The sequence below is a fragment of the Balaenoptera acutorostrata genome, chromosome 2, assembly GCF_949987535.1.
Source record: "Balaenoptera acutorostrata chromosome 2, mBalAcu1.1, whole genome shotgun sequence".
In the NCBI taxonomy this organism is placed as follows: domain Eukaryota; kingdom Metazoa; phylum Chordata; class Mammalia; order Artiodactyla; family Balaenopteridae; genus Balaenoptera; species Balaenoptera acutorostrata.
Genome location: NC_080065.1, coordinates 69,994,434 through 70,138,612, shown reverse-complemented (window position 1 = coordinate 70,138,612; position 144,179 = coordinate 69,994,434). Strand labels below are relative to the sequence as shown.

Below are 144,179 nucleotides of genomic sequence, written 5' to 3'. Positions count from 1 at the left end.
ACATTAATGAAATATTTATCATACTGAGCCTGTCTCTTCACTTCACAGAGAGAGAAAAGGCTTGAATTGCTTAGTTTACACTGTCATGGTTGACCTGCAGGAAAAGACTGACTCACTTCCTGTATGTTCTCAGGAGATGGAAGGCCTGAGGCCACAGAGTACACACACGTCACCTGTACTCATGAACTTTTCAACCTACTGACTTTCATAGCCAAAGCAAAAGTTGTTTCATTTCTGCACCCAAACAAGAGAGGACTTTGGCAGTTGTGTACATTCATTTAGTGTTGTCTGTCACAGTACTTGCTAGTAGAAGGTGCTGTCATGCTTCATGAACATAAATCCTATCATGTGTGATATATGAAAATTCACTGGAAATACTAAAAGTGCTGGTAAGAAGAGAGATATTTTTTATTAAAAATAAAAGATCATAAAATAATTGAGAGTTATGAAAAATGGTGATGGTTGGGTAGGGGATGAAATCTTTGAAATCAGGAATAATTCTGAAAGCCAAAGAGGGTTCACGTGCAGAATGAGAAAAGTATGGTGTCCACACAATCTTCAAAAAGGAGTAAGAGACAAAAGTGATTATTGGAATTAAAAAATGTTTGAGCCTCAGTATCAGGTGTCTGTGAGCGCAGTGTTAACTCAGGAAAGGTCTAGGTGTTTGCATAGTTTTATATGGACCTTGCAATGAATAGACTTAAACGTGGCCTTTTGAAACATAATCTGTTCTTCAAACCCTTTTATATTCGATTTGCTATAAACATCTGCAACTCCCTCTCATGTCTTTGACCTGGTAGTTTGAATACAATTTTATTCTTGGAGAAGAAAAAGAAGAAAGATATTGTTTTTTCTTCGTTTTGCTTTGGTGGTCCAAGTGCATTCAGAGTCAAAGAACATACGACTAGTAGTAATCAGTTTATTAGCCTACTCACTGGATTTCCAGATTCTGTTAATAGTATGACTACTCTACTAGCCATGTAAGCTCAGAACTATCAAGTCATTCGTGTCTTAAAAAAAAAAAAGAACTACTAATGTGAGTACTTTTCAAAACTTTATTTACCCTGTTGTGTTGGCTTAACTGGTCTGGCCTCGATTTCTGTGTACAGATATTAAGGACAAAGTTTACATTCAGATTAGCATGTTCTCACACATACTTCATTTCTGGGTTCAGTATTCTGTGGTTTCTAATTTGGAAACGTTAGCTACAACAAAATTGAATATGTAAATTCAAATTGAATTGAATTTGTAAAATTCTTTCTTTGCAGCTAAATAAATCTCTTCCTTCCCTTTCACTTTAATAACTGTACTTAATCAGTTGCCAAATTATGTAGATTTTTACCTCTGAAACATCTTTACAATCTTCCCCAACTTATACTTCAACTATTTCTTCCGAGAATTATTTTGCTTGTGCCATAACTGGGCTTCCACACCTCTCATCACTGCCCAGTTCTTTCCTAAATTCAAGTGTCAGTTTATATTCACACACACAGCTCTGATCACACACTAAATTCCTACTAAAATATGTGAAGGCTTCCAATTGTCTAATGACGTTAAATATAAACTCTCCTGCTCATTTCATGGCTGCTAACAATATAACTGCCACTTCATCCTTCCTATCACTCCAGCGCCATCCCTCAGCTCTTTCTGCAGTTTTTCTGTTCACTAGATAAATGGAACATCTCAGTACGTTATTCTCCTGCTCAGAATTTCCTGGATGCCTATTTCCACCTATCAAAACATTACCCATATTTCCAAATCCATCACAAATACCTTGTCTACTGTGCCAATTTCTCTCAAGTGGAGGTGACTGCTCCCTGATTTTGAGATGACCAGTCCCTATAGAACATTCTTTGTACTCTTTTATGGCATTAACCTCATGCATACCAGCTTGTACTCTATAGTATGTGCCTCCTGACTAATGCCATCTACTAGACCATGAGCTCCTGAAGTGTAGCAATAAAAATGTATTCATGTTTGTGTCTTCTACTGTGCATGGTACTTAAGCACTTAGTGAATATTTGTACAATTAAAAATAAAAAGAATGAAAAGTAGGGTCAGCCCTCTTGCGAAAACACCAGAATCACAACTAGCTGCTGGACAATCATTGACAGGAAGACACTGGAACTCACCAAAAAACATACCCCACATCCAAAGACAAAGGAGAAGCCACAATGAGACGGTAGGAGGGGGGCAATCACAATAAAATCAAATGACACAACGGCTGTGTGGGTGGTCACAAACTGGAGAACACTTATACCACAGAAGTCCACCCACTGGAGTGAAGGTTCTGAGCCCCACATCAGGCTTCCCAACCTGGGGGTCTGGCAACGGGAGGAGGAATTCCTAGAGAATCCGACTTTGAAGCCTAGTGGGAATTGACTGCAGGACTTCGACAGGACTGGGGGAAACAGAGACTCCACTCTTGGAGGGCACACACAAAGTAGTGTGAGCATCAGGACCCAGGGGAAGGAGCAGTGACCCCGGGGGAGACTGAAGCAGACCTACCTGCTACTGTGGGAAGGTCTCCTGCAGAGGCGGGGGGTGGCTCTGTTTCACCATGGAGACAAGGACACTGGCAGCAGAAGTTCTGGGAAGTACTCCTTGGCGTGAGCCCTCCCAGAGTCTGCCATTAGCCCCACCAAAGAGCCCAGGTAGGCTCCAGTGTTGGGTTGCCTCAGGCCAAGCAACAAACAGGGAGGGAACCCAGCCCCACCCATCAACCGTCAAGCCGATTAAAGTTTTACTGAGCTCAGCCCACCAGAGCAACAGTCAGCTCTACCCACCACCAGTCCCTCCCATCAAGCCTCCTAGATAGCCTCATCCACCAGAGGGCAGACAGCAGAAGCAAGAAAAACTACAATCCTGCAGCCTGTGGAACAAAAACCACATTCACAGAAAGATAGACAGGATGAAAAGGCAGAGGGCTATATACCAGATGAAGGAACAAGATAAAACCCCAGAAAAACAACTAAATGAAGTGGAGACAGGCAACCTTCCAGAAAAAGAATTCAAAATAACGATAGTGAAGATGATCCAGGACCTCGGAATAAGAATGGAGGCAAAGATGGAGAAGATGCAAGAAATGTTTAACAAAGACCTAGAAGAATTAAAGAACAAACAGAGATGAACAATACAGTAACTGAAATGAAAACTACACTAGAAGGAATCAATAGCAGAATAACTGAGGCAGAAGAACGGATGTGACCTGAAAGACAGAATGGTGGAATTCACTGCTGTGGAACAGACGAAAGAGAAAAGAATGAAAAGAAATGAAGACAGCCTAGGAGATCTCTGGGACAACATTAAACGCAACAACATTCACATTATAGGGGTCCCAGAAGGAGAAGAGAGGGAGAAAGGACCAGAGAAAATATTTGAAGAGATTATAGTCAAAAACTTCCCTAACATGGGAAAGGAAATAGCCACCCAAGTCCAGGAAGCGCAGAGAGTCCCATACAGGATAAACCCAAAGAGAAACACACTGAGACACATAGTAATCAAATTGGCAAAAATTAAAGACAAAGAAAAATTATTGAAAGCAGCAAGGGAAAAATGACAAATAAAATACAAGGGAACTCCCATAAGGTTAACAGCTGATTTCTCAGCAGAAACTCTTCAAGCCAGAAGGGAGTGGCATGATACACTTAAAGTGATGAAAGGGAAAAACCTACAACCAAGATTACTCTACCCAGCAAGGATCTCATTCAGATTTCATGGAGAAATCAAAAGCTTTACAGACAAGCAAAAGCTAAGAGAATTCAGCACCACCAAACCAGCTCTACAACAAATACTAAAGGAACTTCTCTAAGTGGGAAACGCAAGAGAAGGAAAGGACCTACAAAAACAAACCCAAAACAATTAAGAAAATGATAATAGGAGTATACATATTGATAATTACCTTAAATGTAAATGGATTAAATGCTCCAACCAAAAGACATAGACTGCTGAATGGATACAAAAACAAGACCCATATATATGCTGCCTACGAGAGACCTACTTCAGACCTAGGGACACATACAGACTGAAAGTGAGGGGATGGAAAAAGATATTCCATGTAAATGGAAATCAAAAGAAAGCTGGAGTAGCTATACCCATATCAGATAAAATAGATTTTAAAATAAAGAATGTTACAAGAGGCAAGGAAGGACACTACATAATGATCAAGGGATCAATCCAAGAAGAAGATATAACAATTATAAATATGTATGCACCCAACATAGGAGCACCTCAATACATAAGGCAACTGCTAACAGCTATAAAATAGGAAATTGACAGTAACACAATAATAGTGGGGGAATTTAACAACTCACTTACACCAATGGACAGATGATCCAAAATGAAAATAAATAAGGAAACAGAAGCTTTAAATGACACAATAGACCAGATAGATTTAATTGATATTTATAGGACATTCCATCCAAAAACAGCAGATCGCACTTTCTTCTCAAGTGCACACGGAACATTCTCCAGGATAGGTAACATCTTGGGTCACAAATCAAGCCTCAGTAAATTTAAGAAAATTGAAATTGTATCAAGCATCTTTTCTGACCACAATGCTATGAGATTAGAAATGAATTACAGGGAAAAGAACATAAAAAACACAAACACATGGAGGTTAAACAATACGTTACTAAATAACCAAGACATCACTGAAGAAATCAAAGAGGAAATCAAAAAATACCTAGAGACAAATGACAATGAAAACACGATGATCCAAAACCTATGGGATGCAGCAAAAGCAGTTCTAAGAGGGAAGTTTATAGCTATACAAGCCTACCTCAAGAAACAAGAAAATTTCAAATAAACAATCTAACCTTACACCTAAAGGAATTAGAGAAAGAAAAACAAACGAAACCCAAAGTTAGCAGAAGGAAAAAAATCATCAAGATCAGAGCAGAAATAAATGAAATAGAAACAAAGAAAACAATAGCAAAGATCAATAAAACTAAAAGCTGGTTCTTTGAGAAGATAAACAAAATTGATAAACCTTTACCCAGACTCATCAAGAAAAAGAGGGAGAGGACTCAAATCAATAAAATTAGAAATGAAAAAGGAGAAGTTACAACAGACACCGCAGAAATACAAAGCATCCTAAGAGACTACTACAAGCAACTCTATGCCAATAAAATGGACAACCTGGAAGAAATGGACATATTCTTAGAAGAGTATAACCTTCCAAGGCTGAACCAGAAAGAAACAGAAAATATGAACAGACCAATCACAAGTAATGAAATTGAAACTGTGATTAAAAATCTTCCAACAAACAAAAGTCCAGGACCAGATGGCTTCACAGGTAAATTCTATCAAACATTTAGAGACGAGCTAACACCCATCCTTCTCAAACTCTTCCAAAAAACTGCAGAGGAAGGAACACTCCCAAACTCATTCTATGAGGCCACCATCACCCTGATACCAAAACCAAAGATACTGCAAAAAAAGAAAATTACACACCAATATCACTGATGAACATAGGTGCAAAAATCCTCAACAAAATACTAGCAAACAGAATTCAACAACACATTAAAAGGATCATACACCATGATCAAGCGGGATTTATCCCAGGGATGCAAGGATTCTTTAATATACGCATATCAATCAATGTGATACACCATATTGACAAATTGAAGAATAAAAACCATATGATCATCTCAATAGATGCAGAAAAAGCTTTTGACCAAATTCAACACCCATTTATGATAAAAACTCCCCAGAAAGTGGGCATAGAGGGAACCTACCTCAACATAATAAAGGCTACATACAACAAACCCACAGCAAACATCATTCTCAATGGTGAAAAACTGAAAGCATTTCCTCTAAGATCAGGAACAAGACAAGGATGTCCACTCTCACCACTATTATTCAACATAGTTTGGGAAGTCCTAACCACGGCAATCAGAGAAGAAAAAGAAATAAAAGGGATACAAATTGGAAAAGAAGAAGTAAAACTGTAACTGTTTTCAGATGACATAATACTATAAATAGAGAATCCTAAAAATGCCACCAGAAAACTACTAGAGCTAATCAATGAATTTGGTAAAGTTGCAGGATACAAAATTAATGCACAGAAATCTCCTTCATTCCTATACACTAATGATGAAAAATCTGAATGAGAAATTAAGGAAACACTCCCATTTACCATTGCAAGAAAAAGAATAAAATACCTAGGAATAAACCTAGTTAGGGAGACAAAAGACCTGTATGCAGAAAACTATAAGACACTGATGAAAGAAGTTAAAGATGATACCAACAGATAGAGAGATATACCATGTTCTTGGATTTGAAGAATCAATACTGTGAAAATGTCTACACTACCCAAAGCAATCTATAGATTCAATGCAATCCCTATCAAATTACCAATGGCAGTTTTTACAGAACTAGAACAAATTATCTTAAAATTTGTATGGAGACACAAAAGACCCTGAATAGCCAAAGCAGTCTTGAGGGAAAAAAAATGGAGCTGGAGGAATCAGACTCCTTGACTTCAGACTATACTACAAAGCTACAGTAATCAAGACAATATGGTACTGGCACAAAAACAGAAACATAGATCAATGGAACAGGATAGAAAGCCCAGAGATAAACCCATGCACCTATGGTCAACTAATCTATGACAAAGGAGGCAAGGATATACAATGGAGAAAAGACAGTCTCTTCAATAAGTGGTGCTGGGAAAACTGGACAGCTACATGTAAAAGAATGAAATTAGAACACTCCGTAACACCATACAAAAAAATAAACTCAAAATGGATTAGAGACCTAAATGTAAGACCAGACAGTATAAAACTCTTAGAGGAAAACATAGGAAGAACACTCTTTGACATAAATCACAGCAAGATCTTTTTTGATCCACCTCCTAGAGTAATGGAAATTAAAACAAAAATAAACAAATGGGACCTAATGAAACTTCAAAGCTTTTGCACAGCAAAGGAAACCATAAACAAGATGAAAAGACAACTCTCAGAATGGGAGAAAATATTTGCAAACGAATCAACGGAGAAAGGATTCATCTCCAAAATATATAAACAGCTCATGCAGCTCAATATTAAAGAAACAAACAACCCAATCCAAAAATGGGCATAAGACCGAAATAGACATTTCTCCAAAGAAGACATACAGATGGCCAAGAAGCACATGAAAAGCTGCTCAACATCACTAATTATTAGAGAAATGCAAATCAAAACTACAATGAGGTATGGCCTCACACCAGTTAGAATGGGCATCATCAGAAAATCTACAAACAACAAATGCTGGAGAGGGTGTGGAGAAAAGGGAACCCTCTTGCACTGTTGGTGGGAATGGAAATTGATACAGCCACTATGGAGAACAGTATGGAGGTTCCTTAAAAATCTAAAAATAGAATCACCATATGATCCAGCAATCCCACTACTGGGCATATACCCTGAGAAAACCATAATTCAAAAAGACACATGCACCCCAATGTTCATTGCAGCACTATTTACAATAGCCAGGTCATGGAAGCAACCTAAATGCCCATCAACAGACGAATGGATAAAGAAGGTGTGGTACATATATACAATGGAATATTACTCAGCCATAAAAAGGAACGAAATTGGGTCATTTGTAGAGACTTGGATGTATCTAGAGACTGTCATACAGAGTGAAGTAAGTCAGAAAGAGAAAAACAAATATCGTATATTAACGCATGTATGTGGAACCTAGAAAAACGGTACAGACGAACCAGTTTGCAGGGCAGAAGTTGAGACACAGATGTAGAGAACAAACGTATGGACACCAAGCGGGGAAAACCGTGGTGGGGTGGGTATGGTGGTGTGCTGAATTGGGCGACTGGGATTGACATGTATACACTGATGTGTATAAAACTGATGACTAATAAGAACCTGCAGGATAAAAAATCAAACAAAGAAACAAAAAAAAGAACAACTAATACTAAACTTCCTTTGGGTTATTTGAATGGAAATATGTTAATATAAATGTTTCAGACATTACATGAAACTTCTAAAAATCTTATATGTTCTGGTATAATGTTATAAGTCATAATTCTAGTTATTACTTTAAAATGTATATCTCAGAAATAACTAAATTTCCTTGTCAATTGCATAATTATGCACTTTCATCAAATCTTTAACCGTGGTCATTTTTAAGTCTTTTGCCATTTACAGACAGTTCTGGGTATACTCTGATGCTTTTGCAAAAATGTTCCTATAAAAGGGTTTCATCTTCAAGGAATTCATGGAAAAGACTCTGACAAGTACAGGTTTCTGGTAACTGACTATACTGCTGAACTGAATGAATAAGCATTTTCAGAACTCTAATGGAAAACTGATGAATTCATCAAAGTGCTAACAAAAGATCAAGATGAAAAAAAAATTAATTACATGGGACTGAGTGAACTGATGAGGATGATTATAATTTTTGTGACTTTCTGTTTGAATAAAAAAAAAATCCCACAAGGACTCAGAGGCAAAAAATACACAAATCAATTTTCACTGCAAAGTAAAGGATCTGTTACAGTGGAGGATTACTGGACTGAATGTCAATATTATGACATAGTATTAGTGTGTTTCGTGTTTGGTAATTGCAATCATTGTTGCTTTTGTTGTGGTCATCCATTTACAATGCTTGGTGTCAGTTTATTTATCTCTTGTAAAAATAAAATACAGTGTGTGTGTGTGTGAAAAAAAAAGAAAAGAAAAGTAGGGTCAGGAACTTGAGGAAACATGCAAGTACTCATTCATTCACTCAATAAATATATTTTGAGTATATATATCACTTGTCAGAAACTCTCCTATGATACATTTCATTCAGCACTAGGGCTTTTCCCAGATGGAAGAAATTAATATTACGTGTTTGCCAATAACAGACAAAAATAAGCCAACTTTACTTTTAGAATAATCTACAACATCGTTTTCACCAACAAATCTGGCAGATATAATGTCTCATAATGTTAAAATACGCAAACGAAATTAAATCTCCCTATGTGTCAATTTAAGTATTATTTCTGCATAAAAACCATGGTATGTGGATGCAAGTTTTCACTTTCTAGGATATACTTAATGCAAAATAAACATATAGCTCACAGCTGACAGCTGACAGTTTTGTATGATTAGTGTTGGAAAAACTCGGTAAAATTAGATGTTAGCTCTGTAACTCTAGGTCATGGTACATTTACACCAAAGTAACTGTAGGCATACAGACAGGAATAGATCTTCTTTGCAAAAATCATTTTACTGCACTCACTATTTTTTACTGGCATATGTGTAAATTACTTGAAATTAAGTTATCAAGCACCAAAAATTGGTATAGTTGTGCAAATGTGCCCAAACATACATCTGACTACATGCAAATGTTTTAAACCAAAGTTTGTTGAGGATTGACTGCTGCGTGAAATACAGACTGGTTGTGAGTTATAGGCCTAACTGTTCCTAGCTAGGCTTAATTTACTAGTAGTAAAACCTTAGTCAAATCAATTAACTTTCACAGATTTAATTTAATGAGGTGAAAAATCACAAAATCAAAATTAGTTTTGAGGGACTTCTGCCGTCTTGGAAGAGAGACTTTCAGAAGAGGGATTAGATTTACTCTCCTGACTAAAACAATCCCCAAAATCAGACAACATATTTGAAGCAATGAATTTAAGGACCCTAGACATCAGGCAAAGAAAAATAGTGATCCCTGTGGATGGGAAATAAATGAAGTGATCCTTATAATTGCCCAGCTTATTGCCTCAAGAGAGTTTCCAGATGGTATTACGGGGAGGGGGAATCCAGGTGGAGCTTGGTGGGCTCCCTGAGGTGAAGAGATAAGGCTGAGAGTCTAAAGAGACCAAGAAGATGTAGTTTCAAGACAGAGTACTGGAGAGAAGTGAGCTACACAGAAAAAGAACACTGGAGATCTGCAGAAGGTCGCTATTGAATATTCATTAGAGTTTAGATCAGTGGGCGCATGTGAAGAAACTGCCCACATACAGAGACAGAACCACCTGTAAGGATAAGAGAGAACAGTTCCTGAAACTCAGACATGACAGGGAATAGCGTCTGTTCCCACCAGCCAGACTAGATACCAATGAAACAATAACTGGTTCTTTTATTTTTTTTTAATTTAATTTATTCATTTATTTTTGGCTGCATTGGGTCTTCGTTGCTGCACATGGGCTTTCTGGAGTTGTGGCGAGCGGAGGCTACTCTTCGTTGTGGTGCACGGGCTTCTCACTGTGGTGGCTTCTCTTGCTGTGGAGCACGGGCTCTAGGCACACGGGCTCAGTAGTTGTGGCTTGCGGGCTCTAGAGCACTGGCTCAGTAGTTGTGGCACAGGGGTTTAGTTGCTCCGCGGCATGTGGGATCTTCCCGGACCAGGGCTCGAACCCGTGTTCCCTGCATTGGCAGGTGGATTCTTAACCACTGCGCCACCAGGGAAGTCCCAATAACTGGTTCTTTGAGAGGATCAATAAAAGCAATAAACCTCTAGTCAGACTGATCCCAAAAAAAAGAAGACAAAATTATCAATATCAGAAATTAGAGAGATAACGTCACCAAAGATTCTACATATATTTAAAAAATGACAGGATTATGAACAACTTCATGCAAATAAATATGACAACTTTGATGAAATGAACAAATTTCTTTTTTTTTTTTTTTACATCTTTATTGGAGTATAATTGCTTTACTGAACAAATTTCTTGAGAGATAAAAGCTACCTAGTTTTGGGGGCTTCCCTGGTGGCGCAGTGGTTGAGAATCTGCCTGCCAATGCAGGGGACATGGGTTCGAGCCCTGGTCTGGGAAGATCCCACATGCCACGGAGCAACTAGGCCCACGAGCCACAACTACTGAGCTTACGTGTCTGGAGCCTGTGCTCCGCAATAAGAGAGGCCACGATAGTGAGAGGCCCACGCACCACGATGAAGAGTGGCCCCTGCTTGCCGCAACTAGAGAAAGCCCTCGCACAGAAACAAAGACCCAACACAGCCAAAAGTAAATAAATAAATATTAAAAAAAAAAAAAAAAAGCTACCTAGTTTCACTCAAGAAGAAAAGAAACAGATAACAGGAATAACCCCATATCTAGTCAGGAAATTGAATTTGTAGGTAAAAACCTTCATACACAGAAAACTCCAAGCCCAGATGTCTCCCTGGTGAATTCTACCAAACATGTAGGGAAGAATTCATCCCAATTTTGCTTTAACTGAGAAAACTGAAGAGAATGGACTACTCCCTAAATCTTTCTATGAGGCTAGCATTACTCTTTAATCAAACCCAAAGGCATTACAAAAACTAAAACAAAAACAAACAAGCAAAATAGAGCTGACTATCCCTCATGAATAGAGATGCAAACATTTAAACAAAATCTTAGGAAATCAAATCCAGCAATACATTAAAAAATGAAAATACATCATGACAAAGTAGAGTTTATTCTATGAATATAAGGTTGATTAAACAGTCAAAAGTCAATCAAGGTAATTCACCCTAGTTGTTCATATACATATACACGTCAAAATCATGTGACATCCAAATTAATGCAGAAAAAGTATTTGATAAAATCAAACAGTCATTTCTGATAAAAACTCTTAGCAAAATAGGGATATAAGGGAATTCCCTCAACCTGAAAAAGGATATCTATGAAATAACTACAGCTAAATTATACTTAATGGTGAAAGACTAAATGTTTTTCTCTTAAGAACAGGACCAAGACAAGGATGTTCAGCCTCACCACTTCTGTTCAACATTATACTAGATATTCTAACCCTCCAGGTTCATCCATGTTGTTCCAAATGGCAAGATTTCCTTCTTTTTTAAGGTTGAATAATATTCCATTATGTATACATACCACATTTTCTTTATAGAAGGCAAGCCCCTTTGGACATTGGTCTTGGCAATGATTTTTTTTAAAACTGACACCAAAAGCAAAGGTAACAAAAGCAAAAATAAACAAGTGGGACTACATCAAACTAAAAAGCTTTTGCACATCAAAGGAAGCCATCATCAAAATGAAAAGGCAACGTAATAATGAATATGAGAAGATATTTGCAACCCACAATACTGATAAAGGGTCAACATGCAAAATATACAAGGAACTCATACAACTCAATAGCAAAAACCACAAATAACCGAATTGAGAAATAGGTAAAGGACCTGAATAGCCAGTTTTCCAAGAAGACTTACAAAAGGCCAACAGTACATGAAAAGGTACTCAACATCACTAATCATCACGGAAATGCAAATCAAAAGCACAGTGAGAGGCTGGCTGCCCCATACCTGCTAGGATTATTATCAAAAAGACAAGAGATAACAAATACTGGCAAGAATGTCCAGGAAAAGGAACCCTTTTGGTAGAAATATAAACTGATACAGCCACTATAGAAAACAGTATGCAGGTTGTTCAAGAAATTTAAAAAAAAAAAAGAAAAGAACTACCATGTGATCCAGCAATCCCAGCTCTGAGTATCTGCCCAAAGGAAACAAAATCATTATCTTGAAGAGGTATCTGCACTCCCATGTTCATTGCAGCATTATTCACAATTGCCAAGGTATGGACAATCGATTTTTAACAAAGTTGCAAAGGTGGAGAAAGGATAGTCTTTTCAACAAATAGTGGCAAAGACAATGAAAATCCATATGCAATAACATGAATTTTGACCCCTAACTCACACTATAATAAAAATTAACTCAAGACAAATCACAGAACTAAATGTTAAACCTAAAACTATAGAACTTTTAGAAGAGAATTTAAGAGAAAATCTAAATGACCTTGGGTTAGGAACCAATCCTTTAGACACTAGAAGTATATCCATAAAAGAAAAAATCGATAAAGTAGACTTTATTAAAAGTAAAAACTTCTGCTCTCTAAATGACGTTCCTAAGAGTATGAAAAGACAAGCCACAGATGGGGAAAATATTTGCAAGGCATATTTCTGATAAGAGACTTGTATTGAAAAGATAGAAAGAACTCGCAAACTGCAATTGTAAAAATCCAAATAACAAAATAAAAAATGGAAAAAATATTTTGAACACTTCTCCAAAGAAAATATATAGGTAACAAATAAGCATATGGAAAGATGCTAAACATTGTGAACTATTAGAGAAATGCAAATTAAAACCACAATGAGATGTATACCTCATGGAATGGCTATGCCTAAAAAGACTGGCCATACCAAGTGTTGACAAGGATGTAGAAAAACTGGCACTCACATACACTGCTAGTGGAATGCATAATGGTCAACCACTTTGGAAAACAGTTTGGCAGGTTCTTAGAAAGTCAAATATAAACTTATAATATGATCTAGCCGTTCCATTCCTAGGTATTTACCTAAGATAAATAAAAACATATGCCTATACAAAGACATGTACATGAATGTTCAAAGAAGCTTTATTTGCTATAGCCCCAAACTGGGAAAAACCCAAATGTTCATCTCAAAATAATTATAGTGAGTGAAAGAAGCCCAACAAGGAGTACATACTGTATGATTCCATTTATATAAAGCTCAGAAAAGGCAAACTAATTTATATTACAGAAAGCAGGTCAGTGGCATCTAGGGATGGAAGGGCCAGTGAGGAGGAATGGGGGGGAGGGTGCGATTACAAGGGACACAAGAAAACTTCTACTGGAATAGATTTATCTTGATTGTGTGATGGTTTTACTGGTATAAACATATATTACAACTTTTCAACTGTACTTTTTAAGTCTGTGCAATGTATCACATGTCCATTTTACTTCAATAAAGTTATTAAAAATTTTTCTTTAAAAACCCATTAACTTGCCCCTAAACTACAATAAACACACATATATTACACACAGACATTCTTATACAGAGCATACTGTGAGACCCACTAAAGTAGACTAAAAAAAGACAAAAAGAAAATATGCACACACTCAAACCATTCTGCTTCTAATCCCAGTGATGAAGAGAAGAGTAGGATGAAAAATTCTAAAAAAAAAATTCTAAGGCATCCTTCTTATATGCAGCGCCTACTGCATTCTGTTACACCATAAACCTGATCATTGGAACGCATATTACTAGATGTGTTTGTCATTGTGCAAGATAATGGAATATCAAATTTTGTTATGTTTCTCAGCATAAATTAAAAGTTTCTATGATGAGGTTCCACTATAATTTCTACCTATTCCATTCCTTTTTGGATGTTTGAATATGAAAATCAGTTTCTACCTTAAAGGTCTGCACAGTCTCATGGGAAACTCAGCATGTAAACATTTATAATACAATGTTGTTATGGCTATACAGAGGCAATTGATTTCACGCAGGGACAGAGGGTTGGGTAAAGCTTTACTGAGGATGTGAAATTAGAACTGTGACTTGAATTATATGCTGACATTTTCCTAGAAAGGAGGAAAGAGATTATTTCAGAAAGAAGGGCCTTCCTTTGATTAGAAGCACCTTCAAAAATAATGCAGTAGGGGCTCCAGAAATTCCTCCTTTCTAGCTCCTAAAACTTTTAAACTGCCATCTCCAAGCTGTTGATTGACTACCAGTTGCTGGGCTTTTATATAGTTATCCCACTCTGTCTTACATTAGCTTTGCAGAGTGGATATTATTATCCCCACCTTACAGATAAGGAAATGTATAAATCACTTTAGGCTATGGGGCTGTGTGGTCTTAGCGGTTTACAGCAATAAGAGTTTGTTTTCTGCTCACATCATAGGCCTACATTGTGGATCCACTGTGTCTGTGCTCCATGTCATCTGTTCTTCTGGACCAGAGCTGAAGGAACAGCCCCTATCTGGGACATACTCATCTTGTGACAGGAGAACAGACCAATAGTGGAACCTCAACATGGCTCCTAAGACTTCTGTTCACATTCTATTGGCTAAAGCAAGATACATGGACAAGGGTGACATAACAGCTGGAAGTCTAATCCTCTCTTAGGGAGATTGTACCATGAGCCACGTACCGTGGGAAGGGATGTATCATTCTCTCACTGCAAGAGGTAGCAACTATTTGGACCTTCAGAGAAGGAAGGTTCAGGAAAGTTAGTGTAACTTGCAGGCCATGTAGCTGAGTAGCAGAGCCAGGATTCAAAACTGGTTTTTTACTGTCTATTCCACACTGCCTCTACCATGGATCTCAAAAGGGCCAGACAGGTCAAGACTAACTTTAAGTGTGGGGAATGTCCTTGGGATGGAAAAGAGAATCTACATATTGTGTGTGGTGTGTCTGTGTGAAATAGGGTAAACAGAGACACAGAGATGTGAACTGGAGAGAAGTGAACACACAGGCTGATTGCTTTGTCTTCCCTCAGTTCTAGAACTAGAGGAAAAGAGAAATTCTCTATTTCTCTGTGAATTTAGCACACCCTTCCCCCGAATACAGAGAAAAATATTAAATAGCGGTTTGAAGCTATTTAATACAGCCTCAATGTATAGCAATACATCACTTGGCATTTATTAAGTACACCACGGATAAAGCACTAAACTAAGTCCTCTAGAGGAGACACCAATCAGATTGCAACCCATATGAACCAATATTAGAACTCAAATAACTCAAACAACAAATCCTTCAACCCTACAAGGCCTACTTCAGATGCATGGCTAGTTGGGAAGGTACCCCACACACAAGTTAATTTCACCTTATGTCAATTGCTAACAAGAGTCTGCAAACTCTGACACACTGTCCCTCTGTCAAGTCCTTCCACTTCCAATTCTGCCAGGGGCAACTCATCTTGCCCCTGGTTTTCCTTCCCTGGAGTCCTTTAGCACATGAGCATTTCCATATTAAAACTGAGGGAAATGCAACATAGAGGAGCTGGCCTGCTTGCCTGGAGCTTTAGCATAAATCAATGGAAGAGGGAGGACTTCAGTAATCATCTGAGCCCCAGTCATTCTCTTCTGTCCTTGGAACGGTTCTGACTGAATACCGTTTTTTCCGAAGTCATCGTTAAGTAAATAAATGGAAGAGGCTGTATATAACAAGCCAGAGACAACAATTATGTGGCATTCTACGCATGATAGAACCGATTAATTTTCGGTCCTTTTAAAAGAAATGCTGTCACTTTAAGTCTGCACATTAGGCAAGTTTTAAGGAGCCAGTTGCTAAGGGTATCTAGGGAAATCTGGCAAGAACTGTTTGTAAGTAAATCTACGTTACATCATATAGAATATGTCAAGTACCAGTTGGCAGAGTTCAGGAAAGAAAAAAGACATAAAAGATTAAATTTTATTTTAAGGTTGTCTGGTGTGATGCTCAGCTTGACCATGGCTGTGTCCACTGCTGAGAGTTCATATATGTCATGGGCCGCAGCTTGTGAACTACTGGGAAATCTATTTGCATGGAAGCCTCATGGGACTCCTAGGAAATAACTGAACCTGTATGCATTTGTGGGGTTCGGACATCTCAGGTCTGCCTGGAAAACTGGAGGAGCTGACAGAGTGAATGGGGGAGGACAGGAGAGGGTGAGGAATGTGCTGACAGCAAGTGCGTTCCACAGAGGACAGCAGCATTCGCGGTGAACTTGGCTCAGAGAAAACACACCAGAACGTACGTTTGCAGTGACGGCAGAAGGGAGTTTTACGTATAAAACGAAGGTGCAGTTTCTCAGTGGCAGGTGCTGTCCATGCCCACTCCGTTTACTGGCAGCCATGGTGGACATTCCCATACAGGCGGCCAGCTCTCTATTTCTCAGTCTTAGGGCTTTCTCCAAAACCACGGGAGTTTTCCCAGTGCTGCAGCATAGCTCAGAAATGCTGGAGATTTAACATCCTCAGGTGCACCCCTCAACAAATGAGAAATGGGAGTCGGCGGATAAATACCCAAGCTTCCTAGATACTCGGCGGACAAGTCTGTGGTGTATTCCACCCAGTATCTCAGACAGCCCCTAGTCAGATGGAGCCCCTGTTTCTCCACATAACCAGCTTATCATAACCTTGATCAGTGCTTCTTCCTTTTCTCTTTCTCTCTCCTCACTCCTTTACTCACGCTTACTGGAATATCTCACAAATTAACAACCTGCTCCCAAATCCTTGTCCTGGAGTTGGCTTTTGAGGAAGCCAAACAGTGATACTCACTGAACTCCATGTATCATTGGGTCCAAATAACTCAGCTTTTGAATTCCATTAAAAGGGTATAATACAAAGCCGGGGGAAAGACCCTCTGCCCACTCTGCCAGACTTTCTCAAAGCTCCCAGCGCCATGAAGATTCAAGGTGGTGACAAGCAGAGAAAGACTGATAGAACAGTGAGAGAACGGAGCCCTTGCAAAGCAGTTCCAAAGAGCGGTGGGGTTCAATACGGGGTTCAGAGCAAAGGCAGCATCAACCGCCCCATTGGGGTGACAAATACCACTTAAAGACACCAGCTGAGGGCTGTGAATCAGTGAAGAGATGTGGCAGGGTGGATGTCCCACAGGAAGAGAGTCATCAAGGGCATGTTAATATGCTTGTATGCTTACTGATGTGTTGCTTAGATAATGAACATTTTGGAATTATAAATTGCAATAGGGAAAAATAAAATCTGACACAGAAATAAAGATATTCTGTATCTCTCTATGGATCAAGGCAGTTTTAGTTATTTCTTCCCTGTTGACAGGTTTTAGGAAATGAACATCCAAGCAGAGCACAGACCGCATAACACAGACGGCTAAGAGAATGAAAATGAAGTGGACCAAGGAAGAGAAGAGTCACCAAGGTTATTCTCCAAACTGAGCCCTGGGTGAGGGGTTAACTCCAAAGTTACTGTAAGGAATAGATGCGGAAGGTTAAAGGAGGTCCATGTAATAATTAAAACACCTAAAAGAGCAGTAAGTTGAACTACCAGGATATAGTTTAGAAATTCCCATTTGGGAGAAAAATATTACCTGGAGGAGTTGTTAAATTTTGCTTAACAAAACAAAGACCCAGAAGCTATAAAGGAGATAATAAACACACTTCACTATATCAAATATAAACATTTATAGACAAAAAGTCTACACAAAGATAAACCAAAAAATGCACTGGAAATATGTGAATATGCTAGATATATTTGTATCTAAAATAACATTAACATTCAATATAATAGGTAAAATTATTTGAATAGAAATATTAAAATATTTGGACATAATAGATATAATTTGAATATAAATAGTTACTATAAATAATATATAAAGAGCTTCTATAAACCAGTAAGTGAAAGAAAAATAGATATAAGATTGGGATTAGCCAATTCGCAGAAGAAGAAATCTTGGTGCTCAATCAACATAAAAATGTGATCTTTCCCTCCATGGTCCTTTATCCCTTCTGATCTCCCATCAGAATCTTTCTGCTTCTTTGGCATGGGCTCTGGCCTAGGTTGTCAGTCATTTGGTTACTGATGATTACATCAGGGCCTGCTTGTAGGAGGAGGATGTGAAAGAAATTCTACTTTTCCTGGTCCAGCAACAGGGTGAAAGAGCTACAAGGCAAATAACCCCTAAGATTGACAGTATCTTACGGTGTGACTCCAGATACTTTATTAGAGACTTTCTTTTCTCAATCTTACTAAGAATGGTACTGTTGTCTGCATCTGAGCATAATTCCTACAGTATGCTCATGTTTTTTTTCTACCTTTTAAAATAATCTATTCTATCATCAGGAAAGTGTATAGGGGAAGGAAGCATCAAAATCCCTAGACCACTAAAAATTTTAATAAATGCATATTCAAATTTTATGAGATAGATTTGTACATCATTTTAAGGCAGTAAATATATTTTAATTCCCTTTTTTCTTTTATTCCTCTATTACTATTGATATCATCATCATTATTCATCTATTTGATGTGACAGAAACAGAAAGGGCTGGGTGTCAAAATCTGCCATACTGACTGTGGTTTTGTCCATTTCCTCTTGAATTTTTAATATCTTTGGTTGTACATATTTAACAATTCAACATTCATGGCTGTGGATATTTTCACTGTGGAAATTTAATATTCTGTCAATATTTTTTAAAATTTTCCTCCTGTATTATGACTTTTGCATAGTGTTTTCTGATATTAATATCGACAACCCCCTGTCCTTCTCTTGGCATTTGCCTGGCATACCTTTCACTCATTCCTTTGTTTGTTTAGCCTTCCAATTTCCAAGAAACTAGTCTTAATAGTGCCCACACAGTCTCTGCAAATATTTGTAAATCCAAATAATGAATCAAAACAGGTCTCCCTCTTTGAGAATGAGTTGACAAGAGAAAAATGCCTTTTTTATTGGACTGGGGATCTAGTTGGTCATAAAAGGGCTGGAGAGTGTTGGTGGGAAGGCAGGGACCTTTTGCTCTGCTGAGTGCACTGCCTGTAGTCCTTGAAACTGTAGGCAGTCTTTTCATAATTATGTGATTTGGGGCAGTTTCCGCAACCTCCCTGTCTCTCAGGTCTATAAAATGAAAATGATGATTATACATACTTTCCAGGATAGATGTGAGGATTAAGCAGGTTAATGCATGGAAAACTGACCAGCACCTGGCATGCTGTAAGTGTTCAAAAAACTGTGAGGTAACATCACGGTTCCTAATGTTACTCATGTCACAATATATGCTCCATCCAACTGTTTTCCACATTCCCTGCACCTCCAGAGCTCCCCTGTGGACATTTAGGGGTACCTGTGACAGGTGAGAGCTGCAGCTGTCAGTAGGAACTTGAGCCCGTGGAACTGGGTTTGCCATTTTGTTTTGAAGATTTAACTGAACAGAAAATGTTGTGTTGGCATCATTTTTTTTTACACAACAAAAAGATATATGGAAACAGACCACCCCAGTCCTCCTCAAGCCCCCCTTCCCAATGCAAATTTTGTAAATAGTTTCTTATGTAGTTTTTCTGAAGCCTTCCATAAACCCTTAAAAATAAGAAAAAAAAAAATCAAGGAAGAAAAAAAACCCATGAATGGTAGTGTTTCACCTTTACACACTGTTCTGCACTTAATAACACCTCTTGCCTATGGCATAGACTTTCCCTATCATAAATTTACCAACAGTCTATTGATGGACATTTAAGGTATTCTCTGGTTTATTATTTTATTTGCAAAAAGATAAGTCGCAATGAATATCCTTGTACATGTGGATCTATTTTCTGAAGAAGAATTTTTGGAAGTAGAATTCTAGGCCAAGAGTATAAGAATTTTTAATTATGGTAAATACTGTCAAATCATCCTCAGTGGAGATCATTCCAATTTACATTCCCACCAGTGGTGTGTGAAGGTAGAAAGCTGTCTTCCCCACACTTTTACCCTCGAAGCATATAAGCAAACCTTTTTAACTTTGCCAGTGTGATAGCTGGAAACAGTATTTCATTACAGTTGTAATTTACTTGTCTTTCATTAAGAATGAAAGTGGGTGTGTCTGCGTTTGCCACCATCATCTAGCGGTTGTGTTAGTGTAGTGAGAGGATGTATGAGAACGTGTTAGTCCCAGCTTCGCCGTGGGTTTTGAAACACTATGGTTGGCAGCCTGAACCTTAGTTTTGTTTTTTTTTTTTTTGCTCATCACAGAAATACTTTAAAAATCAAAATTGCAGGTCTCCTTAGCCTCATTTTTTGTTTCTTTTATTTCATACTTTTTTTTTTTTTTACCAATTCAGTAACATTTCTAAATCGCAGTGCCTCAGAAGTTCTCAGGGAGTCTTTTACACTTCTATTAATTTTCTTTTCTGTGAAAATATACTAAGAAAATATAAAGAAGGAAATCCTTTCCTGCATGCCTGCAGCAATTAAATGATGAATGGTTAGCTGGGAGAGCAAGGCTCTCAAAGCAGGGGAAATCAGATGATTAGGTTCTGTATTTTAAATTAGGAATATGTACACTGAATACACAAGCAATCAGATACCAATTTATGCAGAAGTAAGGAGAGCTCAACATTAATCCATTAATGACAAAGGAATCCAACATAAAAATGCAACTTTTCCTCAAAGAATACAACTTTCTTTAAAGAAAATTATAATGTTTAAGTCATTCTGTTCAGGACTAAGTATAAATGAACAGACACACGTTTAGATAAAGAAAGGACAAGGTATTTTCAGTGTGAAAACCTGAACCATGAAATAACAACGAATCTGAATATGGTGTTCATGAGAATCATTTCTCAGTGAGGTGAGTGCCCCTCCAACGAGTATTTATAAGTTGATATTTCTATTTATAATCTAAACGTCACATAGATTTTGCTAAAAGCTCTCTTGCCATACTTTGTTGCTCAGTTACAGGATGTGCAATGATAATTCCTGAATCAATGGGTTGTGCTGGACAATTTTATTGCTACATTAAACTGGTAAACAGTACATTTCCCCCCAGTGTCTTCTGTTTCCTATAGTCATGTCCCTTTCTCTATTGAACAGATTCTGGTTTAATCCAATTTTTCCATAATGATTCATCCCAACCTTTCACTGGAATTTCTACAGAAATTAAAAAGATTTAAACACTTCACAACATGCCTCTGAAGATGCTGTGTTGGATAAATTTTATTAGTAAAGACAATTAATAGTTCATCAAATTACTGCTTTGACTGCCAGATTTGTATATGGCAAAATGGAAATTGTTAAAAATAATGTTATGCAATATTAATTAAACCTAACAAAGGAACAGGTTAATGTAATGAATAGAGCAGCATTGAACCAGGCTACACGGCTCAGTTTCTTTACCAAATCTCTACATACATGCATACATACACGCATGCATACATGCATACATACACTACATCTCGTACTCTTAACGGTTTTGACCGAACGTGATCTTTTCAATAATCTCTTTCCCAAAGCAATAATAATAAATACCAGTGGAGAAAACACTTGAGGGAGCATCTGTCCAGTACCTTCACCTTCTTATGGAAACAGCCTTTCTCCTTCACGCACAGTGTAAGAGGAGCTGCTATGGTCAACGAAATCCTCCCTAAGCCCTGGCCATAGAGACGGGCACCTGACCCAAGCTGGTTTTGAACTTGGAACCAAAGAAATAATCAAGCAGTCTCACCAAGAGATTGAATTTGTGAAAATGTAAAGCTAGGGAGCTATCAGTGGTAAGATTAGAAGGAAGAAACAGAAAGAAAATCACTTGTGACACCAAAAGGTAAGACAGAGAAGGGCGCAGACAGTACACTTCACTTTCAGATGGATAGGTCAGGGAAGGCTCATGAAAGAAGTGGCATTTGAATCATCAAAAAGTCTACAAACAATAAGTGCTGGAGAGGGTGTGGAGAAAAGGGAACACTCTTGCACTGTTGGTGGGAATGTAAATTGATACAGCCACTATGGAGAACAGTATGGAGGTTCCTTAAAAAACTAAAAATAGAAGTACCATATGACCCAGCAATCCCACTACTGGGCATATATCCAGAGAAAACCATACTTTGAAAAGATACACGCACCCTTATGTTCACTGAAGCACTATTTACAATAGCCAAGACATGGAAGCAACCTAAATGTCCCTCGACAGAGGAATGGATAAAGATGCAGCACATACGTACAATGGAATATTACTCAGCCATAAAAAAGAATGAAATAATGCCATTTGCAGCAACATGGATGGACCTAGAGTTATGATACTCAGTGAAGTAAGTCAGACAAAGAAAGACAAGTATCATATGATACCACCTATATGTGGAATCTAAAGGAAAAAAAAAGATACACATGAACTTATTTACAAAACAGAAACAGACTCACAGACTTAGAAAACAAATTTATGGTTACCAAAGGGGAAAGGTGGGAGATATGGATAAATTAGGAGGTTGGGATTAACATACACACTACTATATATAAAACAGATAATCAACAAGGATCTACTGTATAGCACAGGGAACTCTACTCAATATTATGTAATAACCTATTGGGAAGAGAATCTGAAAAAGAATGGATATATGGATATGTATAATTGAATCACTTTGCTGTACACCTGAAACTAACACAACATTGTAAATCAACTATACTCCAATATAAAATAAAAAAATTAAATTAAAAAAATAAATGAATAAAATTATGTTAATCACAAAAAAAAAAAAAAAAAAAGAAGTGGCACTTCAGCTTGACCTAACACATGGGTAAGAATGAAAATTCATGCTTTATGTGTACCAGAGGGTGCTCTGGTGCGATTTTGGAACTTTCTCTGTTGTCTTCCCTTCTGGAGACACTCATTTCTAAGTTACAAAATAGTTATTTGGATATATGTATAAGCATGTGTGTGTGCATGTGTATGTGTATATTTATGAATAAAGTTACATGATTAAGGATATTCACTGCAGATTTATTCTCATTAGTAAAAACAAATGTGAAAATATATTTATGTGTGTACAATATGTATGTCTATATACACACAGAATCATGACTACATGTTATGACATAGAACAGGGAGGAGGTCCATGAAAATAGTATTCCAAATGCTTATGTATCCTTTGAAACATTTTTCCAGCATGTACCTTCCTTATTGTTATTCTTAATTTGGTTTTTCATTTTTGAAAAGTTATACATGAACACAGTTTAGAGTTAATAGCTTGTTCTAAAAAACAGCATGCCTCTGACCTCCCATGTACCACTACTTCCTGATTTTCAGAGGCAACCACTTTTAAATCATTTAAAACTTAAATAAAAAAACTTTTAAATTAATTTTTATTCTGACTAATTTACTTAAATTGCTTCTTCTTGATCTTTGAGTTTTAGACACTGTTGACTTCCCACTGTGCAGACAAGGCTCCCATCACATGCATTCATCCTGCCATCTCCCCTTCACTCAAGATAATCAAAACATAATTTTTATTAGATCAATGTTCATTTTTCAGCTGTAGTATACTATTTAGTATATACCATGATTACTTTGCCTTTTCTACACAACATTTTACTGTCTCTATTGTTAATAAGCGTCTTATTTTTGTACGCTTTGTTTCTTTAAAAGTTATTATTAATTGATTTCTATACTATTCCCCCACCCATTACTTAAATCTCCTCTAAATTAATTGAAACTTTTTAGGCACTCAAATTTATTTTCTAGAAAAAGTTTTTCCTAGAGCCTGATGATAAGCTTCAATAAAGGCCAATTATTCTTTTGAACTTTTTCCTAGAGATTCCTTTTTCTTCTGTCTTATGTTGGATGTCTTTCCTGGATCCTGTGTCTTCTGATTCTTGGTTTATTTCTTTATTTTAGGCATACACTTCACTAATATCCCTGGAGAAAAACATGGGTTCTAAAATTTTGGGGGTCTTGCATTTCTGAAAATGTCTGTATTCTTGTCCCAACCTTGAGTGATAGTTTGGCAGGACACAGATTTCTAGATTAGAAGCCATTTTCCCATCAGAATTTTAAAGTGGTTTTTAGTTTATTCTCTTTGTCTCTAATGTTGTGAAATTTCAAGATAATTTCAAAATAGTGTGTCTAGGTATGAGGCCTTTTTTTTTCATTCCTTCTATCAGATACAGTATACATTTTTAAATCTAGAAACTCATAACTTTCAATGCTCAGAATTTCACTGAATTATTTCTTCTATGATCTTCTCCCACTTCCCCCACCCCAAACTCCTCAGATGTTGAACTTTCTACATTGGTGCTCTAATTTTATCTTTTATTCTTTTTTTTTTTTTTTTTTTTTTTTTTTGCTATATTTTCTGGGGGAATTTTTCAACCATTCCAACTCTTCTACAAAGTATTTCATTTCTGTTCTTTCATATATTTTTAATTTCCAAGAGCTCTGTTATATTCTATGAAACTGTTTTGTTTTACTGGCGTTCTGTTTTTATTTTTTGGACACAACATATTTTCTTATCTCTGAGTCTTTTGAAGAGAACTCGGTTTGAGTCATTGTTGTTTTTCTCCTTGTTTCATGTATCTCTTTCCTCCAAGTTACTGGGTTTTTTTAATTGTTTTGTTTCCTTATTTTGGTTTATGTCTTTCACCTTGGAGGCTTTCTCAAATACTTAGTGATCCTTGACTGTCTGCTCAAATTTATGACTGAGCCATCAACTGTTCATTAGAAGGTTTACATGGAGCTGCCTCCATAGGTATTGATAGGTATTGAATGTGAATTCTTTTCAGTGCTGTCTGCCTAAATTAGTCCACTGGGTGACCAATCAGATCCCTCAGAGACAGCTTCTTCAATTCTTGCTTGAGGATATAAGCCTAACAGCCAAGCTTAGCGGGTCAACGTAGAGTACATAAATCTTCACTTCATTCCCTGTTTACATGGGGCATTCTGTTCTCCATGTGCCTTAGAATGGAAACAGGATAGAGACCTTCTGTAGAGAGCAAACCTGCCACATTGGGGAGGAGCAGCGATGAGCCTCACAGAGAGGAGGAAAGAACTGGAGGACTAACTTTCTTAAAAAACTTTCAACCCAAACCCTTGTTTTCAGCGCACTTGCATCTCCACTTCCAGCACTACCCAGCAACAGCAATTCTGGAGCCTTTTGGAGGTCCCATGGTATACATCAGTTTGCTCTTTGCTTTCTCCACTGTGTGATTGGGACTCAGCTTTCTGGGATCTGCTAAGTCAGTTATAACTCTTCCATCTGTTCTTCAGCTTCCAACATCGCGTTACTGACATCTTCTCGTCTCTTCTCATTGTCCTTGTTTATTTACAACCTTAAAAAAATACCTTTACTGTCATTTTATTGCAGTTTCAGGAAGGAACAGAAGCTAATGCTTGTGCAACTCACTGTGTTTAACTTTCCAATTTGCATTTTATAGTATACTTTTATAGACTTTAATATTGAGGCTAAGCTAGCCATGTCTGCTTATTTATTGTAATCCCAAAACACCAGATCTTCTAACAAGAAAGTTGTAGGCTTTCTTTTTTTTTTAACTAAATATGAATGGATAGCAGGCAATACAAATTCACTTTAGAGTAATTTTGATAAGGTATTTAACTCAGCCTCTGTCCTGGAACTTGGGTAAACTGAGTTTAAAATGTGCACTCTGATAAATATTGAATATTTGAACCCTAGCCTTTGGAATCAATGTATTGAAAGTTTTCTTCACGCTTTGGAGTAAACAAAAGAGTCCAAAAAATAAAACAAAAACCTGAACATCTGTGACAGCTGAACAATCTACCATTCATAAGTTCTCACTGTATGCACTAAGTCTGAGACACTGAAATTAATTGAATACCTGCAACCCTATCCCCATAAATTATTAAGAGATTTAAATTTCTTTAAATGAAGAAAGAAATGAAATGAAGAAATGAAGGTAATTCTCCTTACAACTAACTACCATCTATCTTAACACTGTCACTTCTTTTCCAACATATTAATTTAAGGAAATTTTAGAATGGGTTTTGAAATCTTGTTTGAAAAGAATTCCTACAGCTGTTTTTATCTCAACCTAAGGGGATATACTTAGTGGTCCATGAATATTTACCAGAGTATAAGACTTCACAGAATGTCTCAGACATCAGAGAAGCAGCTTCCCCACGTTACAGTTATCCATGCCATCCAAGCAGAGACCTCTTACCAACTGGGCCATCAAAACACACTGGGGGCCAGAGAGGAGAAACAGCCCTGCTCCACCTATGAAAGTGGGAAGGTCCATCTCAGGACAGGTTGGTGATCGAAATCCAGGGATTCTCTCAGCAACTCCCATCATTCGGTACCAGATTACATTGACTATTTGTACAACAGTAAACGTCAGGATTTTTAAACAGTGCAAGCCAATTGATAGAGGTAAAGAGGCAATTTCTACAAAACATTCTCACTTGCCAAGGTTAAGATAAGCAAACATCCTGTAAGACTGTCTTAACAAAAATAGATAAGATGTGCGAGAATCTGTGGGGCTACATCCACTCTTCAGAAACTAGTCCCCTTATCATTTGGGGCCACACAAAAACCTCTTGGGAAGAAAATGGTTTGCACAATTTGGAATCAGAGTCCAAGGCCATCTTGATGTCTTAAGTAGCTGACTGGTCCCAAGATTCCCCAAGCTACTCTCTCTAAGTGTCATTATGTGACAATAGTTCTAGAATCGTAGAGACTTGTATTCAAATCCTGGGCCTGCCACCTACTAGCTGTGTATATATGGCAAAGTTAGGTAACCTTTTTCATGTAACAAAATTGGAAGGGAATATTAGTTAGAATTCTTTTGATTGTAAATGCCAGTAACCCTACTAAAATTGGCTTCAGCATTAAACAAACAAACAAACAAAAGTACTGGTTAACATAGTTTTTTGGCTCTGCTTTCCTCTGGGTTGGTTTCATTTGTAGGAATATTCTTCCCAGGGAGTAGCAAAGATGGTCCCTTGCCATTCCAAGTATACATACTCTCAATATTAGAAACTTCGGACAAAATGGCAAGGTATCTCTCCTCCAAGAACCACATGAATCTCCAACGTGGATTCTGGATGGCTTTTCTTGAGTTCTTTCTCTTGGGACAGTAACATTGGCCACTGAGATTAGTACAGATTGGCAAATTTCATCTATGTCACACGGAAGTGAAGGCACAATTACCTTACTGCACCACTTGAATTACGTGGAGAGGTAGTTTCCGAAAGAAAAAGATTAAAGCAATTCAAAAAGCAGCCGACGTCCACACATGGTCTACTCATCCCTATTTTACAGAGTCACCATGACAAATACATGAGATAACTTCAGCAAATTACCTGACACAGTGACTCTCAGCAATTATATTTTAAGAAGCTTCCTTACATAGATAAGCCAATTCAGTCCAGGCATTTCACCTACTGACTTGAAAGTTAGCTTTTTGTCTTTTGCTCAGCAGTCTCTCAAGCGTCTAATCAGATGTTGTTTCTTTAATTTCTAAGCACATGCTAAACATGATCAGTTAAAGCTAGAACTTTCAAAGAAATAATCAAAAGTCCTTACTTCCAAAACAAAGTCTGAAAACCTTAGCAATCAAAATACAGATTGAAAAAAAAAATACAGATTGCAAGCAATACACTGAAGTGCTAAAAAGTCACACACTGCCAAAGAACAGAAAATTGGTCCACTTCAAAATAGGGAGCACCATTGAAGCAGTCAACTTTAACCTCCACTTGAACTGGCTGAGACAGAGGACATAAACAGCCATTGAAATGACTACAGACTTGGTGTGTTATAAAAATGCTCTATGGAGTCCTGAAAATGAAATCTAGATGTTAAAAACTCTATGTTCTTGCTCTTTCAGCAAGTATCTTAAGATCCAAAAATTAGAGACCGTGATATTTTTCCAAGATCACTGTTCAAACTGCAAGGGTGGTTTATACACCCACTATTTTAACTATTTAGAGAGCCTCCCTTTGCTAGATATAAGATGATGTTTACTCAGTAGCTGGAATTGAGTATGTGCTAGATGACTTTGATATAATTTAAGGGTGAACTTGAATCCATATTTGTCTGCTGTTAGAAAGGGTGTGGCTAGTTGTGTCTTAAATGACTTAAGACTGGGTTGCCTATGTACTGCAATCCCCTGGGACTTCTGAGGGAAAGACAGTAAGAGTAGAAATTCAGAGATGGGGAATTATACCAAGTGAGCACTTACTAGTTTAGCTTGCCTGGAAAAGAGAATGCAAAAGAGAGGCTATGGGAAATATGCATGGAATATTTTAATGAATACTTGATGAATGCAGTTTATGGAAAATTGGATTCTAATATTTCTGCTTAGAGATGAAGCAGTAAAAATTATTTTAAAGAGAGGACTCTATAGATCTTTACAACTCCAGCATGGCTATAACTCAATGCTGCTTTCAATATATAAAAAAGTCCAAATTACTTCACATTTGAGAATAAAGGGCTTTCTCGGTCAGCAACTGCATCATTTTCTGGTCATGCTCTCCTACACTTTTTTTGCAAAAGAATAGTGTAAGTAATGCAAATTATGTGAACTGCTTTTTTAGAACATCAATTCCATTTATTTAAAATTTTTGATTTCATGCTGAAATTTAAGCAATGTGCCTTTCTATATTAGGAAATTGCTGTCAGTATACTAGTTTTCTTACTTCCAGCTAGCAACCCTTGCTTTCAAAAACTGAAAGGGAATCTACTCTTAGCTTAATTATCAACACACACCTTTTTGTGGGGGGAGAAAAAGATCATGCCCCAGGACAGCGATAACTACAGTGTCTTTCTGGGAAAAGTCTTTTCCTTAGGTTTTTTTGGACCCTTGACTTGACTATGTGTTATTTTTAGCCTTGGGAATGTCTTCAAAGCTTTATGGATTTTAACAAAGAAATCTTATGGGGCAGTTCCTGTTCTCAGATAGTTTAAATCTGGCAGTTTTGCATGTGGTTATACAATGAGGAAATTTGTTTTGCTGATTTCCTTTTTTGGATGATGATATTATTTACCATGGATAAATAGAGCCTTAGAGCTCTAAAGACCCTGAGAGTCCCCCAAGAGTTGAATAAAATTAATAATAGAGTAAAACCTACATCAGTATTTAAGTGGGAAAGAAAAACTAAGTACATATGTCATCAAGAAAAATTCAGTTCCTATTATGTAGGTAGCTATTTTGAATAATAACTTTCAGAATCACTCATCATTCATGGAAAGAAAGGAGGTAAGTAGTTTTTATAATAGATGACATAATCCCTAGGTAACAATCAGTAAACTGATATGTTGAACCTTCCTATTAACAGTGGAAAATACAAATAAACTCCTTGCCCTCAAGTAGCTTATAATCTAAAACTAGAGATAAAACGTATTAAAATATACAAAGCAACAAAGCATCATAAAACTGATAATAACAAGAAATGTCATAAAAACTCATCACTGAACTCAAAAGGCAGCATATGTAATTTTATGTTCAGAGAAGCTCATGAAAGGGGGTGAAGTTTAAGTTGGACCTTAAAGAAAGGGTGCGATTTTGCTAGAGAAATGTACTGAATATGTCTGGGTAGGGAGAACAGAGTGAGCAAAGACACAGAGGAAAAACAATATTAAAGAAATAGCGATTAGTTAAGCTGGATTGGAATGGAAAGTTTGTGAGAGAAGTAGATTAGCTGCAAAGGTATATAAAAGGTAAATTGTGTGAACCCTCCAATGCAGTATAAAGGGATTTAATCCCAAAGGCAAAGGAGATTAATCTTAGAAAAGACAGATGTATGCAGGGTGAGCTGGACAAGGGAAAGACTGAAAACACAGCGAGCATAAACTAATCTTTGTGTGGTCCTTCCAGATTCGGTGCAATTGATCTCACAGCAAATGGAGCCAGCCGGGTATCAGTGGAAATAGAAAGGAAAGGATGGATGCTGGAGATATGGCAAAGGAATGTCTGATTAGAGGAAAGGATATCGGACTTTCTGCGTCTGGGGGACTGGAAAAGTGCTGATATAGTAGCAAAAATGTGACATCAAAGGAATGGTTTATAAAGGGGAAAGAGAAAGAGTTTGGTTTTAAAAACGAGTTTTAATACTGATGTCCAGCGAGGAGCCCAGAAGCCAGAACTGGAGAAATATATTTGGTGTCTGCCTTCATAGTAGGTGAAACCACAAGTATAAAAAGAGGCCCCAAAGGAAGTGGGTATATGGAAGAAGACTGAACCTCAGGACTATCTGAGCCTAAGGATAATATGGTAAAGGAAAAAGAGGCAGCAGGGAAGAAAGAAGCTTCATCCAAGATCTAGAGAGAGGGCAGAGAAGAACGGGATAGTGAGCTGGGACAGAAACTAAGGGTCGAGGGCATTTCCAAAAGGGCAGAGCTCGCCTCTGCAGCCACATGTCCTCAGGTCACACATGACAGGTACACTGCCCTGCAGGTTCATCTACGTCAGTGGCGAAAATTCATTCGAGGGAGTATTTTAGGCCCATTTGGCTGCCCAAATGAAGCTACAATTTCCCATTGTCCTTATCTATAGTAGCACCAACATTTTGATCCCAATAACTGAGAAAGAAGAAAGAAGGAAAGGAGGGAGAGAGGGAGAAATGATAAAATAATAAATAATGTAAGGTGCTATAGAAGAGTTAAACAGAATAAGGGTTGTCACAAAAAAAAAGAACAAAGTCTTCTGAGAGGGCCTCTGTGGAAGAGACTCTGTATTCTTTAAGTAAAGTTGTTTTAATAGTTAAAAAGTCTGCATTTTTACTATAATAATTCAGGAAGAGAAGAAATCTGATAATTTCCTACAGCCCATTATACTGAATTCAACTTTGCAGATTTCGCTAACTGTTATGGTGGCCTTTAATTTACATCACAAAATACGCATCCGTAGCCAAAAGTGTTACAGTTTTTATAGCATTGATTTTAAGTGAAAATTAAGGGAGTTTTAATCAGTGCTTTAAAAAAGTTTTCTCCTTATTAATTTGGAAGTGCTGTAACGACTTGAGTGGCCAAATTTGTGCCCAGTGAAAGCAAAAAAAAAAAAAAAATACCAAGAGCTTTCTAATTGAATAGCCACACTGTTGTATTTTTAAATATTCACTGAAAAATTCTCAGGCTTAGAATTGAGCTGTTCAGTGTCTCTCTCCCCATATATCCTGTAATAATTAAAACCTCAATTCCACTTTGAGGAACATTTAACACCATCTTTCTCACTTTCTTCAAATAATAAATGTGGCTGCTACCTCAGCCATAGACTCATAAAGCAAAAAAAAATCTCAGGATCATCAAGTCCTAGAATCAGAATAAAGGATATTACCTAAGCCAGTTTAATCAGAGACATACATTTTGATAGTTTTAAAAATAACTTTAGGCTTTCAAAATCTATTGGCTTTGCAATGGGTAAAGTTATTACCTTGTAGGCTCATTCCTACAATTTCCTTAATAACACAGATTCTATGCTTATAATAAAGAGATGGAGAGTTTTCCTAAGACACATTTTTATGTATTAAATAAATGCATTCATACATACATAAGCAAGCAGGTATACCTAGGCCAGTTAAAATTAGGTTGGGCTGTAACAAATGAGTCCCCAAAGAATAGTGCCCTACATAAGTATTTTATTTTTCTCATATTAAACTCTAGGGATGTCAGTGTAGATGATTAGGGCAGCTACGATCCCAACCTTCTTCCAACTTTGGTTTCACAGTATAGGGTCTACATTCCCAAGATCTCATGTTCCAAGATGACTGCCTCAAATTACATTTGCCCAGATAAATGTGGTTTCTAATATTCTATATTATTAAAAAACTCTGTAATGAATTCATTTACAGGTAAACCTTTGTTTATAGCTCCCATTTTTCCTCAGAATAAATTCCTAGTGCCAAAACGTCATTCAGGAAAGGCATAACAAATTACAACTTTCCCAGCAGCACCTAACTGTACCTGTTTTGCCAACACACACCCTTGAAAAAATTGAGTATATCATTCCCTCAATTATTTGATAGGTGAAAATATTTTTCGGTAATTTTAATTTTTACTTCTTTGATCTTAAGTAATCTTGAACAACTTTTGTGAATATTAACTACTCATATTTATTCTATTGCAAATTGTTCTGATACTCTGATAATTTGAAGCTGGAATGAGAAAATTACATGAAAACATTTTGCATGTTATTTATATGCTCTATAAATATGAGATGCTGATAGTGTCTTATTAATAACAAGAACGTCTTTCCTTTCTACTTTTAGGACTGTTGTTCAGATCAAAAGAAATACTCAATGTGACAATGCTTTGAAAACTTAATATATCTTACATGGAGAATGCATTCGGATATACTCGAAAGTTGCTTAACTTGTTGACTTATTAACACAGATGGAAGATCTGTTAAGGAAGGTAAGAAATCAGTTTTCCCACTGTTATATCTCCACATTGATATGGGTCCAGATGTACGGCAAAAGTAAGTTTTTCTAAGGTCCCCCCCCAAAATCACCATTAGCAGGAGGGAAAACAGATTTGGGGGTGAAAACTAAGGTTTGAAAAAGAAATGGGGCTACTTTCTAGACTTCTAAGTAATTATCACCATGGGTTTTTAAACTGACCTCACCTCTCATCTAAGAGAAAACAATATATGACACAGGAATTCTCTTAATAAGCCTCTTCTTTCTTTTAAGTTGTCTAACTCTATACACATCATTATTTGCCTTCCTCTGCTCTTAGGATAGATGTTCCTCTATACATTGCCTGTAGAAGCTCCTTTCTGGCCAAGGCTGCAACTAATCTGCAGGATTTTGTCTCTCAAATAGATACCTCCAGCTAAATCTCACTACAGACCAGCTAACCTGCATTCACTTCAAACAAAAACTAAATTCGTCAATATTTTCCTGCATTTCAGTGTCCCTTAAGCAAATACATAGTATGCTAACATTCTGCCAAAGGCAGAACATCTTTTTTGTGTGTGACAATAAAGAGTTCAAATGCATATAATTCATGTTAACAGGATATGCAGATTTGGGACACAAAGAAAAGAGGTGATGGCAATATCATCTTATTCTATCATTTTTATAAATCTTAATATATTCTGATTATGCTGCTTATTTCAAAGTAGTATTAACTATGTTTAAATTATATGTGATTTTATCAGAATTTGAATTAGTCTATTGGACTTATACTATTATTATTTTTATGCATGGTTTATTTCTTTGTATTACTTGTCATGGTGGCTGGTTATTTCGTGGGCTTGGTAAGATATTAACACGAAAGAAATTAGAGGATAAAAGACACTAAACAATTCCAATATTAAATATGCTTTACAGGAAATGAAATGAATAAGTGTTTCCAAAAATGAATATTCTTCAATAAATCATAATTATTTTTCTGGAGAAAAATCCAACATACTTTAGTCCTTGGCTACTGAAAGTTATATGTTCCTGTCTGGGAGCGATGAAATGTTTCCTAAATGGCTTTGGAACTCAAGAATGCAGAGCACAGTATCTGCATGAAGGGTGGTTCTTTATGCAGTTGGGAAAAATAAGCACAGTGATTCAAGTGCCATCTATAGGAAATGTTAAAGTATGGTAAGAAATTTTACAGCGTTGATTGATAAGTAAACTTTCTTATGCAAAATACGTTAAGACTTTAGGCCTTAATTCTGAAATGATTAAAAATTTCTCATGCAAGGAAAGCTCTGGACTTTAATTCTGACCTCTCCTACTGTTAATATTGGCTTAGTCTATAGATTTTCTCTACTCCGGGTCCATCACAGTGACTGAATGAGGCTGAACATCTGATGCATCAGTTGCAATCTTTTCATGCTGAGGACGTGTTATGAGTGCTGCCGTTAACAGCTGTGATTGTTGTTTGTAATTATCTCTATTTTCCTCATAGGTGGTCTCTTGCCGCTACAACTTCCAAGCAATCATCTGCAATGTTGACTTCTCTTAAAGCTGTGATGCTCAGAACTGAACTGCCTTCCACTTTATTTGTCTCCACTAGAAAAAAAAAAAAGCTTAATGACTGCAAATGTCAGATATGTTGCTGAAGCTGCCGCCATACAATATGTGAAATGGGGAATGTTGGTTGTTACTTCGATGTTTAAATAAGATAAATGTTTGATATTAAACTGAGGAAGGACTAAGGCTAGGATGACAAGTTATATCTTGACTGAAAATTCTGACTGGTAGTGGCTGCCTTTGCCACTGAAGATTTGAATCTACGTTTAATCCTAGAAGAAAAGCAGTTAATTATTCATTAGTAGTGTCTACCCTCAGTACATGGGTGGTGATTCAAATCTATTCGTTTGGGCTAAGAGAGTCTAGACAAATCTGATTGTCATTGAGAGCGTTATATTATCTGTGTAATAAATTACTTTTAAAATCCAGCTGTAAGCAGTGTCATGTATACAGGTATAGGTTAACTCTAATCCTTGAGGTGGGGCATTCAGTTACCATTTGAAATAGGTTAAAGAGGAATCCATACTCTGGAAGTGCACTTAAGCCCTTCTAATATTTTATCAAAATCTTTACGAGAAATTTTACTAATCACAAAGAAATCTTAGCAGTAAGTTTTCATTGCTGACAAGGAACTCTACTCAACACTCTGTAATGACCTATACGGGAATAGAATCTAAAAGAAGAGTGGATATATGTATATGTATAACTGATTCACTTTGCTGTACAGCAGAAACTAACACACCATTGTAAATCAACTACACACCATTAAAAATTAATTTAAAAAAAGAATGAACAGATGTGATTAATGTAGTAAATCATCTGCAAAAAGGCTGAGATACCTCTTAGGGGTGGGGGCTGTTTTCAGTTTTTATTTCTGGAAGTGTAGCAAACGTAATAACTGTTAAACTTGAAACTGAAGAAAGTAATTTGCTTCTGGTAGAAGGCCTATCCAAAATCCTTTCTGTAATTTCTAACCACATGATTGAAAAATATAGTAGTAAATGTGTATCATCTTAAAAAAAAAAGTTTTCATTGCTGAAAAGGTTTCTGAAATATATGACTGGCTAGAAAGGGTATGTGAGACTAAATAAAGAAGGCATAAAAATTCAACAAATCTCAATTGGGAATCGCTGGAGATTTAGGGTTCCAACAGCCTTGGGCCACTCCATTTCAAGGACAGCCCTGTCATTTGACCCCAGTAAGTGTTGGTTGCACTGGCCTCTGGCTGAATGTTTCAGTAAGATGCATGTCAGAGGGGCTGAGGACAGAGAGACAGATGTTCCAGAAGTAACAAGAACGGATTATATGACTGTATTTGTTCCTGTTTGCTAACAGATGTTTGTACATTAGGCAGAACTGGGTTCGAGGTTCAGACTTGCTTTTCTAATAAAACATCACCTGGTAACATGAAGGTGGGAATGCGTAGCCCCTACATATTCCTATTCATCTGAGGTGACATTGTTGGCCAGCTAAATTGACTTAGATTAGTTCACAAAAGGGGTTAGTCTTTTGTTGGAGATGGTTCATCCTATCTCCCTACTTTTCTTTGTTCCTTTTTCTCAGATACATTTTATGTGTAATGTTCTGTTGGAAATTATCTTCTCCTCCACTATCCTTCTCTGAACTTGTTCCTTGCTACTTTTTATCCATCGCATTTAATGAGGCATTTTAATAGCATGTACGTTTCAAATGGAGTAATGACAAATTCTCTTATGGGTTTAGACTGACAGAATTTACAGTTATTGAAGTCTGCATAAGTGTCTCAATATGCTAAAGACATATCCATTATTTTTTGCAGGCTAAAAGGCCAATAATCTGCCATTTGTCGGGTATCTGAGCCACTTGAAGAAGAACAAACTACAACTTTGGTTCTAGGGCACAGTTTTGAAAGACCAGCTGTGGGCCACTGCCAAGTGCAGGGCACTGCTGGTCACACTAATGAAAAGACAGCTTCTCTTTAGTCTTGCTAGTTAGTAGGCCAACAGTTTGCTGGCAGCAGAATAGACTTTCAGACATTTTTACTTCATTGGTATGACACGAGATATGTATCAATTCTGCATTTAATTTTCCAGCTTTGCCTATGAAAGAAGACATTATTTGCTGTTTGCTAACTATCTGCTGTAGCTTTATTTCCCCAGCCTTCACCTTATATTCAGTGACAGGTTAACAAATCAAGAGCCTCTGATGCAAGAGGTCCAGTTCAGGTAATGATAAAGTAGTTGGTATCAGACTAACTCTCCCACAGAAAACAATTAAAATTTTGGACAAATTATGAAAAACAACTATTGGAAAGCAATGGAGAGGGATCAAAAACAGGCAGAAACTGAAGAAGGTACTGCACTGAGAGATATCCATGTTTAGATGTCTTTCCTCTAAAGGAACTTCTCAGTAGCACATGACAGCTGGGTAGAACCAAGCAGAAAGCTTCAGTCTTAAGATGAAGTGTCCCAGGATAGAGTTCAATTAAAGTTAAACTGTTGTACATAAATATTAAGAGAATTGAAAGAATTTGTTTGTCACATTAATGGGAAATATTTACTATGCAGAAAGATGATCTTTTAATTTTGAACATGTCTTTTGGACAATTGAAATATTTAAGAAGAATATTGAATATATTTAATTTATAAATTCAGCTAAATATATTTAAAGGTGTTTATTAGTTAACTAAGTTTGAAATGGTACAAAAGTGATGGTTAAAAGTTGCTGGACCTAAAAATTATAATCGTAAGATTTGTAAGCTAAAAACAATAACTTACTCTCATTGAACTCACAAGTTTTTGAACGTGTGAGTTCAATAAATTGAATTCTAGTTATTAGAACCCAAAACTAACCTCTGAGTAGTTTATCTATGAAAAAAAAGAAAAGAAGAATCCTCAAAGATACTAAAGATCTCACACAGTCAGAGACAAGAGCATGACTAATACAGAGGGTGCCGGATGGGAGGTCAAAGTTCAAGCAAATGGGCAACACGGGATCTGAAGAAGCTGAGGAGCCAGAAGGAAGAATGCAGGAAGAGACCAAAGATAGCAAAAACAGGAAGGATCTTTGTCACCCTTTGTTTTAGCCAGGAAATATACACATATATTAGATACAGATATTTAAAAAAAAAAGAAAATAGGGCAGTAGCAAGCACGTTCTTCCTTTTCATGAAGCCAGAATATGTGGGATACTGCAATCACCCAGCTGCAAGGGTAAGCTAAGGGCCACAAGGAAAAACTGCACCTAAGTGAAATGATGAAACCCTACAGATCCATCATGATTCATTCTTAGAAATCAGCTATTTTTGTTCTACAGCAGAATGTTAAGCAGAGTTTGGACAATGAAATGTACTGCAAAGTGATAAAGCAAGTAATACCAACAAGGAGATCTATGCAAGCTATTAGATTATTCCTTTCTTGAAATACCAAGACTCCCAGAGCCAATTTAATTGCACTTCTGCAGACCATGTTATCCCTGGTGAGCAGAACTACTTTTCCTTTACCATGTGATTCCCTTTTTGTCCTTAACGCTCCCACATACAGCAATATACAGAAGAACTTATCAGTTATGTACATAAGTGTTTTAAAATCTACCTTAAATTATTTTGGAAAGGGCTAAATTTATATTTAAAATAAAATAATACAGATAATTGGACAATAGAGTCCTACCTTAAATTATTTCCATCCAATCTTGAAATATATTTTCTTTATATTAAATTTTTTTCTCCAAGGTATATTAGAATTTGCTCGCCAACTATGATGGACACTCACTGAAGACAGATTTTGAATTACTTTTTCTGATTAACTCATACCACCTGGTAATGCTGGATGTTCAAAATAATGTTTTTGCATATGCAGCTGCATGTGTCATCAAGCAGGAAGACATACAGTCATAGGTTGGAGTTGGGGCTTCAACCTATGAATTTTGGGGGGGGACACAATTCAGTCCATAACATATAATCCAGATGTTTACCATTTTTAACCAATGTCCCCACGCAATTCCTCCCTGCTACTTAGCCCACATTGCTTTAGCTGCATTACTCAGTAAAACAATTTAATGGCACTCTGAAAAATTAAATTCCTAATTCCAAATTTCCTCTAAAAATAGCATTTTCAGGCAGAACCAACTTACTATAATCATAGTTCTAATCCAATATTTGCTTATGTCCTACCAAAGTGCTTCTGAAGAGAGAGTGAGTTGGTCAGAGGCGGGGAGCACAGCCTGTAGACAGTTACATAATAATTAAATCAGAATTATCATGGGAAGCTTTCTCAAAATATACCTTTCTTTCTCACTAAGCTCTCCAACTCTGAAAAGTTGTATGTGGATATCTGTAGGTACTGTTAAAAGATCTTCCCAAATTTCTCCTCATGCCTTTACTTTCCTTTCAGAAAATTATACAACGAATATTTCCGTGACAGATGCACTTGCTGCCAGAGTTTTCTAACAATTGAACCAGATACCTCTTTACTCTCCAAGTCTATAAACAAATTATTTTGCAAAGGAGGAAATTTTTTTAAGACATATCAGATTGGTATCTGATATATTGGTGCCATTTAGTTTTATAAATACTTCTAAAAAATAACTTTTACTTCATATAGTAGTTGTAGTTCGTTTTCCGCTACTGTTATAAAGTCTCTTTGTTCCTTTTCAAAGCACATTAAGAATATGTAATTCTAGAAAACCACACTGAATGAAAAGTGCACTGGCCACGTTAACATATCAAAGTCATAATGATGCAAAAAGAGCAGCAAAAGGGAAAAAATACGTTGACACACAGATGTTGGCTGGGACTTGGAGAGGAAACTATGTACTGTTCAATATAATAAATAAGTTACAAAGTTCACTTTGAAAAATAGATATAAATATACTAGCATCTGTATAAAATCAGTGGAGCTGGCTGGTAGGCTTTTATTGGTTCATAATAACTGATATTAAAATTTTAGGAAATTTGTTAGCTGGTTGTTAAATCACTGGTGGCTTGAAATGGATGAATCTGGAAGTATTTATACCACAAAAATCAGTGAATTCTACAAATCAGGACTTTTTCCCCAAAGAGCTAGTGCTTCAACATTTACCAGCATACCACCAGAGTACTCAGTGCAATTTATGTACCCACATTTATCACTTCAGTTATAAACATCAGACATTTCTTCCCTTCCTCCTCATCTATCCACTCCCAGTTCATCCATAAAAAAAAACTCTCTATTTAATTTTTTTTTTTTAAAGGAGGAAAAACCTAATTGAGAAACATATTGGCTTGGTAGGAGTACTCTTATTTTTAAGTAGCAATAGATCTCCGCAGACCTCCCATGAAGAGATACGCGCATACCATGGAATTTCTACATCTTCGAGTTTACTTCTGTAGCTTCTCTGTGTAAACAGACTCCCACAAGGTTGCCTGTTAGGATTGCATACAGCACATAGTATTCCATAAGTCAATGATTCTTAAATGATAGACCCGGGAATTACTCAGGGTCACAAAAAAACAGCCAGATTCTCAAGTCTCACTCTCAGAGAGATTGATGCCATTAAGCCAGGGTAAGATCCAGGAATCAGACATTTTACAGTATCCCAGGACACTGCGCTCCCAGTGGTCTTCAGCCTACATCTATGAAGCATTGCCAGAAGGCTGTGCATAGGGTGATGGCAGAGTGTGCAGACTTTTGGTCACCTTGCCGAAAATTACTTTGCACCTGCCTACTCTAAGGAGCAGTATCTGTTCAATCTCTCTAGGTCATGCTTACATCTCAATACCCACCTCTTCCCTGAGCCCTGATCAAATTAACCCATCGTCCAATTTGCCTAGATAATTCTAGATAATGTCTAGATAATATGCCAGTACTTTTCCTCTCCAAAATGTATATTTTACTTGCCAAGTGATTGCTGCTGAACAACTACTGCTGGTTTTCTTGGCTAGGGATCAGATTTTTGTGTCCAACTTCTAAGTAAAGCAGGACGTTGCTAGATTGGGACTTCCCCGAAGATCACACAACTTCTGTTCAAAGTCATGCTTCCCAGTTTGCAACTTTTCCTTGGAATGCCTCAGAGATACTAAATAAGAAATTCAAAGGCTTTTGAATACACTTAGGGGCCCTCCTTATGTCTCCCCCAAGGAGTAGAAAAGGAATTTAAACTATTTATCATCATCCTTTATTATCTACAGGGTTAATATTTGCCAAACGACTTCAAAGATAGTCAGGAGCTGACCAAGCACATCTCTTTGCTTATTGGAGTTCTGAAATTGTACTGGGACACTGTTCAGTACCAGTACTAGACCTAGTTCTCAGAGACTGAGTTTACCTGAATGAAGGAGTCATAAAACAAGTGGCTATACGTACTGGCCACTACCCTAGGTAGTCCCTAAAAGTTCTTTTGTGAGTGATTTCCAGCATATACACATGCGGTAATAAATATATTTCTAAATTTTAACCTGCTTTTTCCTTCCATCCACACCTTCCCTGAACTTAGTGAATTCTTTCATCCCCCACCCAGGGGACCTCTTCCATTTCCCAGGCTTGCACAGGGACAGGTAGATATGATCACCTACTGCAAAAAGATAAACAAAGCCTGAGAACAATGCAAGAGAAAGCGATTTGGAGGCTTATGGCAGAGGAAGTTTTCCACTGGCAGAGTCTATAGAAGCAACCAGTTGGGAGGAAAGAATAAAAAGATAGGGAGGCACCATGTAGAAATGAGAAGATAGCGGAGAAAATTCGAGCCGCTGGGAGCTCACTTTTCTGGAAGCTAACTCAGTGTGCAGTTGTTCCCTTTTGAGATACACTCCCTGAGTGGGCAGCCAGTTGTCCACATTTCTTTTGGTTTGTATTGACTTCGATCTAGACCACAGAGAGACAGCCCGGGGTGCAAACAAGCCTCTCCATCTGCTTCTCAATTCGCTAGCTGCTGGCAACCCACAGGTAGAAAACTTAGGACACTTGGAAGCTTGCAGAAAAGAGGATGAGGGACTGTTAGATGCTTAGAAAACTCGTGAGTTAAAGATGGTATGAAGAGCAAGCCTTGCTCTCTGACCAGCAGTACAAGGCTAAAAGTATAACACCTTTGTAAAACTGCAAGAAAACAGGCCCTTCTGAGTGAACAAATCTAAAAAGGCACCTCTGTGGATGGGGGAATTACAGAAAGGTGCCCCCTCTACGCAGATGAATTACATACTGGCAAAAGAGTACAAGTGAGAGCAGCATGGGCTGAACTCCAATGCACAGCCTGAATGACCGCACTCAGCACACTGGCCAAGGCAGGACTAGATAAAACCAGGTGGAAACTGCTCCCATCCATTCAGCTGCGTGGACTGGCCTCTATGTGGCTAGCTTTTAAGTTTGAAGACTTGGTTCAGGCATTGCCTTCCTTACCTTACCAGACAGGGTCAATACTCCGTTTCCCAAAATACTTTGAATGCTTCTACCTGAATACGAATCTAAAACTATTATATTGAGATGGCCTGTTTGTGTGTCTATTTCTCCCTCTAAACTGTAAACTCAAAGACAGAAACCACAGAGTGTTGATCTTAAGACCTCTACCAAGTAGCATAGCGCCTGCTACATAGTAGGATCTCAATAAATGGTTGTTTAACTGTCTATCCCTTGCAAAGCCATGGCATATTTACAATAGTATTTGCTTCTCTGTTAAACACTTCTAAATAGAATAGGAAAGCCAATGATGTGGAGACGTTAGTAGCATACAGACACGCCACTCCACTCGACAGATTCAGTGAAGAGCCTTATTTAATTAGGCAAGTACGAAAGATAGCATTTTGAATTATTAATGCACACTGCCTCTCCTTTAACCTAAGCACATATTCAGGTAGATTCTTAAAAATAAACTCCTCCAAACTTCACCCATTTTGTGAAGTCATTGTTATTTGGAAATATTATGAAAAGTACTAACTAGCTAATAGTGATTCTTTTAGTCTCTATATTTACAATGCATATGTAGAGCCTCTGACAATGTTTCTCCTTAAGCACACAAAATGTCATCACTAAAATGGGTGGGATTATACTGCAATTGTGGGAACAATAATCTGCATATTAAAATTTTAGATTTAGGGACTTCCCTGATGGCACAGTGGTTAAGAATCCGTCTGCCGGGCTTCCCTGGTGGCGCAGTGGTTGAGAATCTGCCTGCTAATGCAGGAGACACGGGTTCGAGCCCTGGTCTGGGAGGATCCCACATGCCGCGGAGCGGCTGGGCCCGTGAGCCACGGCTGCTGAGCCTGCGCTTCTGGAGCCTGTGCCCCGCGACGGGAGGGGCCGCGATAGTGAAAGGCCCGCGCACCGCGATGAAGAGCGGTCCCCGCACCGCGATGAAGAGTGGCCCCCACTTGCCGCAACTGGAGAAAGCCCTCGCACGAACCAAAGACCCAGCACAGCCAAAAATAAAATAAATAAATAAATAAATAAAAATTAAAAAAAAAAATCAAACAAAAAAAAAACAGTATACCTTGCCTAGGATACACACGAGGGAAACTGTTGAGGAAAAAAAAAAAAAAAAAAAAAAAAAAAAATCAGAAAAAAAAAAAAGAAAAAAAAAAAAAAAGAATCCGTCTGCCAATGCAGGGGACATGGGTTTGAGCCCTGGTCGGGGAAGATCCCACATGTCGCAGAGCAACTAAACCCGTGCGCTACAACTACTGAGCCCGCGCTCTAGAGCACGCGAGCCACAACTACTGAGCCTGCGCACCTTGAGCCCGTGCTCCGCAACAAGAGAAGCCACTGCAATGAGAAGCCTGCGCACCACAAGGAAGTGTAGCCCCCGCTCACCGCAACGAGAGAAAGCGTGCACGCAGCAGTGAAGATCCAATGCAGCCAATAATTAATTAATTAATTAAAAACTAAATAAATAAAAATAGAATTTTAGATTTAGAATTTTGAATACAACAATGAAGGAAATATTTGGAAAAGTCATTACCCTGTATTTTTTCAAAAAGATGTGTGTTAGGAATTCTTAATGACAGCACACCTGAAACCTCACAATGCACTAGAGTCTATAAAGCCAGGGATGTGTAGAAACCAGGACTGTTCTGACATTTTCATTGTGTTTTCAGTTTTTGTAAGTAGTCATTTACGTCAAAAGGTAATAAAGCATAAAAGCAGTGCTGTGGGGGCAGTGATTTCATAAAACTGCCTCAACAATGAAATTAGTAACACACTGCACTGTTTGATAGCGTACCTTTTTCAGATGTTATCTAAATGCAACTTTCAAAACCCTGGGGAGAAAGACATTACATTTTAATTTTCGGGTGAATTACAGTAGGTTTAGTATACATTAATTGAAACTCCTGTGTGCTTGGTCAACATGATAGCCAATGACTACCCGGACTTATATTTTTAAACTTGCCTTTGTTTTATCTTGATAAACTTAGGAAAGAAAGAATGAAAAAAATTAAACATATGAGCAAAAATTTACCTATAAAAATGATCATCAGAATATTGCTTATATAAGAAAAATGGAAAACCATACATGTCTTATAATAGTACATAGGTTACATAAATTATGGTACAGCCATACAACAGAACATACTATGCATCCACAGAACAAATGCTGAAAAATATATTTATCATCTCAAAGGGATGTAGACATTTTGTTGCTTAGTTTTAAAAAGCCAGTTCAAGAATGTGAATACGCTTATAAAAATTAAACAGAAACCTCTATTAAAATAAAATCAGGAGGCTAGAAGGAGAAGCTCTCATACCCTATCATGATAGCAGAGGCCAACAGGAAGAAGAAAGACTTCCTCTTCTTGGCTGGCAAGAGCTCAGCCAATGAGAGACTGTCACTATGCAGCCAATGAAAAGCCACTACATCTCGAAATCTCAATTCTGCCAATGAACACTTTGTCTACTACAAATTTCCCAACTTCCTTTTACCCTCTTTAAAACAGTTCTCTTCTTGTTGCCTGGGGATTTGCATATGGCTCACCATGGTTGCAGACCCGAATTTCAATTCTTTTTTGATCTCAAACACACCCTTTTTGCTGGGGAATTAACTGGCAGTCTATTTATCTTTAGGTCAAGACTATAAACCTCAAAATGTAAAAAATAATAATAAGCCTGACAAAACAGGACAAAGTTGTTTTATAGGAAGTGGGAAAATGTGTGTGATTGATTTCCTAATCTTTTACAGCAGGTATGCAGTAGATGCTGTCTGAAGTTACCGTTTTCTGAATGGCATTGTTTAAACGATACCTCATTTTTATTTTAGAAGCTGTGGGCAAAATTATGCAGGAACAAACTGCATAAAAACTCCTTTTATTAACCCCTCTCTGAAATATTGTTTACTTTTATACTCACACCTTTTAAAATTTTGAGCTTTTTCTTTTGATATTTGTAATTCAATCCAAGGTAACATTGTAACGATACACTGGTATACACATCCTACTAAAGCTTTGGTCATGAAGCAATTAAACAAATCAAAAGATAAAATAATTGAGTAAGTTGATTGCAATCACATTCAGAAATGAGCTTCAAACGGGACATGAAAGAAAAGTTAAAGGGGGATGCAGGACTTGAGGGCCTAAATGGTATATAGTATGGGGACAGAGAAAAATTTGAAGGCTGTTTATATAAGGAGTAGGGGACCCAGAAACAGATCTGCTAGCAGAAGCCAAAAGCTTCTGCCTTTCACTCAAATAAGAAATACCTTGACTCATTGATTCTGCTCTGCTCTGCTCTGGTCTGGGCTGGAGGGGAAAAGAATAGTCTGCAGAGTACCAGTGAGAGAACAGAGATAAAGGGAAAGCCAGAGCCAGAAAATAAACAGATAAATACATGAAAACAAATCCCTACATCATCTACAATCCAAGGAGAAGTGAATGAAACAGTTTGGTTGAAGCTAAGCATCAATGCCAAAGTGTAGGGAGGACTATAAATGGAAAGGTAAATTGGGATTAGAATATGGAAGGCACTGAAGATAAGCAGTGAAGTAGATTTTAACAGGTATGGATAATCACTTCTGGTTTTTAAGCTAGACTTTGGAAAGAATTAAACAGTGTAAAATGAACTAGAAGTACAAAAGAGGAAGGGGGAAACAACCTCTCATAAACAGCCTATTATATTCCAGGCACAGTAGCCAGTAATTTCACATTTAATATCTATAACAACTTGATGAGGCATATATTATAATTTTCACTTTACAGATGAGGAAATTAGGGCTCAGATAGTGATGTTCTCTTTTTACCCTGATTTCACTAATTTGGGCCCTTTCTCTTTTTTTTTTTTTATTGGTCATTCTATAAATGAAAGTTTATAGATTCTGTAGATATTTTCAAAGAACCAACTTCTGGTTTTATTGATTCCCTTTAATGTTTTCTATTCTCTATTTAATTTATTTTCAATCACTGTTATTTCCTTCCTTCTGTTTAGTCTGAGTTTAGTCTAGTTCTTTTGTAGCTTCTTAAGGTTACAAGGTTAGGTTATTGATCTGAGATTTCTTTTTTTCTTCTTTAATCTATGTGTTTACAGCATTGATTTCCCTCAAAGCACTGTTTTATCTGCATCACATACATCTTAGCATGTTGTGTTTTTGTTTTCACTCATCTTTAATGAAATTTTGCTTGTGATTTCAACTTTTACCATTGGTTATTTATGACTATTTTAATTCCCACATATTTGTGAATTTTCTAAATTTCATTCTTTTATTGATTTATAATATAATTCTATTGTGGTTTATTCTATCATCGTACCAAAACCAGACAAAGACATGAAAAGGAAACTACAGACCAACGTTCTTTATGAATCACAAAAATCTTCAATGTAGTATTAGCAAACTGAATCCAACAACATATAAAAGGATTATACACTGCCGCAGACCGGCTGCAGAAAGCTAGAAGTTCCTGGCGGTGAGGGGTAAGGAACTGAAAAGCACCAGTATGGGGTCAGAAGGGCCAAGACAACTGATGGTTGCAAGGCAAGTTTATTCAAAGAGCATGAATGTATATATAGGTTTAGTACAGAACGAATATTAGACAATAAATCAGTAAACCCTGTATTTCCACATAATTCTGTCGCCACTATCTATGTGCCACTATCTATGCGTCAGCATGCCTTATGGGCCATTCTTTGGAGATACAGACTTCCCCCTCAGGGCGGCACGTCCTTCTTCTGGGGAACAACCAGGGTCTCTTAGATCCAGAGCAGGCACCTGGAACGAAACTGGCCGCAAGCCATTTTCCTTTTTCACGCTCAATACCGCAGCGTCAGGAGTGCATACCAAGAGAGAGACAAGCAGTTCTCCGGAAAGCAGAAAGCTGAATAAGCTTACAGCTTGGGGGCCACCACAATACACTATGACCAAGTGAGATATATCCCAGGAATGAAATAAATAGCCTTAACATCACAAAATCAATTACTGTAATACAACATATCAATAGAGTAAACAACAAAAACACATGATCACCTCAATCAATGCAGAAAAATCATTTCACTAAATCCAACATCATTTCATTAAAAAAAAAAAAACAACTCAATAAACTAGGAAGAGAAGGGAAATTCCTCAACTGAAAAAGGGCATCTACAAAAAACCCAAAGCTAACATCATACTTAACGGGGAAAGACTAAATAAAGTTTGTCCCCAGACTTCCCTGGTGGTGCAGTGGTTAAGAATCCGCCTGCCAATGCAGGGGACACGGGTTCGAGCCCTGGTCCAGGAAGATCCCACATACCACGGAGCAACTAAGCCCTTGCACCACAACTACTGAGTCTGTGCTCTAGAGCCCGCGAGCCACAACTACTGAGCCCACATGCCACAACTACTGAAGACCACGCACCTAGAGCCCATGCTCTGCAACAAGAGAAGCCACTGCAATGAGAAGCCCGCGCACCGCGACGAAGAGTAGCCCCCACTCACCACAGCTAGAGAAAGCCCGCGAGCAGCAACGAAGACCCAATGCAGCCAAAAATAAATAAATTTTTAAAAAAAAAAAGTTTGTCCCACTAAGTTCAGGAACAAGACAAGGATTCCACTCTTGCCACTTCTATTCAATATTGTACTAGAAGTTCTACTTAGGGAAATCAGGCAGAAAAAGAAATAAAATTCATTCAGATTAGAAAGCAGAAAGTGAAACAGATTTTACTCACAGATGGTGTGATCTTGTATTTAAAAATAGATCCAAGCTCATTCTTGTTGGCACAAGGCAGTTCCTTGCCTTTGTAGGACTGAGGTTCCTGTCTCCATGCTGACTTTCAGCCAGGGGCTAGTTTCACCTCCCAGAGGCCTTCCTCAGCCCTTGCCATGGGGCCTCCTCCATCCAAGCCAGTGATAGCACATCCAATCTTTCTCATGCTTTGAATCTATTGACTTCCTCCTGATGGAAAAAAAAACAAAAAACAACACTCTGCTTTTAAAGGGCTCATGTGATTAGGTCAAGCCCACTAAGACAATCTCCTTATTATAAAGTCAACTGATTTGGTACCCTAGTTACATCTACAAAATCCCTTCATAGCAATACCTAGATTAGTGTCTGTTTGAATAACTGGGAGAAGCTATACGTACACCAAGGGTCAGGAACTGGGGGAGACAGGGGCATCCTGGAATTCTGTCTGGCGCAATACCCTTTTAACAAACTGGCTGAACTATTACAGCATTCGTAACTGTGTGTTTAAGAAATATATCAGTATGAGAACAGAGAAAATGAATGCTGAGCTGCACGGTGGACACGCAAAGGTTGAGAATACATCATTGCTGTAGGGATTATTGACAGAGTATGGCATCAGGTGAGTGTGGCTAGAACACAGTGTGAAGTGGGAGGTGACAACTGAAGCCATACAGACAGGTAGAGACGGAGCTTTTATGCCCCACTGAAGAGATTAAGCTCTGTTCTTCGGGCTATGGGCACCAGGCACACAACATAGTTAAATGTCCTTGTGCATCAATTACTCTGATAACAGTGAGGAGGATGGACTCTGGAGCCTGACTGCCTGGGTTTACATCTTGCCTCCACCAGCTCCATGATCAAGTTATTTAACCTCTATGTGCCTCAGTGATCTTATCTGTAAAAAGCAGATAATAAGAGTACCTGCTTTGGGAGCTTATCTTGGGAATTTAATGAGTTAATATAAATAAAGCACTTAGAACAGAGATTGGCAAGTAGTAACTGCTATTTCAGGGTTTGTTATCATCATTATTTAAAAGGTAAGAATGGAGAGCATTTAGAAGGCTACTAAAATAATAAAGATACAGTGACTCACATCAGTAAAGAGGCATTTAGACGGAAATGAGAAATACTGGGAAGTAAATCTGACTGGACTTGGAGATGGGTGAAGATGCAAGAGTAGCTGAGAATGATTCCTAGGCTTTCTGCTGCAGGTGAATGGGTAGAGATGGTGAGTCCATAAGCCAAGACAAGGAATAAAGAGAAGGAGGGGGCTGGTTTAGGTGCAGATGTTCACTTGGGACAGACGGTCAGCCATACATCTGAAAATTAGAGTCTAAACTCTGGAGATTGAGATTTAGGAGTGATTGACATGGTGATAATAAATAAACGAGATTATCTAAGAACAGGTAAAAAGAAAAGAGCAACAGACCAAGAATTAAACCTTGGAAACACTAAAGGGATGGCAGAAGAGAAAAGACCTGCAAAACAAAGCAGTAGTTAGAGATTTGTGAGAACAAGGAGAGAATATCATCACCAAAGCGAAAGGAATAAATAATTTGAAAACCATGTAATGTGGGCAACAGTATAAAAGTAGCATATGAGGACTGAATAGTATCCACTGGTTTTAAAGCTGACACTATTGATGCTGTTAGGAGAGCAGCAAAGCGGATGAGGCAGCGGCCAAACTTACAGTTGGTTGGGCATTAAAAGTGAGGGAAAGAAGATACTTTCAGAAGCTCCTCGAGGAAAATTTTGAAACAGTGACAGAGTTTAGACCAAAAAAGAAAAAAAAAAAGTAGGTCTGTTGTAACGTGCAAGAGGGAAGTTCAAAAGGTTGAGTATTTAAATTAGTCTGCCCAGCATGACTTGTTTGTCAAGTTAATTATCCAGCGTGTAGTATCTTAAATTCTCCGTGATTACAGTTTATTAACATTTCTCTGTTAACTTAGTTATGAGTTAGCATTAATTTCATGTGAAACAAACCACCCGTGATTCAAATCTTCTAGGGAGTAAACTGGCTCAATGAAATGTCACTTTTGTTAGAGATCAAAGGTTTCCTTTTCCCCATATTTGTGACAGTGAGGCAGTTACTTCCTGATGCCATTTGGAGCCCTCAGCGGTTTTTGTTTTTGGATAATTTCCCATATTTGGCTAGAAAGATGTCAAAACTGGAATCTCCAAATACATCAGGAATTTCTGGGTCATCTTTAACTTGGAGATCATTCCAGCCTGGCCAGGCTTGGGGGTTCTTGTCTCCTGAGGAGCAACAGCTGATATTTACGAACACAGCTCCGGTTACGCTCTCTTCATGGTCATTTAACCCTCACATATCCGGGTAATCAGCAGCCATTATGATCTTCATTTTGTAGCGGATAAATTTCAGTTTACAAAGGTTAGATGACCTGCCCGAGGACTCTGCTGGGGAGGGGCAGGGCCCAGATTTGAATATAAATAACCTGTACCGGGTAGTGGCTTCATCCTTTGCTTTTCCTCTACTTGCACACCATTCATTTATTCAGTGGAGGAAAAGCTGGGTTAAGAAAACAAGTAGCAAATGACTCATATTCTTAATGATTCAGGAGCCTGACTATTTATTATGGGAATAAGTCATGAATTACTTCCTTCCTTCTTTCCTGAGCTTGCCTTCTACCCACCACAGAACACAGTATCATCTTTACCAGAGAGAAAGCAGAAAATAGAAAAGGTAAATGTCACACAAGAGAGTCAATAAACGGGAAAAACGCAGTTCCATCTCCCTGTGTAGGGGAAACCCAGTCCTTCCCCCTGTGTTTCTCTTTTACTCTCATGCTACTGACACAGCCACACAGAACACTTTACTTCCAGTCACCGAATGTGTGGAGGTTTCTCCCCACACCAACAAACAGCACCCAATGCAGTTGTGGTTTGTGGAGGGGGACGGTCTTCCCCCACATCACCAAGCAAAGCTCAGAACCTTAGCAGGGGATCCTGCAATTTAACTCAATTCTGACACCATCTGCCCAGAGAGCGCATCAGCTTCCACAGCTTAGGGGTTCAGGCCTATAAGACTGCCCTTCCCCTCCCACATCAGACAGGTGATCTGTGCTTCTGACACACCGGCTACAGATTGGAGGCTCCCGTGACTCCCTCCTTGTTCGTCATACTCCAAGCGGAAGTCCAGGTTGCTACCTGTATTTCTGACTGCTGTAAATCAGAGGTTCCCACAACCCCTGTCCTTGGGTTCAATTAATTTGCTAGAGCAGGTCACAGAACTCAGAGAAACATTTTGCTTACCAGATTACCAGTTTATTCTAAAAGGATATAACTCAGGAACAGCCAGAGTGAAGAGATAAATAGGGCAAGGTGTGGGGAAGGGCAGGGAGCTTCCACACCCTCTCAGAATGTGCCACTCTCCCCAAACTCTATGTGTTGGCCAACCTGGAAGCACTCCAAATTCTCTCCTTTGGGGATTTTACGGAGGCTTCATTACAAAGACATGATTGACTAAATCATTGGCCATTGGCAACTGATTCAACCTTCAGCCCCTTCTCCCTTCCCAGGAGGTCAGGGGATGGGACTGAAAGTCCCAACCCTCTAATCACGTGGTTGGCTCCACTGACAACCAGCCCCCATCCCTAGCTGTTGTCCAGAAGTCACCTCATTAACATAACAAAAGACACCTTTGTCTCTCTTATCACTTGGGGAATTCCAAGGGTTTTAGAAATGAGGACCAATATCAAAGATATATTGCTTATTATAAATCACGATATCACAGTCAGCCTTAAGTAAAACAAGTAAAATCTCCCACCTCTCCTTTGTTTCCTGGCTTAGGTAAGTGGGCAAATTGTGATTCCATAAGCCAGGGCATCTCTTCTGAAAAGGTCTCCTTGCCTTGATGGCCTTTGGGTTGCTAAGCAACGCCCCTTCCTTGCCCCTGTATGTGTCCTACCCATCACTGCTCTTCAAACTCTGGCCCTGTCATCCTACCCATTCCATAATCCAAATACATAAATAATACATTGAGTGTCCATATTCAACAGGTTCCTTCATGCTTCAGGAATATTTCTTTTTTCCTTTTTTTCCTTAAATTTTCCACAAATAATCTTGTAGCTAATATTGTTTAATCTCTGCTTACCCTCCATAAAGGAATAGCTTCTAATCCTTACCTGACGCTTAAGAGAACTTTTCAGAGATGTTTTTTTCTCTTTCTCAAATTTTTTTCAGGTAGAAAATCTCTGCCTATCCAACAAAATGATAGCCCATCATATATCATTTTGCTGATCAAAAGTTTATGTTACCTTTCACATAATAACCCCTAATTACAAGTCCTGCCCCGGAAAGGAGGTAGTATGTCATCTTGTTTTCATAATGACCAGAAGATATAAGTTTAAAATGGTCCTCCTAGAGACCCTTTAACAACAACAACAAAACAACTCCAATGACGGGGAATCCAAATACTCTGGCTACCAGGTGGGAGCTATTTTTGAACAGACCTACTTCTTGCTGTCCCTCAAATTATACCACTAACCACTAACATTATACCACTAACATTGCTTCCCACTCTGTTTATAAGTAAGATCATCCCAGCTCAAAGGAATTTAATACCATTTCTTATTAATAGATCTGGAAGAAGACTTATGAGGAGGAATATATAAATTAGGGTAGGGAAACATTTTTCTCTCAAATGTCAATGTCATTCAAAGCTTCAATTAAAGACACTCTGGACATGAAACCTCATTTTAGTTAAGGAGTTTTTGCTCTTTTCTATTTTTATTACTTTTAAAATAAACTTTATTTTTAAAATACTTGTCAAATATTTGTCAATAACTTAACCACATGGTAGGCACTGAAGATAAAGCAGTGAATAAAATGGACTTAGTTTCTGCCCTAGGGTAGCCTAAACTCTACCAAGGAAGACAGATATCAAACAAGTCATAAAAATATGATGTTAAGGGGTTCAGGATGCTAAGGGAGTATATGACAGAGAAGCTAAAGCTGTAATTCTTTAAGACAAAAAATTTAGATAACATTCACTTCCAAATCTATTACATTTTCCATCGTTTATCGTCCCTCATATGAAGAATACCTTAATAATGGGAGCAAAAGAAAACTTAAAGTTCTGGCCCTTTTCTGTTTCTTGTTCATATGTAACTGCACTCGTAACTCCTAAAAATGGCAGGCAGCAATCTTATCTATTATAATGATAACAGCTTAATCCGGTTTAAAATATCACTTTATAGAGACTGAAATTCTAAGACCCCATAAGCGGAAGTCTCTCAGTATTTTGGCAGATTAAATGGATGACTTTTCCCAAAATCTACTCCTCAAGTACCAATAAAAACCAGAAATGATTACAGCCCCTTTTATCAATGTGCTGGTAAACACTTTTTAGGAAGAGAGAATCATGTCTTTGAGAAAAACCAACAAAAATTTACCTAGCAAGACAATTAGGATTCCAAAATTACTGAGCAATTGGAATTTTTCCAAGCATCAAAGATTCATAATTATAAACCTTTCCCTGACAGAACATGTGTTCTGTTGGACAGGAGGACGCAAAGACTTTTATGGAGAATCATTTTACCAATATATAAAGTACAAGTTCAACTAAGCATGTGACCTCAAAACTATTCAGAGTTACTGTAATGCACACTTTTCCAGTTCCCGCCACAGAATAAAAGCATATATATACATGTATGCTTTTACTCTATTATTATTTCATTGTCTCATGATGACTGAACAAATGAAAATAGCCTGAACAATTGTTGATGAATATTTTGATACAAGAAGACAAACTAAACGATTTAAAGCATTAAGAACAGATTATCTTATTGGTCAATTAACCTTAACTAAAATAGTCATCCCATCAAAACAACAAACATGTATTGCATCAAATTACTTCATTCCTAAAGGTCAAGTAAAGAATGGAAATTACAGTCATGGGCCTGTTATTTTTCTTACTCTTTGATAATATCAGCACACAGAAAGAATACAGGCATTAAAATTAAGTATTTTATTATTTGAGTGCTTTTTTCCTCTAAGGAAAAAGATATCTTTTGACAGCCAGAACTTTGAAGAATCAGTGAGACAAAATATGCTTCAAGTTTAATTATTAAAAAAAAAAAAAAGGTGGTAGAAAGAAGTCATTTTCATAGTTAGTTTATAAAAGGGTAGTCACAAATGACATACATATTTTACATTGAAATGAAAATAATGCTGTGAACCTTAATTTCACTTTAAGTTATGTAGTTGATTAAAACAATTCATGATTTTTAATAGCAAAATTACAAAATAGAAAATAATACCATTAATAAAGATTGAAAGAAAGTTAGTTAGTGAATATCAGTAGTAGTAAAGCAGCCTGCATGACAGTCTACTAGGCAGAAATGAAGCTTTACTCTCATTTAAGAGCCAGGAATATACTCCTGATATACTGAATTATTTTACCTCAAAACTTTTATTTTTCCCCTTCTATATAGAACTAGACAATATTAGACATATTTTGAAATGAATAACATGTATTTAAAGCTCCCTAATTTGTGTTTTTTAAGTGGCTTCTAGGACTATAAATTTTCATTCAGTATGGGATCTCACAGAAGCTCACTGTTAGCTTCTTAAATTATCTAGAGGCATTAAAAATGGAAACTCAGTCAGCGGTTGCCAGGGGTTAGGTGGAAGGAGGGATGCATAAGTGGAACACGGAGGATTTTTAGGGCACTGAAAATATTCTATGATACTGAAATGGCAGGTACATGTCATTATATATTTGTCCAGATCCACAGAATATACAACACCTAGCGTGAACACTGATGTAAGCTATGGACTTTGGATGATAAGAATGTGTCCATATAGTTTCATCATTTGTAACAAATATACCACTCTGATGGGGGGTGTGGACAATGGGGGAGGCTCTGCGTGTGTCGGGGCAGTGGGTATTTGGGAAATCTCTATACCTTCCTCTCAATTTTGCTGTGAACATAAAACTGCTCTAAAAAATTGTCTTTTTAAAAGAAATAGAATCTCAAGAAGGCCATGCACACAGTTTGTGTGTTTGCCTGTTAGTTTTTTACAAATATTCCAGTTGAGGGAGGGGGCTTCTGAACTCTCTGCACACAATTCTAATAGTAGTACTCAAATAATAAGTAATACTCAAATAACACAAAGCCTTTTATCCACAAGAAAATCCACAAAGTGATCAAACCATAATACAAAATTATCAAGCATATTTTTTGCTCTACAAATATTTGTCTATTATTTTATGAGCCTAGATATACAGAAATGGAGCATAGTGACTGTCTATGAAATTGGAGTACAAAATTCCATTCAGCAGAGACCTATTTGTTTAAGAAACATTCATGCACAGTAATTTAGTAATGAAAAATATATATTTTAGGAGTTGTCAGAGTCTGATAAACCACTATTGGTATATTCACTCAACTTGATCCAAAGGTAGTTTCTATAGCCTCCGAACAAAGCAGTTAATTCAAAGAGTAAAGAATGCCACTCTCAGGCCAACTACAGTAAAGCAGTGTAGATTTTAATGTATAGGTCACAAAACTAAATACACATCTTAAGTTTTTAGAACTCAGCTATCCAGCAAGCCTTATCAAAAAGTTTTTGATGAAGGAAGTGCTATGTTCAGAGCTATGGCAGAGGAAAATAGTATTACAGGCATGTAGAAATGGACCCCTGCAAAGGAGAACTGAGTCGGGGAAGGCACCAGGATGCTACTACAAAGAGTAGGGATCAAATAAGAAAGGCATATTCAAAATGAAAAAGAGGTGACAGGTGTGAGAAACATTTCAGACTTCCCTCCAGAGTCAACAGATTACTGACATGGTAATTTCCAACTAGCAGGAAAGATCAAGCATTTGTGTGGCGAGGCATTAAGATGCTGAAGAGAGAAACTAAGAGGGAAAAAATAAAGGGCATAAAAATCCGTCAAGCTGGGTTTTAAATCAAAACACATGGCTATTTTTTATGAAAGAGAAACCTGAAAAGTTCGACTAGAAATCACTTTCCGATTTCTCCCTGCTAACATGCTTTCTCTATGGTTTTGACGTGATTCAATTCATCAAGCTTTTCTCTACCCCTACGTGGGCAAGGCACTGTGCTTGGGATGGGGTGGAGACAACACTGGAAGATTTAAGAATGAATTAGACATGAACAAGCAATGTGCTCACAGTATAATGAGAGATAGATATATACCCAACTGATGAGTTGAGCTGTGCAAAGTTCCATAACAGAGATATAAGGTAATAAATGGAGAGGAAGAAATAATTAATTCTTAGCTATGTTCTAAAAGAAGTACATTGGTCACAACTGCATCCTAAGTACTACTCCGATTCGCAGACATGGGTGGCTCTGACAATTCACAGACTTAATCAGGATATGTGCGTAACTTTGGGGACAATGCCTTAATCTGAGCAGACTCAGTTTACTTATCCAGAAAGTAAAGGATTGAATTAAATCGTTTCAGCTTACTGTTCATTCTAAACACTTTCTATTTCTATTTAAGTGTTACTGGAAGGGGGTCAACAGAGTTTAGAATAGAGAACATTAATTGGGAAAAAATTCCTAGAGATCACCAGATTCTAAAGTTACTGACATTTCTTTCCATGTACAAGATGAGATAATAGGTACCTCAACTTTGCAAATTTTTCATGTTCCCAAATTACCGGCCTTTAAGCTCAAAAGAGATCCAACACCAGGCATTTGCACCAGCAAGTGAATATTCTCTAGTTGACATTAGGGCAGGATTACTGAAGAATTGTGGTGCATTCAGCAACAAGGCCAGTAGCAATTAGACACAAAATGGAGAAATACTTCCTCTTTTTCCTTTCTTTGTTTATTCATAAGAGTCTTCCTTCCAATTTAACCTTTCGTGCCTTAATTTAGCCATATGTTGGAACAACTAGATTGTGGTTAAGGAAGAAGTGCAGATTTCCTATTTACAGTAGAATCAATTGACTGAGCTAGTCTGTGAAAGGAAGTTTAAGATAAATGCATGTAAGACTATTTCCGCATGTACTGTTCAAAGGCTCCCTCCAAAATCCTTTTACTTCCTCAGTGCTTAAAATAGACCACAAGCGAGCTTTCTAATGAACTTAATGCAAAAAAAAAAAAAAAAAAAAGGGAGGGGGATATATATATGATAGATACATGAATATAAAGATATTGATAGGTATATTAGCTATTTTAAATACTGCCTAATGCCTGCCTAAAACCTGGATGTAAAGAAAGAATTAATTCTGTATTTCTGGTGATATTAAGAAAAAAAATAGATTTTACCTATCAAGTTTAGCATAGACCGATATACACAATTTTAAAAACATCCAGATGTTTATTCAAAGTTTAGCATAGACCGATATAGACAATTTTAAAAACATCCAGATGTTTATTCCAAACCACTTAAGTCAAAATTTACTAAGAGGCGTGCTGTTCTAAGTATTTAGGTTAATATTCTCTTCTCGTCTCTAGTAGAACTATCTCTAAGCTTGGCACTTAACCAGTCTCTTCCTTTTGAAATTCTTCTCCATAGGTTTCTGATACAATATACTCCTGTCTTTCTCTCCATTTTCCTGACAACGCTGGACTATTTTCCTTCACTTCCCAATAATCAAAGCCCTACACTTTGGTCTCTCCTGAGTAGTCTTGCCCTATGCCAACCTTGATGCATTAGTTAATTCACCCATTTTACCCTAAGAAGAACTGTATATAAATCACTTTAGCTCAATTAGACTTGACATCCTTTTCTCTGAAGGTTATAGGGAGCAAGAAGAAAATACAATAAGGACTACATTTATTGATAGTTATAATTGGCCTAAATTTAAAATAACTATAAATACAAGCCAAAAAACATCAATATTCAAGTGGCTGATATTGTAATTCTAAGACAATAACCTTATTTTATGACTAACGTCAACCTAGTTTCTTAAGAGTAAAATATTTTACCTTTGTTGATTATCATTTATACAATCACTCATCAGCCAAGCATGGAAGAAAAATATGTATAATGTTTCCTTTAATTCTATGAGACCAATAACAATGATACAAATTATTAATCAACCTCTGATGATTTACTATTTATGCCACTGGCTATTAGATGCAAAATACCCTGAACTAGCTTGTTCAATAACTAGCTTTCCTCATTTGTTCTTATTGTCTCTCCTGAATATAAAAGATGACATTGTCATCTTCAACAACAGCAATAAATATTTTTTGATCAGCTTCTACCAGCAAGGCTGTGTGCTAGAAACTGAAGATACAAAGATATTATATCGCCCCTCAGAGAGTTTACAGTACACCTGATTTTAAAAAAACTAAATACATGAAAATATAAATAAAATGCAAGGTAGTATAAAATTGGCCAATGAGTGCTCTTAAGAGTAATATGGGATTGTGAGTGGGGGAATTCTTAACAATCAACACAGCACAACAAAGGAGATGGGACTAAATCTGGGCCCTACTGCAAAATGAGTATAACCTAGTTAAAAATCAAATAGACATCAATGTACTGAAAAATTAAAGAAAGAGTTTGGGCATTCTGGACAAAAGAAACACACTGAGGGAACAATAGATTACAAGAAAGATGCTGTGAAACCAAAACCAATCCAACAGACAAGCCAGAGAACATGCAGGCACTTAACTTCTCAGAAGTTGAGGATATTTATCACTTGGTATGATATTCATGTGGCCTCACTAGCTTCTGGAACATCTCTGCTTTTAACATTTGAACAATTTATTGCCTAATTACTTCTTTTGCCCTTTGAAGAGTTTCTCTGCAGGACACTTTTTGAGAGTGAGAGTACAAAAAGTGGGCCCTTGGAAAGTCATCCCACCCATTGCATTAAAAGCAAAATAACCTTTTATCAAATGCTTTGTGACCATTTAAAATATTGAATTTGTATCTTAATCATGGAGTTCAACAGGAATATAGCCCGTGGGAATGACTTAATTACAAATGATGTCTTTCTCATGGTTATGCCCATAAGCCCAAGGGATGCTTTAATGAAGTTCTGAGCCCTCAGACAGGAAAGGTCAAATGGCTTTCCTCCCCACCCCCATCCCAGTATCTCAGAGTGCACATAGCTGCACCTATTTCCTAGCAGATGTTCCACCAGGTATGATATTAGTCTGAGGCAAAAATTCCAGGAAACACAAATTCACTGGGAGGGAGTTCTCTGAAATTCAGTAGATAATAGAGCAGCCACTTTCAGAGTTTGAAAAGGAGATGAATTTAGATAATCTCCATTTGAATATAAATGTATATTTCATTAGAAGTGTAATATGCCAGGAGGAATACCACTCTGCTTGCAAATTTATCACACATTAAAGATTCATGATATTTTATACCGATATTTTTTAAATGTTGAAAATGTTCCTGCTATGTTTATACTATGCACATATTTAAGTCTGTGCTAGGTTAAGCCAGATGAATTGCCTTTTTTGGTAGGTCAAAAATGGTTGAATATTCCATTTTATCTGCTTCAACCCAATTACTCAAATTGCCTTACAATTAGCAAAAGAAGGCGAAGTTACATTTTATAACACCATTCTGACCTATTTTTCATTCTTAAAAAATACTTTTGCATTATGCTAAACAAGGTCTTTTCAATATCCATTAGCTCTAAATTGGTATTGGCTTTTCCAGAACCTTGATTTGCCATTTAATTTCTAGGCTCTGTATCTCTAGCACTTAGCCAGGTAATTTAAGGTAAAACGTGAATTTTAAGCACATTAGTCATTTTGAAAATTAATTTTGAAGAAAATATTTGGTTTTTCTTTTCCTTGTAATTTAAGAAAGCTGCTCTCCCTGCCTTCTCCAAAACAAAAACAAAATACTTCATTAGGCCATGAAAGACATGTTTCTGAAATTCAGCAGGACCCTTTGGGGCCCTCCCAGGTACAAATCCTTTCCGTGTCCCCAGTTTCTTGTTTGTAGGAAATAGGTTTCATTCAGCCTCCTAGATCTTACCTGAGTTCCAAAGGGCAGATTCAAACAATAGCTAATCAAGGATGTGAGGGAATGCAGAAACAGGGGAGGAACAGTCAAGAAGCAATAGTGCAGCAATGGGTCAGGGTCCCAGTCTCCCCCCCCACCCCCTGCTGAAGGGATATAAATAACAATATCTTTGAGTTCTTCTGCAGGAACTAAGATACCTACCCTGGTGGAGGATGGGAACTTCAGGCTGAGGACCAGGTTCCGGGAAGCAACACCCTGTCACCTCACCACCAACCAATCAGAAAAAAGTCATACACTTCGCAGCCCCTACTCCACATTTTGCCTATAAAACCTTCTCCGCGAAAACCACGGGGGAGTTTGGGGTTGTGAGCATGAGCCACCTGTTCTCCTGGCTTGGCCCTGCAATAAGCCTTTCTCTGCTCCAAACTCCAATGTTTGTTTGGCCTCACCATGCATGGGGCACACAAACTTGCATTCGGGAACATTTCCACATGAATTATTAATGTTAATAATTAGAAGGAATCTTCATACCCAGAATACTCTTTTGATATGCTTTTCCTAAAAAGATATTTGTGTCTTCTAATATTTTTCTACAACTTATACCTTTGAAAAATTATTTAGTCATGAAAATAGATTTGTACTAGTTGACTTACTTGATTTGATTTTTTTAACCAAAGCTTATTATAATGACTTTGCCCTGATGCATAATTATAATGACTGATCAAAGTAACGCATACCTCTATAAATAGGTACAAAACTGAACATTAACTAAACACAAAAATCTTTTTTAAAAGACTTAAAGCTAATTCCAGTGTAAATTTTAAATAATTAGTACACCATGTGAACCCCCAAGTGAATCGAAATGTATATAATATCAATACATGTATCCATATCAGTAAAATTAAATATACACTACTGACAGGTTTAAGTACTTGTGATTAAAAACACTGCACTGGGGATCTTTTAACAAAGGCTAGTGTTGGGCTGCACCCCACAGGCCTACAAGCTTTGTACATGCTGAGCCTCAACCTAAGCGAGAGCCTGGAGGCAGTGCCAGAGACGTCAGGGGTTTAATGCAACGGTCCCCAACCTTTCTGGCGCCAGGGACCAGTTTCGTGGAAGTCAGTTTTTCCACAGAGCGGGGCGGAGCGATGGGGAACAGCAGATGAAGCTTTGCTCGCTCGCCTGCCGCTCACCTCCGGCTGTACGGCCCAGCTCCCACCGGTCCGCGGCCCAGGGTTTGGGGGCCCCTGGTTTAATGGAGAGGGGAGGATCTTACATGTCGGAAGCAAGGTCCTGGAGCAGCACCCCATCGAGTGCAGCAGGCATCGGGCAGAACACGGCAGCAGTCTTGGTTCCCGGGGGAAGGGGAGGTTACCAATTATAGGGGGAATTGAAGTCAGGTTGGTTCATTAGTTACCAGGGAAACCAGCAGAGGGGCATGCCCCTCCCCACCCCTTTAATAAGCTATCCCGGTGGAGATGTTCTGATCTAAAGATTAGAACAATCACTAGCTGGGGCTAGAGGCAAGTTTGTAGGAGGATCTCTCAGGTGAGTAGGATTTAAGTAAAGCAGGAACTGGTCCACCAGGGGATGTACAGAGAGCAAGAGAATAGCCATCTCAGGTGGCCTGACTACACAGCTAGCAACTGGCCTATCTGGGAAGATAGGAAATAGGGGTGGGGAAGGATTGACGAGAAGACTCTGGAAGCCTATCTCAATTGGTAGGGTTTTACCTGAAAAAAAAAAAAAATTCTGGTACAACTCACTGTGATCTAAAATGCAAAACAGATGGTTTTATGTGGCTAATAAACAATTTCTGAAGAGAACACATTACATTCTCTTAATGCTCTGCTGGAGTAAGTATATGCATGGAGAAGGCCGCAGAATAAGAAACACGTGCCATGATGGATGGACCAGCTCATCTGATTTACTGCCCAGGCAACTCCCAGAGATTAGGTGTTTAAGCTGAGGGAACAAGATCAGTATCCTCACTATATTTATATCATTTCCTAGCCAGGTACCACCAGCTTCACCACCTTTGTGGAGCTTTAATGTAAAAAAATGTAGGATATTTGTTCTTAAGTCCAATTCCTTTATGTTCCTTAAAATACATACCATCCTGAACATTTACAAGAAATAGCATAAAAACTCTTTTCATTGAAAGCCAGAGATGTATCTTATTTTTATTGGCAGTTAATGTGAGGCCTACAGTATAACAGCTGTCTCAATAGCTACGAAATTAACGACATAAAATTGCAAAGCCTAGAGCGGCCTGTTCCCTGTGAGGACAAACAGAAAAAATGAAAAAGAGGCGCCTTGCCCAGGTTTTGAAATTACAAGAAAAGTGTAGAATTGCCTGCTGGAGGATTCGTTTTTAATTATTACATTTCGAATATAACTGTCTTCATTCAGCCAGACTTTGTGGGTGTTCGGTTTGTCTTTGGAATAAAATCTTTTCAAGAGGCACTTGTAAATTTACCAAAGACTCGAATGGCAAGGGTGAGCCTTGGGGCAGGAACCGGTGAAATACATCAGGGAAAAGCGGGAAAGAAGACTTTTTTTTTTTTTTTGAAGAACTCTTTCCCGCCTCTCTTCTAAGAGGGAGCTGCCAACACTGCTTAGGTTTTATCTCCAAGACAATAGCGCCGCTCGCCGCCTCCAGCGCAGCTCAGACCGCGCGCACTGCCCTACTCGTGCCCCTGCCTCACCTGTCCCCCTGCCGCACTAGCTCACCAGCCCCACGAGTGACCTGCTCCACCGGCGTCCCTGCCTCACTGGTCCCCGTGCCTCCCACCCCACTAGATCATCTCCCCACGAGTCTCCCTGCCCCGCCAATCTTCTGCTCCATCAGTCCTCTGGCTCTCCAGAACCTCTGCCCCACCGGTTCCCCTGCCCTTCCAGTGCACCAGTTGAGCGGCGGCCGACGTGACGAGCCCGCAGCCCGGCCTGCGCCTCCCAAGCCGGCGGGCGAGAGCCGGGAGCGCAGCCCCGATTCCCTGGACGCCCCTGAGCGCCCTGCGCCCACGGTGCCTGCACCCATAGGCTCCCAGGCGGACCGGCCTGCGTCTCGCCTCCTCCCTGGCCAGGGGCCTCTCGGGCTTGTTTGCTTGTCCTCATCCCCGGGCCAGCCCTGCTCCCTCCTCCCGGCGGCTGCAACAGCCGTTTGCTTCCTGCGGTGTGTTTCTTTTTTTCCCCTCCTAGGCTCCATCAAAGGTGGCTCTGTTATTGAAATATGAAGCCATTTCCTCTCCAAAACGCTTGGTTACTCAAAGCGGGAATCAATGGACCTATATACTCTCCCAGAAGTTATAAATAAATGTCTATTTGTTCAGGAGGCGTTTTCCCGCGCGTCCCAGCATCTTCCCCAGTGGTTATTTTAGGGGCGCGCGCGCGCGCGCGTGTGTGTGTGTGTGTGCGCGCGCGCGCGCGCGCCCTGTACCCATCTGGTTCTAATCCTGGGTATGGATCCATAAGCCAACCCCACCCATCCTGTCTGCCCCTCGCATTCTTCACTCTATAAATAAATCTAGGTTCTCTGAGCTCTGTCATCCAGGGATACGACAGCAGTTGTTTGTTTGTTAACGGAGATTCAAACTCAATATCAATACTGAGTCCAGTAAACAAGAAAGCATACTTCTGGCAATTTGGGCGAAAGGGTACCTCAAGTTTAGGAAGCTTTATCCGCTGTTGTCATAATTACCTTTCTACTTGGTTACCCTGGATCTACTTTGGGGAGAGGGAGGCGGGAAAGCAAGGACCTCTCCTACCTTTGGATTTTCCTTTTAAGCAGAGGCTAAAAAACAAAATGAAAATTCACTGTCCTCGCTTGTCTGCCTCACCCCGCTGCCCCACGATCATTCCACAAGCCCCTTGCCCCATCCCCTCTGGACAGATCCAGGAGGTGTGCTGTGAGTGGGGGGCTTGTGGTTTTCGCTACCGCTTTGCCTGAACCCCAGAGGAGCGAGTTACTCGGGGATAGGAGCAGAGGGCAAAGTCATCTAACAGGCTGCTGTTTCACAAGGTCTGGGCACTGAGCTGCCCCTCCTTTCCTCCCTGAAGTTTGCATGAAGTGCACGTTAGGCTGTAATTAGGGGATCTGGGAGGAGAACTTTCCTGGTGACGCTGCTTTGCTTTTCTTCTGCTCTTGGTGAGAAAGTGCCTCCTTCTTCCCAGGACCAGGACCTCTGCCATCCAGCGCCACAAAGAGACATTCTGCGCGGCGCAGGCACACACACACACACTCACACAAGCACACACACTTACCCAGAGACAAACTTAAGGTGAGAGGAAAGAGCCCTAGCTTCACTTGATCTCCAGGCTCCAACTTCAGCAGGACTTGAGAGCATCTGAACTTCTGGATTTTAGGACAAGGTAAAACTTCCATAATTTTTTTACTCTTTCTGTCAAACCTTGATACCTTTAAGATTTCAGAGAGCAATTCATATCATGATATATGTATACATTAAAATAACTTCTATTTTCTTTAATTTTCTTTTGAGTTTAACATGACATCTCAACTTTTTTTAAGATGCATATTGTCAGATAAAATACTGTACTGCAGTAAACAAGCTCATTCTCGACTGGGGCAAGAATTAAGTCCAGTATCCCAGCTTTTGCTAGTGCTACCGTAAATCTGGTAGATGCATGGTTTCCAAGTGGCAGCTTTTCCATCTGTATTTCAACGAACATTTTTATAACACCTGAAAAAAAGGATAGTATAGACTGAAGAAAATGCTGAGGAATGGGAATGTCCATTCCACATGTATGAGTTTTCTTTTAGAGAATATGTAAGTGTATGTGAAAAAGAAAGTTACTGTAATCATAGGTAATACCTGTTAGATTGATAATCTTTGAGATGTTACCAGTTTTGGTCCACTCTTCTCAACTTAATTGTGAAATTAAGATCATAGAATTATGATGCTTTTCATATATAGAATGATGTTGGTAGATAATATTAATGCACTGAAAAAAAGATGTTTTAAGTCATGGTTGGTAAGATTACTTTTTAAAGTTGCTTAAAGGAATTATTTGTGTTGAGGCTGTTTATTTACCATCCTAAGCAAATCTGAACTCTTTTGGATTGAAATGAAGTTGTTCTCTTCCGTTGACTATGACTGTTGTGTTCCAAATAAGATGATTTATTATTTTGAAAATAAGTTATTTTATTTTCATTTATCCCTGGAAAAATACACAAAGTAGCCAATACATTTGGGAGTTTTTAGGGTGGAAAGTGTTCCTGTACACGTTCCAGCGTGATGTCATAAAATCAAACATACCTCTTGGAAGTTAATGGTTCTTAAGAAATAAAGCCTGTGAATTAATTTCTGAATGCAATGTAATATTTATTCATTACAAATGTAGTTTCTGGTAACCATTTCAATTTGATTATTTCAGTGTACTAAATTTGCAGTCATCTTATACACCCTTTAGTGACTTATTTTAATGGAATCATAAAATGGGAATATTGTTCCACCGAAAATACATCATAGCAGTTCTCTTTGGATAACTTTTAGTGTGATATTTCTTAATCCTTATATCAGTTTTTAACTTCAGTTCCATATATTTTTATGAATAAAGAAGTTTTTCTTTCATTCAGTAAAATAGAATGTATGCCAAATGCTGGTTGAGCATTTAAGCTTTAGCCTTTAGACACTTTGGGACTATATGTTCTTAATAATTTAATTTTTAAGCTAAGAGAATGACTACATGTTTTGGTCATCTCTTCAGAAAATTGAAAACAGCTTAAAAATGGGAAAACTAGATAAGAATTAATTTTGTTTAAATGTAACTTAATGATCAAGAGAAACCCAACAACCTGCAGACCACTGGTCTCCAAAGAGAATGAACCTAGAGGCCAGTATTCCAAAGAGGAGTGTTCAGTGGGCCTGGGCTTTCTGTGAGAAACAAGCAAGAGGAGAACATCATGTTCTTATAAAGTGAGCCATTTATTGTCAGCTAGGCCCTGTCTCTCAGAGGAATGACTGACACTGTAATTTAGAAGAACTGAAGATACTTTCACAGAGAAGAATTGATTCATTATATCCCTAGTGGTTTCACTTCCTTTTCCTTCCTTTGGGAGCTGGTAACACATCCAGGATAAATACATTCGGCGAACTCAGAAAGATGCTTTATGAATAGATGGTCTACTAAACAGTCCTGCCTTTTAGCATCTTGGATGTGGAATGTCGGTATTTTCTGAGTAGTTGAAGAAGTCTTTGAATCTTAAGGTAGCACAGCACTTCATCTTTGTAAAGATGAACAAGAGGCATATTCAGAAAATAACTCCCTTTTTCAGAAATGGTTTTCTTTTCATTTCCTTTTGCCCCATGCATGTTTTATTTTCCAGGTTACATTTTTTAAATAATGGTATTCCACCAGTTAAAATTCCAGCAAAATGCAGAGCAAATTTGAAAATAACCTTTACATTATAGTCTTCTGTTACCTTTAGTTAATTTTCTGACCTCCTGTATTCCTTATTAGTAACCCTAGTTCTTAGCCTATGGTATTTAAATGTATTTAGTCTGTTATTTAAAGGTAACGATATATTGTTGGGGAAAAACTGGAATGGAAACCTGAATATTAGGATTTTAATCAATAGTGTTTAAGGAGGATTAGAGGAGACAGCTGGTTAAACAAATATTAGGTGTAGAGTGGACGCGATGGTATAAATTAATAATGCAGCTCTTTATTTACACTATGAATGGGAGAGTCTGTGAAGGTTCCATGTGTGAAGCACGGTCCCTATGTGCCACCTAGTGGACGAGTCAAAGAAAGCTTTCTCACCAGCCTCTTAGTAAAAAATTCTGAGATTTCTATTTTGTTGTCATTGAACACTAACTGCAGGCCAGATGTTGGGGTAGGTGCTCAGAGTAGAAAATACAGCAGCTGACTTTTGTATAATTTAAAAATCAAGGCACCACTTAACGGTTGATTAAATTCCCAGTAGTTGCATTTAAAATCAGTTTACTCTTTACTGGGTAATTTACCATCAACTTTCTGCCTTCATGAGGATACAGTTTAATAACAGTAACTGGCTTCTAATACAGGATTGGTTTTTGGCAGAGATGTCATGACCTAGCTTAAAAAAGGGTGGGGAGAGTTTGAATCTTGAATCACTTTCTCAAATGGAAATACATTTCTGTAAAGTTTACTGTTACTGATTTTAAGTGGGTAACTAATGATTAGCTTAAAAGGTTAGCACACTGATACTAGCACATATTATTACATATTCTTTAGATTTTTTTTCACTAAATGCAAAAGGATAAGAGTAAAAATTGCTTTTGGGTAGTGAGGTATGTTTTACAGAATACTGCTCTCAGACACTAATGATCAGCATGTAGAACAACTTCATCTATACCTGTTGTTCATATGTAGTTTTGAAGCAGGAACATTGCTTCTAAGTCGACATGATAGAAAAAAATCTTAAGCAAGAAGAATTACAAGGAAAGCCACTGTTGGAAAAAAGCATCAGGGGTTTCCCTGGTGGTGCAGTGGTTAAGAATCCGCCTGCCAGTGCAGGGGACACGGGCTTGAGCCCTGGTCCTGGAAGATACCACATGCCGCGGAACAACTAAGCCCGTGCGCCACAACTACTGAGCCCACGAACCACAACTACTGAGCCCATGTGTCACAACTACTGAAGCCTGTGCGCCTAGAGCCCATGCTCCGCAACAAGAGAAGCCACAACAATGAGAAGCCCGCGCACCGCAACGAAGAGTAGCCCCCGCTCGTGGCAATTAGAGAAAGCCCCCGCACAGCAACGAAGACCCAACACAGCCAAAAATAAATAAATAAATAAATAAAAAGCATCAGGATATCACAGGAGATTAATCCATCAGAATACTGCACAGAGACTTTTGAAAAATTTTTCTCTGGGAGATATATGAATTATCACTCCAATTGGCTCTTTGCAAGATATATGACTTAATGGCAACAGTGTTCAGCACATCAGCCTTAATCAAGACAAGGTCTGAAATTCAGATTGGAAGGAAAAATGCCTCAGTCGGGGGGAAAAAAAAATGATTAATTTGTTGCTTGCTGAGCTCTGAAGGTGTAATCCACAAATTGAGTTAGGCCTGCTTGTGTGGAATGCAACCTTCCTGTTTAGGGGACTTTGGTTTTGTGTACAACAGCGAGACCTACGCTGTGAAAGGAGAGCTGCACATTAAGTCTTTCTTCATTAATGCCACAAAATTATAGCCTGACTTGATCGGAGGTAATGGCTGGAATCAACATCAACAATCATGTAAAATAAAGCATATTATCTTAATTCTTATTTCCAATGAGTTATTATCCACCAGAAACACAGCGTTCTGTTAATGATTTCATCTGATCATCCTTGTGATTTAGCGTGAATCATAGATTCATTTTAGTGAGAGATTGCCTAAAAGTCAGAGGTCCTCAAAGTAGAAATTTAGTCAAGAATTGGAAAACCGTTACAAGAAGTTTTAACGACGGTTTCAGGTGACTTGATACTAGAGGAGAACTCTACAAGAGAGAACCAGCCAAGCTTTCTGAAATGGTCTGACGCTACTGGGTTCTTGGCTGTATTGTAGGAGCTCCGCATAATGGCTTTCTCCAGTGGTGGAGACCTGGAGGGGGCTTTGCTGGGGCTGAAAAGTTCTTTGCTATGTTAAGACAAAACCAGGTTTGTTTAAAATAGCAAATGTTGCTGGACTATTTTGAGCTTCTATTAATTGTTTTATAGCTCAATAGGGGATAGGGGAGTGATATCTGAGATGGGGGTATTGCAAGAAAGCCAGGGGACTATTTGCAAAACAAAACAAACAAACTCACAGAGTTTTCTAAATAACCTAGAAAAATTACGGAAGTTCAGGGATAGGTCCTCAGTCTTATAAGGGCAACAGAAATTTCCCCTTTTGGCCAACCTTGCTTAACCCAAAGAGAACACAATTTACTTGATTGGTTCCAAAATTCTGATTACTATATTCCAATTCCATTTACTTATTAAATAAAATCCAATTAAGTTAATAACATTCAATTATTTTTATGATAAATCTGGATTTTCTTCCACTTTTCACAAAGTTTTATGGATAGTGTTTCAGCTTAGTCTCCACCTATATGATGTGAATTTTCCTCACTTTGACTCTCTTATTTGGAATTTGGGGATCACCTCAATCAATCATTCATGCGTTCATCTGTTCATTCAACAAAAATTTATTGAACATTTGCTATTTGCCAGGCACTGTGCTAGCTCTGCGTGCTGGGCCCTTCACTTTATACCATGAAAATTGATACTAAAAAAATCAAAAAGCCCACATTGATGATAATGAATGGAAAATGTTGCAAGATCCTGAGGTACATTTTAAGCGACAGAAACAACCAAAATGTTCTCGCCTCATAGTTTTTGTATTAGGAGAATTTTGAGCATGCATCTTTAAAATCATCTTCCCTTGTTTGCCATCTCCTAGCTGAGTGAGTAAGAGCTTTGTTTCTTGGTTGTGTGGGCACAGATGGGCCTGAGAGCGCAGCTCTGACACTCCAAAACCCCAGGAGGGCAAGGGTTCCAATAATCTGTCTATGCGGATGGGCAGGAAAAGCAAAAATTCATTTGCACACAGCTGCTGTCCGCCAGTTGGGAACTAAAATTCAGCCTGAGCACAGAATGATTTCTTGCTTACCATTTGCACCAGGCTCCATGCTAGGTGTTACAGAGTCACTGGCTCAAGGAGTTCACAAGCCAGTGGAGAAGACAGATGGACGCACCTCATAAATCACTAGTAAAATGTGCCAAGTAGGTGAAGCTGGCCTTCCTAGTATCCTGGGTCTCTTTCCGTGGCACTTAGCCAAACTCTCCACCAACCCCCGCCCCACCTCTTAAACTGCGACTCCTGCTCTCCGCTCCCTACCCCAAGAATCTGATACTTCTCTGTTTATTGATTTCTTGACTGACTGATTACACCCAAGTGTGAATGAGTTTCACTCATGCATTTACATTTCAAGCCTTTTATCTCTGTAAAGTAAATGTTTTGTTTTCTGTGAAAAGAATTTCAAGCATCTGGGGGCCTTCCCATCCTTACACCACAGTGTATAAAGCCGATTTAGTCCTCCATGGTCTTCAATCTCTGTTATCCCCATTCCCTATGTGAGGCCACAGAGATTCCCTCAAGGCCTGTTTCTAGAAATGTGCAGGACCTTGGGTCCTGCTAACCCATGGCCTGAACAACCTGTCCTTCCACCCTCCCCACCAGGGCTTGGCCCAGACACAATCTCCCTCCCCCACCCCAAGGGGCATCCCAGCCCATCCCTTTGAACCTCCTGTTCTCTTTGCTTGGGGGTCCTCTCAGCCCTTTATTACCATGCTTGGGTGGCCGCCCCTGGACAGGTAGAACACCTATAGCTTATGTTCTGTTGTTTGAGCCCTTACGTCACCCCAAATAGATGGACGGAGCAGTGAGAATCCACATATTCAGTCCAGAACTCCTCTAAGTGAAGGTTTTGAAGGAGGAAAAGACAGGGATATGCATAGGACAAGCACAGGAATTGGCCATCATGTTGAAAATATGGGTCAAAGCCAGCATCTTTTTTAAATGTGTGCTCAGGTACTTTCCAATTGGTTTCAGAGAAATTTCAACATCAATGCTGACTACAGATTCTGGAAAACTAACTGGAGGAAAAAAAAAAAAACAGTGAAAATCTGCCTTGGCTTTTTAAACAAATGATCAGAGTCATCTGTTTAAATATTTTCCTATTTTATATTTGACATAGGGCATACAGATAATCACGTTATTAGTTGTTTCAGATTTATTTATGTTTTCTTTGATTACACTCCTTTGATTATGCCACCACTGATGCTCCTGTAAGATGCTCCTGTAATATAACGATGTGTTCATCACTCTAAATTGCTAGGACTAATGACCCAGATTGAGAGACTTGGTTTCCTTCCCCTACGGAATTCCCTGCAGCTTAGAGGATAGTGATCTTTGACCTGCATCAGTCACCTAGCTGGGGGATATGAGTGCCTGACATTCAGTAAGTGCCCTATAAATGCTTCCTGTTGTTTCCATCAGTGCCTAGTACCGTGCCGAACTTGAGGCTTGACGGGTCTCCCCGCCTTCTCTTCCAAGTGCCTATATTTCAGATGTCTGAACACCTCCCAACCCCAGGCCATTCCCTGACTCTGCCTTTGTTTCCTTATCAGTCTTCTTCTTATCTTTCAATGTCATTAAATTCATAAACTCTTCTCAGATTAAAAAATAATTATTGGTATAAAATTAATAATGTAAATAAAATTAATGGATAATTTTAATAAATCTCTAAATTTAAGGAAATTGAGACTGGAGGAAGGAAATGAGTTTAGAAAGGACATGGAACAGTATAGGCACGATCTAATAAGGATACACTGGATGGGGGAGAGAATTTGAGGATCGTGTGAATATTTCAAGGGCAGATGATAACATCAAGAGGGGTGCAATTGACTAAGACTGGGAATAAAGGAAGAATAAAAGTTTCTGGAGAAAACAGTGAGTCTAATATAGGAAGTGCCCATGGGACAGCCGAGAACTCATATTAGTTAAATGTACATACTTAGGTACAGGGGAGAAGTCATGGCTGGAATAGATATTTGGAAGTCTTTAGTATTAAAATGGTAGTTGCAAATCATACGGAAGAGAAAGGAGCTCATTCCAAGGAAGAACAAAGGGAGAAACAGTTGACCAAGGACTAAAACCCAGGAAAAAATTGGTAAGAATGAGTTTGCCATTATTTATAAATGATTTTAACTTTCATTTTATCAACAATAAGTGTCCACCGAGATGAATAACATCAATGTTTTACTAATTCTTATATCTCACGGTCTTAGTCAGTCCTCTGCACATAGAAGGTGCCAGACATGTTTGTTGAATTAAATGAAATTAAAATCGCATTTCCGAGCCTTCAGGCTCTAATGACAGATTTTCATAATGATAACCCTGAGCATGGGTAAGCCCCCAAAATGTCTGAATTGCAGTTACTTATTCAATTTTGTCCAGAACTGAGCTAGCTTTAAATATATGTTGTTGCATTTTGTTGTTTGAAAATCAGTAATCAATGTGTGGTGTAGATGGTAATTCACCACAGTACTTGATTAATCTTAGCCCATGTTGTTTAGCTTAACATATAAATGAGTTTGCCACAGAATGTAGCCTAGTTCAAGTCCATTTATAATTCTTTTTCTGGTTCCTTGGTCCTGAAGACCTCTAAATCTTAGGTCAGATTTGCAGCCTAGAATCCCGGATTTCTCTGCAACTTGCTTTTTTTCCCCCCCTAGTTCTTCTCCCTCCTGTTGCCCCCTACTTGGATTACCATGTAAACTATATTGAAGAATTGAGTAATTTTTAGTATAAGTATGTCCCAAATATTGCATGGTACATTCTTATACTAAAGAGATTATTTGCTGTTTATCTGAAGTTCAAATTTAACCGGTATCCTGTATTTTCCATTGGCTAAATCAGATAACCCTACCCACCTCCCACATTTGTGTTACTAAAGCCAAAATATGGCATACAAGAATTTCTTCATGAGACTTCTGAACACTCTCCTTGTAAAGGCCAACAAATGAAGTTACTGAGTGAATGTTCACGAGTGAGATAAATGCATTAAAAAGATACTGTAAATAAAATTATCTAACTACAATATACCAATCAAGATGCAAATTTATAAAACATTTATAACTACTGTATGATATACCCTGGATACTAATAGCTATCTTAAGAATGCCATGAGTGTCTATCAGTGATGCGTTTTAGTCTATTTAAAATATTTAAAAATAATGTACGTTTCAAAATTAAACTTTTAAATTTTCACATCTTCAAGTTGGCAATAATGATAAAACAAATTAATTGCTTTTAAATGAAAGAGAATACATTTAGAAAAATTTATATAATGTACAATGGCTATAAACTCTTAAATATTCTAACTGCAGAATATCTGAAAAGGATCTTTTCGCTTAATTATATGTCCTATTGTAGTTGTGCTGCCACCTTGTGATGTTTTGAGGTATGACCCAATTTAACTCAGTCCATTAATGTGTTGTACCAGATTGACAATTCAGTCAATGTTACAGTGATTCCTCACATGATTAATATTTTCCATTTCACTCAGAAACGCCACATATTTTAATACCAAGAAAGGGCCCTCAAGTATTTAATGCAAATATTTTCTAGGAGTTTAATGTATTATCTGCAAATTAGTAAATCCCTCGAGATAATCACTAAATTATAAGTCATTTAGTACTGTATTAATTTATGTTTTATGGGTGAGTATAGGTTGTATCTGCCTGTATGTTTGGTCTACTTAACCTTTCAACCTGAATTTCCTATAAACTCCTTGAACCCAACATGTCCAAAATTAAACTCATTATCTCCCTTCTACCAAACCTGGTCCATGTCATCTCTATATAGATACCAAGACATTTCATTTATTATCCAAACCAGGACACTTTCGAAAGTGAAATGAAATGGGGTGCCTTACTTAATTACTCCAGCAAAACAGGTATAAACCAAGACTGTCTCAAGCAAACCGGTCTTCTTATATATAAGTTAAAAATCATCATAATCCCAATCACCCAAACTAGAAAATGTGGAGTCAAAGACTACTGTCATCCAACAGACCTGGAACCTCCATCTCAGACTTCCTTCTACCTACTTGCTCCCTTTCATCTCCACTGTCCATCACACTGGTCAACATTCTCATTAGCCTTGTCCTGTTGTCTGCAGAGGGGCCCAGCAGGCCCAGATCCTTTTTCAGGGTACATCAAACAGTCCCTTTCCTCCACAGCTGCTCCAAACTGCTGGCAACTGCTGGGAGAACTCATCACCCTGCAGAACGGGACCAGTGCACAACTTCATGGTATCTGATTTCAGCTGGATCTTTAATGCTATGTGGCCATTCTACCATATTGCTTGAAAGTTTTTGCTTCTCCAACTTCCTGCAGCAGATATCCAAGCCTCCTTAATCAATCATCTGTAAAGAATCCTCTCTTTGTCCTGCCACCAAAACTAGTTAGTCCCTGACTAACACATCCTTCCTTTCCCTTCTGTTAGGAAAAACAACAACAGAAAAGGATCTCTCTCCTTTGCCTCTAAGCATCTCAGGCAGACATTGCCCCCTGAGTTCTAGATCCCGAATCCTCCAGTCTTTTCAAAGATATTCGCTATTAATTAGGCTTTTTCTCTCTTGTATTCTTCACCCTGTCCCACTCTGGTAATTTCCTCCTATTGGCATTTGATCACGGTCAAATCTTTTTGTCCTAAAATTATAAAACATTCCCTAACCTCACATACATCCTATCTACTCATCTTTCTCCTCCCCCCTCAGAGCCAGACTTCACTCTGAGGGCAAGGAGCACGCCGCACTCACTCTCCACCCCTTCACCCATCCAGTCCTCAGCCCGCTGGCACTGCGCTTTCTCCTTGCACTCCAGTGGAACGCTCCTCACCAGGGCCACCGATGAGTTGTTTACAGTATGTTTGCTGAGTGGTATTTCACGCTGGTGACCACGTTCCCTTCACAACCATCTCTACCCTGGGCTTCTGTGACAGCCACTCCCCTAGTCGACACAGACTTCTTTGCTGACTCCATCTCGGTCTGTTTCAGGCTTCCAAGAGCCCGCCTGCCCCTTGGCAGCTCTGTACTCTAACAGCTTCCACCCAGGACACCTCACCCTACCTGTGCTCTCACATCTACTCCTCTGCATTACACCACTCTCACCTGTGTGCAGATGACGCCCAGCGCTTTATATCTGGCCCAGAATTTTCTCCCGAGTGTCCGGGACCACAAACATCTCACAACTAGGGAGTCACCCTAACATCTCAAACTCCACAGGTCAACTCCAGATCAACTCCTTTTCTTTCTCCTGAATTTGAACTTCCCCCAATTTTATCTAGTTTAGTAAATGGCACAATTTTCTCTTCACTCAGCTTCCAAAAACCAGAAACATGGGAATCATCATATAGACTCTAGCCCATAAATATCTCTTAGATATATACACCCTTTTTTATCTCCATTAGCATAAACCTTACCCCTAATTGCCACCCTCTCTTCTCAAATTCCTGTAAACCTTACCCACTGGTCTCTGTGTCTTAACTGCTTAGATTAGAAAGTCTTACTGCTTTCTAATGCATTCTCCCACATTCTCTCACACTTTCTGAAGTGTAAACGGAAAAGACTTGCCTGCTTAAATCTCTTCAATGCCTTTCTATTGCTGTGAAAATTAAGTCCAAGTTCTTTAATATGATTGGCAGGGTTCTCAGTGACCAGCTGTAGCTTACCTTTCCAGCCTCATCTCTCATCTAAAGTGAGCCGGCATCCCAGCTGACAGGATCAAATGACCAGAAAAATTAAAACAGTAGAAACAGATCAATAGCTCTAAATATTAGAGTTACCAGATGCAGATTTTATGTTTATTTTAAGAAACTGGGGGCTTCCCTGGTGGCGCAGTGGTTAAGAATCTGCCTGCCAATGCAGGGGACACGGGTTCGAGCCCTGGTCCCGGAAGATCCCACATGCCGTGGAGCAACTGGGCCCGTGAGCCACAATTACTGAGCCTGCGCGCCTGGAGCCTGTGCTCCGCAACAGGAGAGGCCGCGACAGTGAGAGGCCCGCGCACCGCGATGAAGAGTGGCCCCCACTCGCCGCAACTGGAGAAAGCCCTCGTACAGAAACGAAGACCCAACACAGCCATAAATAAATAAATAAATAAATTTAAAAAAAAAAGAAACTGGGTCCTAAGAAATTTAGCAAAGAACTGGAAGCTACAAAAATATGATTCAAATGGAAACTCTAGAACTGAGAAAATGTAATAACCAAAATTAAGAATTCAATACATGAGCTTATGAAAAGTTTAGATACATTGAGGAGATGATTAGTAAACTGGAAAATAGTTCTGAAAAAATAACCAGACTGAAACCTGATAGAAAAAGGATGAAAGATACTGGAGGGGAAAAAAAGTAAAAGGTATGTGGGGTATAGACACTGGTGTCCCAGCAGGAGAATCAGCAAGTGGGGCAGAAACAATCTCTTAGAAATAATAGCTTGTGACTGTCCATGTCAGGGATTCAAGGAACGCTACAAAGCCCAACAGGATAAAAACCAGAAAATAAAAAAATGAAAAACTCACAGCCAGGCATGATACAGAAAAACTGCTGACAAAAACAAAGAGAGAATGTTAAAAACTTCCAGAAACAAAAGACTTCAGATAGACTAACAAGTAGCAAAATTAGCTGGCTGGAAATTTTGCTTTTCTTTTCACTTTAGGAAAATGCCAAAAATCAGTGGGTTGGCTTGGTCGTCTTCTGGGTGGATCTTATCAAGTCAGCCTACTTTCTCTGAGAGCAAAGTCTTCAAGCCTAGAGGGGCAGCAGTGTGGCTGGTTCCCCAAAGGAGCTGCACTGAGATAAATCTTAGTGGTGACTCAGTTCCTGCAATCTGTTCTCAGATGCTGTACAGTCCTATTGCTATCTAGGAAAATTCTGGAAGCAATTTGGGAGTCTCCTATCTATCTTTATCACTAAGAGTATTTTAGATTACAAAGAAGAAATAAATATGATTGAGAAGTTGATGATTTATACTGGTGATATATATATATACACATATATATATACATATATATATACACCTATATCTATCTATCTATATATGTATATATATATATATACAGTAAGTCCCCTACATACAAACAAGTTCCACTCTGAGAGCACATTCATAAGTCCAATTTGTTCTTAAGTCCAAAGAAGTTAGCCTAGGTACCTAACTAACACAATCGTCTATATAGTACTGTACTGTAATAGGTTTATAATACTTTTCACACAAATAATACTTAACAAACACAAAAAATAAAGAAAACATTTTTAATCTTACAGTACATTACCTTGAAAAGTACAGTAGTACTAGCTACATCACCGCTGCTTTTACGCTTGCTTCCGGACATCCTGGGCTTAAAATAAAGACACTGTACTACTGTACTCTATACAGTACTGTACAGTAAAGTACACAAAAGCACAACCACTTGTAGAGGATACACATATGTGACAATGTACGCCAGACACGTGAACTAACTTACATGATTGGACGTGCAAACGTACGTTCTCATATTTGAAAGTTCACAACTTGAAGGTTCGTATGTAGGGGACTTACTGTATATTACAGCAAAGTGATTCAGTTATACATATATATATTCTTTTTCATATTCTTTTCCATTATGGTTTATCCCAGGATATTGAATATAGCTCCCTGTGCTACACTGTAGGACCTTGTTGTTTATCCATCCTATATATAATAGTTTGCATCTGCTAATCTCAAACTCCCAGTCCTTCCCTCCCCCACCCCCCTCCCTCCCCCTTGGCAACAACAAGTCTGTTCTCTATGTCTGGGAGTCTGGTTTGCAGATAAGTTCATTTGTGTCATATTTTAGATTCCACATATAAGTGATATCATATGGTATTTGTCTTTCTCTTTCTGACTCACTTAGTATGATCATCTCTAGGTCCATCCATGTTGCTGCAAATGGCATTATTTCATTCTTTTTTATGTATGCCAGATATTTTCCAATGTTATAACTATTTGTTTAAGGCATTGAAAGACAGGTCTTGGCAGCCAAAGTAAATACAAATTTATCACAAAGATTCCGATAATTAAAAGCTCCAGAATATTTCTCTTCTCTTACCAGACATTCATGGAGTTCCACTCTTCTAATTCTTTGCTCATGCCCTCCTTTCAGGCAGGCATCCCTTACCACGTTAACCCTCCTACCTGAAATACGACTCCTGCTAGGATCCTTCATATAACACTTCCTCCAAGAAATTTTACATTGTACTGCTAGCTGGAATTCATCACTTTTCTCTCAATCCTTTCTTAATATTTTATTTGTATCACAATTACTTAGCACACTTTTCTATGTGTTATAATGTATTTATTTGTTGAAATGTCTTTCTTGTTAGTAGATTGTTTATCCATCTGATGTCCTAAAGAGTTCCGACCTGAAAGGTTAGATTGGAAATTGGAGTTCAAAGAACCAAATCTGTTCCAATGTTCCACCCACTCTAGGAATCCCTTGTGTAGTATAATTGACAGATGTTTGTTGATCTGCTTCAACACCTGCAGCGGCAGAAAGCACGAGTATTTCACAAGGCAATTCATTTCACTTTTAGAGGACTTACCAAAAAGTTCTTCCCGACATTGTGCAAAACTGGCTTCCTTAACTTCCATCCACGTGTTCTCGTTTTGCCCTGTGAAATTACATTGAGTAAGTTTAATACCTTCCCCAGTTTATATCTGAGCAACTTAATTCTAAATGCACAACACTGTTATGTTCTGTAAAATTTTGTCATTTGGGGCACATCATTCCAAACTCTGCAGATCATTTTATTTCTTGTAGCTTCTAAGCCACATTTCAACTACTCTTAGTATTAGCTTTATGGCTCTTGCGGGCTTTGAGTCTTGAAACTCTGAAAGGAAAAACTTCATTTATATTAACGTGACTTGAAAGTAAACCTCTTGATTGATAGTGCTCACAGAATTATTCAAATGAGTAAGATAATGTCCTTGTCACTGGAAAGGTCTCCTTTTTATTAAACAAATAGCCAGTGCACCAGAGAAATGGAAAATACATGTCAATGCAGACTTGAAAACCTTTCTTTTGAAAACAGAAGGCATTGATCATCTGCACTCTTTTATTAACTTCACTTCATTACGTATTGTTACTATTTCAAATTAATCTTCAGATAGCAGAATGAAAACAGCATTGTACCGTCGTTGAATATCTATATCCTTAAACTGTTAGGATATCAAAAACTGAAACCAAGCTTGTCTAATAGTGATGATTAGTGGTAATGCACTAATTTCCCAAAGATAAAATAATATATTTTGAAGAATATGAGATCTAAACATTAAAAGAAAATACCAATTTACTGTAATTGGTATAAAGCAAAATGTGACATTAATTTGTATTACTGTACATTCTTTGAAAAAATGCTTCCCTCCACCCCAATCCTCCTTGCCTGTACCAGTATTGCAGTATCCATGCTAAGGATGAGAAGTGAACAATCTGTGACTCCTGAATAATAATAATAATAATTGTAAATTCTGAAAGGTAATGGATTTGCCATAGGCCAGCAGCTGTCACCTCAGACTGACGGAAGGCAAGAGGGTCATTCAGAGATGAGACATCTGCAATACCTTGAATGCCAGGCCTCCCACTTTTAAAAACCTCTTGGTTTCTACACAGTACAGCAGTAGATTTTAAATAAAGCATTTGTTTCAACCTACCAACAGGAGAATTCCAGTGTTCTGCTCTTGACGTTAAAGTAGAAGTGTAGCCTGAATTATGCTCCTATTATTACCAACATTTTAATCTATTTTTAATTAAACCTATTATCCTAAACTATGGAACAGGATTGATTTAATATTAAATATATTGGGAATCAGTTCTTTCTTTGCTTACACTTTTCATTTATGTAACAGAATGTTCCCATGGATCACAAATCTGAATTTTTGGTGCATGCGTGAACAGTATAGGAAACTTAATTTTGAATGAATTCAAAAACATTTCCCTTCATCTGTGCCCTGACATATAATTGAAAATTACCTAAGCATACACAAAAAATGCCTTACAGTGTACTGACTTCCTGTGAAGTTGAGATTTTGATGTAATTGCACTCGTGCTCTGTGTAATGCCTGGGAGCCTTTGATTAAGGAAGATTGCTCAGGAGCAGAGCGACTCTCTACACAGCCCATAGGATTTCTCCTTGAAGTACAACAAAGGCATCCTAGGCCTTGATAATTTACAATTTCGGACTTCCGTGGTTGCTCAGTGGTTAAGAATCCACCTGCCAATGCAGGGAACACAGGATCAATCCCTGGTCTGGGAAGATCCCACATGCTGCGGAGCAACTAAGCCCACGAGCCACAACTACTGAAGCCCACGCGCCTAGAGCCCGTGCTCCACAACAAGAGAAGCCACCGCAATGAGAAGCCCGCGCACCGCAACAAAAGAGTAGCCCCCCTCTGGCCACAACTAGAGAAAAGCCCGCGTGCAGCAATGAAGACCCAATGCAGCCAATCAATCAATCAATAAATAAATTTTACAATTTGAACTGTATATATGCTCCTTAAGGACAACCAGAAAAGTGCTTGTCATTCAGCATGAACAGGCTCTATGTAAGATGCCCTAATAATAGTCGTCACCATATAAAGTCACCAAAACAGTTTTTGGACACACACACTTGATAAAAAATAATCTCCGTCAAGATTATCTGCCCTTGGTGGTTTACTAACTGGTTAAACAGCCAAGTGAAAAGTGGTGAAGGGAGAGCCAGATCTTTACATTTGGGTTCTGTAAAACCTTTGCCTGTGGGCTGAGATACAAAGCGTAACAGGGATTAGAAACTTACTTCAAGGGGGAGTATGGAAGGAGATGGAAGACAGAAGGAATCAATTCTATGAAAAAAAAAAAATCACCTTCAAGGGACTTCCCTGGTGATCCAGTAGGTAAGACTCCGAGCTCCCAAAGCAGGGGGCCCGGGTTCGATCCCTGGTCGGGGAACCAGATCCCGCATGCATAATCCAACTAAGAAGTCCCCATGCCACAGCTAAGAAGTCGCATGCTGCAACTTAAAAAAAAAAAAAAAATCCCACATGCGAAACGAAGATCCCATGTGCCGCAACTAAGACCCGGCACAGCCAAAACAAGTGAATAAATAAATACTTAAAAAAAAATTACCTTCAATAGTTTATTGATGGTAAGATACATTGTATTAAATATTTTACATTTGTTTGGCTACTTTATGGTTTTTAAAACCTCTACTTTATTTTATATACTGATAGTTTACTTTTTACTGACTTAGCACTCTCTTTTTAAAATAATTGATAATTTACACACAACAGTGAATTTGATTTTTCATAGCTAATATATTACATGGGGATTCAAAATTTATTAAACATGTTTAAAATTTTTTGAAATAGCATATTCTACACTAAAAATGTTATATTTCCCTTAAACAAGAGAGGCTAATCCTTAAATAGAATTGAGCATCATGTATAAGGTTGCCGCATTAGAAAAGTATTGGGGCAACTTTTTATATCTATGCTGATGAAGTTCAAATTTAAGTTATTTCCATTATTTTGGAGCTTGCACTATGGAGTTAGGTAGACCTGAGCTTAAATCCCAATTCAGATTTTACTGTGACCACCTATGTACATTGTGCAAATTGCTCCTTGAGTTTCATTATCCATTTTAAAATAGAATGATTGATAGTATTTGCCTCATAGTGTTTATAGTTCTGAGAATCTACCATGATAATAAACGTAAAGCCCCAGATAAAGCTATTTGTATTATTTTCATAAACTACTACTAAGGGGAAATATAGGTAAATATTTATCTAATAATGGCAGAAGAAATCATTGAGGAAAATACTAATACATTTAGTTTCAGAAATGTTCACAATTGCTATACACAGAAAACACTATTAATCAAAATAGAGGGAAAATGTCTTCAACATACACCAAAGGAGCAGTATCCGTAATATACAAAGAGTTCTTAAAAATTAGTACCATCTTTTCAACAAGAGTGCCGAAACAATTCAATGGAGAAGGTATACTTGTTTTAAAAATTGATGCTGGGACAACTAGGTAGCCACATACAGAAGAATTAAGTTGGACCTCTAGTTCATATCACACACAAAAATTAATTCAATATAGAGCAAAGGCCTAAACATAAAAGCTAAAATTATAGAACTCTTAGAAGAAAACATAGAAATTAATATTCATGAACTTAGAATATGCAATGTTTTCTTAGACATGACACAAAAGGCACAAGCAACCAATAAAAAAATAGATAACTTGGACTTCATCAAAATTAAAACTTTTCTTCAAAGGACAATATCAAGAAAATGTAAAGACAACACACAGATTGGGAGAAATTTTGCAAATCATGTATCTAGTAAGGATCTGGTATCTAGAGTATATAAATAACTCTTACAACACTTAAAAAAATTAAAAATGGGCGAAGGATTTGAAGAGACATTTTTTCCAAGAATATATGTAAATGACCAATAAGCACATGAAAGGATGCTCAACATCATTAGTCATTAGGGAAAGGCAAATAAAAAACAAAATGAGATACAACTTCACTCCCACTTAGGGAGGATATAATTAAAAAGACAATAACAGGTGCTAGTGAGGACATGGAGAAGTTGGAACCCTCATGCATCACTGGTAGAAATATAAACTGGTGAACTGCAATTCCATGCTAGGTGTATAATATGTTCACGTAAAAACTTGTACATGGACGTTTATAGCAGCATTATTCACTAGAGCCAGAAAGTGAAAAAATAACCCAAATATCCATCAACTGCTGAATGGATAAACAACATGTGGTGTATCTATACAATGGATTATTATTCAGCCATAAAAAGAATGAAGTACTTATACATGCTACAGAATGGGTGAACCTTGAAATTATGCTCAGTGAAAGTAGCCAGTCATTAAAGGACCACATACTGTATGATTCCATTTACATGAAATGTCTGGAATAGATAAATCCACATAGATAGAAAGTAGATTAATACTTGCCAGAGAATGGGGGGTGGGTGATGGGGAGTGACTACTCATGAGTACAGGGTTTCTTTTAGGGGTGATGAAATGTTCCAGAATTAGATAGCGGTAACGGCTGCACAACTTTGTGGATATACATCTTAATTTAGTAACCTCACGTTGTAGAATCTAGCTGAAGAAAATATTTACCTAAAGCTATGTAATAATGTTTTTTATTAGTAAAACAATACAAATATACTTAAATATCCAAAAATGGGTAATTATTTAAAATATTTTTGACATACACATACAATAGTGTAACATGCAGGTATTAAAAACTATGTAAAAGAGGATTTAATGAAATGAAAAGATGCCCGTTATATATTCAATTTTAAAAATCGCTTTTAAAAAGGCCATATAATTTTGTTCCATCTCAGCAAAAATAAAAAGCATTTCTATTTGGCTAAAATGTTTGGATAAGTATGCAATAAAATGCAAACAAAATTAATCGCCATTGGAATTACAGATGATTGTATTAACTTATAACATTTATTAAGGTACAATCAACATGCAATAAACAGGACATGTTCAAAGTGCACAAATGATAAGTTTTGCATGTATATATGCCTGTAAAACCAATACTACAATTAAGATAATAAAAGCGTTCATCAGCCAGAAAGTTTTCAACTATCCAACTGTTTATTTATTTAATAAACAGTCAATTTCCAAAGTGATCACGTCATTTTACATTCTCTCCAGCAGTGTGACAGAGTGTTCCAGTTGCTCCACATCCTTTCCAACACTTGGTATGGTTAGTCCTATTAACTGTTTATCTTTCATCAGATTAGCCTGGATAGAGGTTTATCAATTTTATTGATCTTTTCACAGAACCATCTTTTGTTTTCATTGATTTTCTCATTGTTTCTGTTTTCTACTTCATTGATTTCTGTGCTGATCTTTATTATTCTTTCTTCTGCTTATATCAGGTTTCATATGCTCTTATTTTTCTAGTTTCTTAAGGTGGAATCTGAAGTCATTGACTTGGGACTTTTCCTCTTTTCTACTGTAGGTGTGTAAAGCTATAAATATTTTTCATAAAGCCTTTTAGTTCCCATTTACAGATGTTTCTCTCATGACCAAACAGCTAATGAGAATTCCATGGCCTAAATGATCCACTTTGAATAACATCTTAATACTTTCCCCAAACTCAGAAACTCATCACACCACTAAAACCTGTTTCTACATCTGCGATTTTGGCTTCTATGATCTCCTTGTGTGGCTCATTTTTTCCCTGGCATTACTAAACCTCAATTATAAAACAATCTCTCTGAAAAAGGTATCAGAAATTCCTAACTATTTTCTTGCTTTGGGTGTTTTAGGGGCAAAAAGAAAATACCAAGTTCCTTTCAAAATTTAAGATTGTCCTTTGCATTATATCCAGCCCAAACAGATATGACAGAGTCCTGGTGCCAAGAATGTGTCCCGTGCAGCCTTTCTTTTTAAGTAAGCTGAAGACTGCTTCCTCAATTAGTTGAAACTTCTGGGTGGTCTTTTTAAAAATAGTTCTTTGAAGAAAGTAGTGAACTAATAATACTATAAAAAAAAAACTTTAGTCCTTTAACTTTGAATCTAAGAAAGAATGAAGAGAAATTCAATGTTTTTTGTTTATTCATATAGAATTTTCTATCTCTGACTTTTAAGAGCGAAAAATTCTAAAAAAATCCAATGGAAGAAATTTTTTTAAAAAGATGTGTATATATTTGGGCTTAGAATTAGCCAAGTTTAATTAATTAAGAGAGAGAGAGAGAGAGTGTGTGTGTGTGTGTGTGTGTGTGTAAACTACTTGGTTTGCTTATTTTTATATGTAAATAGATACATACACACATTCTGCAGTCTATATTAAAGTCAGTGTATAATAAATTTAAAATATCTGGGACATGTAGTAAATAAAGAACTCTGTGCAATTCTGAGAAAATTGGCTATTACTTAGCCTGCACATTTCATTTCCACTTTTGGGTCTGAAATCACCCCTGTGTGTTCTTTCAATATTATCCCCCCATTACAGCTTGCCCTAGGCAAAATACTAAAGTAGTTGAAGTTGCTTTTATGGGCACTCCATTCTCTTCCAGAGACTCCTTTTTCCTTGTTACTCTTCTTGGCCGGTCAGTGAAAAAAAAAATTGTATTTCAGTTGTGAGGCCTTTTATTTCCCTGAAAATTATCCATTTAGGTAGCTATTCCCTCCAGAGAAACACAGGACAGGCTGACAATATTAGTCATCTTCACTACTCAAATGCCTGTAACTCTGATTTCCAGTACTACATTGGATGCGTCAGTCTAACAGTTTGACAGTGAAAATAGTCACCACTTAGCACTCAGAGCACTCAATATTGGTCCTGGCTAAATCCAGCAACCCCAAACCCTCTCCACCCACCCACCCCAAATAGGAAGGAGGGTCAAATGAATTCTGTCATGAAAAAAGAAAATCTTCCACAAACAGGGACCTAACAATTGGGGTGGTTGGCTAGTGGACTGAGCAAATTTAAATAAGGTAGACTATTTGCCTATTGTAGACTTTGCAACTCCTTCAGGCAAATTCATTCTAAATGGCATTTTTGGTTGTGTAAATACAATGTCTGTACTAAGAATTGTTCTGAATACAGAACACTGAATTTAAGTTCTCCATGGTGCTGCTGACCTTTATCAGTGATTGGCCAAAGGAGCTTTGGTTGGCAAATGAATATTGTCATGGCCTTCGGCTTAGCTTTCTTGCCTCATTGTTTTATTAGTGGAATTATTAGCAGCTATTTCTCACTGTCCATAAGCAGAAGGTTTCCTGCTTCTGTCCACCACTGCCCAGAATGCATCGTTTTCTAGGGCTGTTGTCTCCCCAGTCTATATTAATGTCTCCCATTTAAATAAGCTTTCCTAAAGTACCCATTATCACACATACACAGAAAGACTCAAATCTGCATTTGGCAAATACCATCCCAGGAAATTATCCAAAATCATGGATGCCAACAAAAGAGGTCAACAACCATTTGCTTTTCATGTGTGTTTAATTATTGGAGGGAATTTGATTTGCCAATTATGCTAGTATTCTGAAGCAGCTTCATTTTGCTGTTGAGAATGCGAACTTCTTAAAGTGGGACTGTGCCAGTGAGCTTATGCCGGATCCATTGTGGGCACCAAAAAGTTTAATTTGTGATGAGAACCAAATAAAGAATGGCAGGAGCTATGCTACTACTGCATAGAGATAAATGGAGCCTGTGCCCCAGAACAGGCAGCCAAGGTGGATGGTGTGATTCAGTGGTCAATGGGATGACTTCTTGGACAGAATATTTCTCCCATTGCCTAATATGCTCACTGTGAAAGATAAACCTTCGAATCAAAAGCATTAGTAGAGAAGCAAGAGTTATCAGAAGACTCAAGACAAAGGAAGTGTTGGTTTCAAGGGAGGAGAGGGTCAGGACAGCAGGTCTGAGGTGGGAGCCTGGAAGTATAGATCCATGAGTAGCTAAAATGCCCCAGACACAAGCGTGTTCTAAAAAGAGAAAGAAGAAGATGGAAACAAAGGAAGACATGGAGGGAAGCAGGAGCAAATTTACCTTGTCCCACTTGGCCTGTTTTGTGACTTAGAAATTCTTGTCTAGCTAATATTTGTACTTTAAGAGAACCAAGGGGATAGAAATATTCTTTTGATGTTTCAGTTGAAGAGCACTAACTAGGAATGTTCTATATAAATGCACTTCCAGAATTTAGATATTCTAACACCAAAGAGCACAGAATAAAAGTTTATCAATCCTCCTGATGTTTTCTCTTTTTTCTCTTTCCATTATGTAAATTAAAGAATAGGGTGTTCCAAAATATTAGAATTGACAGATATAAATTGCAAGATAGTCATGAGGGTATTCTTCCAGCCTGAAGATTCAAGGACAGATACTACAATGTAGGCATTACTCTGATCAAGGCAGCTGCATCCTAGTTGGAGAAGTTGAGTGTCTAATCACATCAGTATGACACCAAATGCAATCCAGTGGGATTTAAAGAGGTCCTTCCTGGTTTGGTCTCCATAATGGCAATATAGACTGCATTTTATATACTTGCCTCTAAAATATTATTGAATAAATGTTTTTCACATGATGCCAGTAAGTAGTTATTTATTCTGCCTTTGCATATGATTAAATAGAAATTTATGCTTTTGCTGAAAGGGTTATTTTGCAAAGACCTTCCTAAACTATCACTAAAAATGCAAATCATAGTCAAGAGGTTCCTAACAGCAGGCCATGCTCTGCTTCTCAACTGGAGAAACTGCAGATGTATCCTTTGGCCATTCACTACATACTGAGAGAATATTTGCCAACTGTGCAGTTCTTAAAAATTGATTTTGCCTAAACCAGATCATAGAAGTTAATGATTCAATGAGATCCTTGTCTCTTCCTCTTTTCCTGTGGGGTTTTTTGTTTGTTTGTTTGCTTTTCAATGACAAGTTGCCCTTTTTCATACCAGTTTTATTGTATACATTTTATTAAGTACTTTAAGCACATTTTCCCTCTTGGAAGAGGAAATCTTAATCTTAAATCTTATTCCAAAATACCTATCACCTTAACTACCTTAGCTGTCGAACAGCCAACTTAACCTATTAACCTGGTTGTTGTTTTTTTTTTAAGCAATGGCATTTTGACAGAATGAAATTCTTCCCTTGAAATTCAGGAATGAATGAAAAAATGACACACCCTTCCAGATGTGAAGAAAATAAACATTATCCTGCCCTTGAACTTCCTGAAATTTAAATGACCTTCGGTTTTGTGGTACTTTGCACCCCACCCATTTACTCTCTTCCACCACCCCTTTGGCCCAGCATCATAGATTCACTGAGCGTTTCTAAGCTCACTTGCAGACTGTTTCTAACATGGCGGGGTGGAGTGGGGACTGCGGCATATGCCCGTGTTGGCACTGGATCTGACGCATTTCGGCGTTAGCAGAATGAAGAGGTGACGTGGTTGCCCCTGAACTCATTCATTGCTCGAAATGACCATCTAAAGTCCAACGACATTGAACCTTCTTACTTCATGGCTACTCTTACTATTCACTCTCTTTGTCTCTCCTCTAAGCCCAGGGAGGCTTCCATTAGCCTGGCAGAAAAGGACAGCAGAGTTCAGAGAGCCTCACTAAGGTGATTACATTTGACAGACTGGTCTCGCTCCCTTTTCCACTTTTTCACCACTAGCAATGGCTGCTTCTTTATTTTACATGTCATACCTTTCTCTTTTCATGACAGAGGTCGGATAATTGTGTAAGGAGTGCATCAAAAGTCATGATCCTTAAGCAAATTTTAAATTAGGAGGAAATGACACAGATAATTTGGCCTCAGGTCTTGTTCTTTCCCTTTTTTGCCCCTATTTGACTACATTTTACATCTATAGTTTTTGCTTTGAGTCTGCTGTTGGTGGTAGTACAATTTCAAACAATCTCCATAGTACTGGGTGAAGAAACCAAATAGGAAATGCTGATGAAAAATCAATTCTACTCATACGAAGCCTTCAATGGCTTGTACTGTGTTTATTTTCTACCAGTGTGAGAATATTCTATCAATAAGATGGGCTGGGGATTAGCAATGGGGGTAGAGAAGGTAGACAGCAGTGAGAGTCCATGTAAATGCCTTTAAAGATTTTATGCCTTATGTTGTTCTACAAATGAACTTCAAGAACCTGGGTGGAAACACTTGCAGGAAGGTACAGGTAGTCATATGCTCTTGGCCAGAAGCGGTCCTTTTAAGTCAGATTATGCAGATTATCTTTTCAAATGAGGAGCAAACTTGAAAGATGACAGGTTGAGGTTGAGGCAGGCCAGAAAGGGTCACAGAAATCAACAAAAAAAATGGAGTAACTAGTAGTGACTCTAGTAATTACTTAGTTAACTCTGGTACACCCTCTATCAGCTGCATTTAGAACCACAGAAATGCCAATCTTTTTAATTCATTCACTGAACACTCACTGAACACTCACTACATGCCAGGAGTACAAAGACTAATAAAATACATTTTTTGTCCTCAGGGGGTTTAAACTTTTGTAACTTTAGCATGGAATCGAACACTTTTAGGTGCTTCATTTATCATTTGAAAATTAAATGACTGTTTTCTAAGTTTGTATGAAATGTGATGATTTGTCCAATAGGTAAGTTGTGTGTGTGTGTGTGTGTGTGTGTGTGTGTGTGTGTGTGTGTGGCATATCTAATATCTAGAGAGCTATAGCATATGGTTGTGCAGATTCTGTACTATACAGCACTGGAGGCTGCCATTCATCCTACAGTGCACAAAGCAAAACCAGCGTCCCTGATCTCCTACTGTGTGCAGAGGATATTGTGGTGAACAGTTTCTACCTTCTTGGAGCTTGCATTCCAGCTGTTATGCATCCATGCAATGGGCTGGATTCTGCTCTCAAATCCTATAAAATATATTCCTAGAAGCACTTTAAAGTACATGGCTTGACAGTCTTTTGCTATAACCCAATATGAAAATGTATTAAAATTCTAATGTGTTCCATAATTACACTGATCATTGAATTTATAGCAATATTATGTTAATCTGGCGTTCCTGAAGCGTGAGAATCCAATACTAAAAGTTAACCCGTTACTTTCAAAAATTTTTACATTTTACTTTCATAAAAAATTGGGGGCTTCCCTGGTGGCGCAGTGGTTGAGAATCTGCCTGCTAATGCAGGGGACACGGGTTCGAGCCCTGGTCTGGGAAGATCCCACATGCCACGGAGCAGCTGGGCCCGTGAGCCACAATTGCTGAGCCTGCGCGTCTGGAGCCTGTGCCCCGCGACGGGAGGGGCCGCGATAGAGAAAGGCCCGCGCACCGCGATGAAGAGTGGTCCCCGCACCGCGATGAAGAGTGGCCCCCGCTTGCCGCAACTGGAGAAAGCCCTCGCACGAACCGAAGACCCAACACAGCCAAAAATAAATAAATAAATAAATAAGAAAATCCTTAAAAAAAAAAAAAAAAAAAAATTGGAAATCTTTTTAAAGCATGTTATGTTTGCATCTTCCTTAGTAAACAGAGAATATATGACATGGTTAAGAAAATCCCTCTTGGGGTGTGGAGAAAAGGGAATCCTCCTACACCGTTAGTGGGAATGTAAACTGGTGCAGCCACTGTGGAGAACAGTATGGAGGTTCCTTAAAAAACTAAAAATAGGACTACCATATGATTCAGCAATCCACTCCTGGGCATATATCCAGAAAAGAGGAAAACTCTAATTCGAAAAGATACATGCACCCCAATGTTCATTGTAGCAATATTTACAATAGCCAAGACATGGAAGCAACCTAAATGCCCATCAACAGATGAATGGATAAAGAAGATGTGGTATATACATATACAATGGAATACTACTTAGCCATAAAAAGAATGAAATAATGCCATTTGCAGCAACATGGATGGACCTAGAGATTACCATACTAAGTGAAGTGAGTCAGACACAGAAAAACAAATACTATCTATATATGATATCACTTACACGGGGAATCTAAAAAAAAAATGATACAAATGAACTTACTTACAAAACAGAAATAAACTCACAGACCTAGAAAACAAACTTATGGTTACCAAAGGGGAAAGGGGAGGGGGGAATAAATTAGGAATTTGGGATTAACAGACATACACTACTATACATAAAATAAACTACAAGGACCTACTGTATAACACAGGGAACTATATTCATTATCTTGTAATAACCTATAATGGAAAAAAAATGAAGAATATATATACACATGTATAAATGAATCACTTTGCTGTACACCTGAAACATTGTAAATCAACTATACTTAAAGAAAAAGAAAAGAAAATCTCTCTTAGTAATATGCTCTAACAGGGTTGTATTTTGAGAATATTTTTGTGAGACGCGTAAAGATAAATAACTCTCGGTGGTTGTGGCACTTTGTTTAGAAGAGCTGAGAGCATCAGGAAAAATGCAAACAAGCATGACATGCAAGGCCTTCTTGCCCCTGCCCCTGCCCGCCTGTCCAGCCTCGTCTCCAGCCAGCCCATTCTGATTATCCCACTCTCCCGTCACAGGGAGCTACGTGTTGTCACACAAGCAGCCCAAGCCTCTCACAGCTCATTTCCTTTGCATGTGCTATTCTAATAGACAGCGATATCCCTTTCCCTCTTCTCTATCTCCTTCTTATCTTTCAGATCCAGCTGAGCAGTCACCTCCTTTGTGAAATCCTTCCTAGCCGCTCCCAGGCACCAGGATTAGGTGCCTGCCAAGTCTGCTGCATTTCACAGCTCCAGGGGTTGCCATTCCCTCTGCATACCACAGAGCTCCTCCTCCTTCTCCAACAGTATCCTACGGAGATGCCTCTACATGCCTAGCACCCTGCTCTGTCTACCGCTTGGCAGCCTCCCAAAGGGTAACTGCTTTGCCATCTGAAGCTGAACCTTACTTCTACTTGCCTGGCATGAAGTGGCGCTCAATGGATAATTACTTGAATTATGGCTTCATGTGGCACAGTACATATTAGGAGCCCTCAAGATATGTCAGGCTGGTTTTTCCCTCCCTGGATCTGTTCAGATTGTTCACTTAGCCTAACTGGCCATTTTTTCTCTATTGGGTTATCTGTCCTTCAAGTCATTCCTCCCATTGCCAGTGGCTGTGCTGCTGGTTGCCTTTTTCAGGAGTCCATGAGTTCTAAGGACACTGCTCCTTCTCCACAGCCCAGCTGCTGCTGTTTTCTTCTCCCTCCTCCTCCTCCTCTTTTTCTTCTTTTCCATCTCTTTCTCCTCCCCCCAATTCCTCCTTTCCTTCCCGCTCCTCCTCCTCTTCTTGTTCTTTTCTGCTTGCTTCTCAGTGGTAGGAGCTTTTGCCGTTTAAACGCTTGTCTGCAAATGCACACTCTGAATCAGCCATTGACATTTTATTTCCCATGGCATTTATACGTTTCATGGTTCTCTCAGTATCTGCAGTATTGTGTGCACTAAAAATGATTTTCAGGTTGCAGTTATTACCAACACCTGAGGGTGATGACTGACAGCTGAGTTTGTGAGGTTTTTCTACAACTTTTTAATAGCAGTTCATTTTTTGAGGAGTTGCACAGTGTCACCATTTCCCTTGCTTTCTAGGTACTTTATTCTCAGGATTACATTTTATCGCCTAGATACAGATAGATCTGCATACTGCTGAAGTTAGCAGGATGAAAGAGATTATTCAAAGGTCATTAGTACACAAATAATCCTCAACTGTCATTTACCCGGCATTGATGAGAATTCTGATCTTTATGTAATTGTTCATGAACAGCCATTTCTTTCTATGAAACTTAGTTTTTATGGTTGCTCCTTTCCTCTTAACTCTAACAGCACCCACCCAGGAACTCTGTCACCTTTACACTGCTCTCGCTAGCATGGACTTGAGACTCTCCATAATATCTTACAAAACCATGGTCAAGTTTGAAATGGAAAAGACCTTGGGCAACTTTGTATTGGTAATTCTAATGGTGGGAATATGGAGGGAGTTTGAAAGTCTGTGGGAGGGTTCGGGGTGGTAATTTTATGGTATTTAGGACACTGAAAAACCTTCGAGATCTATGTGTACCTACTTTCCATACTTCTGATAATACTGCCCATATTTTTATGCATTATACTCACAGATGATTATTTACTTCTAAGTCAATGGCAAGACTAATACCTATATTACATAAAAGTTTTAAATGGCATTCTTCTTTATGAAAGTTATAAATTATGTAGATATTTTTAGAGCCTAGAGCTCTGACTGTCTAAGCTTCAGTGGCTATAAAGGTTGATTAAATGATGTTGTTTTCAAAGCAATTATACTCCAATAAAGATGTTTAAAAAAATAAAAATTAATAAAAAATGATGTTGTTTTCAGAATGAAAAAATTCCTCAGCTAAAGAAAATGTAAATGAGGATTATTTAGTTTTAAAAGCTTAAAAAACACTGAAAGATCACTGTAACTTAAAAATCTATTAAGACATATTCTTGGGTTGTATCTTGTATCACAAAACCAATTTGGAAACTTGATTTAATGAGCTTAGCAGTCAATATTTGCGGAGAATACTGGATTCTCCCTTTTTGTGCTGTGTAGACACAGCCTTTCAGACTGGAACAGGCTTTGTTATTCATAAGCCAATGAACTGAATTCTGATGAGATCATGCTTTGACGTAGGATGTGGACCAATAGTAAACCTGCTTCAGGGTCTTGGAAGATATCTTAAAAGTGACAGCCAAAAGAGGTGGGGGGCTGCATCAAGCAAAGAGGAGAGAAGTTTATGCTCTAAAGATCACTAATGGATTTATTTTTGTTTTTATCATGACTTAGTATGATCAGATACCTCAGGAAAACATTGATCATAAAACTCTTCATTGTATTCAGTAAAAAATCAGAATTGACATATATTTAAAATCTTTCTACACCTTCTCAGAGTCTGATCATCGTTTAAAATATGTGAGTTGCCTGATTCTTGTTGTTTGTCAGCTAGTTTAGAATTCCATGTAGGATTCAGTGGGGAGCTTAGAGGTGGATTTTGCATTATGTTGAAAACTTGTTACTGTCACATCTGTGATGCACCAAAGCTGTCTTGTAGATAATTTGCAGTTGTATTTTTAGATCTAGTGTTAATATAATGTTTAACTGACAGCTGTTGAAATTTTGATCTTTATAAGAAATGCTAACACTTTAAACGAAATGGAGCCTTAAAATACTGTTTTGCTAGCTTAATTAGAAACACTTTCAAAAGCAATTTAGTTGAAATTCATGTTATGATCAGTTTTCTATAGGTATAAACTGTACTTCTAAATAGCTTAAAAAAATTGTTTCAAATTATAAAGTCTATAGCTAAGAGGTTTGGATTTATTTAGTTGTGTGAATATGAGCTAGAGTAACTTGCTTTTATGTAACCTACATTTAAAAGCAGTCCTAACACTTACCATCTTATTCATATTTGCACATTAAAATACAAAGAGGAGAGTTGTTTTCCATGGTGTTAAAATGATGTAAAAGATTAATAAAAATGGAAGTTGTTTTATTTTATTCACTTTTGTGTTTTTAGATTTGTTATGTTAGGAAACAATGAGATAGCAATCTAAGCTCTTAATATTCATATAGGTGAATATATATATATTCATTCTTTTACAGTGCTTCAGGAAAAACTGTTTACTATACATCATTGGTTAAAAGGGGCCTTCCAATCTCTTTAAAATGCCTGTGTTTAAGTTCTATTTGCATTGCAATTCACTAGGGAGTATGTTTACCTTTGTAGAGTTTTTAATTTAGTGCCAAATTCCTTGTCAGCATTCAAAAATCATTTAGTATTACTGAGAATGGCAGTAAGTCATTTGATTTTATACATTAAGAAAAATATTTTTAACGTTTAATTTTATATTATTCAGTATAATGCTTTGTTATTGATGCTACTGAGAATTTTGATCATGGACTCAAGGAAGAATGAATCTATAAAATGATGTGTTTCCTATACAAGTATACCTAGCAAGTATATGCTTTAGAGTAAAAAAACTTTCTTCAGAACAATGCTAATATATGTACAAGTTTTTCTTGTTTGGTTTTTGAGGAGATTATTCTAGTCCAGAAACAAAATTTTAGTGAAATTTTAATTTTAGTCAAAATTACCTCTAGCATGTGGACTTATTATTCCCATAATTTGATCATGATTATAATGCCAAGACACCATTTAGCATGGCAGCATTTAGCAATCAAACTATAAAAGAAATTGTGTGAGCTTGGGAAGTGACAGCACTGCTAATTTATATACCAACAGGTTTAATCATCTTTTAAGAATTGCTCATGAGGCGATTTGATTTTTGAAAATTTTCTTTATGTGTAATGATAGAAAATGAATGTTTTCTGCATTCTATGAAGGATGCATTTTAAATTGCATAGCAACGTAATATTCATATCAGTTATAGTCTAATCTTTAATGTTCTATGGTAAAATTATGATTTTTTTTTAAGGCAACAAATGTAGGATAAGTTCCCCACAGGTAAACAGAAGGGAAGGTAAAAGATTCATTTTCTTTTAATCTCACCATTATCATCAAAATGTATTTCTTCACATTTATTTATTGACCTCCTTTACTAATAACTCTCTGGTTAAGAAACAAACTATTAATTATGGAAGACATGCCCCAACCCTAAAAACCTATAAATCTCATGTAACTGAAAGGCTTTTGAGTAGATGTGAGAACCCTGCAGGTGGCGCACACACAGCGCACGGGAACATGCCCAAGCTGCTGTAGCAACGTCCACTAAACTCCAGGGCTTTGAGACCTTAAGTCCTGCCCATATCTTATACTAGTTTTTTCTCCAACCGATTGTGAATTATCCACTAGCATTAGAACTAGAATATTGGGGGCTTCCCTTAGTGGCGCAGTGGTTGAGAATCTGCCTGCCAATGCAGGGGACACGGGTTCGAGCCCTGGTCCCGGAAGATCCCACATGCCGCGGAGCAACTAGGCCCGTGAGCCACAACTACTGAGCCTGCGCGTCTGGAGCCTGTGCTCCGCAACAAGAGAGGCCGCGACAGTGAAAGGCCTGCGCACCGCGATGAAGAGTGGCCCCCGCTTGCCGCAACTGGAGAAAGCCCTCGCACAGAAACAAAGACCCAACACAGCCAAAAATAAATAAATAAATAAATTTAAAAATCCTTCCCTCTAAAAAAGAAAAAAAGAACTAGAATATTGGAATATAATGAGAGCAAGTCTGGAATTTCCTTGGCATGACCTGGGAAGACAGTCTTACTGACTGCCCATGTAAATGCGCAGGCATTACTATAGTTACAACTTATACTTTTTCCGTCTTGTTATATGAGTGGACTTTGATATCTACCTGTCCACTGGTATTATCCCACAAGATTGGAGAGTCATAGTTTATGCTGCCTACTCTCCAATACAATTCCAACCAAAGGTATTGCATGTAAATAAACGCTGAATGAAATGTTCCCAGCTCTTAAGCATCACTATAAGGTTAGGGTTTCACATAGTCTATAACCTGGGAGTGTATATGCCTCATTCATTTATTCGTTCAGCACTGCCAGACTATTAGTTACTCAGAAACAAGAAAAGTCCAAATAAGTCACTGTGCTTATTAGTATCTATATGCACTGCTTTCCCCCATACTCCCTAGGGATTCAATAAAAACTTGCAGGACTGAACACTATAAACACCAAATATAATATGTGCTTTTATTTGTATACGCTTTTTATGTTTTAGAAAAGCAATCAAGAAACAAAACCACTGTGGAACCCTTTCGTAAAGCTGGTTTTGGAGAAGTCTAACCCCTATCTCAGGAATTATCTAAATCAGGTTCAGATGGGTCAATGAGCTGCTGGAGCAAATGTGCTTTGATTAAGTGAAGAGTTGCTGAGTTTGTCCCAAACTCTATCAATATTCCTCCAAGAGACAGCTGGCAAAGAATAACCAGCCAAAAAGCAAGAAGTGAATCAAAATGCTACTTAAACAAGCATTACTGATGTCATCCCTTTAAAAATCCATTAATTTGTTTTTGGAGGTGAACAGTCCTAAAATGCAATGTAAGTAGAATGGAGGGCCTGATATCTCCGTTAAGAAAAAGTTGAATAATAATAACAACAAAGAATGTGTGGAAGACTTTGACATTTGTCATCAACTATTCTAATTGATGGATAAAAAAAAATCTGACCCTGAAGCAGTTGAATTACTTAAGAGTCACACAACTGGAGTGACAGAGCAAAGAATGAAACTAAATTCTGCCTTTCCTCCATCACACTCATAACATATTGCCCATCTCCCTAGGATAGCCCCAATTTACATGGTACTGGTTTCCCACACAGTTATAAATAGTTCTTCTGTTCACTCTCTGCCCTGGTTTGGATGATAAATCATATGATCACATCCAATATCAAATAATGTAATAAATATAATAAATACAGGGAAAAGAGAAGAGAAAAAAAGGAAGTTACAGTGGATGGGTAAGATTTGTAGGTAACAAATGGAGAAACAGAATCAGAAAAGCAAAACAAAAGATAAAAAACATCTTTGAAATGAAAAATTTAGGGGCAAAATGGAAATTAAATAGGCTGATTTCAAAGTATGGAGGAGGAAGGAAAAAAGTCATAAAATTTAAAATGCAGCTTATTTTGAGAGTCGTGAGGACCCTAGGTTCAATTAATCTAAGGCTTTAACATTACCGGACACCCTGGTGACCTCGTAGTCTAGAAACGGGCAGTCTGTTGCTTCCTTGTCCTTGGCGTGATCCTTTCGTAACTCAGCTTTGACTCCCTGAAGCTCAAGCACGAGATGAAGAACGCCTGGTATTCTTAAAGGCTTAGACACGTGGTTCTCCAATCTGAGCCTGCGTCAGACTCACCTGGAGGAGGGGGCAGGGCTTGTGAAACACTGCCAGCTGGGCCCTACCCTGTTTCTGATTCAGGAGATCTGTCGTAGGGCCCAGGGAATTCGCTTTTTTAATGAGTTGCCTGGTGCTGTTACTACTGCTGCTTCAGGCGCTCCTCTGTGTTTTGATTCCTGCACTCATTCCAAATACTGAACTTTTTTTTTTAATTGTAGTTGATTTACAATGTTGTGTTAGTTTCAGGTGTACAGCAAAGTGACTCAGATATATATATATATACATATATATTCTTTTTCAGATTCTTTTCCCCGATAGGTTATTACAAAATACTGAGTAGAGTTCTCTGTGCTATACAGTAGGCCCTTGATGGTTATCTATTTTATATATAGTAGTGTGTTATGTTAATATGTTAATCCCAAACTCCTAATTTATCCCTCCCCCGCACCTTTCCCCTTTGGTAACCATAAGTTTGTTTTCTGTCTGTGGGTCTGTTCTGTATATAAGTTCATTTGTATCATTTTTAGATTCCACATACAAGCGATAGTGAACTTTTTAGAACTCACCTGCCTCTGAGAAGGAGATATCTTTAGTTTGCTATTTTCTTACATTTATCCATGAAAACTGATCAGGTTTGAGGTGAGCCATGCCAGCTTGATAACAATACCTTAATCTGCATAGTTTTTATACTTTTCAAAAACACTTTTCACCTTGGGGAAAAAAATTATTACTATTTTGTAGGTGAAAAAATTGAGACCTGATGTGTTGATGATGAGACCTGGTATAGAACTCATGTTTTCTTCCTCCTGACCTAGGACTTTTTCCAGCTTCTTAGGTTGCCAAAGGATCATGCCAAGGAAGCAGTGGACTGACCATGGCCTGAGAAGGAGGTTACCCCAATGTCTGTGGCTAGACATCTAATTCAGGGCATCATAAATGCTCTTCTACTTCTTCAGTATTTTGCACTTTCATAGAACAATGCAAGATGACAGGGCAGATGTTTTGTTCACTTGGAGTTTATACAGACTCACTCCCTGAGGGTAGTTACTGGAGTATAATTGAACACAGATTTTTTTCATTCATGGCTTCTCTTTTGATCATTGGGTATATTCCAAGCAGCTCTGCATTCTGCCCCATTGTGTGCAGTAAATCCTGGGGCTTAGGTAAACACCCAGGGGTCCCTCCGCACACTGAACAATTCAAATGCATCAGTAGTCTTAGTTCTTTAGCTATCATTTGGGTCAGTGGTCTGACTTCTGGATTTTACACACCTGCAGAGTCAAAACAGAAAACAAAGCCAACCAACAAAAACAAAACAAGTGATGAGTCAGCATAAGATTGTCATTAAAAATATATTGCTAAGTAAGTATAAAATAATCCACAATTTTAAAAAGTCTAAAAGTTATAATTCCATGAAATAAAGGCCATTCTAACAGAAAAATGGTCAGAAAAGTTACTTCAGAAAAAAATAACAATTTTTAAAAGTTGAATTAATTTAACCTAATGAAAAAGTATACTTTTGCAGTCCCTTGTTTTTTTTTCATTTCACTGCACCACTGATCATGGACCGTCTTCTGCCTGTAACTAGATCAGACTTGAAAGATATCAAGGAGGAGAAGATTCAGTCTATTGTAAAATAATTCTGTCCAGATTCTATGGCTTGCTCATTCAGTTTCTAGCAACCTCTGTATTGATTCTCATAACCTGTAAACTAAATTTCAAGTGCTGAATTGAAACCTGGTGTATTTAATTATGCCCTCAATGGAGGGAAAAAAACAACTCTTCACCTGTCCTCTATATAACTACACACATGATCTTCAAACAGTGTAAAAACTCGCCTCAGTCTTGGCTCCTTTAGTCCTGGTAACTGTTTCTCCCAGGTCCAGTTTTCCATTCGCCCTTCCTCTTGGCACACAGGATGTGCGTGCAGTGAGGAAAGCATTCCAACTTTGGATGTACACACGCCTTGTGCCAACAGTGCTGTGATCAGTGCTATGCCTACAAACCAGTGAGAGAAGGATGAGGAGCACTCCAGCTTGTGTGAAGTCTTGAAAGAGCTGTGAGAGCTGATGGCATTCCTCAGGGTACACCGGACACCAGTGATGGCGGTGGATTGTGCAGGCTCTGGGGTCACGTCAGACTGCCCAGATCCCCAGCTTTTCACTTTACATGATGCGGACTTCACCACCCTGACGTGTTTCCAGAGCTGTAAAATGTGTATACTAACATACTTCAATTGAGCTGTTCTGAGAAATAACAATTAAATAGGTGAAGCTTCAAGGACAGTACCAGGCATGTACAGTTGTCCCCAGAGTCCTTGTGGGAATTGGTTCCAGGATGCCCTGTGGATACCAAAACCCACAGATGCTCAAGTCCCTTATATAAAATGCTCAAGGGCTTCCCTGGTGGCGCAGCGGTTAAGAATCCACCTGCCAATGCAGGGGACACGGGTTCGAGCCCTGGTCCGGGAAGATCCTACATCCTGTGGAGCAACTAAGCCCATGCACCACAACTACTGAAGCCCATGCACCTAGAGCCCGTGCTCCACAGCAAGCGAGGCCACCGCAATGAGAAGCCCGCACACCTCAACGAAGAGTAGCCCCCGCTCGCTGCAACTAGAGAAAGCCTGCGCACAGCAACGAAGACCCAATGCAGCCAAAAAATAAATGAATTTATTAAAAACAAATAAAATAAAATGCTCAAGTCCCTAATATATTTGCATATAACCTAGGCACATCCTCTTGTATACTTTAAATCATCTCTAGATTACTTATAATAACTAATACGATGTAAATGCTATGAAAATATTTGAAATTAAAGTTTTGCTTTTTTGGTACTTTCTGCAATTTTTTTCCCAAATATTTTTGTTCTGAGATCGGTTGACTCCGAGGATGCAGAACCCATGGATACAGAGGGCTCTACTGTAATAGTAGTTCAGGAAATATGTGGCATTAGCTCTCAAGACACAGAAAATAGCATACATGCCTTCCACTTTGTTTTATTTCCCCATTGCCTAATACAATAATTTTAACACAGTAGGTGTTTAAGAAATAGCAGTCGGCCACTTTGGTATTAGACCGTTGGTATTGTATATCTTTGTGTCTATCGAACTATTAGACTTTTAAGTTGGGCAGATATCTTGCTTCCAAATAGTGGTTCAACTGTCACCAAAGCAGAACTGTAAAATCACAGTACTATCATGCCTGTGACTGTGAACACAGACATCTTAATCTGAACTCATCTTGAAGCTGGCTTCAGCATCACGGTGGCAAGGTTTGGTAGGCTGTAGAAAGAGACCATCAGTGTGTGAGCTGCAGGTGAACTAAGACTGTTAATTCAAGGCTGGCAATAACTGGTTCTATAAAAGCCCCCAAATTTCCTAAATTCTGCTCTTATCAATAACTGAAAAATTTGAACCAAAAATACCTGGGAATTCAGAGAATACATCATTACAAATGCAAATAAACAGGGCTCAGTGTCCTTCTCCTTTGAGGACCAGCACACAGACAGCTGGCACAGCCCTCATCCTCAGGAACCTCAACCTAGCGTGCAGTACCTCGTGTGTGCTTGCAGTTTGCTTAAACACCTGAAAATTGTGTCCCTGAGGTTTGCTTTCCTAGTTTCATGTCTTTTGGTGACACAGTTATTATACCGCCAGGGTAACAAAGACCATTTCCACTTTCTCCTACCTGGACTGCACTGATGCCCGTGTAGGGGTATTTGCACTGAGGATGTGCAATGTCCTCAGCTATTTTAATTAAAGATGGTGCGCGTGTGAATGCACGTGTGTGTGCCCACACGTGAGCCACCGTGGTGGTGCTCATGGCACCAGAGCGGTGCTGTAAACAAGGCAGGGCACGACCTTGCCACGAAAAGTGCCATCTGACTCTCATATGGAAGCCTTGGGAAAAAAAGTGTACACTCACATATAACATAAGTCAAAGTTTTCATATCACCTACGTTCAAGTAAAAGAGCCTAAATAAGAAAGGCAACAAAACAAATAACTTTCTCTTTCACAAAAATAAGTGCAACTCAAAGTAGGTGTTGCTTTTGCCTAAGACAAATACAAACATTGTCGCTTTCTTAGATGTGTGACCTCCAACAAGGTAACTGTGTCAGAAAAAATGGAAAGATTTGTCTCACAGGGTTATTGTAAGGACTGCATGAGCCATTACACGCACGGTGCTTAGCAGAGCACTTGGCAGATAGTAGACGTTCAATTAAAAGGAACTGCTGTTATTATTATTATTTATCTCCAGCACTGCCCCCACCCCAGGATGTTTGCATTTTAAAATTGGGTCGTTGGATACTTAATACTGTGACACAATGGAATGAATCCTTAGTGACATAATTTTTAATACTATGATATGGAATTAAAGTAGATAAATTTGTGTGTGATATATTTTAGGTACAAATGAGTAAAAATCAGGGTGACTTCTGTGGTAGGATGCATAACTGTGTGTGTGTGTTTTTAGAGGGGAGTACACAACTCCCTATAAATCATACTGTAGATGTCCACCCTAATGTGAAAGATAATCTAGCAAATTCTCTGCCTCTGCTCATCTTGACCCTTCTAAGAATGTCTCCTTTAACAGTCAAAATTGTATGTTTTTCTCACACCCTCTCTTCCACATTTCCCCCTCTCCTCTGATTCCCGTGGTGCGCAAAGAGCACAGGACACCTCGTATACCCGTTGGCCCACTGTCTTATGTGTCTGTCTATAACTGTGTCAATCATATTCCAAATTCCAAAAGGTCACCTCTATTATATCTGTTCACCCAGAGCGTAGTTCGGGGCTGGAAACAGGTAATATTTGTTAACAGTATTCCTATGGACAAAAGTTGTTTCAAAAAAATAATCATTTCCCAAGAAACCTCAGAGGAGCAAGCAAGTGAACTCCTGAAAACAAGATCAGTAAATCGGAGAGAATTTTTCAGGTGGCAGTTTTAGTTTCCTGGGAAAGTAAGTTTCTCAATTTGCTCATCCACCATCTTCTTTCTGTGGCATAATGAAGAAAACGAAAAGGCTTAAAGCAAACATAAGAGACTGAATCCATAAGCATCACAACGATGCCGATTTTTAGAGGGGAGAAGGCAGAGAGGTACTGCTGTCCCAAGAGACTTGGGGGACGTCTGTGAGTAGTGCATTAGGCTCTGGAGAAGAGGCTGGCCTGCAAGGACCTCCAGGAACAGACTCAGAGCTCTTTAATAAGTATTCCAGGGAGTCAGGCTTTCCTGGAAAAAACAAACTAGTGTGAGAAGTCATTACTGTGCAATTTCAGTCTTAAAAATAGCCAAGTATTGTTAAGGCTGCTGTGTGCATGAGAGAAAAAGAAAGCTCTTGTTAATGTCTGCCTCAGCTTCCACATTAAAAGAGGAGCTACACTGAAAATCTTGCCTGGCAAATACTGCAAAGGTCGTCCGGTTTGTATTATTTGGAATCACTTTTTGGTCCTTAGAATGACAAAGTTTTGGGGGGATTGTGTCCCTTTTTGTCAAATCGGTCTTGCAATAAAGGACAGCCAGGCGATGGCTCAGCCTCTTTCACTCAGGACTAGAGCTGCGCCTGGCGGTCTATTTCAGCTCTTTATTTGCCTAATTGCCCTGCGAGGCTGGCAGGGACGGTCCCTGCAGCCGTGGCTCTGCTGACTGCAGAGACCCTACCTGGCACTCCAAGTTGATGCGTCAGCATTTTAGGTAGAAATGAATGAAAAATCAATCAGGATGACTGCAGTGGTAGCATGCACAACTCTAACCTAGTTTGTCTATAATTTTCAACTATTCACCATAGACCCAAGCAGTGTTTAAGATGGTGAGTCTGTAACAAATGTGCTGCTTCTGTTTAATCAGGCATGTTTTTGTTTGTCCTCTTTTCTATTTAGAACAAGCAAATCTAACCTGCTTAGGAAGCCATATGTAAAATGAATGGATTCAGTTCTGAATTAAACCTGATGATAAATATTCATATGTAGCTATATCAAACTGTTTTATTAACTTATACTTCAAATTCAGAGGTTTAAATATTTTTGAGAAGTCTGTTTATATCCTTGCCACATCTTTTTGTAACTTGCTGTAACTCTATATCGAAACTATACTGTTCTAAATAAATTTCAAGATTTACAATTCTGCAAAGATAGAGTTAAACACTGTTTGGACTCTGGCTACATAAGAGAAATTGGAATTGTTCAAAGCTGCAGTCTTCAGCTCCCAAAGACAGCTACAGTAACTTTCTGAGCACATCGGGTTAAATATTTTTACAGACCCATTCTATGATGATAAGGCAGTAATAAGTTGTGCAGTGCAACACTCCAAAGGGTTCCAAATCTCACAAGCCTCTTTGTATGTGATGCTCTCACAGTGAAGAAGATTCTTTGGGCTACAAAGATGAAGAGTCTACTTCTTCTGGTGCTGATTTCAATCTGCTGGGCCGATCATCATTCAGACAACTATACTGTAGATCATGACAGAGTTATTCACATCCAAGGTAAGAAAACACAGCTTCTCTTATGAAAGTCAAATTCATTTCAAGTTACTTAGAGTTGAGATGCTTGGTTAGTGTTTCTTAATTTTAGTTCTGCTGCATTGACTTTTCCTTTCAGCGAACTGGTGAACATGCTCCCTGGCTTCTGAATGCTATTGCATTACAGTAGAGTTAAGAATCAGGGACAATTAAAGTGGATTGGCTTAAGAATGTCCAACTGCAGGGAGCTGATGCAATTGTTCAAGGCTTTTCAGTTGCTATCTTCTAAGTAGAATGGAGGGTAGAAAGTTTATTTAGAGGCAAGGCAAAAGGGGGGGAGAAATAGGAAGTAAAACTTGAGATGTAAGGTAATTTTGTTAGAATCATCATTAAGAAAAACAACGTGAAAATGAAAGTCAGACAAGCTAAGGTTCAGGAAAAAGTAACTTACCCTATTAAAATTTCCTTCGGTAAAGCTTTAGTTCCCATAGACCAATGTATTGCCCTGCATATTTCTTTTCAGCTCAGCTGAATCCTAAACCTGGGAGCTGTAGCAGGATTTGAGGCTGCAGTACAATGCAGCTATTTCCTCAGCCCCAGCTTCAGATGAGGGACATCCTGCATTAAGAAAGCTAAGAGACTTAGCTTTCCATAAGACTTAGCTTTCAATGTTGCATTTCAATGCAATAAGAAAAATATAATTCTAAAGGAGCTGGAGCTTCTCTCTTTGCCCTTGTATGCTGAATAATTAAAATAAGAATGACAGGATTTAACAGTTTAAACATATGATGGTATGAATTTTAGATGAACTCTGTTTGGGGACCAGAGCATTATAAGTTTGCTAAGAGACATAAAACATCAAGTTATAGCTTCAAGGTCAAAAGTGTAGTCTCAGAAAACTGCATCCACTGTTGAAAAGTATGACTTGTGAAGGTCAAATGATAGTGTAGGTCTGGCTGGAAGTTATTTTCCTGCATGTATTACAACTACCCAGATAGAATTCTGAATGTGACAATGTCTAGCTATTTTAGGCATTTCTCTTTCAGTTCTCTTTGTTTCTAACAGCTTTACGATTTTCACTGTTGGACCATAAAAAGGAATTACATAATCATAAGTTTTACTCTGCAAGCTGCTGACTCAGCTGTTTCCTTTACTGTATATAGTAGAATCAAAGCTGTTTCCCAGAGACTTAAGATATTTACACATAGAGATTTCTGATGAGGGAGAACATCCTTTTAACATCAAGTCACGGAAGTCAATTCAGCCAGACAGTAATACCTAGTAATTGTTAACAACAGCAGTTTTAAATCCGATGGAGGATAAACTTTAGCAATGGTTTCAAGCCATTACTAGACTAGATACCTGTTATCGATGTATAAATCATTTAGTCTAAATTTCATGCAGAGTATAAAAATATTATTTTAAAACTATATTAACATTTTAAAAGTTACTCCTGAAGGAAGCCTGTAAGTCAGACTCAAGTTTTCTCAGCAAGGAAAACTTCTGTTGCTCCAGTCTTTCCATTCGCATATACTCTGTTGAAATTTAGTGCAAAGGAATTGCTGACACAAGATATCAGAATTATCCAGATTATTTGCCTACACTATCCAATTTTTTAAAAAATGACTTGCTAGTCCACTTCATTTTAATTGTAAATTCATGTTCTTAGAAAGTTGCTCTGAGCTTTCAAGTAATAAAACTACAAAAAAAAACAAAAACAAAAAAACAAAAACTACAAGGCCTACATTTTGCTTGTGGAAATTAACACTGAAATGTGATTTGGGTCAATATTATGATGCTATGTCCATAGTTGAAATTTTTTTAAAAATTGCTCTAAATACCTGTTCTCAGTTTTTATCCAACAAAAAGTTTTCTTTTTACTCTATTATAGCATTCAGATTGAACTTTCATGTTCTCAGCCCTTCAGAGAAAACACTTCCAAATGGCCTGCCATAATTTCAGTCGCCTTTTATAACACAAAAATAAACCCACAGCACAGCAGAAAATCATTAAAGCAGATAGCCTGCATTACTTACTTGAAATACTGGATTATTTTCTCATATTTAAAACTTTTATTTATCAAACACAGCCCTCCAAAAACAAAACAAAAACATGGCCCAGAAGAAATTTAAGGGAGCTGAAACCTTCATAAAATTTTATAAGAATTTTGCAATCAAATGATTAAATTAGTAATCTGAATCTCAAATTCCCAAATTGTACTGATAAGCAGTATGAGCTTCTCTCAGTGACAGAAAATTATTCAAAATTCGTGTTACTACAAAAACACCTTTTCTATCTCTCATTTTTAATTAATTTTTTATTTTTGTACCTCAAGTTTCCCAGGCTTAAATAATACCAGGGGAATAATGTACATAATCCTCAAATTCTCCTTGGCTGCCTTGATAAAGATGCTGAACACTTTGTTAATATGTTCTTAACTCTTATGCATAAGAAGTACCTAATTATTTTTTCTGAAGGCTTCCTCCTTATCTAGTTGTGGGAGATTCTATAGAGATACAGGCAAAAAAAATTTTTTAATCTGGTTTAAAAAAAAAAATGTCAGAATACCAGGGGAAAAAATGGCAAGTATAGATTCCTGCGCAAAGTGTTTCTATTGAAAAGCTTTAGATAAAATTGCACTTGTACTAATTCACTTCCTTTAATTTTTTTATTGAATCAACTTGGTTATACAAGAAAGTAAACTACACTTGTCCATGGAGTCTGCTAAAAATTTGCAATCAAGATTTCAGCTTCTGTATCATATACTGTTCACAGTGTGGGGGATAGTGATTTCCTCAAATACTTCTACAGGAAGAGATAACTGCTGTTGACATTGTCTCTATAACAATCTCAACTAATGGATTATACTCCTCATTTCATGATGTGCCTAGTCAAACAACTTCTCAATCCTTTGAAACTTGAGTTCATTAGGAAGAATTTTATATGGAGTACTAAATCACACAAAAGCACAAGTTTTAAAATATTTGGATCTGGTCTAAAAAAACTCTTTGCAGACTTTCAATTACCAGTAGAAGTTCAGAGACGATGAATATACTTTTTAAAATACAACTTTTACGAAGACATTTATATGGACAGCAGAGAAATTTTATGACCATTTGCCTATTAACCAAAATAGCTGCAAAACAATTATAGTTATACTGAATACGTAACCGCCCGATCTTATCCATGTCAGCGATCCCATGTTTCCTGCCTCTGGCATTCCAAGTGCAGGTCTTCTGATGACAAGTTCAGGAGTTTTTCCCCTAATGCCAGTTACTGGCTTTAGACCTTGGGCAGTTTACTTAATCTCTTCAAGTCTCAGTTATCTCATCTATAGAATTGGGTATAATCACTGTTATTCTATAAAGCTTTGTGAGAATTAAATTAGATAATATATGGAAAAGTGCTTAGTACCCAGAACACAATAAGCTCCAGTAGATGATAGTTGTTATCGCCATGTTGATTATTTCTTCACTGTCATGGAAAACTGATTTTTAAATAGAAAAAGGAGCACAAATACTGGTGGGAAAAGGTCATGCTTTTCAAATTCATTTGCTAGCAGAACCATATCATTACCTTAGTTCTAATGAAGTAAACATTTTATAAGTTGCCTTCTTTGCCCTCCTTAATTCCAGTTTTAAATTTCTCCAATAGTATTAAACACTATCTGATCACTTTTACTTTCTGTGTAGAAAATGAAGCTTTCCAAACTTAAGTAATATTCCCCTTAATATACTTAGTAGGTGAACACAAATAAGCTACATTAAACTTTTTAAAAGAATAATAAGAGGAAATCTTAGAGATGAAAACAGTTCCCTTCTTTATAATAAGTAAAACTTATGGTCACTTTTCTCAAAAGATAAAGCAATTAGATTTTTTTAAAGAAAGAGTTGTCAGAAGTTCATCTCTGTGGGTGGCAAAAATAATGTAGATCTAGAATCCCTCACAGAAGTAGACACTCTCCACTCAATGTGGTTGGTTCCCCCTTCTTGTGCCCCAAACCACCCTTCCATCCTAGCTTAGCATCAGACTGTCAGCTTTGTAACACTCCAGCTATACAGTAGTGCCTGGCACATAGTAGGTGCTTAATATATGTGCTGAATACATGAATGAGTGCAATGAGACGCTTCTAAATTACCACTATCATAATGAGCACTTCTCAAATCCTGTGGCATCCATGGCATTTAGCAAGACATGACACATTGTGTGGGCCTAATGTACATTAATAGATGACTGCTTTCATTCTGTAATGTTGGCATAAAGTAAATCATAGTTTACAGAATTTAAGAACTTAAAAGGACTTTAATATAGATCATTGAGATCAATACGCCATTGTATAAATGAGGAGATCAAGACCCAGCACTTAAATGTTGCTTGGCCCAGGTTGCATGGCTGATGAGGAGCAGTTTCTCTTGGCTAACCCCCTTCTTCAAATCTGGGATCATTTTTCACCTTCTTAATGAATGCACCCTGACTACTGTGCTCTTCCCCTCCTGTGGCATCCCGATCTATCTCTGATCTTCTTTTCCTTTTCTCTGTAGTCCTGGATATCTACTTTACTTATTTTTATGCAATTGTTTGTGTCCATCTCTGCCACAAGAACATATAGCAGCTCCACGAGGGCAGGGATCTTTGTCTGATGTATCCCAGTCACCTAAACTAATACTGGGCACATAGTATAGGTAATCAATACATTTGTTAAATAAATTCAGGACCAAAATCTAGGAACTTTTCCTAATCAAGTCCTAGTCGGTCTTTCCAAATCTCAGGAAACTTTATGGTTTGTACGATGAGAGGCAGCAGATAAGGAAGAGGATTCTGAGTTTCGAGAGCAATTTTTGTTTGGTCATTTTTTATTGCTCCCACACTGCACGTAGCGTCTTACAATCCAGGAGAATCCACCAGAGGCAGGATGCAGGAATCCTCCTAATGTGTGCACGAAGCTTTGAAGAGTATTTGGTTTACATTTGGTCACTGCAATGCTATCGTGTTCCTTATGTAATATCTGCAGACTTGGGATCTGGTGGTGCAGAGAGGATCAAAAGGAGTGAAGTGAATTTAATAATGGATGATCATAAACCATCTACAGAGCCAAAGTTTAATGGGAGAGCTAGATAAGCGTTCTCTCTTCCACTTAAAACTTGTTTGGACTCAGACTCCATGAGTCTGTTATTAAAAGTTAAATTATAATTTATTTTTTTCTTTTTGAGGCAGAGTACACTATCTGCAGCTACAAATGCAAAATCCATGAATATCAACTATATTTTCCAAATTGCATTTGGCTAAATGCATACACTGTTAATAATACTATCTAGAAATTATGAGCTATAAAATATTAGAGAATTTCATCATGAAATTATAAAAATTAGCAACATCCTAATGCTAAAATCTCTTCTTAATTTACTATAGGATGTGAAACCAAATATGCTAATAAGAACCTACTGCTTTAAACACAGCCTTATCATTTGATCAGAATAAGAATATCACCATATAAATACAATAAATAAAACCAAAAGAGAAGAAGGAAAATGTATATAGGCATATACATACATATGTAAAAATACTGCACGCATACATATATACACTTATTCGGCCTGCTATAACAGAATACCATAGACTGGGTGGCTTATCAACAATAGAAATTGATTTCTCAGTTCTGGAGGCTGGGAAGTCCCAGATCATGGTGCTGGCACATTTGGTGTCTGGTGAGAGCTGGCTTCCTAGTTCAGAGATGGCCATCTTTTCTCTGTGTCCTCACATGGCAGAAGGGGACAAGGGACCACTCCTGGGTTCCTTATATAAGGGCACTAATTCCATTCATGAGGGCTCCACCCTCATAACCTAATCACCTCCAAAGGCCACACCTCCAAATATCATCACACTGGGAATCAGGTTGCAACATATGAATTTTGGGGGGGGGGCACAAATGTGTCATCTACAGTAAGCACCTTAATAGGCATTGGGAATAGAATGATGACCAAAACTCACGGTCTTTGTCTTCATCAAGCTTATGGTCTAGTGAAAGGCAGACATTACTATGAATATAGAACTACTAAATGTGATAACTGCCATTCAATAAAGCAGTTTCTCTAAATTATAGGTGTAAGTCAAGCATGGCAATAATTTTCCTCAACTATATAGTTGGTACACTAGATACACACACACACACATATAGTTTATACATTTATACACACATACACAACGGTTATAAATAGAAAAAGCAAGGAATGAAATGCAACTTTGCATTTGCTAGCCCATTGCCCAGTCTTCTTTGCATTTGTGTGTCCTTTTGAAATAATCTACTCATTCGGGCATTTGCTAAACATTGGCCTTCTTTGTGCAAAATACTGAGTTATTCTCTATGGAAGAACAAACCATCTCCTCAATGAGCTTAATGACAATATTATCAGGGCGACAAAGATGACAAGAAACAATAAAATAAGTGTTATATAGAGGTGGAAATATGAAGAAAAGAATAGTTACCAAACAAAAATATCCTACTGTTTAGAATTTTGTATTCATACTCACTTTTTAAACCCATAAAATACACCTTAAGAATATTTCTAAACTTGTTGTTGAGTAGCCTAAAATGCTGAATTCTATGTTATTCTATAATACATCTATTAAAACAATGAATTTTAGAATATTTCCAGGTATAAAAACCTATATTTAATAATATTTTCAGGTAGCAACAAATTCACACTAACAGCCATTGCTTTCTCTGTTCCATCCTGAGTGCTGAAATTGGCAAATTATGCAGGAAGCCAATGACTGGAAACTTTCCCAAAGCTTTTTTTTTCCCCCCAGAAAAATCCATTAAATAGAGAAGCCTTTTTCTTTGGTTGCAGCTTTGCTGGAACCAGTGTTGACTCAGCTAAAGCACTGACCTATAGCTGAATGGCTTAATGTTAAAGTAATTTCAACATGCTATATTTCTCTGACTTTCCCAGCTACCAAGAAAGAATAGTTAGATTTCTTTATTGCTTTGGCTCTTTATTTTAAATGGAAAATGGAAACTACTCTTTTAGGAATGTATTTTGGAGTACAAAAATCTACCAAAGTGCTAAGTTAAAATATTTAATTGAGGTATCAAAGTGAAAATATCCAGGGGGTGGGAGAGGATCTCTGTTACAGAAGTATTTTTATTTCAAAATGAAGACACTGAAAGCATAAGAAATCTAAAAGTTCTATACAAATCACTTCAAAAACATTTTGTGTATTTTGTATTGCTACAATGTAGTAGCAGCACTAAATACATGTGTTCTCAAAAATGATCATCAAGTAGTCCGTACAAATTGGAGCCATTTTAATCTTGTTTTAATTAAACACGTTGGTTGCTTGACTTGAGTGCTTACTTGGTAACTAATTACCACATGTATAAGCTCTGAGTAGTATGTTTTTACATACTCAAGGATTATGCTGTAAAAGGTACTAAAGAATATTAAGTTAAACAAGAATTCTACCTACCTTTTCCACACACTGTCCACTCAAACAAGACAAGGACATTAAGGATAAAAACACAGAAAGACCATAGTCCATCAAGTACAAAATTAACAAAGCAAGTTAGAACAGGGAGCATTTACTACAGTCAAGGGTTCAGATTAGGTGAAGGGGGTGGAAAGAAGGGAGAGTCGTTTCTTGTTTCTAAAGAGAGATCGTAAATTTAAAATAGAAACACCACTGAAAACATATCCTTGAAGTGAGGAGATTTCCACTTCTAGAGGATTCTATTTGAAGTGGTGTTTGTTTGCTTCCTTGCTTTGCCTTGTTCCTGGAAAGCATTGGAAATGATGTTTGTCCATTTGGCTCAGAGTTACTGAATGGTAGGGAAGGCGCAGATGAAACAGGTGAAAGGCATGTAAGTTAAAGACAGGTTTCCTTATAAACTATGGTATGTATTACAAATACTTTTTATTTTCTTAGTTATATGGCTACATTTTTTCACAATGGATTTATGATTATCTGTGACCAATAATATTGCTAGTAAAAAATAATGAACACTCACACAAGGGTTTTTTCCTTTTCTGTTTTTTGCTTTTTTCAAGAATAGAGAGGAAAATTCTAAAGTTTTCTTCCCTAGAATAATGTGGGTTATGAGCAATTCTTATTTTCTCTTGAAAAGTGTCATAAATTATACTGAAAGGTTTTAAATCTCCAGAATCTACATATGATTATTTTATGTCCTCATTTTGCCTTGTTTTTTATCACACAATCATTAACGAAGGGTCTTAATTAGCTTAAAATACTGAAAAGCTGACTGGATGGTTAATACTTCATAGAGATGTTTCCATGTAAATGGAATATCTTATTTTAAAAAATGTATAACAGTTATTTATAGGCTACCCATAACATATTAAAATCAAAGTGTGCTCCAAAACCAAGCTTTGGCCTCTTTCCTTATAACTATTTATTTGGCTTGCATATGTAATTGAATAAATAAAAACAAATGAACATATAAACAATAAATATAAAAGTGTTTTTAAGGGGGAAAATCTTGTGAGAGCGCCCCTAGGGGGCTGTAGGATGAACCCCATAGAGGGGCATTAGGAAGGGCTCTGTAGACTGAGCTCTGAATAGTGGGCAGAAGCCAGTCACATCAAAAGCCAGGGACAGAGCATTCCAGGTAGAAAGAATGGGAAGTGCAAATTCTCTGAGATGGGAATAAACATGGTATTTTCAAACCAGAAAGAAGCTAAAGGGACTACAGCCTGGCAGTGAAGAGGGTGTGGTTTAAGATGAGACTGGAAGAGGAGGCATGAGTGAGACCATTGTACTTTTTATTTGGTTCAGAGTATAGAGTTCAGATTTTATTCTAAAAGTGCTTGAAAATGGCTAAAAGGTTTTGAGCAAGGGGATGATGTAATATGATTTACAGGTACAAAAGACCAGGTGACTACTGGATTATGGTGGGTCAAGAGTAAAAGTGAGGAGACCTTTAGGAGGGTCTGGAGGTAGTTTAAGGTGAGAAATCATGGTGGTGTGGACCACGATGGTAGCAGTGGAGATGGATGGAGATGAACCAATCTGGAAAAACAAAAAACAGTGAGGTAGAGATGGCAGCACTTGCTGATAGACTAGACGTAGGGATTAAGGGAAAGGGGCATATCAAACACACCTGCTAGATTTTGGCTTGAACAAATGGATGGATGACGGAGGCATAAAAGGAATTGAGGAAGATTGGGAGAAGAACAAGTCTGGGCAGGAGAGGAGGACTCAAGTTATCTGTTTGGCATCCAGTATATGACCAGCAGGTCACTGGATTTAGTAGCTCGGAGCTCAGGAAAAAGTACACTGCTAGAAAGTTTTGGAATCACCAGCACATAAATATTTATAGCCATGGGACTAGATGAGATCACCTGGAGAAGGAGGAAATGCAAGCAGAGACAAGGAGATCGCCCTGGTCTGAAATTTGGAAACCCTCAGCATCAACAGGTGGGATAAAGGAGGATACAAAGGTCACATGTTCACTTCCCAGAGTCTAAATCCTGATCACTGATACGTGGTAATTTTTTCCCCCAGGTAACTTTTTTAAAAAATCTAAATTAATTGCAAGTGTTTAAAAATAGGAGATAGTCACATTAAAATGTGCATTTCTAGGGAATTCCCTGGTGGTCCAGTGGTTAGGACTCTGCGCTTTCACTGCCAAGAGCGTGAGGGCGGGGGTTTGATCCCTGGTCGGGGAAGTGGGATCCCACAGGCCACGAGGCGCAGCCAAAAAAAAAAAAAAGTGTATTTCTAGCATCTGTTGAAAAATCCAAAGACCTGCTGCTTTTCAGCCTTCATTCCCATTGGACAACATCAGTGGGAACGAGTACCTGCTCCCCGTTAGCAGGGAGTGCGTGCCCCCAGCAATGGTGAGGTGCCTTTCACTCCTTGTGTTCTCAGGACCATGGTGCTCCCTTCATTCTCCCTCAGCCTTGCCCACCTGGGCTTTTGTGTTCCACTTACCTTTCGTTTTGTTTCAGCACTAAACTTTTAATACTTGACACATTATAGGCTATCAATTCATGATTGTTGATTAAGAATCAAAAGTTCCCTTTTGCCTCCAGAACTGACTCTGGATAGTACTATCTTGATATCTTTCACACTAAGTGAAGACCCTAACCATACCAATGTATAAAACCAACAGTGTCCTTTCTGCAAATTATGGGTAACTTGACCTTACGTTTTACCACAAAGTGGAAATAGTCTGAGCAGAGACAAATAGATTTGAGCCCTTTACCACATAAAAACACATTTCCTATAATTAGGGTGTGTGTGGTTAGTTACAGCCTAATGAAGAAGAATGACTCATGCTAATGTTTCAGTGTCTCCACACCCTTTGAAAGAAGTCTGCACTACAGTCCTGGAAAGTATGATTCTTCAAAGATTGTCATTTACTATATTAGTGAAACATTCAAATTTTATTTTCTTATAATGTATTCCTTAACTTCTCTGTATCTGTGATAACTCTATTTTTTTCTAAGACTAAAATAATAGAAACCAAGTGCTATTTCTTTACCCATAAATCTTCGATAACATGCATACATTTAAATTCTGAAAATTATTAGCAAGAGCAGACAACTCCGAGTTGACAAAGCTAGTATGACCGTCTCAAGTTTTGGGACCAGTTATATTGGACTTACCAATGGCAATAATACTGATAAATTAATATTAACATTTAAAACCACTTACTATGTGTGATGCACAATAGAAACTTTATTACCTAGGTCATCTCTTTTAGCCCTCAGCACCACACTGTGTAAAGGTGGTTACCCTCACTGAAGCTGAGAGAGGGTCTGTAGCTTGCCCCAGGTCGTATGGCTGTTAAGTGGTAAAGCTGAGATTCAAACTCAGGCAGGCTGATTGCTCTGCTCCTGACCCACCAGAAACCATACAGCCTCCATCTAAGCCTTCTCTGAAAAACTTCTGAGTGAAGCAGTGGGTACAAACGGCTCCCATTTCATTCCATTCAATTGATAAAATTATGTTCCAGAAGAAATCAAATCACTATGAAAAAAAGATTTGGTCTCAAGCCTTGGAGAAACGTTTCCTCAGGCCACCGTAGTGATTCTGAAGAGCAGTTCAAGGAGCAAGGTGGGGGGACAGCTACCAGGACACACTTTCCACCTCTACCCCCAAACGAAGACTTTCTGGAAGCCCCAAGGAAACTGAGGAGGAAGCAGGAAGAAGCTGGATTAGATACAGGGTTTTTTTTGAAAAGGCTTTAAGGTGGTGGTCCTGAAATGAGCTCCTGTTCTATTAAGAACCACTAGATTAGGAGAATCATCATTAGTTGATGAGATGTGAGTTTTCAGGAATCAGTACTCTCTAGGAACTGTCTTCTGAAAGAGCACAGGAAAGAAGAAAATGTCGAAGACAGAAGCTGGTTTGCATACCTGGCACACTTTGGACACTCAGGAAATGTTTGTCAGTAACAGCCAACATTTACTGGGCACTCAGGGTACCAGGCACTAGGCTAAGCTCTCAGCGTATCACCTCCTTTAACCCTCACAAGAACCCTGCAAGGAAGGTGGCTTAACTCCATTTTACTGATGAGAAAACTGGGCACATAAAGGTTAGGTGACACCACGTAAGAGGCACAGTCCCTATGCTTAACCAATAAACTACAGCTGCTGAGAAAATAGATGAAACAATAATGAATGTGGAAAGACAAAAGCCACAAAGAATTTAGTAGAACAGAGCTAAACACCCTCCTCACACTTCACTTCTTCCTGGTTGAAAAAGATGAAGAAAAAGGAATTAAAAAGAGACAATATTTTTCAAGATAGTAACCCAGTTTCAGGTTTACATCTCAGAACACAGATTTTTGAACTATGTTCAATAGTAGTTCCCCTAGAACTACTTGGAGGCTCTTGATGCCCATTTCCAGCAAAGAAGCTCACCTTTTATATGGCAAAGATCTGTCTAAAGTATCCTTTGGGGAGAAAAATTTCTACTGTCCCTGAAAAAACCTTCAGGCTCTAAAATAGTGATAGCACTTATCCTTATTTTTTACTATGAAACTTGGATATAATAACATGGTACACATTCATGATCAACATCACCCGAAACAACACTATATGTTGGTGTTGGGCTGTCTCCCATCACAGGATCGATTTAGCTCTAAGGCAAGTGTTGGGTTGCACCCCACAGGCCTACAAGCCCTGTACTTGCCCAGCTTCAAGACTGAAGAAAAAGCCCAGAGTCAGCAACAGAGACATCAACAGTTTAATGGATTGGGGAGCTTACACGTCTGAAGCAAGGTCCTGGAGCGACACCCCACTGTGTGTGGCAGAGGGCAGGCAGGACCTGGCTGCAGTCTTAGCTCCCCAGGGGGAGGGGAGGCTACCATTTATAGGGGGAATTGATGTCAGGTTGGTTCATCAGTTACCAGGGAAACCAGAAGAGGAGCCCACCCCTCACCTCCCCTTTGAGAAGCTATCCTGGTGGAGACGTTCTGATCTAAAGCTAGAATAATCATTAGCTGGGGCCTGGGGCAACTGTGTAGGAAGGTCAGTCATGAGAGTAGGGAGTAGGTGAAGCAGGCACTGGTCGAGCAGGGGATGTACAGAAAGCAAGAGGACAGCCATCCTGAGTGGTCTGACCACACAGGAAGGAAGACGGATGTGGTCAATACCTAAGGGAATGCTCCGCAGCACAGCACATCAGATCATGCAGGTCACATGCCCTTTAAGGAAACTGAAAACACAGTTCTAGGTAATGTGGTTCAGCTGTAGATTGATAGGAACTGGCAGGGCACAATGACTATACAGTGCTTAGACAGCAGGTAGGCCCCGGCAGAGGCTGGAGGGGTGTTGGGAGGAGTATGTTCCTGTGGCCTGTGAGGCCAAAAGACAGGGTCACAGAGGGTGAGAAACAGCAGTCATCACTCTACAGCAAAGAGCAATCTTCACTCACCTTATTTCCAGCTTTGGACTTTTCCTTTACAGTCAAAACTAGAAGACAGTCAGTACCTTTGTCAGTGGTGTCTTAAAGGAATTGAAAAAACGAAGTAAAATTTCCATGTTTTGAAGACCTGTTTAAATATAACATTATTATTAACAGAGCCATAGGTCTCCTACAAAAACATAATCTTGCAATTATAACAATATACTGCAATTCTGGCTACCAGCTTCTTGTGTGTATTTCTAGAGACACTTTAGGGAAAGTTTTTTGTTTATCTTTGTCAATTAAGTTTTTTGTTAATTTTTGTCAACCATTTTTTATATTTTTATTCCATTTCTGCTTAGTGCATGCACAGGTGATACGTGCACACGGTTCGAAAATTTTTAAATATGAGAGTGTACACAGTGAAAATATCCAAGGGCTCTCGACCCAGACATCTACCTCTTCTTTCCACAGGCTACCATGGTTATTAGTTTCATGGGTTTCTAGGGATTCCTTCAGATATAGTTTATGTAAGTATACATATTTCTTTCCAAGTTACACAAATGGTAAGGAGCACACATATTCTTATATGTCTTCAGGTCAGCGTTTGAACTCCAGGTGAAAGCAAAGATGGGCCAGGGATAAATACAGCAGGATTTCAAACCCAAGTCAAGTAGTAGAGGGCAGAGGGCAGACATGAATCCTCCTTAAAGCTTCTTTCCTGCCCTCTTCAGGTCACCCTTCCTGAAGTGCTGAGTCATAGAGGAGAGACTCAGAGTCCTTTACATTGAGGAACAGCTGGGCAAGAAACTAAAGCTCTGTCTCTGATAAATGAAAAGCCCTCTGAAAGAACAGTAAAGACTAGATGCAGAGAGGGAGGGGCAATGGGGAGGGCCCTTGTAAACGTCTCTGATGCAAAGCTGACAAGACACAGCAGAATCAAGACCACTCACTGATGGGAGCTTCTGGCTCCCAGTGAGCAACATAGGGAACAATGGGATTCACTCCAGTTGGAAGGAAACAAAATACAGTCGTCCCTCAATGTCCACTGGGGGTTCGTTCCAAGACCCAACTCCAATACCAGAATCCTCAGATGCTCAAGTCCCCTGTGTAAAATGTTGCAGTATTTGCACCTAACCTACAGGATCATCCCTTATAATACCTAAAACAATGTAAATGTTGCTATGTAAATAGCTGTAAATACAATGTAAATGCTATGTAAATACTTAGGCAAGCAGCAAATTGAAGTTTTGCTTTTCAGAGCTTTCTGGAATTTCGTTTTCAAATATTTTCCATCTCTGATTGGTTGAATCCCAAATGAGGCACACACAGATATGGAGGGCTGACTGTAATTATAAACAGTTAAAGATTAATGAGTAAGATAATTTTTTCCTAAATTATGTATCCTACTCAAATGTCATGTGTAAGATGAGAGACAAATGTCTAAATTATGTATTCTTTTTAAATATTGTGTCTTTAATATGTATCTTTATCTGTTTTTATAAAGTGTTTGCATTTTAGAGCAATATGGTATAAAGCAAGGGCGGGGGTCTATGTCTACTGCCATAGCTGAGCACAGCCTCCAGAAGGCATTAGTCTATTTCAGTCACAGACACTTATCACAGGCCAGGCACTATTTTGATGCTGGAGGAACAATATAACAAGACATGGACTAGGGAGGCAGAGTGACTGTTTTCAGTAGACTGTGGTAAGCACAACGATAAGGATACAAAACCATCCTGGTTGCTCATCATCGGGCAGGTTGGCTACCCTAAAGGAAGTAACAGCTTCCAAAGTGCTAGTCTTACACATCTCAACCCACCAAAGTGATAACAAATGCCGCAAAAATAAGGAACCATCAGATGATGTTGGTAGAATTTTTTCTTGGGAGGGGAGTATTTTTTTGTCTTTGTTTAGCCATCTTAAATATATTCCTCAGTTTTCTTTGTTTGGGTTCTTTTTACATTTTATTGGTCTAGGAAATCCAAAAGTCTGGAGGCTCCTTCATTATACACCAGTGAGAAAGTAACCAACACCAAGACTGGTTATTTTGTACAATCCAAAAAGTTATTTATTTTTAAAAGACAAACTTTGACCCATAACACCTTTTTTTTTTCTTTCTGTTACCTCTATTTATTTGGCAATGAACTGTCCCCCCCAAATGTTTAAACTTTTAATAGAACTAAGAACAATAGGTAATAGTCCAATACCATATTTCTAAATTGTTTTTCTGCAACTAATTGTTTTTGTCCTATTGTTTAAAAGATTTCATCTAAATTACAGAGTGATACAAAGATCAGTTTTTCGGTCATGCCATTGCTTTCATAATTTGGTGAAACTGAATGATGTCCTCTGGATTTCACAGCAGACTGTAATAATGAAGCCCTGCTGTTTCCCCTGGAGACAACTGTGGTCTTTGAAGTGCATCAAATCCTTCATCACTGTCACTGACACTCACTAATAAAAATATGAAATTCCTGTAACTTACAGATTGAACTTTTAAAAAATTCAGTCCCCCTAAAATGAGCACATGTGTGCTGCTTGGTTTTCTCTAGTTAATATTTAAAAAAAAAAAAAAAAGGATAAGCAATACTCATTCTGATGATCAAGGTTTATTTTTATCTTTTGCATTTGATTTGCTTTACAACTGCCCTGTTGATTGAACAGTTTTGACTTAAACATTAATTTCAAGCCAATCCACATTTTTAACCCAATGATCAGATTACTCTAGACAAGACTGTGCAAAGTTTGCCATCAGCATTATAGGCTCCCTTTGTTCCTGCCCTCTACCCTCTCCCTCTTAGTGTGTTTCCTGGCTGATCCCCATCATGACGACCTGCCATAGGGAGCCAGATACGAATCTTAAGCTCAATGTTCTCATGATGTAGACCTGTCACTCAAACAGCTAAGCCCTGCTAGAGCCTGCAACAGAACCCAGGGCTCCTTACTCACTGGCCAGTGGTCTTTCCTACATCTTACCTGCTCTGCAACAGGCCATGCCCACCAGCAACGCTCAGTGCTGTATAATCTGCAGTGCTGAGCTTCTAAAAGCAAGCAAACTAATAAAACACATTGTTCTAAAGGCCATGTTGGGGATTTAGGTTAATGAACGTTAATGGCCCTCAGTCAGTCAAAGTGTTACACATTACACAACTTTCTTAGGGTTCTTTGAATTTCAGCTAGGGCCTCGTGGCATCTACTACCTCAACACCCCAGTTGCCCCAAAAATAAGAATGGTGGAAATTTATACATTCTAGCAGGCTTGTTAGAAAAATTATTTTGTCGGAAGCCAATGGATTTTTGGTGTCTGCTTAGTTCTCAACATTATACCACATAAGTCACCATCTACGCAGAATGCTAGAGTATAAGTAAATAGTACCTAAAAAAAAATCAGAAGCTTATACTTCTAAAATACTACAAGATGATTTACAGTTAACCTCAGAAAAAAATTAGAAGTTTCAGTCTCTTGTACAAGACTTTTGATCTGTGCTTTAACTCTTTAATTTATAAAACACTCAGGCCTTGTATTCATTCTGGAATACCTTATGATTATGCTAAACCACACAATAATGTCCAAGTTTCCTATACAACACAGGTGGCATTGTATGTATTATTTTACTCCACATGGTTAAAAACTTTATAAGTGGAACCACGGAAGGTTAATATATGTCAAAATTATGCTCAATATTAGGCAGTATCATATAAGAGAAATACAGGGGAAAAACTATGCAGTAGGAACAGTTTGGGCCAGCCATTATTTTAAGTGCTTTATGTGCCTATCAGGTCAACTATACACAGTAGATATTACTCTCCCTAATTCACACGTAAGGAAATTGGGGCTTAGGGCTTGCACACCTTGCTCAAGGATTCAGAGCCAGCAAATTGAAGAGGTGAGGTTAGAACAAGGTCTCTAACACATCAAAGCCCATGTTCCTAACTACCGTAACGCACCTTTAGCCCACTGCATTTGGGCATTAGTTTTGACTTTAAAGTATAAAGCTTGAGAGAATCATGAAACTGCAACTTTTTGAAGGCCTCATGTCTTGTCTAAACTCAAGTCCCAGCATGGGAAGGCCCAGCTTCAGGCGTCCTCCCAAGGTAGTGGGTAGATCCATGTTCCCTAGGGCCTCAGGCATTGCTGAGCAGACTTATTAAACAGCACCTTTTCCTCCTCCCAGAGAGAAGATACTAGAAATATTTAGGAAGAACATGGATGCAGTCCCTGGGGATATTGCAGGGGGACTATTATACATAGGGTAGAGTTGGATACATTTACCTTTTATGTCTTATGAGTCTATGGGCCTAAATAAGAAGATAAAGAAGAGAATCTAAAGGAAATGCTTAATGAGCTGGATTTGTGATTCATTTTAATTAAGCCATTATCCTCTCATTTTATGATCTATTCAAAGTAGGGGCACTGATGGCTTTAAAAGTGGTTAAGCTGTTCAGTTTCTGAGGACTGGGGCTGACATAAATATGTTCATTTTTTAATATGAATTTTGATTGCTCTGTGATAAAAATATAACCACTGTCTATTCTTGGACGCTTTATTTTAAAATCTGAATCCTACGTATACCATTAAATAACTAAGTTTTGAGGTTTGTCTGGAGATGACTGGCTACTCCCCTGATGACCTGTGTACTATCGCTAATGATTCGTGACCAAGGTTTATTCAGAACCTCCAGCCTAAAGCAGGAAGGGCTGCTTGAAAGACAGCTTTGGCAGCCTTTGAAAGCTGTGTGTGGATGAGGTATGTGTGTCCAGGAATTCTTATATCGCTTTCTCATTTTCAAAGCTTGCACATCCTCAAGAGACCTTGTCAAGGTCAAAAGCGCAATGAGTGAACCAGGGGAAACCCCAGAGAAAGCCAAGATCTGAAAATAACAGCGGGCTCTCCAGAGGCCGACGGCTGTGCTAACTTGGCAGGCTAGGAATATCATGGGGCTCCCAGGAAGGCAATAAAGTCCTTGGAGGAGGGAGGAGGGAAGCGAAAGGGCAAGGCATGGCAAGGCAGAAGCAAAGCAAGAGGATTCTGTTAACCAAGATACAGCAGAAAGAGGGGCAGCGGTGGGTTGGGGGGTGTAGAAGGAGATTTAAGGGAATAAAGAAACATAATTATCTGGTTAATTAGAAAATAAATATAACTTTGGATACATTTTTAACATCCAAGGTTTGAGGAATATATTTCAAAATCTGCACTCATTAAAAATGCCTTTCTGATGTCTGGCCTTTGTGTGAAAATAATACATACATGTTGCTTGAAATGCTCCAGAACGGCATATCGCAGGTGTATATTTGAATTGAAGCCAGAGATGGAAGGACAATCTAATTCTTTGGCCAGAACAGTACAATGAAAGTTAATCATGTTGCCATATACTTTTCCTAGAAATATAATACAGACTTATCGTATTAGAAAGCTCAGCTGGGGAGAGATCAATTTACCTAGCTTGAACGTTTTGGGTTTATATTGATGAAATAGTTATGGTTCCCTGTCACTTCTCTTGGTCTTGTTTCTACATTTTTGATATTTAACTGTAGAAGAAAAATAAATAGAATTTACGATGACATCTTCAAACTTCAGATGACTATAGAGTATTATAGCCAATATTTCTCATTGATTATAATGCACATCCTTCCTTTTTTCAGTGGCTTAAAAGACATGACTACCTTGTAGATGCCCTCTAGTTACTAAAGGTACCTTTCTATGTGGTTCAAAGGAGATCTCTGCTCAACAATGCAGAGAAGCTTATCGCCAATGCTACTCTTTGTCAGATACCCCATGTAGGTAGTATATTTCATATTATAAAAAAGTCTAAAAGCATATTAATGGTTCTTTCCTTTTTTTCTCTCTTTTCAATTATAGCAGAAAATGGCCCCCGTCTACTTGTGGAAGCAGAACAAGCCAAGGTGTTCTCACACAGAGGTGGCAATGTTACACTGCCATGTAAATTTTACCGAGACCCTACAGCACTTGGCTCAGGAACCCACAAAATCCGAATTAAGTGGACCAAGCTAACTTCAGATTACCTCAAGGAAGTGGATGTTTTTGTTTCCATGGGATACCACAAGAAAACCTATGGAGGCTACCAGGGTAGAGTGTTTCTGAAAGGAGGCAGTGATAATGATGCTTCTCTGGTGATCACAGACCTTACCCTGGAGGATTATGGGAGATATAAGTGCGAGGTGATTGAAGGATTAGAAGATGATACCGCTGTGGTAGCATTAGATTTACAAGGTAAGTATCTATAAATCATGTTAAACTTAGGAATGATAATTAATCATTGCTTTTTTTTTTTCATGACAAGTAATGTCTAATGGTTACCACAGTGCTGATGTGAGAAATCAAAAGTCCATGTAAAGAATGTTTTTCTGTTCTTTTGTAATCTACAATCTATGATTCCAGCTTTCATATTTGAAATGTACACACAATGGTTATATGCAAATTTTTTTTTTAAAGGATTTTTTTTTTCTTTTATTTATTTATTTATTTATTTATTTATCTATTTTTGGCTGTGTTGGGTCTTCGGTTCGTGCGAGGGCTTTCTCCAGTTGCGGCAAGTGGGGGCCACCCCTCATCGCGGTGCGCGGGCCCCTCTCCACCGCGGCCCCTCCCGTCGCGGGGCACAGGCTCCAGACGCGCAGGCTCAGCAACTGTGGCTCACGGGCCCAGCCGCTCCGCGGCACGTGGGATCCTCCCAGACCAGGGCTCGAACCCGTGTCCCCTGCATCAGCAGGCAGATTCTCAACCACTGCGCCACCAGGGAAGCCCCTATATGCAAATTTGAAGCTATTTGCAAGTAGGAGAAACATGCAGTGGAACTGAATTAACAACATTCAGAAACTGCCTTATGCCATTCAAAATTTAAATCTCATTACATAGTTATTAAGAAATTCAGAGTGGAGGCTTTTTTATTATGCTTCTAAAATTAATTCAGTTTCAAAATAATGGCAAGTTTTGTGAAGGACATCTGCTAACTAAAATACATTTAATTGTATTCTGTAAAATAACTGTGAAAGCTTAATTTAACAAAAAAGTAAACTCTGGATTTATTTAAATATTCTTGTAAAGAAGTAATTTGTTTTAATGGTCCAGAGTCTCTTAGACACTGAATACCAAATGGTCAAGGCATTTTTTTTTTCTTTTTTTTTTTTTTAATTAATTTATTTCTTTATTTTTTTGGCTGTGTTGGGTCTTAGTTTCTGTGCGAGGGCTTTCTCCAGCTGCGGCAAGCGGGGGCCACTCTTCATCGCGGTGCGCGGGCCTCTCACTATCGCGGCCTCTCTCGTTGCGGAGCACAGGCTCCAGACGTGCAGGCTCAGCAGTTGTGGCTCACGGGCCCAGTCGCTCCGCGGCACGCGGGATCCTCCCAGACCAGGGCTCAAACCCGTGTCCCCTGCATTGGCAGGCACACTCCCAACCACTGCGCCACCTGGGAAGCCCGGTCAAGGCATTTTGTGGGGGGAGTTTTATTTCTTAAATATGTAATACATTCAGTAGGTTCAAAGATCAAAATGTATACAAAGCTAAACAATAAAATATATCCATGCCATCCTGTCTCCCCTCTGCCCAAAGCCCTTTAGGCCTCTCCTTAGTTTCTCATGTATCTCAAGACACCCTTTATTCATGAATTTCAGTGTTTCTTTACAAGGAAGGATGAACTCTGGCTGCATTAAAAGAAGACTTTCCTTCCTTATATAAACTATAGGTGTGTGTTTGCTAGAAGCTCCTTTCACATTCTAGGCCAGATTTGTGGCTTTTGGAAAAATATGTTTGGCGCACTAGCACTTCATTGAAGATGTGACCTTCTGAATCCCACAGAGTGCCATCACATGCATGCAGATTTATTAGCTTTATGTATCTGATACATTGCTTGATGTTGTAAAGATCATTTTTGTGACCTTCTCTTGTCTCTCTTAGTTGTAGTCTTGGCTCCTGATTGCATGCAACCTTATACTTTGAGTTTTTATTGATGCACTTTCATATCCATGAACACTGGCATTATTCAGGATGAAAGAAGTAATTGGCTTAGAGAAGACAGTCCATCATCAAATATTAATTGAGGGTCACTTTCTTTTATCAAAGAGGCATCAGGCACTGGACGCTAGTAGTATCAAGATGCTTATGTTAGTCCCAGCTTTGTCAGTATATGTTTTGTAACCAGAGCAAGTTACTTATCCTTATTGTACCTTGGCTTCCAATCTGTGAATAATAGGTTGAACTGTATTATCTGTTAAGTTACTTTTTCTTAAACTTAAGTAATTCACATGCCATATTTATTATCTCCCTACACTTACTTAAAAATACATTTTAAATAAATAGAAACCAGTATAACTTGCCAGAAATAGAAGGAAACCATAAAAATAAGTACAGTGAACATAAGATATTTCTAATTATAAATGGATACATGCTTGCTGATGGCTTTGAGCATGAAGCCAGCTCTCCCTTTTCTTGAAAAGCAGATTTAACACGTGTTAGAAGATAATACACTCTATGGTCAAACTGAGACTTCTTTTAAGACACAATTAGAGGTGTTGAAGGGAAATTGTAAGAAGAGTAATTTTTCCTGTATAGGCCCTGCACTCTCCCAAATCTCCGTGTTTTCCATGCTTTCATAACACTTCTCTACCATATAGCACATACGTATATGAGCTAAGTAAATGTGTCCAAGAAACCAATTTAATTGATAAATACTTTTACAAGTGCTGTTTTGGTACCATGAGAAACAAAAAAATTCCAAAATCATGGCCCCTTTCATTCAACAATCTTACAGTCCATTAAAGATTCTAAGATACTTTCAAAAGTAAGTACTTTAAAATAAGGTAGAATTTGGTAAAGTAAGTAGGTAAAACAAATTGCTCTAATCATATGCATATTTATTTTGCTCACTTTCAGTAATGTCCCTTGACAGCTGAAACTTAGGGAAAGCTCCTTTTCGAAGGTAACATGGTTAGGAGTAAGAGCTAGGGCTAGAATTTGATACCAAGGGCACTGAATGAAGTCTATGCTTTTATCTACTATGATCTGGGAGTTTGCAGGAAGGAGAAAGTTTCTGTTGGGGGGAGTAAAATGGAGGTTTCAGAGAGGCAGTGGTGTTTGACAGCCTCAGTTCTTCTGAAGTTTTCTCAAGATTCTCAAAGGCCCCAAAGTTATTTGGGAGATGACCTAGGGACTGTCCTTTGGTCATACTTCATTTCTTGGTGTGCCCGTTCTCACTGCAGAGAATGTTTTTCCATCTTTCTTGTGTACTATAAAAAGGGCAGAAGCAGTCATTACCCAGAGGCTCTGCCTTGAAATAACTGACATTTCCATATTTAACATTATATACATGAATTCATTTCTGAACTGGAGAAAATATAATCCTTTGAGAATAAGATCAAAGGGACTTCCCTGGTGGCACAGTGGTTAAGAATCCGCCTGCCAATGCAGGGGACACTGGTTCGAGCCCTGGTCCAGGAAGATCCCACATGCCGCGGAGCAACTAAGCCCGTGCGCCACAACTACTGAGCCTGCGCTCTAGAGCCCACAAGCCACAACTACTGAGCCCATACACTGCAACTACTGAAGCCTGTGCGCTCAGAGCCTGTACTCCACAAAAAGAGAAGCCACCGCAACGAGAAGCCCTCGCACCGCAACGAAGAGTAGCCCCGGCTCGCCACAACTAGAGAAAGCCCGCGCGCGCAACAACAAAGACCCAATTCAGCCGAAAATAAATAAATAAATAAATTTATTTTTAAGAAAAGATCAAAGATCAACTCTACCCCCTGAGCCCTCCCCTTCCACCCCCAGCTATGATGTTCTCAGAGCACTGTATACAGATTTCCATTGTAATTCTAATCACATTTTGTTTTGTAAATATTTGCAAATTGTCTGTCTTCACCTGCTAAATAGGATCTACTTGAGGCAGTCAAGTGCCAAAACAAAGTCAGTGCTCAGTAAATAGTTTATAGGTGAGTGAATGTTTGATACGATGGGTTTATACTTTCAAATACAAAAAAGCCTGCATGCAATGGAAGGCGGTGGAAAGGAAGAGACATTTGATTTGGACCATGAAAGGTGAACCTGGTTCTTTCAAGGGGTAGAGAGCACGACAAAGCGGGAAAGAGGGCATCACAGGTGTGAGGGAGAAACTCTTCAAAGGCCAACATGTGACTAACAGATGCCACAGACAGTCAGCATCCACCTTGACTGGTTTAAGGCTCGCCATGGCAACAGGGTGGGATAAACATTTTTAACTTTTTATTATAGCCAATTTCAAACATTTGGAAAAGTAGAAAGACTAGTATAATGAATCTCTATATATCACCAGCTTCAAAAAATGTCATGATATAGCCAATCTTATTTTATCTTGCTTTATTTACTCCCACCCCCAATGAATAACTTTCAAGAAAATCTCAAGACATTATTTTATCTATATATACTTCAACATGAGATAAGAACTCATTTTAAAATAAAATTACAACATTTTAATTATAGAATAAGATCTGAGGAACCTTGATTGCTACCTGAGGATGGACACTGGGAGGGACTTGACAATTTCCACCTAGTCTGGGGTAGATGCTCAAGGTGCAGCAATTACATACATACGAGTTTGAAGGCTATGATAAACCACATGTAGCACAAGAGATACCTTGTGGTTATCACTTCCTAGCTCTTATTCCAGGTCCTGACCTTTTTCCATTACCAATTACATCCTTATAGAGGACCATCTACCAATCAGCAAGTTTCACTCAAGCGCCTTGTCAATCTTCTAACGTGCATAAATAAGACCAGGGAAGCGTATCATTTTGAATATCATAATTAAGCTGCCTTTCCAACTGTAATTGTACAATGCCTTTAATCATATTGGCCCTTTAATACCAGATTAAATGCTATGTGCTTCAAAGAATTTTCCCAATTAGAAAAATATCGTTCGTCTTCAAGATGCCCAAATTGTATGGTTTGTATTTATAAGATTTTATTCTGTCTTGGATTCAAATTTATATATCCATAGTATATATATCAAATCATGGACTCTTTGCAGAAAGAGGCCACACTCCAAACTCAAGGTACCCTAGAGTACTGAGTGCAATGCCTTGCTCTTAGCTGTGTTTTAAGATCTGTTTTTCAAATCATACTGATTAAAAAAAAAGTAAACCCTTTGGAAAAACTGACCTACATATGAGTTGGAATTAGCTGTGGAAACACAATTTTTTTTCATATAGAATCTTGGATAGGGTAAAGCCCTCTGATTACTACCAAATTACCCACACTGCTAGAAACAACACCCAGCAAGAGACAAGCCTTATATGAATATAACAAGGAGAGTGTCACTAGACGTTCATGAGTAGCCCAATACAGAATTCATTTGTGCAATCAAAAAACATATAGATAATGATATGAAAAACATATTTGTGCTTCCAATCTTCCACTGTATTGGTCTTCCATTGATGAAAATGGGGCCAAATACACAAAAATATAGTCTGAGAACTTTTAGAAATAGAAAGCTAATTTCAGATATGTACATAGCACTGAAAGGTACTCTGAGAGGCACTGAAGAAGGTAAAATTGTTCTGCATGGTCTCTACCTTTTTATTACTAAAAATATTTACTTTGTGGAGTTACTGAAATTTCCTTAAGCTTTTATATGTACCATGGCATGAAAACCTTTCATATATCCAACAAATTGATATTTGCCAACCACTAGGATGAACTGGTCTGTGCAATTATAAGTCTTAAAGAACGTGTTTTTAAAACATTTCAGTTGACTAAACTACCCACATCATTTGATATTATTCTTTTCCATGTGAGGTATCTTCCTTATTAATCCCCTTTTTAGTAATGCATACCAGCCCTTCATGGAAAAGAGCTTTTGCTTATATTTTGACATATAAGTATAAAATAATCATACTTGGAAAATAATCATATACCTTTCTTTCTCACCCATGAAAGTTTAACTTTTCTTATTTTTGTAATGCCGGATGAAAGCAATCACCATGTGCTCCATAATTCAGCTGTAGGAATTGCACTATTTTCCACAGAGCCAAGAAGGTTTCTGTAATTATAGTCTTAGATGTTGACACCTTAACTAGCTGAAAGTAAAATGAGCAAATAAATAAAATACTAACAAACATGCAGTTCCAGAAATGCCCACACTTGCACGAAACATTTGATTGTTGAAATGTATGCACCAAATGTGTACAATACAGTGAAACTTTTAAAACGTTGGCGGGGACACAGAAATTGACCTTGATTTACTTGGAATGTGTTCTTTCCAGCATCACCAACCATTAATTAAAATCTGCTAAGTAAATCTTTTGAGTTACTATAAGTTGATCATTTATTCTTACAATTGAAAAATAGTAAAATTTTAATATAGGGTTTCACTTTGACTTTGAGTAATGATTGCATGAAATTATGTTAAATTTGAAAGGAACTCAGAAATATATTACAATGGATTTGGAACTGAATCAAACATAACTCAGTGGTTAATCAAGGACAAATTACTACAGAAAAAATTTTCACAATGCCTATGGGAGTCCACCAAACACAGTCTGGTGAATTTAAACTGAGAGGCTGTCTAGGTCTTTAAAATTATTATAAATTAAAATAGCCTGCATTCTCCACTGTTACCATCTTGAGCTATTTGAGAAATGGAATTCAACCTAAATGGTTGAATTTAGGTTTAGATACTTTGAGATTTTCTCTCACTTAAGGTCTAGCTGCCAAGGAAACCTCTACTGGATAAATTAAATATTTTCCTTTTCATTGGCATTCCTGGGGTTGCTGAGAAAGAGGATGGAAGGCACGAGGGGGCAGGGAGCACTACAGCAGCTCCTTCCCAGTGCTGACTGAGTCTTAGCTGGATGCTGGGCACAGCCCTTCTTAGAAGGAGTCATCTTCAGGCCTTCCCCACCTCCATTCCGCCCACTGCGGCAGGGGGCAAAGGCAATGAAGGGAGTCTTTTCCTCCTTACTTTTGGCTCCGATTCAGCTTACAGATCCTTCAGCCAAGAACCTGAGAAGGCAGGATGAGATCAGGAGGCCTTCCTGGATCTCTGCCTCTAGTGGATAGTGCCAGCTGGACTGCCCTACAGGGACAAACGTGTCCAGCAGAGAGACCTTCAGTGGATGTGACTTGATTTAGGCTACTGAAATTTCTTCTCGTAGAGTCTTCCAGGACAATTTCTAAAAGAATACATTTCCTGTGTACTGGTTACACCATTAGTGGGTTGTGCATCCATCTTGTATAGGGCCTGCAGTCTCATAAAATAGCACATTTGGTATAATCCACCAAATTACTGCGTCAGCAGACAGTTTTTTACATTCCACACACTAAAATATGAATTATTTTTAATTATATTTAAAAATTCAAGGCAAAGCCTTGAATAATCACTCGAAATTAATTGTCTTTTAGCAACCATGGGGGAGACATTTTCATACAGTGGTCCTTCATAAAGTCCAACAAATGATGCAATTTTGCTTTCTTATGATGCAATCCTTATCCTTTAAAGAAACTGTGCAGAAAGTTGTGAAACAGCTCAGTCACCTCCCATGATTATCTGACGGAAAGAAATGCTTTTGGAAAGCTGTTGCATCTTCCCAAAGTCAAGTGCCAAGTCACAGTGTTTACATATACTAAGGGTTTTTGTCCTCTAAAATATTTAATCCTTTGGCAATAACTTTGACAGATGTCTATTTTGTAGGACAAGCTTCTGGAAGCTTTTTTTTTTCTATTTGCAATAAAAATGTTTTTAAAAGCTTAGTTTCAGTTTGCAATACATGAATACAGAAACTGAAAAATAGTAATGGAAACATTTTAAAAATGAAAGCTCTGATTTTAGTCGCATTGTTCAGGGACAGAATAAAATAAGATTAAGAACTACACTAAAAGTTGAAACAGATAAGAGAGCCACGATGTTTTTTATGGAAGTGCCTCACTGTAAAAAGTTACCTTATTAATATGAAATAAGACCGCTTAATTATGTTGTTGTCAGATATGCAATAGGGAAGTTCTCAGGGAGCGCTATTTGGAAACTATAATCTGCAGACGAATTGTTTCGGAAAGGAGAATTGTGAGGACTGAGCTGAACTCTTAGCAAAAGAGGTAAATCACTGAAGTTACCGGACCAAAGAGCTAACTGTGAGATGCTCAGAGCTGAGAGGTTGTTTGAAGGGAAATGGGACCATGAGAAAACACTGCAAGTGGAACAAAAACTGCTTCTTCAACTGATGGAGAGTCTATTATGTTTTTCCCCACTCAAGTGGGATTTGCTCGTAGTTCTTACTATTTGTGCCACTAACGATTCCTTGCCTCCTCCTTTGCACAGGTGTGGTATTTCCTTATTTTCCACGACTGGGGCGCTACAATCTCAACTTTCACGAGGCACAGCAGGCCTGTCTGGACCAGGATGCTGCGATCGCCTCCTTCGACCAGCTGTACGATGCCTGGAGGGGTGGGCTGGACTGGTGCAATGCTGGCTGGCTCAGTGATGGGTCTGTACAGTATCCCATCACAAAACCCAGAGAACCCTGCGGAGGCCAGAACACAGTGCCCGGAGTCAGGAACTACGGGTTTTGGGACAAAGATAAAAGCAGATACGATGTCTTCTGTTTTACATCCAACTTCAATGGTAAGATATTAACCATACTGCCTTGTTTCCTATCCCAGAGACCAATACATACTGTGATGTGACATTAAACTTTTAATCTTACCTACTTAAAAAAAAAAGGAAAAAAGCTTTGAAGTGTTGCTCCAGATATAAGAAATTCTGAAATGTCGTAATTTTTTAAAATCCACAGACATCAAGCAAAAGCACATATTTCCATGATTCTTTGGTTTTATTGCATCCAACTGTTATTATGAAATAGTTTAACTGTCACGTTGTATGGAGTCTTTTTCTCACTGCCAAAGGTGATGCTGCCACCGGGTGCCCTCCATGGGATTGAGGCCTCTCCACTGAAGTAAGGATGGCGTCTGTGTCATGGTCTTCTTCTCTAAATGACAATGTCAATTTATTCACAGATGATCAGCAAAGCTTAGGATAAAGAGAGAGCATTATCTCTCTGATAAAGAGAGGGCTCAGGATAAAGAGACCTTTGCAAGAAAATTAAGTAGAAATAACATTGGAGGTGAAAGCAGAAGTGAGAGATCCAGGTTGTATCAGTGCTGATGACTGACTCATTGAATGCGACACAGCTCCCAACCCTATCTTGCTCCTTCCAGAACCAGTGACGTAACATGTAGGGCCCAGTGCAAAATGAAAATGTGGGCTCCTTGTTAAACGATTATTAAGAATTTTAAGGGCTTCCCTGGTGGTGCAGTGGTTGGGAGTCAGCCTGCCAATGCAGGGGACACGGGTTCGAGTCCTGGTCCGGGAAGATCCCACATGCCACCCACACGCAGCAACGGAGACCTGACGCAGCCGAAAATAATAAAATAAATAAATTAAAAAAAAAAAAAAAGAATTTTAAGATGACACAGTAAAGCATTAAATCACGCGTGCGGCCCAGTGTAACTGTACAGGTCGCAAACCCACGAGGCTGGCCCTGGCCCCGTTATTTTATACTTCAGGCGCCTGGTGACATGCTTTGGCGAAAACAGCGAGGGATCAGGGATCAACAAACTTTCTGTAAAGGGTCAGACAGTAAATATTTTTGGCTTTGTGGGCCATATGGTCTCTGTTGCAACTACTCCACGTAGCTTTGTATGTTATAACACAAAAGCCGCCATGAACAATATTAAACAGATGGGTGTGGCTGTGTTCTAATAAAACCTCACTGGACCCGTGCGCTGTAGTTTGCCGGCCTCAGCTACAGATGATAGAACTAACCCTCTTATTAATGTTCCCGTGATGGCTGCCCTTTCTCCAAATCATATCCTCTTAGTCTAGAAAGAACTGGCAAGCATTAATTTAGACTTCAATAATCTGTATTTAAAGAGAGGCAGGAGGGTATCACATTACAATGTGTAATCAGGTTAGACAGTCTGATTCTACTCTGCCTGAAACTAAAAGTCTGAGAAAATCTTGCACTGATCGGTATCACTTTAGTCAGTTGATGTCATATTTTATACATTTCATGCATATTTGATACAAATTGAAGGAATCTCAGTAATTAACACAATTGAATTAGTGGTTGAGACTAACTTGCTCTTTCTTGTAAAATCAAGCAATGGTTAGGTGTCAGAGCTCCCACAGAGGGAAATTGAAAAAAATAACTAACTTCATCCTCTTTGCCAGTGAGTGAACAGACTGAGTTCACATTCTGAGTCCATATTATTTATGGCAAGTGACTTCCTGTACGTTTTGCATTTTCATACTGTAGTCTTTGAATAAGAATAATGTCTTATTGATACCTGTAATGAAAAGGACTTGAGGGCTTTTGATTATTTTTAAATGGACTTTTCTGTCAGGAATGTTTTTTGATCCTTTCACATTCAAATTTTGCCTCTCTAGAAACTTGTGCTGGGCTTCAGTCTTGCTACAGCTAGAATTTAAATAGCTCTTGCTTTTAACATGGAATTCTGTCTTCTCTAGTGCCACAGAAGGGCCCTTTTTGCCACTAATTAGCTAAGAGACCTATCTGTCATTTCCCTTTTCTTTTTTACAGCTCTAAAAGGGCCATGTCTGAACACACATTAAGGGGCAAGGAAAAAACTAATTTAATGGAGAGCAATCTAGGGGCACTACATTTAACTGACAATCCTGTGTTTCAGAACCTTTACAGACACTGCTCTATAGCCCCCTTCATTGAGAAACACTTCCATTTGGGGCTCCTTCCACCTCTGTGGGGCTGAGCCACAGACAGGCCCACTGACCCTCTCTCCTTTTCTCCGCAGGCCGATTCTACTACCTGATCCACCCCACCAAGCTGACCTACGACGAAGCGGTGCAGGCTTGTCTCAATGATGGTGCTCAGATTGCTAAAGTGGGCCAGATATTCGCTGCCTGGAAACTTCTGGGATATGACCGTTGCGATGCAGGCTGGTTGGCGGACGGCAGTGTCCGCTACCCCATCTCTAGGCCAAGAAGGCGCTGCAGTCCTACTGAGGCTGCGGTGCGCTTCGTGGGTTTCCCAGATAAAAAGCATAAGCTGTATGGTGTCTACTGCTTCAGAGCATACAACTGAGCGTGCCCCTAGAGCACGTCAGTTTTAAAGTCATTAAGAACATGTGAAAGGTTTTTTTTTTTTTCAATATGAACTCATGCAAATTACCAAAACTGTGATAACCCTTTTTTACTTACTGTAAAGTCATTTTCATAAAGACCGATTCATTAATTTGTTTTTGTAAAGCTATCATTCAATATATATTATAAATTAATATAATTTTAAGGGAAGCACTACATAAGGAGGCTTTAGAGCCAAACCGTTTAGGCTACACCATCCCAACGAAGTACCCTTTCAAGATCGGGGCATGCAATAGCGTAAGGATTGCTAGGATTAAATTAAGGAAAGTAAAGCTACTCAGAGTAGCAGCTGCCACAAGCACAAATTTTACACATTTGTACAATTTTGAAGTGCACTACAATAAACAGATTAGAGCAACAGATTTGAAATACAGGCTTCTTTACATAAACTGAGATTCTGAGAGGCTGCACAAAACTTAGTTTCACAAGGGAACAATCTACACTTTTCTAAAATATTTCAAAGCTCCAAAAGACAGAATTATTTTACTCTTTAAAAATCCTGCCTTTTTGACCAAAAAAAAAAAAAAAAAAAATTCATATGGACTCCAATGTATAATAACAAGCACAGTTAAAACCCCTTAATAATCCCATTTATATGAAGTATGAAACTAAAATAAGCAGGTAATATTTAACCAATGAGACTCCTACCTTCTTCTAATTAAAATTACACATGCCTGAGAAGAATTGTTTTATCTTTTGAGTAGCTTTACTGAGTTATATTTAAATTCTAAGGGCCATTTGCTAAGCAGCATTTAGCATCTACTCAGGGCAGTTATATAGATAAACTGCTGGACAGAAAAATTGTAAAATTTAGCAGCTTGATTTTATGTTAGCCTATGAAATGTTATTGTCCTATAAAAATAACTTTAAAATATTTAATATTTCTTTATTTACATGACATGACAAAAATTTAAATCATAAAAGGAATGAATTACTATACTTGTCTAACCAAGAAATAAGAACCCAACTTTAAAAATTCTTATTATTCCTATTTGTATATATACTAGAAAGCCCAAATGGTGCCTGTGTTTGGGGAAAAAAGTCAACAAAGTAGTTTTAAACCTCTCTCCATATAGAAAATGTGGTCAGTGATGTCACTTTTCTTGCTGATCATCATTAGGCTTAAATGAAATGCTGAAGCTGTCATCAAAGAGTTTACACTAAAATCTTCAGGGCTTTAAATGAAAGGGTAAGAACAGCTTCAGGAAAACAATTTTCCCTGTTAGCAGCTCCAATCTTAAATAAAGCTCGGTTTTCCTATATTTTTATGACTGTTGAGACCCCACAGGGACCAATATTTGTATTCAAATTACATTTCATGGTTTCCCATTGTTTCACAGTGAGTTCTAATAAATGGGATTTAGTATAATAATCCAAGTATGACATAGCTCGTATGCTTTCATGAATGTTTTTATGTAGATTTTCCTCCCATGAACATGAGTAAATAAATCTGTTTCCTGAATTGATTGTGGTTGCATTCAAAGCTCTGTAATAATTCTAATAAATTTACTCTATAAATGTAGAATTATGTGTGTGGAAGGTATAGAACAATTGGAATTCCATGAAATCATAACTATATGCATACATTATCTAGGCAGAATATTATAAATAAAAGTAGATCATTTCTTCCACCAAAAGCATATCTGGAAATTTTCAGATGCTTTCATATTAAAAGATGAGAATGTATGCATGCACAGTTTTACATTAGGTTGGATATGCAAATTGTACAAAAAATATAAATCCAAAGAGATTGTGAGGTTTAACTCAAACACTGCTAATACAAATAGAACTCAAACTTCTAAATTAAAAATACCTGAATGGTCTAGGAGAAGATGAATATATTATTCAAAGAGGGACTATCTCCAAAATAGTGACTCTAGTACCTCAAATATGGGGGTTAGCTCATTGGAGGAAACCCATACTTGAGTGATTATTGCCCACGTTACAAGAATCTTATTGGAATTGCAAGTGGGAACAAGTTTCTATCGAAGCAGATATATAATTTTCAGTTATTGCTGAAGAACTCTACCTTTATAATATTAAGCATAGTAGCATTTCTTAACTTTTGAATACTTACTAGTACAGGAATTGGTGCTGATCAAAATCTCTGGAGTGACTGTTAGCTGATTAAAATCTATACTGACTGCACACCATTTTTCCATGCTTGTAAAAAAAATATATATATATATATATAAATATGTCTTAAAAGAATGAATACTGCTGGTCAGAATTTTTATCTTCTTCTGACTTCCCCCAAAGGACCAGAGTTCCCATACCTTTTTGGACTCCTCCTTGAATAAGAGTTTCTTTTTAATGTTCTTATTTTGCCATTTTCCACCAAATGTCTATTTTCCTACTTCATTCCTCAAGATATCTCACTGAGAATGTCTGAAAAAGAAAGGTTATCCTAACACAATTCCTAACAGAAAGTCGGTACAACACTGGTTAATTCAGAAAATTGCTCCTCAGACTTGGGTACCAAGAGTATCAGAGGGATGAGATGGGAGTCTGGGTTAGGAAATCTTTTGATCATTTTGTCCATAATTAACACTTGGCCCATTTAAGGAACAAAGTATATCTGCAAATTTCACTGACTCACCTACATTGGAAAACCTAAACAAAAAGAAATGATTCATATAAAAGACAGTATAAGAATAAAAACAAGTTAGTCATGTTAACACTGGAAGCCATCTTTTAACGACTGCTGCCATATTTTATCACAGTAATTTCTAGTCAAATACGGTATTTGTAAATTTAAACTTTCTCTCATAGAAAGGGGGCCGGTACCTGTTAAAGTTTTATTTTATGCAATAATATAGTCACTTATTATTTTGGCAATTAGAAGTAGTCTCAAAGGAGATTCCAATTTGGTTGCTGGCAGCCATACTGGGTTTCTTGATTTCAATGCTCCAAAGAATATGGTGGTCTCAAGGAGTAGCTGACCACTAAAGAGGGAAGGATGCAAAGGGAATTACTCATCCATTCTCAGCATAGAATGCATCAAGAATGATCGATGGATAACTGACACAGTTGTGTTGAGAAGTTAACTGTATCATAGCTCACTACTGCCAGCACAGTAATGACGTACAACGAGAGAAATGAAAAATACAAAAGTCATTAAGCCACCTGATTAAAAGGAAGTCAGTATTTCAAGGCATTTAATACCTACCAAGTACAAATCTGAGGAGAAGAACCAATCTGTATTACAAAAAAAAAAAAAAATGTTTTCATTTTCTGTAAGATACAATGAACTGGTAAACAAACATTAAAAGTCAATTTTGTGTTACTGCAGTATCTCTTGATTCTTCTGAGTTATAGAATCTTAGCTATTTTTCTTTGTGTCAAACTCTATAAATACATTATTTCAAGAAACGACATTTAACTCATCCTTATTCTGATACATTTGAGTTCAAATTGTAAACACAATTGAATTCCCATTTCCTATATTTTGTAAAGTTAACAACAACAACAAAAAGGAGTATACCTGTGTTGTTGTTAAATCAGCAATAGTACTATCCCCAAATCTACTGGCTTTTTATATGAGTCAAAGTACAATTTATTTTGTTCACCAGGTCAGCAATCCCAGGAATCTGTGGTGTCATTGATTAGATTTACATACTTGAGATACTGTATGACTTTAATTAGTAGTACTGAATTAAAAAGAAAGGTTTTAATTTTCTTACTAAAGTCCTTCTCTCTAGCACTGTACACTCCAATAACAAGGAACATATTTTTCAATATTTCCATTCCTTCCTGAATTTTCAACGTGGAAAACAGTTTCTGGATATTCCTGGTATTTAAAAATGGTTTCTTGGGTGCAAGAGTCTCTTGCTGATGCAATGACTTGAATGCAAGCACACCTAAAACAATTTGGGTCACTGACATTCAAACAGAAAAATGTACTTTAAAATGTTGCCCATACTTATTTGGAATACACTGAACAACGTTGGAGAAGAAAGTCCAAGGATAACATGAAATTAAATCATCTTCTTTTAGTGTTTAAGTTCTCACACAGATGAAAGCTATCACCTTCACTTTTCCAGCAAATCTCTTGTATTATTAAGGCTAGGTCATATACAAACCTGCTTGGTACTAATATTGAAGGGTCCTATGGGTTTTCATAGTGCTTAAATAAAAACAAGTTCACTGTTCAGATGTGATGGCCTTGGTTCCCTACCAAGTGACAAGGCTTAATGCTAAGACTATTCTTGAGTAGAAGCGACCCTGTCCAGGATGGTCAGATATGCAAGGATAGTTTAAAAAAAAAAACCTCAAGCGTTACATTAAAGCATTATTGGGTAGTATGATTTCTTGGGCCCTTCATTTAGGATTATTTAGGGGCAGAGCTTAAGATGGCTCTGAAGTCTTTGCTTCTCTATAGGTGATATATTTAGGAAACTGACAGCAGGCTACTCGCTCCAATCTTAAGGAGGAAATTCACTGCACACACTTTTTTTTTTTCACCAAGAGCAAACAAAGCTTATTTATTTTCTCTATATTTCTTTCAGGCCAATAAAGTTTTGTCACCTCCATAGCCACTCATCATCTGAGACAACTTGGGTCAGCCCAGAGGGTAACTCCATGTCTTTTCTGAAATCAAACAATTTTCCTTCTCAGCTTATCTCTGTTCACTGGGGTTGTCCAGTTTCACATGCCTCAGCTATAAAAAGATGGCTGTTTCATTCAGTTGGTATCTGACTACAGCCTGAGGTCCGTTTATTCAGGAGAGTATTCCCAAGGTGGAGAGAAAGCTTAGATTCTTCATTTTCTAACAATGAAACTATTGGTTTGATCAATAAATGTAAGATTCTTGGATGGGGATAGAATTCTAAGAATACCGTGTTCCCATATTTTTCTTTCTAAGGAAGGAGCCCGATTGCCAGCTCTTCATCCTGCTTGAAATATCTGGGATTCTTCTGTTGTTTTAAAATTTTTTTAATGTTTCTCCCTTTGATTTTAGTCAATGAAAATCCTGCCTGCCAAAACTCATATATATGTAGAGAGCAGAAAAAGATAAAAAGCAAGGGAGTTTGAGGTTTTAGTCTTTGAAAGGCCCTTCTTTGAAGATACTGAGAATCTTGCATGTGAATCTGAAACAGAACTGCAGAACCACTCATTTATTATTCTGATAAATAAACATATTTGCGTGTAATGACTGCTGTGAGCTCAGGGGAAAGATAAATACAGTCCTTTGTGGCTCTCCCTGTACTTGAGGTCTGCCAAATTGAACATCCTTGCTCCATGGGAAGATACTTATTCCTGTGATAGGAGCCAAATTTCAAGCAGCTGAGAAGCAAGTTCTGCTTTTCTAATTGAAAAAAAAATTTTTTAAAGCCAACCTTTCAGTTCAATATACATAAAAATTCAATAATCTATCAAAGCAGTTGTAAGCATATTAGAATCAGCTAGGGAGTTTTAGGAAAACTTTGAGGCCTGGGTCTCTTCTCCATAGATCATGCTCAATGGTACAACCTGGACATCAGGATTGTTTAAACCTTCCCCCACAGACCCCTGGTTAATTCTAATAAGTAGCCAGGGTTGAGAAACACTGGTCTTAACAGACTTAGGAGGAAAAATCAAAGCCATCCCACTGATATATGATTGGATTGATATTTATAGTTCACAATTAAAAATAATTTTTAAAAATAGTATAATTGGTTTGAATTTGATCAAACTTAGAAATTCTTCAAATGTAAATATTTAATTCATTTGATTTGCTCTTTTTCTTCTAGTAATAGTTCCCATTATATTAGCAAATGTGTTGTAATAAGCTATTTATCTGCCTGCCTGCTCTACTATTGTCACTTCTGTAAAAACTACTTTAAACCACATGTATCCTAATATCAAACTCTTTCCCATCTAAAGTACCAAAATCCCAAGGCTATAACAATAATTGTGTAAAACATTTTGGGGACAAGAATTCAAACTCCACACTGAAGCCAGTGGCTTCTGAGATTTAGTTATCTCAGGAAAAAAGACCTATGCTCACGGTGAGCTTTACATTACAACATGGGCCCTCAGACCCAAAACAAAACAAAACGAAACAAAAAACAAGCTAACACAATGCTGGTAAAATAGGGAAGAAAGATAATGAAAATTACTCAAAATTCAAACATTCAAGGAAAAAATACTGTTAAATTTTATAATATCATATTTTCCATTATGTTTGTGAAAAGGTCATGCATGGTTTTTGATAAAAATTAAGTCATCATTACAGATTTTAATTAAACACTTGCTAAATCAATTAATTAATTGATTCATCAATTCTAGTAAATATAAGATGTATGAACTATGTCATTAATAAAGCTATAAGTGATTTCCTAACTGGCCTATGAATCTGACAGAGCTATCTGAGTCAGCTGCAACTCACCTTGAGGCAAGTGAAAGACTTGAACAACACGATTCAATAATAAATTAGCTTGAAATGTCCTTTAGCCATTCTTCAGTTTCCTTAGTTTCCTGGCCCCTCCAGAGAGCACAGAGGCCAATGGTCTAGAATTCACAGAGGGAGTGGGACCTGGCCCTTCCTTCCCTGGCTTTAGACTAACAAAGGAAAGACTAGTGGCTCAAGGCATGGAGGCTTCCTATCAGAATACTGCCTGTGCAAAAAGAAAGCATAAAGTTCTGTTTTGTATCCTCCCCACCAAGAAGAAAAATTTTAAGTTCTAAAGAAAAAAACAAATTAACTAACAGTTAATAACAAATTAACTGCACTAAGGTGCACTAACAATATAACAGTTACCTGCCACCAAAAAGATAGAAGAAATTGTTGAAGTATGACAAATCCCTTGAGAACTGGCTCCCTATTAAAGGGTCATTGGAGGAAAGTTCAGGCATCAGGGTCTGGAGGGTTTGATAGGAGAGCACTGCTCAGGATGAACTTTGGAAACTAAGAAATTCTCAAAGCAATAGACAGAGTAACAGTATCTAGAGACTGCTGCCTAATGCCTTAGAGAGTCTGCGGAAGAAAGTTATCCCTGTGACAGTGGTCTGCAGAAATGCCCTTATCTTACTGACCAAAGCACTACTTCACAAGTCAATTTTGACATGTAATGTAAATGAACCACTTCCAATTTTGTTTGGAATAAAGCAAAGATAAATAAAACACTGAAAATATCACTAAAGCTTACTGTTACTTGAAATGTAAATATTTATGTCTCTTCACATATAGAATTTTTTAAAAACATCAAAAATTTACAAGCATATAGTATTTATCTGAGGCTATAAAACTTATTCCCTTCCATGCAAATACTCAAAAATGGCAATTAAAGAAGTTGTGTGTTGTCTTTATGATCTCATCTTTGTGCAGTCAATTTATTAATACGCACAGTAAAGCCTGGAAGGATATACACTAACATACTCATAACATAAAAGATATATACTAACAAACTCATAACATAAAGGGGTTATCCTTTTTCTTTCTACCTCTGAAGTTTCCACAGCAAAGGTGCATTATGCAAAAATTGTTTAACAAACTCACCTGCCATAATATTAGTATATTCTCACTGGAGTCTAACAATTTCCAAAAAACTTGGAAAAAAGTATTCCAGATTTGATTCTAAGAATTCCTGCCCACTGTACCATCCTCGATTCCAGGTCTGCCACTATAAAGCCACCCTGGCTATCTCTTGGTGTGGACTTGAATCACCTGCACTGCATTTCAAGAAGTGCCGTGCGCATTTTGGATAAAATGATTCTTTACTGTGTGAGATTATCTCACCTTTCAGGGCTCTTAACATCCCTCACTCTTCCAGCCACTCACTGCCAGTGATTACTCCCTTCCAATCAATCTAATAACTCAAAACACACCACACAAGTTTCCATACATACTCAAGATAGGCAATACTGCCTTTTTGGGGAACAGCCTGAGTTTTCTATTATAAGGTGGATGATCAGAGTAAAAGGAGAACTAAAGAAACCAGTGGAACTCAAGCCCCAGTGGAGCTTTGCTACATCTACTATAAGGTGGGCACAACCAAGCTCCTGCCATAATATCCACCCGAGCTAGATGAGTGTGCTTTTCCCGAAAACCAGCCACCTCTCAGGTGTTCAGTCAAGGTTGACCTTCTCCAAAAAGCCCTGGAATATTTTATCCAACTCTAATATCTTATCGGCAGTGGTCCATTTATGAATGCCTGAGATAAGGAGGGAAATAAACTCATCTCAGCATTTATCCCATTGGTTAAGGTTATTTGCTGATTAAATGCGTTAAGTGCTTCTAAGGGTGCCTGGCGCTAGTAGGTGCTCAGCAAATGCTATATTCATCATTAGTCGTCATTACCATCATCATCATAATCATTATTTGTGATTTCCTTTTCAAGCACAGTATATCAAATAGCAACTTTATAATGACTGCCCTCTAGTCTACTATATACCATGCTCTGCACAAAGCAAGTTATTCCTTCTTCAATCTGGTGATCAATTTAAGACCTAAACAGTTCTTGCCCCACAGTCAAAATTTGGGCCTCATAAATTGTACCCATATTTCTAATAGACACAATGATTCTGTCCTTGACAATGTAGTTTTCAAAAGAATTACCAAAATTCTTCACAAACATATGTTTTTACAAACATTTATTTATTTTTTAAAATTTTTATTGGGGTATAGTTGATTTACAATGTTGTGTTAGTTTCAGGTGTACAACAAAGTGAATCTGTTATACATATATATATATCCACTCTTTTTTAGATTCTTTTCCTATGTAGGCCATTACAAAGTATTGAGTAGAGTTCCCTGTGCTATACAGTAGGTTCTTATTAGTTTTCTATTTTATATATAGTAGTATGTATGTGTCAATCCCAGTCTTCCAATTTATCCCTCCCTCCCTTACCCCCAGTAACCATAAGTTTATTTTCTACATCTGTAACTCTATTTCTGTTTTGTAGATAAGTTCATTTGCAGCTTTTTTTTTAGATTCCACATATAAGCAGTATCACATGATATTTGTCTTTCTCTGTCTGACTTACTTCACTCAACCATGTTGCTGCAAATGGCACTATTTTGTTCTTTTTTATGGATGAGTAATATTTCATTGTATATATATACCACATCTTCTTTATCCATTCCTCTGTTGATGGACATTTAGGTTGCTTCCATGTCATGGCTATTGTAAATGGCGCTGCAATGAACATTGGGTGCATGTATCTTTTTGAACTATGGTTTTCTCTGGCTATATGCCCAGGAGTGGGATTACTGGATCATATAGTAGCTCTATTTTTAGTTTTTTAAGGAACCTCCACACTGTTCTCCATAGTGGCTGCACCAGTTTGCATTCCCACCAACAATGTAGGAGGATTCCCTTTTTTCCACACCCTCTCCAGCATTTGTTTGTAGATTTTTTGATGATGGCCATTCTGACCAGTGTGAGGTGATAGCTCATTATAGTTTGGATTTGCATTTCTCTAATAATTAGTGATGTTGAGCATCTTTTCATGTGCTTTTTAACCATCAGTATGTCTTCTTTGGAGAAATGTCTATTTAGATCTTCCGCGCCTTTTCGGATTGGGTTGTTTCTTTTGATACTGAGCTGCATGAGCTGTTTGTATATTTTGGAGATTAATCCCTTGTTGGTTGCTGCATTTGCAAATATTTTCTCCCATTCTGTGGGTTGTCTTTTCATTTTTTTTTTTTATGGTTTCCTTTGCTGTGCAAAAACTTTTAAGTTTAATTAGGTCCCATTTGTTTATTTTTGTTTTTATTTTCATTATTCTAGGAAGTGGATCAAAAAAGATCTTGCTGCAATTTATGTCAGAGAGTGTTCTACCTATGTTTTCTTCTAAGAGTTTTATTGTATTGGCCTTACATTTAGGTCTTTAATCCATTTTGAGTTTATTTTTGTGTATGGTGTTAGGGTGTGTTCTAATCTCATTCTTTTACATGTGGCTGTCCAGTTTTCCCAGCACCACTTACTGAAGAGACTGTTTTTTCTCCATTGTACATTCTTGCCTCCTTTGTCATAGATTAGGTAACCATAAGTGTGTGGGTTTATCTCTGGACTTTCTATCCTGTTCCATTGATCTATATTTCTGTTTTCATGTCAGTACCATACTGTTTTGATGACTGTAGCTTTGTAGTATAGTCTGAAGTCAGGGAGCCTATTACTCCAGCTCCGTTTTTCTTTCTCAAGATTGCTTTGGCTATTTGTGGTCTTTTGTGTTTACAAACACCTACTGAATTGTAAAATCAAATACAATGTAAGATTTATGCTGTACATGTTCCTTTGGAAGTTTTCTGCATGGGCTGAACTCCTTGAATTTTCTTAATATATAATTCTAGCGACATTTGAACCAAAAAATTTTTTTCCCGGCTTGGCATATCTTCCTGTAGCAAGTGAAGTTTTTTTTCCATTGATCAGAGCTCATCCCTCTAGGATTCAAAATCAGAGTCAACTGTCTCAAAATCACTGTCAATTACATGCATGAAAAGTCTGAGACATCTTTAAATGATCATCCTGGAACATCTGTTGTCTAGGCCTGTGTTGGCACAGACTGCAGTCCCTTAGTGGAGGTAAATGCAATTTTGGTAGTTAATGGGGGATTGTGGCAGGCTGTGGAGGCAATGTCCTTATTAATGATTTTTAAAAGATCTAAAATTGGGGTTTGCCAGACAAACTACAAAGTCAGCTGTGTTCTGACATAGGACTTGGTCACTTGTGTTCTGACATGTGACATTTTTGATAAAGAAAAACTGCAAGTTTATTGAGATCAAACACCCTGCACACTTCTCCACTTCCTACACGGTCCAGCAGCCTGTGCTCTCATATACTGCTCACTGCAGATCTTAAAAACGGTGCAGCTTGACTGAGGGAGAGAAAGATGAAGAGGTGTCTGATGTGAAAATGAAAATAATCCTTTCCTAGATCTTATTTTATTCTCACCACAAAAAAAGAAATGATAATTATGTAATGTGATAGTGGTATTATCACTACAATGACAATCATATTACAGTATATAAATATATCAAATCAACATGTTGTACACCTTAAATTTATACAATGCTATATGTCAAATACATTTCAATTAAAAGAATAAAAAGAAAATTCTACAATGAAAATGAGATTTGTTACTTTATAGTCTTTAGACTAATCTATATAACACTTTGGATTTTCTTTACAGAAGTTTCCTTATATAAGAATTTAACTACTGATAATGTGTTTCCCTGCAAACTGGCAAATGAGAAAGGTCACTCAGAGCAAAAGACTTTTTGGAATAATTTAAAATATATCATATAGATGTAGTACATATATACAATGGAATATTACTCAGCCATAAAAAGAACAAAATAATGTCATTTGCAGCAACATGTATGGATCTAGAGATTGTCATACTGAGTGAAGTAAGTCATACACAGAAAGACAAATATCATATGATATTGCCTATATGTGGAATCTAAAAAAAGGGTACAAATAAACTTATTCACAAAACAGAAGTAGAGTCACAGATGTAGAAAACAAACTTACAGTTACCAGGGGATAAGGGGCAGGGGGAGGGATAAACTGGGAGATTGGGATTGACATACACACACTACTATATATTAAATAGATAACTAATAAGGACCTACTGTATAGCACAGGGAACTCTACTCATACTCTGTAATGGCCTATATGGGAAAAGTATCTAAAAAAAGAGTGGATAAATGTACACGTATAACTGATTCACTTTGTTGTACACCTGAAACTA

At 38.0% G+C, this 144,179-nt stretch overlaps 1 protein-coding gene across 1 annotated transcript; it reads left to right on the top strand.

Annotated features, from left to right (window-relative positions):
* Positions 1–63,220: 63,220 nt before the first annotated feature.
* Positions 63,221–135,677, top strand: HAPLN1 (hyaluronan and proteoglycan link protein 1). The gene is made up of 5 exons (XM_057538605.1): positions 63,221–63,488; positions 102,364–102,489; positions 121,199–121,570; positions 129,642–129,944; positions 132,152–135,677. The coding sequence occupies exons 2-5, from the start codon at positions 102,390–102,392 to the stop codon at positions 132,439–132,441; spliced, it is 1,065 nt and encodes a 354-aa protein (XP_057394588.1). The 5' UTR covers positions 63,221–63,488; positions 102,364–102,389; the 3' UTR covers positions 132,442–135,677.
* Positions 135,678–144,179: the final 8,502 nt, after the last annotated feature.

Coding starts and splice junctions, on each gene's coding strand:
- HAPLN1 (XM_057538605.1), top strand. CDS start 102,390: ATGAAGAGTCTACTTCTTCTGGTGCTGATTTCAATCTGCTGGGCCGAT. Junction 102,490..121,198: donor CAGAGTTATTCACATCCAAG/GTAAGAAAACAC, acceptor TTTCAATTATAG/CAGAAAATGGCCCCCGTCTA. Junction 129,945..132,151: donor TTTTACATCCAACTTCAATG/GTAAGATATTAA, acceptor TTTTCTCCGCAG/GCCGATTCTACTACCTGATC.